Here is a 138,624-nt window from a genome sequence, read left to right as displayed (position 1 = left end):
GCCATCGCCATACACGGAGCGCTCTGCTTTGTTGGTTGTCACCGTGTCGGACTGAGCTGGCATGGCTGGCAGCTACATGGGCCACACAACTCTTCATCCCCATAAATTCCATGGGCTTTTCGTGCGGCCTAATGTCTCCGTGCAAACCAATGGAAGGATGGAGAAGTAAGTCCGTTTTGGCATCCCTCACTCTTGTTCCTGGTTAAATTTCCCTCAAAGGTACCAGTGTAAATCTGCTCCTTTGGCATTTTGGAAAGTGATTTTTATTAACGTGGCAGGTTGACATTGGTCGACTCATTGAGTGAGTGGGTGAGATCTACGTGTCAGACACACCATCTTTTTTTCTCTAGCCTCCACTATTCTCCTTATCTCCACTTCTATAAACCACCAGAGATGTGGAGAGAGATGGGTCGTGGGGAAGACAAGAGATGGGAGAGTGGAGGAACAGAGGTCACAAGTTGGGGAGAGTCGGAGAGATGAGTAGCAAATCAGGATTCCACTTCTTGACTCAGCGAATCAACCATAGTCAGCATGTCACGTCGGCGAAAACTGATTGTAAGATCATTAAAGGAGTAGATTTGTACTGGTTTTAGAAGATGGATGGGTCGTTGTACCGGTTAAATCAGGAGCAATAATTGAGGGAGACAAAATAAACTTTCTAAAGCGTGAAACTAGGCCCATGAGAACTAAACCTAACCACGCGGTCCAGAAAAGATTCCGCGACACGGGCAGTCCAGACCGTTGTTAGATCTGGCTGACTACCCAACCACTATCGGACGGCGACAACTCCACTCGTCGCTTATACAACCTTGACAACGATCCTCACATAAAATCAGTTCTACTCTCATTGTCTCACACAATTTCCCCCCAAAAGAGAAAATTCTCGCGTTCTGAAGTTAACGGCCCCAAATGCTACCAAAACCCCTACCCCCAATTATTACCTCCAGCAACCATGCCCTCCCGTTTCTCCGGTGAAATGCAGGGCACCAGACGGCCCCCGATATGCGGCACAAACCGCAATAAGATTCCCCAACCCGGAGACCCCCGAAAACGAAACGAGTGCAAGACGCCACGCACGACCCCCGCGCAGAGCCAAAAGCCAAGAAAAACACGGCAAAATCCGTGGTGGTAGTAGTAACATTCTCGGCTCCCCGCGCGCGCGTAGAGCCCAATCTCGTGGTCGTGGACCGCGGACGCGCGCGCGCGCGCGGCTAAAATACGTCGGTTTCCGCGTCCTACTACCCACACGTCCAAATCCCATTCCTTTTTCTTCATCTTTCTTTTTCTCCTCTTCTTCTTCTTCTCCTTCTCATCCTGTGACGACGGCGACGAAGCTACCTGCCGCTGGTGATGCTGTGTGATGCTGTGGCTGCTTCATTAATTGGGGAAAGTCTGGTGGCCACACAGGTTATCACACACGGGTGAAGGCTGAAGTGAACAAGCGTCGTGTGTCTCGGTACAGTTCTATTTCTATCCTTCTCTCTCTTTTCATTAATTAGTTGGGTTAGTATAGTGGATAAGGCTCTGTCATATTTATGCCGTGTTGGATTGTCTTGCATGCATGTGAGCATAATCAATTAAGTTTCGTTCGAGCCAATCACCTGTACGTACAGCGTCTGATAAACACCCTGGTTATTAGAGCTAGTGGGTGAGAAAAGGTTGCATCTTGCATGATTTGTGGATGGAATCTCCTTATGTTTTTGTACTAACAAAAACAGTCTCGAATGTTCTTATATCCTTATATAAGCACACAGGGTAAAAAAAAGAATCATGATCCATCCATATTAATTAGATGAACTGTTGACTCTGAAACGAATTGAAGAGTAATCATTGACTATAATGTAGTTACCCCCCCACCCTTCTTTTATTTTCTTTTTTTTTTTGCAGAAATACAAATTGAAGAGTGATCAATGACTATAATGTAGTTTGACACCCCCCCTCTTTTTTTATTTTCTTTTTTTTGCAGAAATACAAAGAGATAATGGAATTGGAAGTAGCTAGAAAAATTGTGGCATGACAAAAATCAAACAAGGGGTAGGTGCGAAATTAAAGAGATTATCGCCTTCCGAGTGCCAGAAATGTTGGAGAAGAAGTTAGATACGATCTACATAGCCTGTATATAAAGGCACAATGATAAAGACATTATGAATTAATTAACTGGGGGAAAAAGGATAGCTATGCATTAATATGCATATCTAATTGGCAGCATATAGCTCAATTGCCCAACGTGGGGCACTGATCTGCTGCAAATTACTATTATATATCCCTCTGACTCTAGGGATTGCATTGTCACACATGGGGGCAAGGATGCAACTGTTTGAACTATTCAATCAGAGAGCCATCACGGATCGTCTTATATATTCAGGAACACCCGCATGTGTTCTTGGCTCAGAGCACGCATGCATGCATACATGCATGAATGCTGCAAATAGATGTACATCGATTGTGATTCAGCAGGGCATGCTGTTCATGTGCCGGAGGCTTGTCGGTCTAGTACATAATAATGTGAAGATGTAAATGATACATGATCCGGGAAATATATGTATGTGTTGCAGAGCTGCAAGAAACAAGTAATGGTTGACATTTTCTGCTACGTTAATTTGGATTCTGTGAAATTTGTTTGGGGGTGCCAATTTGCCCTGGGGTGGGGGGTATGGAGCTTTTCTGGCCAAGAATTTCTCCCAAGTAAATTTGCATTATTTTATTTTATATAACAGATCTGCTCGAAATGATTGACAATTGAGCTTATCTAGTCAACCATTTTCCATGTCACGGGGTGAAGCATGGTCAGATTGTCATCGATTTGACTGAGCATATAGAACTAATATTAAGGTCACGTTCTTCTTGGCTTACGGATATAGATTATCGTGTCTCCCATGTTTCTAAATGGTATAATTTCTCCGAAAACCATTTTTATAAATATTTTTGAGAGACATTTTAAGATCAACATTTAACTTTCTAATTAATATATATTTAATTCATCCGTTTGCGCTCTTGAATACTTATCACACACTTAGTTTCAACTATCATCCATCATCTATAACAAATTGGACCTAATTAAGAGTATGAACAAGGACGACTTGTGTTGTGTTATTTGAAGAGTGCACATAACAACATGCTATGGACAATTTTCAAGTTTATAGAAGATGGTGTATAGTCTTCAGGTGATGGAAGTTTATTTTACACATCTTAATGTTTACACATGGGATAGTCATTTAGATCCAATTTCAAAGGGAGAAAAGGAAATGGAACAAACCCGTGCCTTTCCACCAAACACTAGAGGGTGAACCAAACGGAGAGAGTATTAATTATTGTAAACTTGAACAATTGATTTATTTGATTTTTTTAAAAAACAAATATATATGAAAAATTAGCATGCTCACGGAGAACGAGACAGTAGCTGAGCCTAAATGGAGATCTGAATGCATCATAAGTGTAGCACTAGTTGTAAATTATATATTCTCGGATTCTCCCTCCATCAAAAAAGAAACCAATCCTAATTACGAATCGTTGTTAAGGTTCATAGTGTTAGAATTGAAATTTTTAAGGATGAATGGTATATATGTAGAATAAATATGGATCCATTTGATATATTATTACCTGCATAGCCAAACAACATATAAGGATGTGCTCTGATCAAATTATCTGTGCGTAGTGTTTTATTTAACACCCTAGACATTATTAAACATGTAACTAGCGTTGCTAGGTTGAGTTTATAAATCTGATGAACTTCCTCCGTATTAGAAAAAAAATAAATTATGGGTCCTAATCTAGACATAGGTCCAAGAAATTTGTTTTTTCTGAAACACAGACCCCGGTGTATGCACTAATATGATAGCATGGTGCGTAGAGTGTGTAAGTTCATTTTATTGGTGAAAATAAGTTATATAACATTATTCTTTTTGGTTGTTAGATGCACTTTAAGATTCATGCATACGAGATTGGGAAATAAAAATCATGCGAGCATAGTGGTGTGAATTGAACATGCAACACACAGACATAGGTGGCAACATGTTTCCACCACTAGCTATGATGTTTTTCTTGAGTTATATACCAGTTATATCTAATTTATACTATAATTACATACTAGTTATAATGTAATTACACTTAATTACATTTGAAAGATTTTTAGAGAATTTTGAAAAAAAAAGAAAGAAAACCTCGGTTGTCAATGGTAACTTTGCAGGCCTAGCTCTCTCGTAGGTAGGCAGGCAAGCACACCCCAAGCCTAGCCGGCAAATCGCCGATTCGCCGTACGACCAAGCATGGCAGATTGTGATTTGTGAGTCACACCAACAGAGGTGGACACGTGAGTCTGCGCCACCGCCGGACCATCCGTCCATCCATCCATCAGCTCGCCGCACCTCGGCCGGTTCGATTTTCCCGCACCGAATCATGGCGCCCCGAGAACGATGAAACGATGAGTCACTCATGGTATCACGCGGCCGGCCGGGTTACGACGTTCGGCAGTACGTGCGCCAATATCGACCGATCCCTCTCCCTCCCGTCACAAGGGTGTGGTCGATCGATTTCACGGTCTTATTACCACCCCCAGGCGTTTTTACTGTAAAAACTTCACGGAATTGCTAATCCTCTTTCGGTACAAAACCAAAGTCTAAATCTTACAGATTTTGGATTGTATGTTCCGCTTCGTGAGCCATGCTTCAATGAGCTCTCCTCTGGCTCCAACGATCTTAATAAACTTCATCGACCGATGACAACCACCATGCATGACTAATTAGGGTATGAGATTAGGGTCAAGATGAGAATTGAGAAAGAGATCGGGCCGGAGAGGGGTACCCCCTGTTGGAAATAATGCATACTTAGCCATTAATTTTATTCCAAGCATTATTATTTGAAAGCATATACAGCAAGCATAACCTACTTGCGACATGATAGGACAAGAAAAACTCATAAATTCTATCATGCTAGATATCAAACAAGGCATAAATAACCAAGCCAAGTAGGTCATTAGGCTAATCACAATGGTAATCTAGCCGCAATATTTTAATCTAGATGAACAGTACCATGCATATACAAAACTCAGGTACGAACAAAACTAGATTAGAAATGCACTGGTTCCTTTCCTTTGTAAACGAAAGAATTCACTCACTGAATGGATCGACGAAGATCAGCGAGTTGAAGCAGTGTAGTCAATCGATGATGTCGAGCGGCCACGTAGAAATACGCTGCCCAGAAACCTTTACACCGCCCCCGTGCAGGTGCGAATGCGGCGAAGGCTCGGAGACACCACTCGCCGGAATGCTCGTTGCACGACGAGCACCACGGCCGGCTTGGATCGACGGCGACGCAACACGACGGCAGTTAAGGAATTTCAGAGTAGATGGCTATTGTGTTCTTTGTCCTTCAAAAACGTCTCCTTGACTCCTATATAGAGCTAACACTGAACGGCAGCCCACGCTCAATCCGTTGCTCCTCCGCGTCAAAGCCGAATCGGCTCCGTGAGAAACGCAGCCGCCAAACGGCCACAAGCGCACGTTCTCTCTTCACGTGAGAACCAAGTCTTCAGGTGATTGACTCGATCAGCAGAGGTTGTTGTATACAAGCATCTTGTCATCCAACACATGCTGATCGTGCGGCTAAGCATTAGGCATTTAAATTGATGAAATGATCAATGTTTCCAAGCATGTTATTTCCATCACCCCCAGTCTCAGAGAAATGGTTGTGAGTGATGAAGAACTGGTGGTCGTAGATGATGGACAGGGGTGGATGGAGAGACGGCGGCAAACACCGCCGGATCAACGAAGGTGGACAAGGATGGTAGGTGTGCATCAGAGGTGGAGGCGGCACCATGGCAGTCTCCGCCAAATATGAGAAAGACGATAGAGCATCATGGGGCACCTTGTCGGAGTGGGAGAGGAAGTAAGGTGACTGGAGGGGCCTCCGACGTCAAGACTCGATCGGGAGGGGGTGTGGGGGTGGGTTGGGGGGGGGACAGTGTTCTAGATGAGAAATGTGGTAGTGGCGTTATAAGACGAGATAAGGTGATATTGAGAGAAGACATGTCGGGGAGGAGAAGAAGAAAAATAAAGAGAAGTCACCATACATCACGAATCTTAAACAATCTGAACCATCAAAAAGCTAGTGGGATGAACAAAGATTTCATACAAACGTTACATAGACAGTCCTATAGTTACATTTAAAAATTCTTCGCTTAAAAAACTATCAAATGTTCTATAACTACTCACTTCCTACAATTTTTCGGCCGAGTTCTTTTCCAACTCATCTCTCTCGTTTTTCGCGCACGCTTTTCAAACTGCTAAATAATATGTTTTTTTGGCAAAAAATATCTATACGAAAGTTGTTTTAAAAATCATATTAATTCATTCTTTAAAAAACAATAACAATTAATCATAAAAAAATGTGTTGCTCCGCATGTTGTTATGTATTTTGTAATCCTGCCTCGTGCGTTCGAAAGAGGCCCCTACTGATCTCGTCACCAAATCCAGCGGGAGATACGCCAGTCGCCAGAGAGTGACGTACAGTGAGCAAACGAGAGAGAGAAACAGAGAAGTAGAGACGCATGGAGCGACGTCCGCCACGCAAAGGCCCCCGGCCGGCCGGGACTGGAGCGCATCATATGCATCGCCGCACAAGGAAGAAAACGACGTGTGGTGTGCTGCTAATTTGCATTGCGGTTGCTGCTGCTGCTACACTATATATGTGGACCGGGAAAAGACAAGCGCAAGGCTCCTCCTCGCTCTCGATTGGTCGCAGCTGACACGATCGATGCTGATTGTCTCAACAAGGTAGCTAGCCTGCTTTTTACCGTCGTCGTCGTCATCGGCAGCTACATACGTACAGTACAGGCAGGCGCGACTCCAGCTGATATGCACGCGGTCGCTGTTCCCACATCTCCCAAAAACCTCTCTCTCCTTGCACATATACTGGCTGGCTGTTCACACGAGTCCCTCTCACGCCCGCGCTGTAGAGCGTAGACTAGTTGTGTTCTTCTCGCACGGATGAGATACGCACCATGCATATAAATCATGCAAAAAGGGGGCGAAATGCAGTACAAATGGATTGTGTAGAATATATATGTACAGTTGTATACACATATAGTATATGTTCCTGTAAAAAAGACTAGGTAACACCCTAAAGTCCTAAGTTCAAATCACCATAATAACGAATTTTAGATTAAATTATTTAAGTGTTAAGTTTTTTTGTTTGATGGGCTAAGTTCCCAATTAAAATGTTTTATATATCCGGTTACCACTGCCGGTTAGGTATACAGACACCAGCCACGTAGTACAGTGTATGTTGCTGTAGGGATTGCACAGATATATGCAATGCAGGGATGGGCCCCGGGGTGTGCGCTAGCTGGAGTGTGCCCGGCCACAACGTGGTGTGCCGCGCGCATGCACGTACGTCTCGTCGTTGCACTCTTGCACGTACGCACGCAGACGCAGTGGCCAGCTGCTGACGCGCGCGTACCACGTATATGTACGTACACTACTGTCGGGCTGTACGAGCCAATGTCATGTGGGCCATTGCCTGCCCCCGGGCGTTTCGCAACAGCGAGTTCCAGTCTTCCAGAGCATTTTTTTTAAAGAGTACTCTGCGGCTTGATCGATATATAGGAGTATTATACTACCTCCATTCCAAAATGTTTGACGCCGCTGACTTTTTTAAAAATGTTTGACCGTTCGTCTTATTAAAAAAATTTAAGTAATTGTTAATTTTTTTTCTATCATTTGATTTATTGTTAAATATATTTTTATGTATACATATAGTTTTACACATATCACAAAAGTTTTTGAATAAGACGAACAATCAAACATGTTTAAAAAAGTCAACGGTGTCAAATATTTAGGGAAGGAGGGGGTATTATATATATGCAATATGCATATGTGTATGCTACTGTATATTAACTTGATCAGCAATGTACTCCATCCGTCCCATAATATAAAGAATTTTGGATGGATATGACATATCCTAGTACAGTGAATCTAGACAGATCATATGTCCAGATTTATTGTAGTAGAATATGTCGCATCCACCTAAAATCTCTTATATTATGAGACGGAGGGAATACTAATTAATGTCTAGTTTGGGAGTTTCGGCAACTGCAGCAGTTTCGATCAAAACGAATCTTCAGTTCCCCTAGTGTTTTAGGTTTTCACTCAGATTGTAATAACATATCAGCTACTCCCTCCGTCCCGAAAAAGATAATCTAGGTGGGGATTTGACCCTCCGTCCCGAAAAAGGTAACCTAGGTGGGTATTTGACCTTACCTAGAACAAACGAATCTGGACAATCCCATGTCCAGATTGAGGATTTGGGCTTATCTAGGACAACGAATCAAGACAACCTCGTGTCCAGATTCGTTGTCTTAGGTACACCATCTAGATTGTTTTTTTTAGAACGGAGGGAGTACATATTTTAAAAAATAAACTATATGTGATAAATTGGAAATTTTTAAATTTCCAATTACTCCAGTCATTAGCCAATTAATTCTTAGATCTCTGGTTCTACGAACAGAGCTAGATTCAGCCATCTATGGATCTTGTAGTGTATTACTCCGTCAAAAAGAAAGAACAATCCTAACAATGAATCTTCAGATTCATTGCTAGGATTGGTCCTTTTTTAGCCTGGAGGTGTTATATGTGTGCGCGCTCTCTGTCTCAGTACTTACTTTAATTTCAACCAATTAAAAAAGAAATGACACATGGACACATTGGCTCATATGTATATGTAGTGCTATTAGTGACTTGAAATCCAATGATGAAGAATAATCTACGATATGATAAAAAATTAAATTGATTTAAAATTAAATTTTAAAGTTAAGTGCAAACGATGGAGCATATATCACAAGCATGTTCTCCTTTCTGTATAAAGTAAAGGCTCTTTTTTTTGTTAGTTCTGCCACAGCTATTTTCTAGTATGTACTACTATATATAAAAAACGGTGTAGCTAGCCAGGTACACAATTAAACGGCTGTCAATATATGAGTCATGCACACCCCCATTGGCCCCCTCATTCTTTGGGCTTATTGGCCAGCTTATAGGCTAGATTCAAAGTCTCAATCCGACTAGACAAACAAACAGCCTTTTTGTTATGTTATTTTAGAGTTATGTTCTTCTATTCTTACACTAACAAGTCCAAAAGCTACTACTCCTATTAGTAGCTTTTTTTGGTTTTCGTCTATTGAGAGTAATTGGTCAAGATTTGAATCGTGTGGCCTAGCTTAAATTAAACCACCAGCTCATAAACTGTACTCCTAAATACGCCTAAACATAAGATGACGAAACCATTGGCGTATCCACCGTTGGGGCTTCTTGGGACTCGAGCCCCAGCTCCACGGTTGTGCATTTCACAATCAGGTTTAGAAATAAAAACGTTGCTGCCTACTGCCTCATTACATCTTTGTTGTCAGGGCCTCTACGACGTATTCCAGCTAAACTGGACATTAATCCATCTGTTGTAGTATGTAAACGTGAGCATCTTTATTGGTAAATTAGGTTTGGAAATCTTTCATGGCGCATCATTCCTATCAAATTAATTTTGTTTGCCAGATTTTAGTGGATATAACTGCACATTAAAGCAGAGAAGCAAGGTTAACAAGTACTTTTCTAAATAATAAACGATGAGCTAGAGTTATTTTATTTTATATGATATCACCCTCTTTCTATTTATTTGTTAATTTTACGATTTGATTAGCAAAATACGTCATGGATGTATATTTAGCTGTCTTAATTTTATCTAAGTTTTATACATAGCACCCCCTCTATTTTTATTCTAGATTCACCACTCGACGAAACAATAAAAGGGAAGAAACCATCTCAACACAGATTAATTGTTAATTAATAATAAACATAACATATATGCAGTAAGCCATATATCCATTTTTAAGAGTAAGTTGCATTTTAGACCACATATTCTTACCACTCTTGAAGTGTTTTTTTTTTCACTTTGAACTAGATATTTTTGCCAAATGTTATTATTTTGGACCGGGTGGCCCACATGTCAATGATACTAACCACCTCTATTATCAATGTGTTACTTACATGTGGGCCACCGGTCCAAAGTGTAACATTTGGCAATAATACCTAGTCAAAGTGAAAAAAAATTGTAAGGTGGCCACAATGAAACTTTGGTAAAAATATATATAATCTACTTATTTTCTATAGATAATGAATTGAAACCCGGCCTCTTCATCAAAGTAGATGTACACAACCAATTAAGCCATCCATATCATTCTAATTGTGCAGATCATATGGTGTGGTTATAGACTCAAGGATGACAGTGAATACAAATATATATCAACGGCTGGGGTCAACATAAAGCTTGTAGGTACGTACGTAGAATGCAAATATATATAGGGTATGGGACGGAGAACTATACACAGTTGTGTGAAGTTGTTTATTGTTGCTCTCGAAATTTAGAAACTTAGAAGGAAGAAGATGCATGCAGCATGAATGTTCTTACAACGAAAGGTCCAAACTTGTGCGCACAACACACAGACCCAGTTAGCAATTTAATTAACATATATCCTTTAAAATAAGAAATTTATAGCATTTGCACATTAGTGGTCCAAAAGTCAAAGTTTATTTAAAATTTTGACTATAAATTATCCAAAACAATCCATCACATCAAGTAGCTCTAAAGGAAGAACTAATTTATACTCCCCTATTTTAAAATATAACAACCTACCACTAGATTAGACATAATCTAGTACTATACAAATCTAAACAGTGACATGACCCAATACTACGAATCTAGACAGATCTCTGTCCAAATAGATTTATCCAGATTCGGAGTACTGGATTGTGCCTAATCTAGCTGGTACTAGATTGTTAAACTATGCTGTACATAATACTGATGACTAGTAATATAATAATAAGTTGTCGATCAACATACGCTTAAAATTTCCGTACCTATTGAAATGTGACTTAATTTTTTTCCTCGATTTGGTTAGAAAGCGGTTGGAAGATGCATGGGCTGGTGTAAGAATAACGAAAACAAGAGATATGAAACTCAACCGATAAATTTTGTCAAAATTTATAGTCAAGTACTCCATTCGTTAAAATACTTGACCTAACAAGTCTACGAGATAATGAAATTACTTTTGAATATAAATCTGCACATACCATTTTATTGTTCTACAATTAACTATTTTCAGAGTCGCTAAAAGTCAAAGTTTATGAACGTTGCCAAAAGCAGTCCAATAGGACAAGTGCCTATAACCGGAGGGAGTAATAATTTGCACTTCCCTCTAGGTTGAAAATAATTATTGGTTTAGATAAGGATAAGGTCTCCTAAAAATAACTTTGAGCACTAGTTTCTACTACAAATATGTAGAATTATGAAAAAAAAATATGTTATCATTGAAGTATTTTTTAACATTAATTAATCTATACATATTGTTGTCAGTATCCTAAATATGGGATACCCTATGTAATATGTAAAGGACCACCATATACCAAATTCTATATGAAATGACTTCAAATAAGAAAACAGAAACATAGATCCTTTAGACCCGACCGCCAGGACTACTTAGATAGTATCTATATTTGTCTTTCTAGTTCTACTAAAACAAAAGGACACCAAAGAGTATATAAATACAAAGCCCCAAGAGAAGAAACGAAGCCATAGAAGCCAAGCCTGAGACAACACAAGAGATATACAAATCAATACAACCAACCCTCGATCGTGCCGAGTCATTTGTCTCGAGGAAGCCAATAATAGTTAGTCGTTGATCACCATGCCTAAGTTTTACGCCAATATACTGGCAAACTAGACTAAGTTTTTCTCTCCTTTGTACTCGTGAGAGATTGATATATGATGACAACAATAACTCCGCCCAACGAAGTAGGGCTATTACCCATCATTAGGGGAACAGACCTTTATAAAAATCTCTATCTCCCTTACCCTCTTAACAGCTTCAATTCATATATATCAGGCAATCTCAGCTCCTCCAAACAAACCGTATAGGTACGAATACTAGAATTGTGGTATAACCCGTCGACAATCTTAATCATATATTTTCCTTTTTCTAGGGTACTTCCTATATTTCTTAAGTAGGAGTAAATATTAATTTTAGAAGTTATCTATTATATTATATACTAAAAGTCCATTAAACTTCCTACAAACGCTCTCAAGATGTTACGTGGCGCTCTAATAAATTAGAAAAAATCCTAGAAATTCTAAGAAAAAAGCAAAACATCTACCTCTTTATTTTCACTTAAATTGGTGGGTCCAATATTATACACCGTTAGATGAAATTGATTTTAAAACAAACCAAATACTATAGGCCCCACCTCTCATCTTTATGCGTGCATAGGTAGGTCACGTACATACATGCGTATGTAGTACGTACGCCTCCCTCCCTTTTTTTCCTTTTTTCTTATTTTTTCCATTTATACAATTGATATATATATATATATATATATATATATATATATATATATATATATATATATATATATATATATATATATATATATATATATATATATATATATATATATATATATATATATATATATATATATATATATATATATATATATATATATATATATATATATATATATATATATATATATATATATATATATATATATAATCATAATTTTACAAACAAAGAATATACCATCATATAACTCTTCATAAACACAGGTAAATAAATTAGCTCTATAATCTTTGAAAATAAAATTTACAACATATTATATGTTTACCCAGTAAATCAATAATGTAAGATAGTTTCGACTTAAATCGGTGTACTCATTACTTTGTACTATTATTTTCAAATAATTCACTATTTTCAAATAAAATTTACATAATTATATTGTGTACCTATTAAATAAACCATTTAAGATATATATTAACTAATATATACGTGCACTTAAACAGATAAACCCATTATTTAAATCATTTGATCTATTTTTTTAATTACTTTGGACTATTATTCTCAAATAATGAATTGTTTTAAAATAAAATCTACACCATTATATTGTGTACCCATTAAATTAACAATTTAAAATATATATTAACTAATTTACATTTACACTAGAACCAGTGGACTCATTATTTAAATCATCGGATCTATTATTAATAACTAAAGCGTCTAAAGTTCTCTTTTTGGCCGGCTGCATAATGCACGTCTACACCTTTGCCTTTCGGACGTGAGACAAAACGTCATGTCTGAGGCATCTCAGGTGATCACGACCGCTGCAGTGCTACTGATTTTGTTAATAACATGAAAAGAAACTTAAAGGTGTGATGCAGTGAGAGAAGAATTAAGAACCGTGGGAACACTTAGCTCTGTTTAAGTCAAATCGAGAGTTGATTACATAATAATTATAATGTATTGTGTTAGATGTATTCGGATTTTGTATTATTTGTTCGTACAATTGAAAGAAATCATTATGTTCTAAATGTGAGCACAGTATTAACGAATATCAATAGAACTCTTACTAGGATAAAAGTGTTATAAGGGAGTTTAAGGCCCTATATTTTCCTTGATTCCATCTTTTGGGTTTTCGCTTGCACGCTCCACGCTTTCCAAGTTCCTAAATAGTGCTTTTCTTAAATAACTTTTTAACTTTTTAGAAGTTAATTCATTTGTTTATAATCTCAAATAGCTATCACATAAATCAGATAATTCATCAATTTCAGTTGTCCTAAACCCTAAGTAGTACATAATTTTTTCATGCGAGTCATGGTGATCAGTAAATTGGTGATCAACGCATAATCAAAGTCGTAAGATGAATCTGTAAGAGCTACCATAAACAATTGTAAATAGGTGTCAAAATTAATTGCTATTAATTAGACATCTAATGGCTTGCTAGCAACATATTTAATTTCTCTCTACATGTATATAAACATGGACGAAGCTAAATGAATATTAACATATATCCCATACATATATATTACATGGTTAATATTCTAATTACATGTGGTAAGTCCATTAAAATTTCTTAAAATGCCCTCAAGCTGCCACGTGGTGCTCCAATAAATTAGAGAAAATATTAGAAATTCTAAGAAAAAAACAAAGTATCTATTACTTGATTTTCACTTAAATCGATCGGTCCAATATTATAAACCATTAGATTAAATTGATCTTAGAACAAACTAAATACTACGAGGTTCCACCTCTCCACCTTCGGTACACACCTACATACGTGGGTACCTACACTTCCCCTCCCTTTTTCCATTTTTCCCTTTCTTCTTTTTCTCCATAAATACGCTTCCCTCCCTTTCTTACTGTATCATGCACCTTTATGAGACGATTTAATCACAAGAATTTTACGTATCTTGCTCTCACATTTTTCATTTGTTATTTACTCAAGAACTACAAGCAATAGTTTATTATTTACTCGAGAAAAAAATATGATTCAAAAGTCGTAAGTACTTAATCCATCTCCTACTCAAAAGTTTGTGAATGGATTTTTAAGATACCTTAAGAAAAATAGAACCCTTAAATTATTACAAAATAACAATATCCGAACTTTAGTTTGCCCTTAATCTATGAGACAAAATTTTTGAACAAATAGTAAAAATCTTACTTTTCAATAATACAAGTGCCCGCGCATATATACGTGCGGGCCACCTTTCTAGTTTATAGTTAAAGTTTCAAAAGTTTGGCATTAGTATTGTATAGATTGATAGTTATTTTTAACCAGGAGGGAGCAACAAATCCGTGTAGAATATATCCTACGCCGTACATAATAATGATGAGTAGTAATATAATAATAGGTTGTAGATCAACATATGTCCAGTTGCGCACAAAATGCCCAACGAGACAGGCGTACACATGCTCACCAGAATTATTGTTTTGGCAAGTTGCATCCGTCAAATTCAGTCGGCAGGGTCACTGAGATATCGTCGTATATATGACAGATAAACGCTGCGGTGCCCTAGTGTGTGTCATATGCTATGCTACCGCGCGTTAGCTAGCCGTCGGTGTGTAGAGAGAGAGAGAGAGAGGGGTTAATTTAATTCGGCTCAAAGAAAGAACCCTAAAAAGCAGGTTGTAGAGAGAGAAATTAATCTCGAGGAGTTTTGTGGTCGACATGCGTCCTCCTCTCCCCTCTAATACTCCAAAATCACCACCAAACTAGTCTTGTTCTCTCCTCTCTCTCTCTCTCTTCTTCCTCCTTTCTCTCTCCCCATCTTCTTCTCCTTCCTATCCATTAGCTAGCTAGCTTGAGAGATCTCCATTAGAGAGAGCTTGCCCATATGCACTAGCACCATCCATGCATATGCATCTTGTAGTTATTGCTTGCTCTCTTCAATCCCAGCTTTGCCTCTAAATCCAGCAGACGCATCGGATATATATCTTCAATCTTCAACCATATAGTGGTTGAATTGAATCTACATGTATATATAGATGAGAATTAGAGGCTTAGAGCTGGAGATTTCGAAGTAAATATATTTCTTGGTCGCCTGCCGATCTTGCGAGGTGTAGAGGGGAGAGATTTTGGGATGCTTGAGGTGTCCACGCTGCGAAGCCCTAAGGCGGATCAGCGGGCGGGCGTCGGCGGCCACCATGTCGTCGGCTTCGTCCCGGCGCCGCCGTCGCCGGCCGACGTCGCCGACGAGGTCGACGCGTTCATCGTCGACGACAGCTGCCTGCTCGAGTACATCGACTTCAGCTGCTGCGACGTGCCGTTCTTCCACGCCGACGACGGCGACATCCTCCCGGACCTCGAGGTCGACCCCACGGAGCTCCTCGCCGAGTTCGCCAGCTCCCCGGACGACGAGCCGCCGCCGACGACGTCGGCTCCGGGCCCCGGCGAGCCAGCTGCTGCTGCAGGAGCCAAGGAAGACGTGAAGGAAGATGGAGCCGCCGCCGCCGCCGCCGCCGCCGCCGCTGACTACGACGGGTCGCCGCCGCCACCGCGGGGGAAGAAGAAGAAGGACGACGAGGAAAGGTCGTCGTCGTTGCCGGAGGAGAAAGACGCGAAGAACGGCGGCGGCGACGAGGTCCTGAGCGCGGTGACGACGGAGGATTCCTCGGCCGGTGCCGCCAAGTCGTGCTCGCCGTCGGCAGAGGGCCACAGCAAGAGGAAGCCGTCGTCGTCGTCGTCATCGGCGGCGGCCGGCAAGAACTCTCACGGCAAGCGCAAGGTGAAGGTATATCCCTACTACCAACCACACAACTAACACTTCAGCCCTAATTATAACTATTTTATCGAACACCATGCGCGCGCGCACACACACAGCTAGCTCTACCACACAGAGGGGAAAAGAAAAGACAAAAAAAAATCAAAACGGCATCAGAATTAACTCCTCGATCAGCTCAGATGAGAGATACAATTAACAGTCAATCACCCCAAGCTCAAACTAATCATACTGCACATATAATTTTTTTTCTCTCTCTGACGAGCAGATCTGACTGATATACAGACGAACGGGCATGCAGAAGGCAACAAACTAGCAGCGTCCTGCAGCAGATTCAAATTACTAGTATAGTTCTAGACAGAGCGAGGCAGATCCAAACCACACGCTGCGCGCTGCTGCTGCGGCTGCTGCTAGCGCCATGCACGACGGACGACGCGTCACGGGCAATCCGCACAGACGCGCACACACATGTTAGCCTGCCTGCGCGGCTGCGGGCGCGCGTGTGGGCGCGGAGGCGGAGCGTACGTACGTGGGGGCAATGAATAGGGCGCGGAAATGCCCGTGTAGGAGTAAGCCTTTTACGGATGGATCGAACGCTCGCTACTATACACCGTACCGACGAAGAGAGGCGATGGATTCGCAGGATAGATCTCGGGGAGGAGAGGGCCGTGCGCGCTCACGGGAAGGCTCATACAGTATTCATATAGCTAGTCATGGATAGAGTGGGTGTATACTGTATAGTAGCTAGCTAGACCACACCAGCACAGACACATGCACAGAGAGTACGTCTCTCGATTGCTCGTGCAGTCCTGTCGATCTCTCGATCGATCGTCTGCAGTGGCCAAATGGCCACTGTTGCTAGCTAGCTGCGCATGCAGTAGCAGAGATGACATGTAGGTGTAGGCAGGCACAGTGATATTACAAGAGATTAATTAGTGGATGTGGTTTTGAGAAGGATATGGATCGATGATGGATTGGTGGATATGTGTTGCAGGTGGACTGGACGCCGGAGTTGCACCGGCGGTTCGTGCAGGCGGTGGAGCAGCTCGGGATAGACAAGGCCGTGCCGTCCAGGATCCTGGAGCTCATGGGCATCGAGTGCCTCACTCGCCACAACATCGCCAGCCATCTCCAGGTCTATATATATTAATTTCACTATATCCAGTACTAGGTCATACATACTAGGTTATAATATAATTTTGATAGATTTTCTCTCTCTTAATACATACGAGGTTCTTCAGCACAGTTAATTAAAAGAGGCATGTCTTTCAGAGGCGAACGAAAAACACTCTTGTACTTGTATATATGGCCTTGCACACGAAAATGTTCGTTCTTAAATTTATATAGAGTATTAGGAGTATAATATGCTAGTAATAGTATACAGTACATCTATACATTTTGTGGGTTGTGACACTGTCAGGCTTAGATCTGGGAGGAACATAGTACAGGGAGCATTGTCCAAAAACTGGCGCCGCGACAAACGACGCCAGTAGCCCTGATGTACGTAACGTAGTAGCGAGTACGAGTTACTACACCGCAGCATGAATTATTAATATTTACTCGATCCCTTGAGTCAACCAAGAACTCATGGCACCCTACAATAACATACTACTTCGTCCTTAAAAAAAAATCGATCCTAATTACTATAAACCTGAGCATGGTCCAGGTTCTTCGTAGGTAGAATAATAGGATCATGTTTTTTATAGGATGTAGAGGTGGTACTAGTTAATGTAGTATACCAATCATTTTCAGTTTTGATCAAACAAACCATTCGCATCTTAATTTGAGAGTGCTATAGTAGCAACTAATTAAGCAAGCGTTTTGAGCCAAAACAATTGCATGTGCATCTTCGTTTTTTACCGCACCATCTCGCACGAAGCAGTAGCTAGGAATGTCAAGTTTTTTTTTACCAGGTGCTGCATGCTGAGCTAGTAACTGAAGGTTAAAAGGCCTTTAAAGACGAGCAAATGCATGCATGCAAGCAAACAAGTATAGCTAGGCAGGCAGCAGTAGTACTGCATGCGGGTGCAGAGGGCAAGCAGAAGCAGGGAGGCAAGGCTAGCCAGACTCGCATCGTATCCAAGCTAAAGCTAGGAATAGGATATTATTCCCCTGGCTCAAACCGTGCAACGGCGACGCGCCAAAGCCGAGTAGTCGCCACGCCACAAGCCGCCACTGCCACGGTCGTCCCCGCATGCTCCACCGCTGCCCGCTAGCTTTGTTTGCGTCGTTTTGTCACCTCCGATCCGGTAACCAGCTAATGGCTACTAGTACTTACCTCCGATGAAGTCGTGTTACCTCTGCGAATATAAACATTATAATTGTATGTTTATAGTGTGATATAAACTTTAAATCCTCAAAATACTTTATATTTTTAAACTGATACAGCAGTAACTAGCCAGAGGACATTTGCGGAAGACCGGGTAATATTTATTTAACGAAATTCTCGCTTTAAACTTGAAAAGTTAGTCTTTTTTACGATACTGGTGCTTTTGTCGGAACTTGGGGAATGTTTAGATTGTAGTCAAAATAAACCTTGTCAAATATTACCAAATTTATAGGATTTTTTATATATTTACTAAGTTTTTTTAAGAGAAGGAAAATAGAAGAACGTTCTTATGTATTTACTAGAGTATTGTAAAAAACTAAACGGATATATATATTTGACAACTTTATTTAAAAAAAATGAAATGATTTAAAATGGTGTCAATATGAACAACCCCTTGTACGTAATAAAATGTTGGTTTAACAATTATGCGGCAGCTACCTAAATAAAACAAGAGACTGTCTATATGGGATTCGCATGATTTTTTAGTCTTTCATCATGCAGTGTTTCACTAACTAGATCAAAAATGTTTCATCAAGTAGATCGAAAATGTTTCAATCTTTTAAAAAAATTGGAACACAATGAAATCACCCCATGAAACATTTTGCTACAACATATGAAACAACGGTTCTGAATGTTTCACCAAGTAGATCAAAAAAATGTTTCACCAAGTAGATCGAAAATGTTTCAATCTTTTAAAAAGCTGAAACGCCGTAAATGTTTTACCAAGTAGATCAAACATGTTTCAATCTTTTTAAAAGCTAAAACACAATTAAATCATCTCGTGAAACATTTTTCTACAATATATGAAACAACGGTTCTAAATATATTGAAATATGAATGATTTAGCTATAAAAAATCATGCGACAGCTATTTAGCATTCCCGATAAAACAATTATGCGGTAGCAGCTGAGCTGATACATACTGTGTATTTGTGAGTTAGTACTAGTAGTTAATATTGTGCATTTGTGCGTGTACTGCGTGCAGAAATATCGGTCGCACAGGAAACATCTGATGGCGAGGGAGGCGGAGGCGGCGAGCTGGACGCAGAAGCGGCAGATGTACACCGCCGCCGCCGCCGCCGCCGCGGTGGCAGCCGGCGGCGGGCCAAGGAAGGACGCCGCCGCCGCCACTGCGGCGGTGGCCCCGTGGGTCATGCCGACCATCGGTTTCCCTCCGCCGCACGCGGCGGCGATGGTGCCTCCCCCGCCGCACCCTCCACCGTTCTGCCGGCCGCCGCTGCACGTGTGGGGCCACCCGACCGCCGGCGTCGAGCCGACCACCGCGGCGGCGCCACCACCACCCTCGCCGCACGCGCAGCCGCCGTTGCTGCCCGTCTGGCCGCGCCACCTGGCGCCGCCGCCGCCGCCGCTGCCGGCGGCGTGGGCGCACGGCCACCAGCCGGCGCCGGTGGACCCGGCGGCGTACTGGCAGCAACAGTATAACGTGCGTACGAAAAAAAAGGAAAAAAAAACTGTTTCCTCTGTGACGTAGTATCGTGCATGTGACACTAGCTTATAGCTTGCTTTTCCAGTGATGCTTTGCTCGCTTTGGCTGCCTGCATATGTTGTGTGAACTTTAATCTGATGAGTTGACGCCTGGGGTTTTCATGCATGCATATGCAGGCGGCGAGGAAGTGGGGCCCGCAGGCAGTGACACCGGGGACGCCGTGTATGCCGCCACCGTTGCCTCCAGCCGCCATGGTAATTTCAAGCAAAGTAAAAATAAGTTAATCTAAGTATGTTATTAACATCCCAATACTATAAATCTACTTCCTATAATAATAAGATTTAAATCTTAGGGATAAATCTAGACACACATATATCTAGATGATTTAAGTTTTTTTCGACAGGGTAGTATGGAGCACTCCTCCCACTTAAAAAAAATCAACCTCTAATTATATATATGGATATAGTATGTTATCAGATATATATAGTTAGAAGTTCGATTTTATTGGACAGAGAAATTATATGCTATTAATTAGAAACAAACCATTGAACTTCTTATAAATTAAGAGTGCTCTCTTCGTACATAAATATAAGTATTCATGATGAGAATTGGAAAAATTTAAATGAGAAGTGAATAATAAGATAAGCAGTACTTAATGGATCCTTATATTTGTCAACAAATTTCAAGTGCTTCTAATACTTATATTCTTAGATAAATTTTAAATGCTTATATATTTTTGGCTGGTGTATGTGTTATGTACAGTTGCAGAGGTTTCCTGTACCGCCGGTGCCTGGAATGGTGCCGCACCCCATGTACAGACCGATACCGCCGCCGTCACCGCCGCAGGGGAATAAACTCGCTGCCTTGCAGCTTCAGCTTGATGCCCACCCGGTAAGTATATATGCACTTCACTTTTTTTTTTCTTTAACACACGCTTAAACTGTTAAACAGATAGATGCTAAAAATAAAATCCATTGATTAACGTCTTCATAATATTTAATAGCATTCAAATTGTGCTTATCTACATAGAAAGTACTCTCTCCTTCCAAAAGTCTAAGACTTATTTTATTTTTTTATTTTTTTTTTAAAAGTCTAGGTCCTATTTATAGTCATTATGTGTTAAATTAAATTGTTGATAGGAACCCAAGAAGCCATTTTAGTGTTTATGGGTTGCATATTCATTGGTTTGTCATATGGTGAATGAATTAATTGCTTCTTGGTCTTGGTGAAAAAGAAATAGGACTTAGACTTTCGGAATAAGAGAGTAATACAAAGAATGTGTTCTAATAAGACCTATTTAGCACAACTCCAGGTTCTAGATATATGTTGGGTTAGGAAATTATAGTAATTTAAAATTCTATATATTCTCTCTAAAGTAAAATTATTTATCATAGATTCAGATTCATTGAAGGAACACTTATCTCTAAGAAATCTCGGGTCCGAAGCTATGTCAAACAAACCTAAACCACGCTAGCTGATCGGATGAATTTTTATTAGTTTTGTTGCTCCGGCATGTGTATATGTATGTTTAATTTTGTCTCGGTTGCAGTCTAAGGAGAGCATAGACGCAGCCATCGGAGATGTTTTAGTGAAGCCATGGCTGCCGCTTCCCCTCGGCCTCAAGCCACCGTCGCTGGACAGCGTCATGTCTGAGCTGCACAAGCAGGGCATCCCCAAGGTGCCACCGGCGGCGAGCGGTGCCGCCGGCTGATACACATCGATCACACCGATCGTCTCCTCCGCCGCCGGCGAAAAAAAAAAAAACCTCTCCTCTCTGCTCCGGCCGGTCTCCACGATGAGAAGAGGCAATGCAACCCGTCGACTTGTCGTAGCTTCGTCAGTGTGAATTGATTCATCATGCATTCACCCAATGCGTGTAGACGAGCTCGATGTGTAAACTAGCTAGTGTGTCTTGTGTGTTTGCATTGACATATCTGGGTTTTTGCTCTCATGGAATGTGCATGCAGAGACGATGCAGGCGACATGCATGCCTACCTGAGAGTTGCGTGTAAAATATAAAATGTTTTGAGATGGAACGTACACGGACTGCTATATATATTTTGGACAGCTGGTAATTAAATTGAGAAATAACCAAGGAACTTACACTTATGTGAGAGTTGTTGTGTTGTTCTACCATGTCAGTGAGTTGTAAGATCTTCTCCTTACAATTTGGATACACCAACTGTAGGAGATGTGTACCCTCCCCTCCATTCCTACGTATAAGTTTTAGGTTGTTTAGTAAATATTAAGTTTGAGGGGGAGAGATTTTCCTTCAGTCACCTAATTGGCCAAAATTTGAATTTGTTTGGATTCCCCTCCTAAGCAACCGATTGGCAGAAAATGCTTGGATTTACATGTATTGTAGTGTCCCCAAAATACTTATATCATACTTCCCTCTATTATAATTTGATCAACACCTAAAACTTTTGAGGTTTTCCCAATTTGATCATCTAACAAAGTGTATTTTTTTTATTTGTGTAAAGAGTAATTGTGCATCGTGAAATGCCCCAGGATGCATGCTTGCAACCAATGATCAATTTTTATAAATGATTTTTTGTTGGATGCGAAACGACGGAACACCTTGATCAATGAGAATTAATTTCAGAATGATAGATGTCGTGTTTTTTGTTTGGAGTATATAAAATTGAAATCCTAAAAAATACTTATATTCAGAAACAAAGTGGAGTACATGTTATTGATGAGTGTTTTTATTTCTTTAAGGAAAAGAGTAGACTCGGTTAATCGGAATCAAGCATAAGATGTAATAAGTTGAGTTCGATCATATATGCGTAGATCCTAACATATAGATATATGAAATATATGCCAGACTCATCCTCTCGTTCGTCGTTTCAGTGTCACACTGCTGCCCCGACATGTACGACCTTGGACGAGTGGTGCCACTCGTACATCGTACGTGTCTTCGCAAATGTGACGACGACTGCAACTCGACGCCACAAGATTTTGCAAATCGCTGTACTAGATGCCAACGATTGATGACGACATCCTGCCCCTCGCCTTTTGACTTGTTGCGCTTCCTTCTGTCCTGATCTCCAGATTTGAACCGAACCTAAACTTCGTCTGCAATTATTAGTTGCCAAAGATCTGCTGTATAGTGACCTTTAACGTTAACAAAGTCCAAGCAGAACAATCAGCGTGCTGACAGAGCCACACATGTATTGTTCCATTCGACATAGCTATTACACAGGTTACTCATCAGAAAAGTAATACGAGATACATAACTAGAAGGTTCATAAATCGTTACAAGCAAAACGATACAACAAATTGAGCAGAAGCAAAAATTTCAGCCCTTTATAAACTGATGAACCATAGACCCTTCGATTTCTGCTGCTGCTGGGGCTGCTTTCTAAACACTGTTTGCAACAGACGTCACTCTCCGATGAATGGTTTGGTGGATGATTAGACATGTCCCCGTCTTGAGCTAGACCTGTAAAATCGCGGCGTTTGGTTTTGTGCCACACATATTCTTCCATTTTACTCTACTTCTTTGATTATTCTTCTCTTCCTGAAGGGCTGCACAGGCATGCTCCCGGGGGCACTGTGCGCACGCCTCCTTTCTTCTTTACGGTTTTCTGCTTCAATCATCGTTCGCCTTAAGTTGGCCGCCTTGTAGATTGGCTTAGGTAAGTGCCTATGCCTGCAGCGAAACGCCATCCATGCAACATCAACAAAATGATTGTTCCAAGTATGGGGATTGTAAACGAGATGATCTATACAAAGTACGTGGAACTTCCCCACGTCAAGAGGCGGTTATATTACCTCACAATCCGCTTGACTTCGGGAAGGTGCTTATACCGCTCCTTGACAGCATCTAGGTATTCTTGTTTTCTGCGTTCTCTTGGAAGAAGCTGCAAAAGGACAATAATGCATTAGAAAATATTATGAAATAAAGTACAAACATGAAACAATAATGCGCAATATATCAGTTGCTTTGTTCGATGACAATAAGACCTGTGCACATTGGAAAAAAAGGACAGCAAAACAATGGGTATGGTAACAATTGTTCATGAACTAACAGAAAGAACATGTAAACAAGGTACCGAGTGGTACAGCCTTTTCTAAGAATAAGGCACAGCTCATGTTAATAATCATCAAAGTTCAAGCATTCAAGGCAGACTTGCACAGTAAATTCTACTGAAACAGAAGAGCATTCACTGAGTTCCAAATTGCAGTGGATCGGGCATTCTCATGTTGCTTTGCACGAGCTCTATGTTCACCTAGTCTATGCTAATGTATGCTAGCATCTCACAAGACCACTCTGGCACCTAAGAACACCACTAGCACCTAGCAGCACTTAATCATTCATCGCAGATTGCTTGTCTCCTTTTTCTCTCACTGGCCATGTATATATGCCAACATTTTTCTGGTGGTTATCCATTATTTTTAATTCAGCACAACACTTGATCTAATGGCAGTGTATGATAATAGCACAGAAAAGCAATTAAAAGCAAGTGAAAAACAAATGGCTGTTGATATGTTTACTTTGTTAAGCATCTACATTCAACAGTGAGAAACAGAGTTTCTTGTCCAAATTAGCTTCCAATTTGTAGCAAGAGGGTGAGTGCAAATCACAAGATATATGAGCAAGTAAGCCAAAGTGGCAAACAGAAGATGGTGTTAGAAACTTACAACTCCCAACTGTTCTGAAGCTTTGGACTTCCACAGCCGAAGATTCGTATCATCACTGCCAGAAACCAAATAGGTTCCATCATAGGTGTATTTCACACAAAACACCCTGCAAAGATAAGAGGTAAAATGATTTAGACAGGACTGATGCAATGGAAACCCCATAAAGCCGTGTTCAATAAGATAACAGTCTGACAGGTAACAAGTGTCAGCTATATAAGCATTTGAAGGTGAAATATTATATTTGATCTTGTTGTCCATTAGGTTGAGAACACTCTGATGTTTGATCTTAGAAAGTAGCATCAGTTAAAGCTAGAATGCCAATAAAATAATGGAAAAGAACCTTTGCATCCTCTTAGTATGGTATATCTCCCTGCTATGATCACCATTATATTGGAAGATCCGCACCTGCCAGAAGCATTGACAACAAAGTTGTTAATGCAAAATCACCAATACATGTCTAGAATGTAAGGTCACTATAGTATCTTCGAGAGTCCACGTACTGTTCTATCGTAGGAACCCGTAACAAATTCACGCCCTGTTGGTGAATAATCAATGTCCATCCTGTGAAGAACGTTCATGTAAAATGACTTCCCAGAATCAAGAAGAGTAGCAAAAGATGCAGGATATAATGGGAAATTGCATGGGATATTAACTCTGCATGTGTTTGATACTTATAGAATCTTTTGCGGAGGACTGGATTTCACACACAAACCTTCCGCCAAGATCCTCGATAGCATATTGATGCCATGCCATATATGTATGCATTTCTCATATTTGTAGAAAATTGCGTTGGTTTATGAGTTTAGAACTTATAATATGCTTAGTTAACACCCAACAAAATAAATGGGTAAATTGACCTTTTTTTTCTTTACCAAGGAATCAGTCTTTGCAGATATATCTACTAACTTTTTTTCTTTACAAGGGATCAATATTTGCAAATATATCTATTTTAAAGAAAACAGGGTATAAAAAAAAAGGTTCCAAAATCCAAATGCTACTTACACTGCTGAAACATGGCCCTTGTGAACAACTTTGGCTTCATCAAGCTTTCTAGCATCAAAGGAATAGCAATTTGTATCTTCATTTACCTAGCAAGAAAAAGTATCAGGATAGATGTTACTAGATGATAAAAAGACCAAAACATAGTTTAGGCTTGCACTATTTGTAAGGAAAGCTTGACAGGTAAGCTCCAGAACTATAGCATACAGTTCAAATAATTCATTCGACAGTCAGCACCATATACAGGAAACAAATAAATCTTACGGCAGTGAAGTTCATAGGCTCCCTAGGGTTCCAGCATATTGAGTTGCACCTTGTCTGCATAAGCAAAAGTTGCATTAGCTTCTTGATGGTTCTGCAGCTACTCAAATAGCAAGCTAGCACCCGCAGAAAAAATTAAAGGGAAAACAGTACTCCCTCCGTCTCAAAATCTAGCAACTTCTCCACCTACATTCTCTTCTCAACCAATCACAACCTTCCCCCATTTAATTTCTCCACATACTTCCTCTTCTCAACCAATCATATATCTTCCCCCATTTAATTCCACCTACTTCCTTAATACCCATGCCCTTCCTTGATACCCATGCCCAACCATAAAAGTTCTTATATTTTGGATGGAGGTAGTAGCTATTTTTAGAGCCCGTCCATTTTCAAGTGGAAAAGGAATTTTCTCTTCATAAGATAATTGTTTTCACTTATATTTTTGACTTGGAAGTGAATAAATGATGCAGTAACTACAGCAGAAAACATTGGAGGGAGACAATATCAACTACTAGCTATCACAGACACCTTGTAGTTGTCTATGAGAACAGAGTAAACTTTTTCTGCATGACAGAATCAACAATGTCCATATGTTACATGTATCGGTTTTGAAATTTTAAGGTCTGCCAAGCATCCACAAATAAAATAGAATTCAACAAACCTTCATGATTAGCTTTCTAGCAGGGGATGACATGCGTAGATCATAAAGTGTTATACTCCGATCACTGCAAAATTGATATCATCCCACATTACCGTGTTAAGAAGTTTTTTGAGAGGCAAAACAATAAATGATAATATTCACAGCCAAGAAATAGGATTGACCAAAACTGGCATCAAGGTCATTGAGCAAGAAATTTAAAAAAGTGTCCACATAATTGGATGAGTCAAAAGGAGAACATGAATTTTAAAATAATTAGTCATCAGTTATTTATCCTAAATAACTAAACTTACCTAGCTGATGTAATTAGAACATCAGGTTCTCCAGGATTAAATCTCACGGACAGAACTGTATCTTTACCCCATTCAAAGCTATTTATTGGCTCTGACCTATACAAATGATGAAAGTGTCAGTGCTGGCGACGACTCAAACGAAAGGATAAACTGCTGCAAGTGAATCCTCAAATATTCTACCTGTTTTGATCCCATATATCAACCTGAGCACCTACAGTTGCAAAAAGATTGCCATCCCACTGGTGGTCAACACCCCTAAAAATAATGAAAAAAGAAACCTGGTGATCAACCTGGGAACCTACAGGCTATAGTTTCAAATAAATCTGGAACATAACAAAGCACACTCTTACCAAAACGCATGCTTCCAGGTGTAGACCGCTGATGGCTATAAACAGTAGCAAGTTAATCAAATAAGATATACCCAGGATAAGACAAAAGAATCTAGACGTGTGCATTCAGTGTATACCTGAGAAGCATCTCCAATAGCATCGTTAGTGTCTACCATCTTGAGCATAGGGACTTTCCATAGTCGAACACTGCAATGGATGGATAAGTGCACACAGTAAGAACAGACAGCCGGTATTCCGCAATTACATCTTTTTTACTTCATACATTGAGAAGGTTGATTTAAATGAAGTAAAATTAATATTAGAGCCACAGTTTCATTCAATACATGTGTAACCAGTGTAAATGTTATATGCAAGGCACCGTAAGCTTCTTACTTTATTAGTACAAATGGGTCCTAAACCATATAAGTAAACGTGTAAAAAAGAGTTGTTTAGTTGGGGTTAAGCTTGTGGCAGTTTTAGGTTCAGAGTTTCAGTACTCTAACTAAGACTGAGTTTGGAAATAAGATTATTTCATAAGACAACCACAAATTTAACTTACGTGCAGTCAACACCACATGATACTAGAAGATCACCATCAGTAGATGTCGCCAAACCCCTCACAGCACCCTGATGTCCAGGGAACTGGCAGACTGTCTTCCTGTTTTTGTTAGTCAACAAAAAGAAAATGGCATATGTAAGTGACATAATTAAGAACTGCTCTAGCTAGCAATATGGACAAGGATATGCATAGATGAACAAACTGGTGCCACGAGTTTGTACATAATAAAAAAGGATGATCCTCTGGCGAGAGTATCACCACTGTTATATTAGTACCTTGCAGCAATGTCCCACAGACGAATATCTGCCAGCAAAACAGAAGCTACAGTTAACCATTTCAGATCCAAATGTAACTATGATAAAGCAGTGCATGATTGTCACTTTGTTCTGAATAAATGAATTAAAATCATCTGCTTCGACATAGCAGGAAGTGAACCAAAAACAGTTCCAGTTTCTAAAGTTACATAAAATGGCCACAGCATGTACAGTACTGAAACATAATACAACCAAATTATACTTGTAAAAATGACAACACAAATGCACACTGCTGTTATGTCATAAACATCAGTTCCTGATAATATAACGATTATATAAACTGCCTGCATGCATCATCAGATACAATTAATGCACACGAATAGCAGTTCACTTGTAATACCGATATTGTCTTTATCAATCAACTAAGTACTCAGGAAATGCAAACAAATGTTCAGGTTCATAATATAGTTTCTAAGTGCATCATACTCAGGAAATGCAAACAAATGTTCAGGTTCATAATATAGTTTCTAAGTGCATCAGAAGACAAGAGTTAGTAACTATAACTAGCTATGCAAATGTACTCAGACAAAACATCTGATGTGAGTATCACCCCCAGGCTCAAAAGACAGAAAACTGAAGGTCTGCATGTTATGGCTGCATTGATTGAACTACTTTATCAAAGGCGCAAATAAGAATGCAGAAGAACATCAGGAGACAAAAGCAGCATCCTAGTACAGAAGTATGGTAATTACCCCCATCCATTGAGCCAGAAAATATTGCTTTCAAATAATTGGGGTTTTTCGCCATGCATGATACAGCATCAACATGGCCATCCATTGCTCCAATAAATGGCCTAGCAAATATCTGAAACCAGAGCAGCAAAGTTCACATCAAAATCTGTACTATGAAAGAAAAAAAACACAGAGAAGAAATGACACACAAACCTTCTCTAACTTCGCAGCATTAAGAGCCCTGGTGTATTCAACCGCTTTCTCCTGAGAACGAAGTGCTGGATCATAATTGCGGAATACTTTCTGTTGGGAGCAACAAATGAGATAGAAAATGTCAGTGGCTGGAACCAGAGTAATCATATTGGCCTAAGCAAGTGACCAGACAAACTTTCAATGACCTGAACCTAGTGTTGGCCATAGCATTCAAAAACTCAGTGTATATTTCAGGAAAAAATAAGGATTCAAAACCTAACTTCATAATTATGTAAATCGCTTGACTAAAAAATGGACGGTAGATATCTACTATATTAACCTAGAATGCAAAGCAACAATGAGACATCTCTCCAACCAATACTCTGTCCAGACATTTGAAACAAAGCTCTTCTGTTAACCTTAGCTAGAACCAAACTAGAAAAAGGGAACTCTGCAGTGGCTCTTATGCATCGATATATACCACATGTCAACCGATGAATTCAAGAAAATCAACACAATCCCAGCAAAAGGGGATAAAAATTAGCCCCTAGAAACTTCGCAGCTACACCAAATTGACTAGGCATATATTTGTACCACTCATTCGTCCTCGAGTGCAAACAAACTCGGTGCTTCAGAACCTACGAGCTGATTGCAACAACAAAGCTCCATATCATAGAACTAAAGCATGGAGACTACATCGCGCTCTCGCGAGGGAGCAAACCAACGAAGTCATCACTGCTACCAATCAAAACCTACAAACAGCAACATGAAGCAGCCAAGGGGAAGCGGAAGCGAGGACGCGACGCACCTGCAGGTCCTGGCTGCGCTCCCGCGTGAACTCGTCGGTGGAGCGCGATATCACCTTCACCCTCATCCCGGCCACAGACGCAGTCAGGAGACACGGCCGGCCGCCGCGAAACCAATCCGGAGGCGACGAAGGAGGATAAGGCTAGATCACTCCGCTCGCGTCCCCGGCGTTCTCCGCCGCGCAGCCTACTTAAAACCCTCGCCGCCGCACCACGCCGCCGCCGCCGCCGCCGTTGGGGAGTCGGAAGGGAGGGGGAAGCGAAAAAGAGGCCGAGGCTTCGAAGCGAACCCCAGAAAAAAAAAGGAAGAAACCAAAAACCCGGCCCAAATAACTCGGCCCAAATAGACGGCCCATATTGAATCACGCAAAATTACAGTATCTGCCACTGCAGGAGGAAAAACGAAAGGAAACCCCATCTCGGAATCCTCTACGATGGCCGCCGCCGCCGCGAGGTCGCTGCTCCGCTCGTCCGCCTCTCTCCTCCGCGCGGCGCCGGCGAGGTCCGCGTCCGCGTCCTCCTCCGCCGCGCGCCCGTCTCTCCGTCGCGCGCTGGCCGCGCCCCCTCGCATCCTCAGGTATGGCACGAGTGCACGACACCCGCCGCTGGCCCCGCGCACAGGTATGCGGGACTGATATGGCGTCGGCTTCGTTGTTTGCGCAGGTCGCCTGTTGAGCTGAGTGTATGCGTGGAGTCCCTGCTGCCTCTGCACAGCGCCACCGCCGCCGCGCGGATGACGTCCATGCTCGCCGTTCCCGGGCAAGGCCTCGGGTGGCTCACGGAAGGTAAAAACTGAAGTTACTCTTCTCATCTTCAGATGTATGATGGTTCATAAGTTTCGATAGTCATTCTGTTGATGTGAATCATTGGCCAATTCTGTGCTCATTGTCACTGATAACCCGGCTCAAAGCTAACATCATGCTACTGGTAGTAGTGACCTGTCATAGTTGATCCCAATGCGCAGAATAAACATTGGCCCAAATGTGCGTAACCATTTGGGTGTATCATTTGTTTCATTCCCTCCACTTCTGTACCCTAGCATTAGCACTTCAACTCTGCTAGCGTAGATGCAAGTCATGCTTTCATCGTTTAGTTTGACGCCAGTCATCTTTTGTTGACATAATTCTCCAGTTCTGTTTGTTGAAATAGAGTCGTTTTTTATTCTTCTTTTCATTTCTTGTTGTAGGACAAGATGAAACTAGATGAATACCAACTGGGAAAGGTGAACACTAAAATGTCCCCACCGTTATTGAGATATTTGTGGATGCTATGCTATTTAGTAATTTATAGTTGTAGATTATCACCAAACCTAGTTCCGATTTATGAATACCACTTGTATTTTTACGGAGAAGATGAAGAGTTATCAGGTTAAAAATTGTCCAATGGAAACATTGAAGAAAATGTACTGATGATTTTTTTTAACTTCTATGCAATCTAAAACTCTACTTAGTGAATAAGCAACACTGAATCTTTTGGTGAGATGTACTGACATTTCACCCAAAGATCAGTGTTATCTGCACACGATGTTAAATGAGGAAAAACATTAGTTGCATCTTGTCCTACAGGGGTACCAACATTTTTTTTTTGTTTTTAGCTTTTCTTTACTCTACTTGCTTCCATTCATGGCGGAACTTATGACTTGGCATTTGATTGTGAAGTAAGCTAAAAGTAACAGCAGTAGTTTTAGATTTCTTTTGCTTCAATTCGTTGAACAATTATGTTGACTTAATACTGTTGGACAACAGCTGAAACTGATGGATTATGCTGAATTACTATTCTTGGACAACAGCTGATACTGATGGAGTATGACGGCAGCCTGCTTCTGGAACCAGGAGATTAGTAGTCCGTCAAGTTCATTTGTGAGCCTGCAGAATTAGTTAGAAAAGGAAGCACTCTTTTCTTTTTATTTATGTGAACTATGAAGATGGCTTAATAAACTACTTTGGATATTGCTCAGAACCCTTTCTCCCTCTTCATTGACCAGATCCTTTTGTAATGGAAACCATTGGAGGACCAATGTATGCGTTGCTAGCTACTGTAAAATGTTGCAGAATTTTTTTTTCTTTTGATCAAGTGATTTAAAAATGCTTTCATGGTGCAAGACACTCTAGCATGTTTTAGCATTACTGACATGAACCATATGCTTCTGAGGTGTGTTTGGTTTGTTCTAATCCATATTGAAGCCTCATATGAAGCTCTGATAACTTTGGTGAGGTTTTGATATCAGTTGATTTTTTTATTATGTTAAAACCTTTTGTTGGCGTTTCATTTTCTTAGGACCCTCTATTTCCTTTTTGGCAAATTTTGCTATAGGACACTTTGACTTTGTGGTTTTAGTCTCAGGACACCGTCCGAACTCACTTATGGATGTTTTCCACGAAGTCGAAGTGTCCTGTAGCAAAATTTGCCTTCATTGTTTGGACCAACCATGGGTGCCAACTGAAAACCACTAAGATTTGGTAGTTGGTCCATACGATTTTGCTATATATTTGTCGACAATTTTTTTCCCAAAAATTTGACATATGTAATTACAGTACAATCGTAGTGTAATTACACTGTAAGTTGCATGTAATTACACTGTAACTATAGTGTAACTTGTATGTAACTTTCAAAAATCTCTCCGTAACATGTTATTTCGGTAAAATGGAGGTCGTGGGAACAAATTATTTCTCATATGTGTGTGCTATGATTTGTTTTATTCCTCACCAAAACAAATTTTGTAATAGATCTAACGATTCAAAATTATGTGAAACTTACATATAAGTTACACTGTAGTTACATGCGAGTTACAGTGTAATTACATATAAGTTACAGTATAATTACACTACAATTGTACTATAATTATATATGTCAAATTTTTAGGAGAAAATTTGTTGACAAATGTATAGGTAGTCCCTGGTCCATATTAGGTTTTCGTTTTCATGTGCTTGATTTGTTCAACACCAGCAGTTTTCACTTCTCACTTTTCAGCAGGCATAGTGCTCCTACTCACAATTCAAAACAATATGATCATTCCCGCCAATTTACAAGCTGATGATGAGTACTCCAGTATATTATATCATTGATGATGATGATGCGTCAGCGTCACCGCGGGCTGGATATCCGCGGCGCCGAGCACGAAGTGCTGCCGCACCTCCTGGATCTGGCTTCTGGAGAGGAACTTCATGCAGATGGGCGGCTGCACCTTGAGCATGGCGAGCACCGCCGACGGCAGCGTCCACAGCCCTTCTCCGCAGATGAGCCCGGACGCCACCACGACGGCCAGCGTCGCGGCGCCCTGCCTGTCCGCCCTCCGCCACGCCATCAGCAGCAGGCTGCCGACGCACATGTCGATGGCGAACGTCGGCCCGACGAAGAACGGGATCGCCATGGCCATCGGGTTCGGCACCCAGCCCCCCACCCTCCACCGCGCCGCCCTCGCCGCCGCCCCCGCCGTGTCCAGGAACACCGCCGCGGCGAAGCAGGCGGCGCACAGCGCGATGGCGTGCCTCGGCAGGGTGCCGACGCCCTCCACGCCGAGCACGGCGATGCCGCGGTAGGCGACGGCCATCGGCGCCGCGTACGCCGACCTGGGGTCGCCCGGCGGGTGTTCCGCGCCGGCGAGCCACCGGAACGCGAGGAAGACGGCCGGGTTGACGACGCAGCCGAGCGCCGTGCCGATCGCCTGGCTGGCGAACATGGACACCGGCGAGGTGAGCGTCAGGTACGCCGTCTTGAAGTCGTGCATCAGCTCCGCGGCGTCGCCGATGACCACCATCATGACGCCGCACGCGGCGAGCCCGGCGATCACGCCGCCCGACGCGGCGCCGACCGACGCGCCGACCACGAAGATGGCGAGCTTCCCGTACACCGTCGCCAGCGACCAGTCCATCAGCCCGGAGGTGTACGAGTTGCAGAACGCCAGGAGCGGCGCCACCGCGTAGCAGACGGCGACGTGGTGGTACCGGATCTGCGGGAAGATGCGCGGCACCAGCGCCGTCGAGAGCGCCGCCAGCGCGACGTACCCGGCGACGGCGAATTGGTCGGGGATCCCGTCGCTCAGGAACACCTGGTTCCTGCGCCGCTCGTCGTACGTGGCGTGCCACTTGTTCTCGTCGTCGTCGTCGGGGACACAGCCGCCGCCGCCGTCATCGGCCGCGCCATCGACGGCGAGCTTCTGCTCCTGCCGCCCCTTGCGGTAGTGCTGCACCGCCTTGACAGTGATGGCGCCTAGCTGGAACAGGCAATCCCCGAGCACCATGGATACCCCCATGGGCACCTGCATGTTCGATCCAAGCACAAAATGGTCAGTGAAATGTAAAGAGAGAATGTAAAGAGAGATCTCGCCGATAATAACTCTCTTCGTTCTTAGATAATAACTCGCACAAAAGTATTAAGATTTGTCACGTCGAAACAAACTACCATAGAAAATTTGGAAGAAGAGAAACCAAAAAAATGTTCCAGTGCAAGGAGCTGTCAGCGATAACTTTGAACACAAAGATTAAGAGGCAAAAACCTAACCTTGATGGGAGCAAAGCATCTTTCCGAGATTATGGGTTAATTTTCTGTGCAAAGTTTTATTTTATACCTGTATAAAAATTTTGATGTGCTTTATTCAATGAAATTTGTGCCTCTTGAGCCGATTCATTAAAAAAAAGAAAAGAAAATTACTCCCTCCACTTATGAATATTTAACATTTAAAACAAGATTTGATCAAAGTTGAAAATTTCATATCTTATTCTAAAAATCAAATATACTTATTATCACAGGAAGTACAATTTTGGTGAAAAATATTTCCATACCATGATGACCAAACATGTACAAAGGTGGCATACCGACGTTAAAAACGACAGGTAAAAAGGAACGGACAAGGTACTAACAAGCGATTGGCGATTGCCATTCAGAAATCACAACAATCAACATATGTCTGTTTCTAACCTTGTATCCATTGATTCCCTTGAAGCTGGTCGGGGAAGGATCGGTGTACCATTCCCCTTGCTTCGCCTGTAACGCGGGCCAGATGAACCCGGAAGAGGAGATGGACCCAAGGAGCATGGAGAAGTTGATCAGGTGGGGGCAGATCATGCCGACGCCGACGAGGCTCGCCGAGAAGTCGAAGTAGAACTTCTCCTTGTACGCCTCGAGCCCGAACAGCGGGAAAGCATGGAACCCGCACCCGTCTCCCCCCGTGTAGAACCACTGGAAGAACGCCCACGCGAAGCTCCCGGCCACGGATTTGAACATCGCATTGACCTGCAATCTGAATTGAACATGCCGGTTGATGATTTTAATCTTTGCGAAAGTTTTGCATGAACTGACATGAGAAATGTTAATTTACTTGGCTTTTGTTGCTCCCTTGGGTGTGTGGAAGCTGTTGACGATGCCGGCAACGGCTGAACCAGATGGGTATATCAGCTTGTAGTCCACGATCATTGTCTGCCAAGAAATGAACAGGGGAGTGGTTGGTTAATCAGAGATTAAATTTTGTTTAAATGTTACTCCCTCTGTGTGTGTGTGTGTGTGTGTGTGTGTGTTAAATAGATGTGAAATGGCTAGGGTGAATTTGCGATGATGAATCGATTATACGCACATTCCTCAGCGGCAGAGTGCAGAACAAGCTGGAGAAGGTGACGAGGAAGAGGAAGGCCACGATCTTCCCGGTGTGCAACGTGTACACATTCCGGCCGTCCGTTCCTCCGCCGGCCGCCTTGGCCACCGTCTCGTTCATCGCCAGCAGGTAGCTCGTGAAACCACCTGCACAGACGTACATCCCCCTCATCATCAAAAAAACAAACGTAGGAGACCAACGTCCAACGATCGATCGATCAACCGACCATCGGACGTGATAGAAAAAAACGTGGTTATTTGCTAGAGGACACACGGGGGAGGAGGACAGTGCGGGTACCTACCGTAGATTGACAATGTGGCGCAGGAGATCACGCATGTCTGCACCACGACGTTCTCCTGCCTTGTGAAGGGCTGGGAGGCGACGCCGCAGCGTGCCATCAGCCGCGTCCACGACTTGATGATGAAGAAGCTGAGGAGGCTCGCCGACATGTTGAACGACGGCACGAAGCCGGCGGTGAGGCCGGTCCGCATCGCCATGAAGCTGAACAGCGTGCCGAGCACCACGCTCACGGCCACCGCCCGCACCGTCACCTGCTGCCACCACGGCGGCGGCGGCTGCCCCGCGAACGCCGCCTCCACCGACGGCGCCTCCTGCTCGCCGCCGGCGCCGGCGGGGTCTGCCATCTTTGGTTTACCTTCAACGTCGTCGTTTGATCAATTCAATTTGTTTACCTTCACCTCGTTTGATCGGTTGTTTTGATGAAACTCTGTGTAATCCACGTAAGCATGGCTTTTTATAGGCGTGTCACTAACAACCAAGAGTTTCTTTTCCTTTTCTTGGCGGGAGATTGTTGCGGCAAACGTTGTTTATACCACTGGCAATTCGCTGTTAAACGTGTCAGGAATGGTTAAAACTTAAGCAAGCATTTGACATAGCTCAAGCTTGACATTCTGGAGACAACACACAAATATTACAGCGGTCACAAAAAGGCAATATGGCAATATTCACCAATGTAGGATTTGCAACAATTAACTCCATTGATAACTGGTACTCTAGCAACATGTCACCCTGCTGAGCTTGTTCCATCACAGCAGCAATACAGGCAGCAACAGGTAACAAGAGGAATCACCACTTAGTAGACGCATACCATGGATAAATTCAGTTCGATCTTTGATCTTATCTACTACCACCATACCAAATAAACATGCTTAGGCAAAGGGTTCATAATATTCTCAGTCATCATGCTTCCTTGTTATGGCAGGGGAAGGGGCGAATCAACGACAATTACTCGGTCACGTTAACCAACTCATACTCTACTAGTGACAAGTTGTTGTCCTCCTTAACAGTAAAGCTGGCAGGTTCTGTAGCCTCTATACGCCCCCACTTGTCCACCGCAAGCCTCATTGAGCCTTTGAACATGTCGATTTTGGCATTGCGCATGATCACTGTAGCACCAGGCTTCAACAAGTCAACTGCATAGTAGAAGAATATATCAGTACATGGCACAAAAACCATCAAACTCACAAGTCATGAGAATGTAATCAATGTATTAGACCATAAAGTGGCAACCCACGAATCATACATCCGACAAAGAGCATGACTAACAGATTCTTAGCATACATGAACCGTCAAACAGAATGATAGCATATTAGCATATATAGGAATACTTATTAGTCTGGATATTGTCATAGATTATACGAATCATGATACTGCCCAAGACTATACACAAACGAATTCTTAACTGACGAATAACATGACTAATATTGCAACCCCAAAAGATCATACAAGAATTTAGCCGACAAACAGTAGGAAAAATTTAGCCTAACACATGATCTGTTAGCTAAAAATGATAGTGGAGCATGCAACAAGTAATGATTTAACAACATAATAGGCTGAAGTTACAACACTTCTCATTTTGCTATGTTACTAAACCTTGAAATCTAGTCATGCTATTTGTGGATAATAACAGTACAAATATAGGATAGTAACAAAATGAACAGCCATGTGAATTATCTCCTTTTCAACAGTTTTACAAGCCTCCACATTTACAACACATCAAATCCAACTATATAAAAAACTTTCCAGTATAGAAAACAGAGAGGTAATGACATTCGATGACAGAATAATAGAATTGTTATTATGGCATGTTGGACTCTGTCCAAACAAAAGAAATAGATGTAAGATCATTGATCAATAAAAGACGCAGATTATTTCATGAAAGTAGAATGAAAATAGCATCTCATCGGGACAACTAAAAAAGAAAAAATAAAAAAACTGCATGGGGATTTTATTTCATTCGTCCAATATTAGGTTGCCAGGAATTCCAGGCTAAAAATAGAATAACCTCATGTGGGCATAAAAGAGTAATATGACAATACAGGATAAGACTCAACTATTGTCCTAATGCCAGAATAATAGAGCAAAAAGGACAAACAGAGAATTAGGATGAAATAGTGGTAGTGAATTGGTGCTGACTCTTCACTAGCGATCGGCCAACTACTTGGAACGACAATGTAGCTCATCCTGGACATACCTATAAGAGAACCATTTCCTTGTGGATTTTTGCCATATTGATAGCAGGCATTTGTCTGCCATAGAAGATTGTGTGATGCACCACTAACAAAATAAGGTGTCAAAATAATCCAAGCAGTGACATAGGTTCGCTACTTGGCCATCCATACTTGAAATAAACTAATCACTTTGAAATGATGCCAGATAGTGGGATCACTGGATCACCATCTAAATACAATTCCCTGTCACCCATCACCTAAATTTTGGTAGGATTAATAGAAACAAAATTTGCATCTAAATACAATTCCCAGTCACCCAACACCTAAATTTTAGTAGGACGAACAGAGAGAAAATTTGCATCTCGATATAAACAGGGGATTGGAAAAAAAATTATATCATGATAATAACAGACCACCTGTCAACAGCAAGTCAGCACTGCATTGGATAAAGACATTGACATCTAAAGCAGCCACGCAGAACAATTCAAGATTCCCCGTGGAAACCATTGCAAGACAGCAGGTAAAATAAAAGGGAAAAGAAGGTATTTCTTCCCACTAACTTTTCTTATCTCTCCGCAATATTTTCTTCCATTCAATCTGTAAGCAAACGTATATGAAGAATCCTATACGATTTACCCGATCATCTACCAATCCAAACAGATCGGCGCGACCAGATCGCGGCCTAACAAATCCGGCGCCCGACAAGCCCCGCACCGACAAACGGCGAAAGACCAAAGAGCACACAGTCAGACTCAGTGACCCTCCCTCACCCACCTTGCTCGTTGCGGGCGGTGAAGACGATGGCGCCGGTCTCGTCGCCGATGAGGCACTCCGCGATGCGCGGGGGGCGGGACGGGGCGGCGACGCCCGGCCGCGCGCGGCCCGGGACGGGGGTGGCGCTGACGACCTTGACGGTGAGGGTGTGGCCGCTGGTGACCGGCTTGAGCTGGTCGACCTTGGTGAACACCGGCTTCCTCAGCGCCGGCTTCTCGCCCGCGGCGGGGGTCGACATCGGCGGCGGTGGCGGAGGCGGGGATCGGGGTTTTAGCGGGGGCGGTGGTGGTGGTGGTTGGGGGAAACCCTAGCGCTGCGGCTTGGGAGTTGGGAGTGCGATGGTGGTGGTGGTGGTGATGGTGGCGTGGGGGTGGAGAAGACGAAGGGGTGGGTGGGTGGGTGGGTTCATGTAGGCTTGCAGGCGTAGCGGCCGTAGGGTTGATGGAATTGGGCTGGGCCTATTTTCCTGGAAGTTGAATGCTTTTTTGTTTTTAGAAAATAAGGAATAAGTTCACTTGTCATCCCTCAGCTTTACATGGCATCTCTAAACCGTAATGCTAGAGATCTTGGAACGCTTAACTTATAAAACCGGGTTAAATTAGGTACTCAAACAGTATATATAGCTGGGTTCGCTGATGTGGTAAGTTGACCCGGTTCACTCATGCTGACTAGGTGTTTACGTGGCAAGAAGAATAGGTCTCATCTGTCATCCTCACTCCGCTACCCTCTTCTCTTTCCCGCAAAAGCAGACGCCGAGACAGCACCGTTGACGGCAATGAGCTTGACCACTCTCGATCCTGATCGCCCACTTAGGCTAGAAAGTGCAACAACGACCTCCTCCTTCACCATTGCCGCCTCCTCTTCCTATCGCCACTACTATCCTTCTCCTCTGCCACCTCGAAGCTATGTAACTTTTAGAGACTACGCAGGAGGACGAGGATGGTGCAGGATATCAGTGCAACGACGGGAGGACGTTGAGAGGGCGCGGGATTGGCTCATGTTGTGCAAAGGTGACCCGAATAGAGACGATGGGACGTTGTTGATGGTGTAGGGGCGAAAAAGATCATGCGACATGGACCCATGGTGCAAATCCCCTTCGTCGGCGGAGAATGCAGGGAGGAGGTTGGGGAATAGCAGGGGATGGCAGCCAAGCAGGTTGAGTCCCCCCTGTACGTCGGTAGTGGAGATGGTAGCATGCGACGGGACCACTGAGCGCTAGATCCAAGCGCTAGGCAACGGTGACCAGGTGGGGAGAGGTCGGTGTGAGGAGCTTGGTGAAGCAAAAGGAAGGCGAGGTAGAGGAGGTCCCTGGACGACAGCCATGTGATCTGTCAAAAGGGAAGAAGCTGATGAAGGGCATTGACAACAGCGGTGGTCTCAGATCTATGCGGGTGCTAGAGACCCATGCGGAGTAGAAGGGATTGGGGGCGACAACAAGCTCGGCGTGCGGATGGCGAAACTCAGCCTCCCTCTAATGAAGGCCCATCGCAAGTTCGGATGGACTCGTCGGCCGCCTCCCCCTTACCCCTCTCCAGCTTCCGCCTCCCTTGCATGGAGCCTAGGCGAGCGAGCTCGGACAGCCGCCTCCCTTATCGTGAACCCACATCTAACATTTTTTTTCTAAAAAAAAAATCTTACTTGCATGTGGGTCCCCACATATTCCTTTTATTTTCTTCTTGCTAACTAACATGGCACGTCAGTGAAACCATCTATTCATATTGCTATGAGACCTAATTTAAACCGATTTTGTAAATTGGGGTTGTCAAGATTTCTAGTATTATGGTTCATGTATACCGATTAAACTCGATGTAAAGTTAAGGGATGACAAGTGGACTTATTTTAGAAAAAAAAAACCTTTCAGGTTCTATTGGGCCAGGCAGTGACTGGACCGGTGGGCTCGGCATAAAAGGCTCAAGCTAAGCCCAACAAGATTTTTTCCCTTTTTGGATACGCTCAAAAATCATATGCAAGACGTGACTTGTACAAAAGAGTCGGGTGATCATGTGATGTGTACATGGATGTCAATGCATGTCCTTTGTTTTTTTGCGCTAGGTGGAGATCCATATGAAATCCTCTCCCTAAACAGGAGAGATGCACAATATATTTATATTTGTTCATGAAAAGTCTAAATAGCCTTGCACTATTTCTCATCATCCCAACATTAGATTTCAAGTGTCTTCTCCAGATGATTCTTCTCTTCATATAGAACGCCGCTTGACTTCTCTGTCCCACTGTTTTTAACCGTTAAACGTGCATCCGGTGTTTATGATTGGTCGACTCAAATTTCTTAGGATTTCATTCGAACCATTAAGATATATAGAGCCAAGTCTAAAATCATCATGGTTACATTTGAAATCGAGAGAATCCATTATTCATTCACTTAATGATCAATCGATAAACACATACACTCATACAGTACTGATACACCGCAAAATACAAGGATTACGTTGACGACACGTACAGATAAAAAACCATACAAACCACACATGAACACAAGGAGAAACGAAACGAAACGACACGATACTGCATCATATCCATCTCAGCTCGCTCACGCGTACGTACACTACACATATATACTCGGCACGTTGCCCTTCTCCTCCTATCTCCGATGGACGTAGCTCCTCTCATATAAAGTCGAAGAGACGTGAATCCCTAACAGGTGAAGCTTACCGTCATGAATCCACACGTCGGTAGCACACCTCTTTCTGACGTACGCCCGAGGAGCCTCACCCAACTCCAATAATCCATCACTTGTACGGGACTGCGATCCTGTCCGGCCCCGATTTCATGTCCTCCCAGAGCAGATCCGACAGCGCCATCATCGTCTTCCCCACCTTCCCTGCATCAACATCACATCAATGGCATCAAAGAATAATCGATCGAATCAATGGTGGTCATCAGGTTGTCCATGGATGTGTGTAATGTGTCATATATACCGTCGCCGATGAGCTGGTCGTCCCACTCGACGATGGGCAGGACGGGGAGGCCGCTGCCGACGAACGCCATCTCGGCGGAGCAGCGCTTGGCCTCGTCGGCGGCGATGTGGCGGGTGGTGACGGCCTTGAGGAGGCCGGACTCCACCAGCCTCGGCGCCAGCGCGAGCAGCCGCTTGGCGGTGCACCCGGCGAGGATCTTGTCGAACGCCGGGAGCACCAGCTCGCCGGCGGCCGTGACGAACGCCACGTTCACCATGGGCCCCTCGGCGACGTTGCCCTCGCCGTCCACCCACACCGACGCGAACGCGCCGCGGTCCTCGGCGTCCATGATGGACAGCACGTTGGGGAGGTAGTTGACGTTCTTCATGGTGGCGAACAGCGGCGGCTTCATGGGCACCGACGTGGTCACCGCGCGCACGCCGTGGCGGCACTGGGAGTAGTCGGTCGGGATGACGACGGCGTAGAACGCCGGCCCGGCGCAGCCGGCGGAGGACAGGAGGAAGTCGCCGCCGCCGGCGCTGAGCCAGTAGCGGATGGACCCCCTCCGGCAGTTGGACGCCGCCGTCATCTGGACGAGGATGCTGCGGAGCGTGTCGCGCGGGAACGGGGTGCCGATGCGGGCCTTGGCGGCGGAGCGGAGGAAGCGGTCGAGGTGCGGGTCGAGCTCGTAGAGGTGGCCGTCGAGGATCATGGCGGTGTCGAACACGCCGTGGCCGCGGTGGACCATGTGGTCGTCGAGCGGGACGGACATCATCGCCGGGTCCAGGATGATGCCGCCGAGCACGCTCGAGTACATCGCCGGGAACGGCGCCGCCGTCGACTTCCATTTCTCCTGCAGCTTCTGGACGATCTGCACGAGTGAGGGAGAGACAATTGAATTGAAGGTTTTTGGATATCCTTTGGTACTGTAAAATCCATACAAAATTTTCTGTTTGAAAGATCAAACTCAAAAGTTCAAAGGTTTCAGCTGAGCAGATAAATTCATCAATAATTGATGGGCCGAGTTGAACCATTGGGTGTATGGGCCTCAATCGTTTTCTCCGATGCCGCTAAACGAAGGCCCTACTTATATTTTCTTTTTGAGAAATCATTATGTGGAAAAGTTATTTGTTCTTTCATTGAGTTTTTTAAAAATATTATCATTCGTCCATTTTCCAATAATTATATATTTGTACGGCATAACTTATACATCACACTAAAAAAAAATTAACTAAAAAACTATTAGGTGAGGCACCTGGTAACTTTAACTATAAAACTAGTGGTAGTACAGTACTAAGTAGTGTTCCTGCATGCATCAGGATTAATTTGTAGGATAGTGTTTGTCTACTCATCCCGCAATGATAGAGGAACAGAAAGCAACAAACCAAAAAAAAATGAATCCTCCAGACAAACTACACGTCAGTTCTCACTAAAAACCACTATAATTTGGTGCCCATTTCGTCCTTTTGTTCATCAGATTTTACTCCAATTGCGTATCAGACATCATCTCCGGCACACCAACCGGCCGGCGGTGTCCCGTTGTCAGTATGTGGGCTGTGACGAACAGGGGAGGATCGATGTGCCAAAGGCCAAAGCGTTGTAGTTGCCCAACGCTCAAATTCCCAAATTAATTAAAGATATATATCCAGGCACGAAATGCATGCATTGAAAAAAATCTTAAATCTCCCCTGAAAAATATGCGATTATATAATGTCCTCTCACTAATTCGATCTCCTAGATCTTTTTGGTCATCGGCTAGGAGGAATAAATTGAGGAGGAGATGATGAATGGAACTCACCTCTGCTCCAGATTCGTACACGGGAACCTCATCCTCGCCTGAAAAAGGAACAAGAACACAGGTGAACACGTACGAACACACAATCCATGCATGGCACATAGATGACCTGCAGCTAATCTAGCTAGCTCAACGGCAAGCAAAGCATCTCTCTTCTCTTTCTCACCTTGAACGTAGGAGCCCATGGCACGATCAGGGAAGAAGCTACACAGGCGATCGAGTACTTGGGGTGTGTCTTTGATTGCCGGGGGAGGAGAGGTGGGTGGGACTCATGCGGCTGCTTCGCCTTGGTGTTTATAGTGTAAGAGAGACCTTGCTACGCGTGCGTACTCCCTTCGTTCTAAAATAACTCAATCTAAATAAGAATATGACCCATTACAATGAACCTGGATAGAAAAGACGGGAGTACGCGCTCTCTCTCCCGTTGCAACGTGACGCGCGCGGTGGTACCATGGTAGACGGTGACAAGGAAAGGGGGAAAGCGAGGAGGAGGAGCGGGACAATTTTTAGCCGGCCCGGCCGGGCGGCGGACGGCCGGCACCCCGCGCGCGCTGCAGTGAGCCGTCCTGGGTCACACTGGGTTTGCCGTTTGCTGTGGACAGGATGAGGAGGATGGGAAACCGACTTGTCAGCGGCGCAGCCAGCAACGCGTGGCCAGCCCTATCTATCCCGGCCCCCATCTGACCATGAGATTTCCTTGTCTGCACTACAGGGTGGACTCAAATTAAAGGACTCTCTTTGCGTTTTGAAATATAAATATTTCTAGAATTTAAGTTTTAGACACAATTATAGATATTCTTTTAGACATGGTTATGATGCATGGGAACCCAAGCATTTTCAAGTCAACTTTACTCTCTCGTTTTCCATACGCACTGTTTGAAATGCTAAACGGTGTGTTCAAAAAAAAATTCTATGTAAAAGTTGCTAAACAAAAATCATATTAAGCTATTTTAAAGTTTTTTTAGATAATACTTAATTAATTAGATGCTAATGAAAAATTTCTTTTTTCGTGCACAGGGGATAGGTTCCCAACCTCTTCTCCCGAACACAGCGTAACATGCCATCAAAATTCAATCTAATTTTTTTTAATGAAAATATCTAATGGAATTTAAGAGATAAAAATATCCTCTCCTTAAGATATGGCCTAACTTAACCTTTTTAAAAACCAAACCACGTAAAAAAAAGGTTCAAACCTCTTTTCGTACTCCAACGTGCACCTCCTATCACACGCGAATCGGTGATTGGGAGCGAAGGCTACTCCTGACTTGACTTGTATAGAGCGAGATTCAAGGATAAGTGAATTGGCATTTTTGAATGAGTTTAAGGTGAAATACCATAAACTCTATGCAATCGCCAAGGCGTCAGAGGGAGAACTTGTGGTTGTCCCAGGGCAGTGTAGGTGATGACCAGAAGACCGCTGCTACTCCACTGCTGATTGTTGGTGAACCCTTTAGGATCAAGCCAACAACATCACCCATAACACTACTACAACTACTACACCAACACCGACAACGACAACTCAAGAGGTGCTTCGAGGGGCTTTTACAATCTCTACATCCACTCTGGCCATCAGTATCAAAAGAACAACTATTGCATTGATAGCTTCAAATAACAGTCAATTACTATAATATTTTGTATTGGGGTGATCATATTTAGGCTAAGCACTTAAGAAGATAGAAGATTAGAAATTCTACCATTAGCATATGTGTTTATATTGTGTTTTTTTTTAAAAATCAGACTGAAACTTGATAGGCAAAGAAAGATTAGAAAAGGACAAATGCAACCTGTGAATAGTGAAAGTATTGTTTTGATTTACCATTCTATAAATTTGGTGGCTAAAATGCAGGGGAGAGTTAACCCCACTCATGTAAAGCTTGCACAGATGCATGGTCCCGAGTGTGAACAACCGAACATCCCATGGCAAAGATTCCTCATGCGTTCGCCGTCAGCATGCATCACGCCATATCGAATTGGAGCACGACGAGGGCACATCAAAACACATGTATGTGTGGTGGTGGTGGCGCGCGGCATATACGTACGTTGTGCAGGGATGGAGCATTGGTAGGTGCTGCGGCGAAACGGATACGGTTTGTTGATACGAGTTGGATAGGGTTCAAACCTCATCCTCAGGTTTACACCAGTGTACATCTTATAGGCGTGGGGGTTGAGGGTGATATATATATATATATATATATATATATATATATATATATATATATATATATATATATATATATATATATATATATATATATATATATATATATATATATATATATATATATATATATATATATATATATATATATATATGCGCCAGTATATGCTCTGTCTTCTCTCCATTTTACATTGTTGATTGAAATCGTAAATTAAAATTGTATGAATTGTAATTTTAGTAGCAATCTCGGAAAAGCCCTACAATCATACCTCAACATATATATTAGGGCTAAAAAAGAATGATTTTTAACTTTTTTTTGCCATATTATTATTCTGAAATGTTAAATGAGAAAACAGAGGAACCATTTCTTTTACACGCATGTCAGACAAATACTTGTTGGTATGCTTCTCTGCTTAGAGGTTTCAAACGATATTGATGGGCATGGCACTGATTTGGCTTTTGACGTTTTATGTGATTATAAGAGCTTCCCTTTGTTGCCAACACTTGACACACACACACACAAAATAGAGACACCACTATTTATCCCACAAAGGGACAATTTTTTTGAATGGACATAAAAAGTATTTTTCTGTACGAAACTCGATTTAGTATAATTTAAAACTTGCTTTTAAAGTTCAAACTTTTTTCTACACCGATTCCTATTGATAATATGTTACAATAAAATTGTCGCACATGATAAAAATCGTGATGTGGTAAGATACCGTAAAATGAACGGATTTTTGACAATGCATTACATTACTAAAATATCTTATATTTATAGGATGGATGTGTATTATATATTTATATTTAAAGAGACGGAGGCGAGTAGTAAATCCTCCTATCTCACTATTAAAAGCGCATTCACGTGTGCAACAAAGATCTAAACCATAATAGATAAAGTAATGTACCATGAATCCATCACCATAAGTTTTTTGTGCCTTTTTCCACTCAATGAATAATATTACTGTAGTAACTTACAATGTCACCTTCAAAAGTTCATTTATAAAAATTGGAATCTTGTTAGAAAATTTAACTATTACTTTAAATTACAATTCTCACAAATAAATAAAAATCTTCATGATCGGCAATGGACAACCCAACATTTGTCTGGTTCAGAAATTTGTAATCCCTGAACTACATATCCACGTGACATTTTGGAGCGGATGGGCATGAAATGAATCATGAAGAATGCTGCGAGCCATCCAGTTGTAAACTTGTAGTGGCGCGTTTCAAAATTGGCACGTGGGAAGGGATAACAAAGTTCCTTCTGACTCACTGGGCCGAAATCCAGGGCGGAGCCACACCCGGTTTGCACGGGCAGCCGTCCGGCTCGCCGTCAAACACATCATTAAAATTTTATTTTTTTCTAAAGGATTAAAATTAGAAACATTACAGCAAATATTAGATATATTTGAGTTTGCCTGGGCTCAGAAAGTTTTATAACTCCGCCGGCGAAATCTCTCATCGCAGCAACCGGTAATGGCCTCGGTAGGAGAACTGATTTTTTTTTTTTTGGAAAAAATACGAATTACCCTATCGAATTATTGAGGTCGACCGAATTACACTCCTGAACTCAAAAACTAGACATTCTACACCCTCAATTATTGAAACCGGACAAATAATCTCCCGACTCAATCCGGAGTGGTTTTGGGTCCACGTGACAGTCCAGTCAGCATTTTTTTAAAAAAAATCAGTGGACCCCACCTGTCAGTTCTCCATCCCTCTCTATTTCTCTCTGCTCTATCCCAATCTCTCCCTCTCTCTCTTCTTACCAACACGGCGGCGGCCGTGCGAGGGCGGGAGCAGGCAGAGCTGCGGAGGGCGGCGGGCGGCTTAGACGGCCACACACGCTTGCTCCTGCGTCGCCGCCGCCGCCGCCCTCCTCGACGGCGTCCTCGGTCGCTGTCACCGCCACCGAGTGCGGGTGCCTGGACGACGTGAACGGGTACGCGGTACAGTTCAACGCCGCCGCCAAGAACCTCCTCGAGTGGCTCAACGCGAAGCTCCCCGGCGCGAGCATTTCCCTCGCCGACTGCTACTCCATCGTCATGGAGCTCATCGAGCACCCGCAGAAGTACGGGCTCAAGTTAGTTACCGTGCAAGTAAACTAATCACATGCTTAACTAACAGCCACGGCAAGCGAGTCTTACGCCACTTCTCGCAGCATGCACAACGTTTAGATGCCATGCAAGACTCCACTCCTATTCTCTCGCGGCAGGAAATCACATCCTTGCTTTTGATCAGGACTGAAGAACTTCTTGCACTTTGCCATGTACTGACTTGACCTCACCACCGTGACTCACATGCAAGCTAGCTAATAGAAAATAAAATGCTGAGCACAAAGACTTAATCCAACATCGCACACGTCGTGTTGTGACGTGGACACGACGGTGGGCGGGCTGTGCCTGCCGATGGCGCAGCTCTGCGACGACCGCACGACGTTCGTGTTCTGGGACGCCTACCACACCTCCGACGCCACCAACCAGGTCATCGCCGACCGCCTCTACGCCGACATGGTGAGCGCTGGCGCGGTGCAGGGGAACGGGAACGTCACCACCGCCTCCAAAGCCTTGAAGTACAGACAACAGATCAATCGGCCGCTGTGCGCCGGCACAACGCCGTCGCCTATTCGGTACGACGGCGACGAGTAGGAGCGTGGCTGCGTGGTCTGGGCATGGACGTCCGAGGAGAGGAATTGGCGTCGCCGCCCCACCCGCAGCAGCCGCGTCGTCGGTTGATGAGGAGGAGGTCGGAGAGCACCTTCCGTCTCCGCCTCCACCACCGGCTGCCCGGGCGAACTCCGCCTCCCGCTACTGGCCGCCCGCCGCCCTCCGCCGCTCCCGTCCTCGCGAGGCGGCGCCATGCCGGTGAGGAGAGAGAGAGAGGGAGAGATTGGGATAGAGTAGAGAGAGATAGAGAGGGGTGGAGAACCGACATGTGGGGCCCATTGATTTTGTTTTAAAAAAAATTGCTGACTGGACTGCCACGTAGACTCAAAACCACTCTGGATTGAGTCGGGGGATTATTTGTCCGGTTTCAATAGTTGAGGGTGTAGAATGTCTGGTTTTCGAGTTTGGGGGTGTAATTCGGTCGACCTCGATAGTTCGGCGGGAGGGGGGCAATTCGTACTTTTTCCTTTTTTTTAATAAAAAGCTCACTTTGTAGCTGGATCAAGTTTTAATCACATCCCTTAACCGGTTGTTGAGTTTCAATCACGTCCCTCAATTGCAAAACTGGGTATAACACATCCTCATGTTACAAACCAGTGTAAACGAGATCCAAAGCTAGTATTGATCCCGTTTTCGGCTGACGTGGTTCGTTGATGCTGGTTGCTACCACCGACTGGTGAGAGATAGAGAGAACAGAAAAGAGAGAGGGTGAGGAAAATGAAAAATATGAGATTGCTATGATTGACATGTGGGGCTATTTTTTTTTCTTACTTACATGTGCGGAAAAGCTAGCTCTCGCGTGCGCGCTGCCAATGTGCGATTCGAGGAGTTAACGTACGAAGACGTAACTAACTAATTCGTTAAGGATAATTATAGAATTAAGAAAAGATTATATTTTTTTAGATTTGTTTTACTAACAGAACTTTCGACTTAAGATTTATAAACTTTGAAGTTAAAATTTGAAAACTTTCAACTCAAACTTTGAAAATTTTTAACTCGGAATTTAAATTTGTAAGATAAATTTTCAAAACTTTCAACTCAGATTTGAAAACTTTCAACCCGAGATTTGAAGACTTTCAACTCGAGATTGAAAACTTTAAAGATCATATTTTAAAATTTTAACTCGAGATTTGAAAACTTTCAACTCGAGATATGAAAACTTTCAACTCATATTTGAAAATTTTCAACTCGAGATTGAAAACTTTCAAGTCCATATTTGATAATTTTTAAGTTAAAATTTAAAAACTTTCAAGTCGAGATTTAAAAACTTTCAACCTAAACATTTGAAAACACGCGTGCTAATTATTAAAAAAAATAAAAAAAAAATCAAAAAGGAAAGCACGAAAAAAAGGAAAGTGAAAAAAAATAGTGAAAAAAGGTTGTTGCGCCAGCAACATTGTTGGCGCGCGCGCCAATTAGCAACGCCCTTACATGTGGGTCCCATAAATGCCACATAGGATGAAACCGCTATTCAAATAGTTAAGGGACTCGATGGTGTTTGCAAGAGCTGGTTCCCAACCCAAATAGTATGCACGGAAAACGGAGCAGCCCATTGGCACGTGATTAATTAAGTATTTGCTAATTTTTTTTAAAAAATGGATCAATATGATTTTTTAAGCAACTTTTGTATAGAAACTTTTTGTAAAAAACGTACCGTTTAGCAGTTTGAAAAACGTGCGCGCGAAAAATGAGACTAGGGAGTTGGGAACCACCTCTTGCAAACACAGCCTCAATTTGCTCCGGTGTTTGAAGATATGGGAGGTGTTATATCTAATACTGCGATGGAGGGAAGCAATATAATCGTGAGCAAGAGTTGAGGGACGAAAAGTAGACTTATCCCTTTCCGTGCATACCGAGATGTTTAAAAAAAAAGGAAAAAGTACAATGAAGGTCCCTCAACTTGTCATCAAGTTACAAAATCGTCCCCTAACCACAAAATCAAATATTCAGTGTCCCTTAACTAATCAAAACCGATCACAACAGGTCCCTCGGTGGTTTTGACACCGGTTTTGTCCTATGTGGTGATTGAGTCAGCGTGGGACCCACGTGGGCCCACATGTCAGGACGCCACGTTACTCTCCCTTCCTCCTCCTTCTCTCTCTCTTCTCTTCTCTGTTGGGAATCAAAGCAACTCACGCGAATACAGGCTACACTTTCTGAACGAGGCAGCGAGGAAGAAACACAAACACAGAAGCAAACACACAGGAACTTTGCGGCACCAAAACAACTTGTGCCCTTTTCACTGGTTTTTTTCTCTTTACTAAATGATTACAATGAGCAGTTATTTATAACACAGTACATACACACACGAAGCTGGTTGTTCCGCTTCTCAAGCCACACACGACGCCCACGTCCTGTTTACTTGGCCGCAACTTCACAAGTACTGAGTCTTCGCCGACGTTCGTTGCTTGAACCAACCAACTAACTTGCATGCATGCAAACTGACCACTTCCTACTCCTAATCTTGTGCAAGACTCGGCTAATCACTAGCCCACAATTATGCATGGCTAACTAACTAAGCTACATACATGTACTCTCATCTCCTGGCTCTTTATTGGCTCACTACTCACTGCCAACCACTACTCACTAAGCCATGCAGCACCCACGTACATATAGCTAGCTGTCCAGGCCATGCAACACACATATGCATATAGATAAACATGCTGAAATTAAGAAACAACAAGATTAATTTCTAACATTCTCTTCCGTTCTCTTTCTCTGGGAAGCCGGCCGGCGGCTGGGGAGAAGGCCGCCGGGGCGAGGGGGAAGAGGAGGGCGGCGCCGCGACGGCGGCCGGCGGCGGCGTCGACGCCGGCGATCACCACCACGGCTAAGGTTGTGTTCCAGGACAGCTCCATGGCGCAGTTCGTGGCGCCGGCTAGCACGGTGAGGGACGCGCGTCCTCGGCGTCGGTGTCTACCTGCTTCGTCTGCTGCTCCGACGAGCTCCGCCGCCGGCGCGCGCGATGGCGGTGCACGACGCGCTCCAGCTGGGCCAACTCTACTTCGTGCTGCCCGTCTCAGCGCTCCACCGGCCGCTCTCCGACCAGGACATGGCCGCGCTCGCCGTCAAGGCCATCGCGGCGCTCGGGGCTTCCGCCACCGCCGCCGGCGGCGGCGGCAACAGCAGCAGTATCAGCGTGTCGTCGCGGGGCAAGAACGCGAGCCCCGCCAGCAAGCAGTGGCAGCAGACGACGGCTCGAGTGGCGCCGATACGACGAGGATCAACGGAGGTAGCATTGCTCGCCAACGCGCAGGATTGCAGAGGTCGAGCGCCATCTCGGAAGGCGATGAGTGATCCAACTTATTAAATTGCTATATACAAGTTTGATCAAATATTAGTTGCTAAATGCTAATTAGCTCATCAATTTGTTAATTAGATGCTCCCACATTTGTAGATTGAGGAGTCCATACTGGCGGCGGTGGCGGAAGCACCGAGCGCCGCGATGGCCTTGACGGCGAGCGCGGCCATGTCCTGGTCGGAGAGCGGCCGGTGGAGCGCTGAGACGGGCAGCACGAAGTAGAGTTGGCCCAGCTGGAGCGCGTCGTGCACCGCCATCGCGCGCGCCGGCGCGTCGAAGCGGAGCTCGTCGGAGCAGCAGACGAAGCAGGTGGACGCCGACGCCGACGACGCGCGTCCCTCACCATGCTAGTCGGCGCCACGAACTGCGCCATGGAGCTGTCCTGGAACACAACCTTAGCCGTGGTGGTGATCGCTGGCGTCGACGCCGCCGCCGGCCGCCGTCGCGGCGCCGCCCTCCTCTTCCCCCTCGCCCCGGCGGCCTTCTCCCCAGCCGCCGGCCGGCTTGCCCAGAGAAAGAGAACGGAAGAGAAGAGAAGAGAAGAGAGAGAGAGAGAGAGGAGGAAGGGAGAGTAACGTGGCGTCCTGACATGTGGGTCCACATGGGTTTCACGCTGACTCAACCGTCACATAGGACAAAATCGGTGTCAAAACCACCGAGGAATCTGTTGTGACCGGTTTTGATTAGGTAAGGGACGCTGAATATCTGATTTTGTGGTTAGGGGATGATTTTGTAACTCGATGACAAGTTGAGGGACCTTCAGTGTACTTTTTCCAAAAAAAAATAAAAAATAAAAACTTTCCTATGAAAAATTAATGGGGGCCCAGGCGGAAATCTCCTTAGATGGGCCTTTTAATCGAGAGCAAAAAGATAGGTGTTGAAAATTTGGCACATCCTTTGTTTTTTCCCCTTTTCCTTGCCACTGCCTGTTAAAAAGTTTATACTGTAGAGTAGCACAAACTTATGAAATCTATGATTAGTCAGCTAGCCGTTGGGATCTCTAATTGTACTAGCCGTTGGGATCTGTTTTTGAATTTGAACTTCACATTTGAGCTTTCAGAAGGCCAAGCTCAAAATTAAACCCCATTTTACCGTCGCTGTTGGGGAATGGGGAGTAGTAGTAGTAACTGTAGCATTTCCTTTTGTTGCTGTGCCACGCCACCCAACCCAACCCAACCCAACCCACCACCGCGAGCACCAAATCCAATCCATAGCCAGATTGAATTCCCCGACGAGAAATCCGCCACAGCCGCCGCGTTGCGCCGGCGGCGATGGATCGCGGCGGCCGCCCGGGGTGGCTGCCGTCGCTGGGGTTCGCGTTCCTGAGCTTCAACTGCGGCATGGCGATCTACCGCTCCAGCAGCGACCCCTCCGCGGTGGCCTTCGTCGTCGTCGCCTACCTCGCGCTCATCGCGCTCTTCCGCTGCCTCCACCTGCTGGAGCGCGCCCCCGCGGGGGGGCAGGCCCGGGCGTCGATGAAGGCGGCGGTGTGGGGGCTCTCCACGCTCCTCACGCTCATGTTCTCCTACAAGGTCGCCGCCATCATGCCGCTCTGGGGCGCCGCGGGCGTCTGGGTGATGGGGCTCGGCACCATCGTCGCCGGCTTCTACGCCTTCTTCGTGCACCGCGAGGCCCCCTAGATGATGATGGCGATGGCGAACTTCTGTGAGATCGATGGTGCGTTCTTGAACCCTCACTCCTAGCTGGATCTCTGCTTTGCTTATACTTGACTAGTAGTAGATTATTTATTAGATCTGTTTGGAACGAAGACTCTTGACTTGACCCAACTAGATCTAGATTGAAATTGGACGATCAGTTGACTCGATGGAAGAATTTGATCTGGGAATTAGATGGGGGATTTGGAATTGGAACTATGGGAGATCGCTGTAGCTTTCAAGATACAGAACAAGGGGTTTCTGATTGGGAATGTAGTAATCGAGACCAGGAGCAGTAGCAATTAGTGAAAATCTCTCGTGCGAAAGTTGCGGCGTGGGGAATGGGGAAAGCTGTTCAGCATTAGAGAAGGGACTAATAAGAGCATGAGTTTTCAAAGCCATATGTGTGACAATAAGCTGAGAGCTGAGGCACCATGAATTTTCTAAGCCATACAAGTGTGAATATATATAGCTGAGACCTGAGAGCTGATGCTTTGGTGGGTCAGTACATGAGAGGGTGAGGAGAAAGAGATGTTTTGTCATATATGGAGTCAGGAACTGGTGCTAATTTGTTGCAGAGGGAGAGGAAGAGAAAAAGGTTTTGTGCATAGTAAAGCCGTGGAAGAATAGGGTGGCCCATCTGTTATGGTCAATAGTCTAGGATTTAATTATTGGGGTAAATAGGGAGTTGGAGAATGGAGAACTAGGAAATATCCAAATAGGAGCTTCAAACTCTTGAAGATATTTCCATTTGTTTGAACAGAGAAATATGCAGAATTGGTCTTTCCGAAATTTCCTAGTCCTTTTTCAAAAGATGTAACGCCAAAGAATCTTTGACTAGTATGGTCAAGGAGAAAGTTGAACATGTTTTCTTTTTCCTTGATGCATGTTTCTAGATCAAATATCCAAGGTTAAAGGTTGAAACTGTGCAGCCCACTCCTAACGTTCCTATCACTGAGCTTTTCTGAGACCATAATGTTTCACCCACATTTTGCTATCTTTTAATTGGTTGTTTATTTTGCCTAAGAAAGTATTATCCATCTCCTTCTCTAGCTTAATAGGCGAAATGCTATTTTCAAGTGATTTCATCATGATACTGAACTCAAACCTGTTGGGGAGCGTTTCTTTCTTTTGTTGAAATTCAAAACATTGAATTACATGGAAGGTATAACTGATTTCTCAAAGATGGTGTGAAAAACTCAAGTTCAGCTAGCTACATGTTTAGTATTATGCAGTTTCCACTTCTAAAAGATATCAAGAATACTAGCTGCACATCATTTTAGTACAAGGCTATGTATTAGGGCAAACTCTTGTACAACTATAGAAATAATCAATGAGACTAACGATTAGTATCGTACCGTTGTTTCCTGAGAAATATTGCTGGTGGACTTCTTTTTTTATGACAAATTTCGTATATCTTCTCCCTGTCATGTTGCAGGACCCTTGGTGCTGTTCAATTTTGCGTCAGCTATCAAACTGTAGCTCATATTCCCACTTGTAAATTCTAAAACCATTAGGTCTGCACTACCTACAATTTGTCCCATAAAGTTAAATAGTTAAAGTTTCATGTGCTAGACTTTTTTTGTAACACAAAAATCTTGGGCACCATGGGCAGAATGTATTGGAATGGTCAACTTTTATCAGAAAAAATAGAGGAAAATGATACACACCATGGATACTGTTGGAGTAAATGGCTTCAAAACAATATTTTTTTTAAACGTGGAGTAGCATCATAACACCAACACTGGCCTCTCGCCATGCACTGCCTTGCCATGTAAAACATTAGCAGTAGCCATTAATGAATTCCTGCATATTTCAGGGCCTGGAATGCGATGCACCCGTAGATGATGAAGCAAACTGTTCCTCTTGTTAAAATCCTTAGTAAACCTTATTGTGGTTTTTAAAGTTTGCCTTTCCATCCATGTAAATTTGGGCTTGAAAGTTTGATGATAACCACAACGATGTACTGCACCGGAGCACATTTGGTATGATGCATGATGGAGCTATGTATGCATGATTTTATCTTCTGTTGCGTGCAAGCTGCACACGCGAGTTTGTATTAAGTAGAAACTAGCTGGGTGACCTGCGCAATTGCGCGGCTAGCACCCATATAAAATTATCTATTTTCTATATTTGACATTACTAAAAATTTGTTAAATAGCCATTATGTTGTCTTATAACCTTGAAAGATCATCCTTAAATTTTTATAGTTTTTTATTTAAAAGTCACAGCAGTAGTTACCCCTTACTCTTTTATCACCCCATTATTTGTTTATTCGATCTATCACGACTTTTATTTATCTTCCTTTAAACCTTTAAAAATTACACCTTCTAGTTTTTAAGAGTCCATTGTCTCGTCGGGTTTCGTTATTAGAATTTTTAGGAGTGTTTCAAACGTCAATATTGTATTTCTCTATGATTCGCCTGTTATCTCCCATATTTATTGTTGTTGGGATTCTAAAAATTGAACATAACTATCGTTGGGGGTTCATCTTTTACTTTCTAGAAATCCGCCCAACCGTCACCGGCTTCACCATACTATACTTGTCATGGAGATTTTAAAAATCGAACATAATTGTTATTGTGATTTACTTTCTATTTTCTAGAAGTCCCACCAACCGTTGTGACCGTGCTGCTTAACAGCTTGTCTATCGTCCCTTCTCTTAATCATCATTGGGATTCTATTTGTGGTTTTGTTTATAGTTTTTAGATGTCGCATCAACTGCCACCAACTTACTCCTTTACGGGCCTAATATTTCTCTCCACTTTATTGTCATCTATCATAGTTGAGTTCTAGATGGACTTTTTTTTTTGAAATTCCATATTTTTCATTCCGATATTTTCTTATTCCTACTTGAACTCTTATAATTATTTTTTCTATTTTATGAAACTTATTTTATTTTTTATTTCAAATTTTCAGGATTCCCTTTTTTAATTTCTAGCAGTCCCGCCAACCGCTGCTGGCTCCATACCACTGCACTCCTGTATGGTCTACCCGTTGTCTCCCCTGTTTATTTTCATTGAGATTTTAAAAATAAAACATGATTGTTATTGCGATTTATTTTTACTTTATAAAAGTCATGCCAATCTATGCTGCTTAACGTCCTGTCTGTCGTCCTTGGGGTTTTATTTGTGGTTTTGTTTATAATTTTTAAATGTCCCATCAACCGTTTACCATCTTAATGTTTTATGGGTCTATTTTTAATGTTATTTGTCATCGTTGAGTTCTAGGTTGATTAATTATTTGAAAATTCCATATTTTTTATTCTGATTTTTTATTTATAAAGTGTATTCCTACTTGAACTCTTATAATTATTTTTCTATTTTCAGAATTTATTTTATTTTTATTCCGAATTTTAATTATTCTCGTATTCAGTTCTATATAAAGTGTATTCCTACTTAAACTCTTATAATTATTTTTCTATTTTAGGAATTTATTTTATTTTTATTTGGAATTTTAATTATTCTGTATTCAGTTCTATAAGGACTCTTATTCATATATTAATTATTTTTAATTCTGAATTTCAGTTATTTCTAAATTGTATTCCTACTTGAACTCTCGTTTTTCTTTTCTAATTTCAGAATTTATTTTATATTTAATTTTGAATTTTAGTTAATCTCGTATTCGGTTCTATATGGACTCTTTTTCCAATATTACTTATTTTTAATTTCGAATTTCAGATATTCCTAAATTGTATTCTACTTGAACTCTTTTTTTTCTTTTTTTCCGATTAATGTGGGAATTTCTAGCCTCCACTGGTGCTTTCTTTCAAAACTGTTTTAATAATATAATAGATAGATACTGTGACTTGTGAGACAATATTGCTAGTTTGTTAAGGAAGCTCATCCGTGACCGTGAGTTTGTAGGTATGGCAGAGAGAGAGAGAGGGGGGAGAGGGAGTGAGGGAGGGGGGGAGGGGGGGGAGAGGGAGTGAGGGAGAGAGAGAGAGAGGGAGAGAGAGATGTGCCGGTGTCGGACTTGGAGCTTGATGCGGCCATGGCGACTCATGCGGATGTCTCTAGCCGCTCGTCACCAGCGGTTGGGACCTCGCAGTGTCACCCGCCTCCTTCTCTGGCTCCGCATCACCAAGCCGCTCCTCGACCGCCACTTGTTGTCGCCGGAAACGCGCCGGAGCTCTGTTCCCCTCGTGCATCTGTGAGCCTCGCCATTTCCTCCTCCTTCGGCCAACGTTTCCTGTCACGCCACGTCTCCTCCCTCTCTTCCTAACTCCACCCGCACTTTCCAATGGACCCGCCAGTCCTCGGTCGCGCCTCGGCCTTCGTCGAGAGCTGCTGGAGCTCCGCCGCCTCCCTCGACGCCGTGCCCTTGGTGAGCTCCGCCGCCTCCCCGTCTGCCTCCTCTGCTTCCTCTCGCCGCCTCCCACGCTGTCTTCGCTCACCGTCGGCGTCGTCGCCGGTGATCTCTTGGGCCAGGTGGTTGCCGCCGGCCGCCTTGCGTGCGTGCCCGCGTGGTCGCGCCGCTCCGTCGCCCTTGTGGCCACCCGATTGGCTTGGGCCGATCTAGGCCGTCGGTTCCCGTGGACCGGCGGTGGATCGCCTTCGTGGTCCCGGTGCACGGTGAACCGATCACCTTGTGTCACTGACGTGTGGGCCCGCCTGTCGGCGCTGGGTCCTTTGATGACGTCAACAGCAACCTTTCCTTAGAGAAAATAACTAATAATTGCGCAATATATTGATTTTAATTCTAGAAATTTATTTAAATGACTCAAAACTTCTAAAATTCATAAATAATTCATACGAACTCCAAATTGGGCCATTCAACTTGCAAAATTCATCTAAAATTGAGCTCTACATGTTTGTTTACTCTTCATGTACAGTTTACTTGATTTTTATTAGAGTTTTCCTCGTTTTGCGTGCCAGCGCGTAGTTTCCGCTGTCTCGGAAGATCACGGTCGCGAGGAAAAGAGTTCGGAAGACCGTTTGAAGAAGCAAGGCAAGTCACACATTCCCTTTGAGCATGTTGAACCTAATTTACAAATGTTCTTCCTTTTGCAAATAAAATTGCATGTTTTGCTAATTACATGGGAATAGGGTTTACCTATCTTGTGCCATGTTTACTTGATATCCATCCTTTGTCAAACTTGGGTGATAATTTGACTAGCTCGTGTCACTAATGTTGATCTTGCTATAATCATGATATGTTTAGCCATGCTTAAACACCACTAGCTCACTTAATGGGAATAACTACATTAGCTACATTAGCATCTTGATGAGCTGTGTGCTCAAGACATATGGCCATGTTTTATTGGTCGTAATTGTCCAACTAAAATATGGCTTAATGGTGGGCTGCGGGTGCATGGTTTTGCTAGACGCACACATGGCAATTAAGGATCGGTTCGTGGCAAACCTTGGAAGACTTACCGCGTTTACCACAAGCAGGAATGGCTAACTGCTAGTTCAGGTGGTTTGGTTGGGCTTGTTTATAGAAATCATTTAATAAACCATTTCTAGTTATGGGAAGGGTCTTGTCACAATAACTCGCATGGTTCCGTGTCAGGCATGGCACGGTGACATACGGTGGATTGTGTCTTGTGGGTACAATTGTGCACCTCTCGCCAGAGTAAAACTATTCAAATAGCCGTGCCTGCAATTGTGGATGATCGACCAGATTCGCCGTGATTAGTACCACTTTATTAATAATCTGACATAATGAACTGGTGTAGTTCAGGTGGTTTAGTTGGGCCTGTTTCTAGAAATCATTTAATAAACCATTTCTAGAAATTATATTAAAGTTAAAACAATTTAATCAAGTGAATTAATAAGGGAATTAAAAATTCCCTTAAAAAATCATGGCTGGAAGTATTTTTGTAATATTCTATGTGCCCTAATATATTATCTGAAACTTCCCGTGAATTTTTGGAGCTCAAGAAGTAATTTTAATATAACAAACATCATTTCATCAATTAAGTAAAACGAAAAACAAATTAAAATTTTCCCCTTCACTTTAGGCCGCTTCTGGCCGAAAGTCCATCCGTCCTCCCTGGCTTGCTTCTCCCTTCCTCTCTTTCTCTCGGGCCGCCTCTCTCCACCTCCGTCCTCCCTCCTCCCTAGGCTGTCAGCCCATTTGCCTCCTCTTCCTTCCAAGTACACAATGCGTCCCTCCCCTTCCAAGAGTCGCCAACAAGTAGGGCCCACCTGTCAGGCTCTCCTTCAACCTCCAGCCGGTTGACCTGCCATGCCGCCCACTCCGCTACCGATTCCGCACCGCTCGTCCACCTCCTCTGCCCCGTGCTCTCGCCCCCGCCCATGGGACCGCGTCGCCCCACGTCCTCACTCTCCTCCCACACTCCCTCCGCGGAAATCGGCGCCGCAACTCCCCTATCCTCACGATGCCGCCTCCACTCCACCGGCCGTTGCCGCCTCGACCCGAGCTCCTCACCGCTTCCCGAGCCTATAAAATCCATCCCCGCACCTCCCTCTCTCATTTTCCTAAGTTGCTTGAGCTCCCCGTGTCCTCTCTCGTGCTGCTCACGCCGCTCCCCATCTCTTCTTCAAGCCAGTGAGCTCCGGTCACGTGCCACCGCCGACTCCGCCGTTGCGCGCCGCTCCTCAGCCACCACTTCTTCAGCACTGAAACCCAAAGAAACCCTGTCGCCACCACGAACCGCATTTGCCGTCTCCAGCAGCTCGTCGCTGGTGATTGGGACCACGATGGGTCACCCAGGCGCCCGTCCTCCTCCTCCACCCCATGCTCTCGCACCCGCTCGTGGGACCACGTCGCCCACGTCCCCTACTCCATCCGCGGAAAACAGCGCTGCAACTCCCCTCTCCCCACGACGCCACCCCACTCCACCGGCCGTTGCCGCCCTGACCCGAGCTCCAGCCGATTGGGACCACAACGATGGTTCACTGGCCCCGCCCTGCCTCGTCCACCTATTTTGGCCCGTGCTCTTGCACCCGCCCGTGGGATCGCGTAGCCCCATGTCCCCGCTCTCGTCCCCTACTCCATCCGCGGAAATTGCCGCCCCGACCCGAGCTCGTCGCCACCTCCCGAGCCTATAAAATCCATCACCAAACCTCCCTCTCTCATTTTCCCAAGTTGCCTGAGCCCCCTGCATCCTCTCCCGTGCTCCCCGTGCCGCTCCCCATTTCTGCCTCTCGCCGGTGAGCTCCGGCTGCGTGCCACCGCCACCCTAGCCGCCGTCGTCGCGCCGCCCCCACTGCCGGCTTCGCCGTTGCGCCCCGCTCCTTCGGCGCCAAAACTCACTGAAACCCTGTCGCCACCACGAACCTAAGGCCGCCACTGCATTTGCCGCCTCTAGCTGCTCGTAGCCGGCAATTGGGACCACGACGACGGGTCACCTGCCCGTGGGATCGCGTCGCCCCACTTCCCCGCTCTCTTCTCCCACTCTCTCCGCGGAAATCAGCGTTGCAACTCCTGTCATCCCACGCCATCGCCCCCTCTCCACCGGCCTTTGCCACCCCGACCCGAGCTCCTCGTCGTCTCCTGAGCCTATAAAATCCATCCCCACACCTCCCTCTCTCATTTTCCCAAGTTGCCTGAGCTCCCCACGTCTATCGTGCTCCCCACGCCGCTCCCCATCTCTGCCTCTCGCCGGTGAGCTCAGGTCGCGTGCCGTCGCCGTGCGGCACTCACCGCCGGCTTCGCCGTTGCGTGCCGCTCCTCGACCACCACTTCTTCGGCGCCGAAACCCACCGAAACCTTGTCACCACCACGAACCTGAGGCCGACACTGCATTTGCCGACTCTAGCCGCTTGTAGCCGGCGATTGGGACCACGACGACGGTTCACCAGCCCTGCCCTGTCCACCTATTCCGGCCCATGCTCTCGCACCCGTCCGTGGGACGGCATAGCCCCACGTCCCCTCTCTCCTCCCCACTCCATCCGCGGAAATTGCTACCCGACCTGAGCTCCTCGCCGCCTTCCGAGCCTATAAAATCTATCCCCGCACCTCTATCTCTCATTTTCCCAAGTTGCCTTAGCTCCCCACGTCCTCTCTAGTGCTTCCCGCGCCGGTCCCCATCTCTGCCTCTCGCCGGTGAGCTCTGGTCGCGTGCCGTCGCCGCCGCGCCGTCCTCACCGCCGGCTTCGTCGTTGCACGCCGTAGCTCGGCCTCCACTTCTTCGGCACCGAATCCCACCGAAACCCTGTCGCCACCACGAACCCAAGGCCTCCACCGTATTTGCCGTCTCCAGCTACTCGTTGCCGGTGGTTTGGACCACGATGGGTCACCCGCCTCGCCCCGTCCACCTCCTCCGCCCCACGCTCTCGCACCCGCCTGTGGGACCACATCGCCCCACGTCCCCGCTCACCTCCTCCACTCCCTTCGTGGTAATTGGAGCTGCACCTCCCCTCACACCACAATGCCGCCCCCACTCCACCGGCCTTTGTCGCCTCGACCCGAGCTCCTCGCCGTCTCCCGAGCCGTCTCTCGACCCGAGCCTTTGTCGCGTGCCGTCGCCGCCCTAGCCGCCGGTGAGCCGCCCCCATCTCCGCCTCTCGCTGGTTAGCTCCCATCATGTGCCGCCGCCGTGTCGCCCCCATTGCCGGCTTCGCCGTTGCGCGCCGCTTGTCGTCAGCGGTTGGGACCACGACGGGTCACCCGTCCCGCCCCGTCCACCTCCAACGCACTGCGCTCTCGCACCCGCCTGTGGGACTGCGTCGACCCACATCCTCACTCCTCTCCCCCACTCCCTCCGCGGAAATCGGCGCCACAACTCCTCTCTCCCTACGACACCACCCCCACTCCACTGGCCGTTGCCACCCCGACCTTAGCTCCTCGCTGCCTCCCGAGCCTGTAAAATCCATCCCCGCACCTCCCTTTCTCATTTTCCCAAGTTGCCTAAGCTCGCCACATCCTATACTGTGTTTCCCACACCGCTCCCCATCTCTGCCTCTCGCCGGTGAGATCTGGTCGCGTGCCGCCACCGTCCTATACACCACCACGCCGCCCCCACTGCTAGCTTCACCGTGGCGCGCCGCTCCTCGGCCACCACTTCGTCGGCACCGAAACCCGCCGAAACCTTGTTCCCACCACGAACCTGAGTCCGCCACCGCATTTGCCGTCTAAAGCCGCTCGTCGCCGGCGGTTGGGACCACGACGGGTCATCCGCCCCGCCCGGTCCACCTCATCCGCTCTGCACTCTCGCACCCGCCCATGGGACCGTGTCACCCCACGTCCCCGCTCTCCTCCCCCACTCCCTCTACGGAAATCTGCGCCGTAACTCCTCTCTCCCCATGACGTTGTCCCGACTCCACCGGCTGTTGCCACCCAACCCAAGCTCCTCGCTGCCTCCCGAGCCTATAAGATCCATCCCCGCACCTCCCTCTCTCATTTTCCTAAATTGCCTGAGCTCCCCACGTCCTCTCCCGTGCTCCCCATGCTGCTCCCTATCTCTGCCTCTCGCCGGTGAGCTTCGGTCGCGTGCCGACGCCGCCCTATCCGCCGCCGCGCCGCCTCCACTGCCGGCTTCGCCGTTGCGCGCCGCTCCTCGGCCACCACTTCTTCGGCATCGAAACCTGCCGAAACCCTATTGCCACCATGAACCTACGGCCGTCACCACATTTGCCGTCTCCAGCCGCTCGTCGCCGGCGGTTAGGACCACAACAGGTCACCCGCCCCTGCCCCGTCCACCTCCAACGCACCGCACTCTCGCACCCACCCATGGGACCGCGTCGACCCAGATTCTCGCTCTCCTCCCCCACTACCTCCGCGAAAATCGGCGCCGCAACTCCTCTCTCCCTACGACGATGCTCCCACTGTACCGGCCGTTGCCGACCCTACCCGAGCTCCTCACCGCCACCCGAGCCTGTAAAATCCATCCCCGCACCTCCCTCTCTCATTTTCCCAAATTGCCCGAGCTCCCCGCGTCCTTTCCCGTACTCCCCATGTCGCTCCCCATCTCTGCCTCTCGCCGGTGAGCGCCGGTTGCGAGCAGCCGCCGCCCCTAGCCACCGTCCTAGCTGCCGCCGCGCCGCCCCCATTGCCTGCTTCGCCGTTGCGCACCGCTCCTCGGCCGCCACTGCATTTGCCGTCTCCAGCCACTCATCGTCGGCGGTTTGGACCACGACGGGTCTCGGTCCACCTCCTCCGCCCCGCACTCTCGCACCCGCCCGTGGGACCGCTTCGCCCTACATCCCCCCTCTCCTCCCCCACTCCCTTCGCGGAAATCGGCGCGGTAACTGCACTCTCCCTACGACGCCGTCCCGACTCCACCTGTCATTGCCGTCCCGACCCGAGCTCCTCGTCGCCTCCCGAGCCTATAAAATCCATCCCCGCACCTCCCTCTCTCATTTGCCCAAATACCCTGAGCTCCCTGCGTCCTCTCCTGGGCTCCCCACGCCGCTCCTCATCTCTCCCTCTCGCCGGTGAGCTCCGGTCGCGTGCCTCGACCATGCCGCCCCAACTGTCGGCTTCGCCGTTGCACGCCGCTCCTCGTCCATCACTTCTTCAGCATCGAAACCTGCCGAAACCCTGTTGCCACCACGAACCTGACACCACCACCGCATTTGCGTCGCCGGCGGTTGGGACCATGACAGGTCACCCGCCCCCACCCCGTCCACCTCCAACGCACCGCGCTCTCGTCCTGTCCGTGGGACCGTGTCGACCCACATCCCCGCTCTTCCCTACTCTACCCGCGGGAATCGACGCCGCAACTCCTCTCTCCCCATGACACCGCCCCCACTCCTCTAGCCGTTGCCACCTCGACCCGAGCTCCTCGCCGCCTCCCGAGCCTGTAAATACCATCCCCGCACCTCCCTTTCTCATTTTGCCAAGTTGCCTGAGCTCCCCGCGTCCTCTACTGTGTTTCCCACGCCGCTCACCATCTCTGCTTCTCGCCGGTGGGCTCCAGTCGCGTGCCGCTGCCGCCCTAGACTCTGCTGCGCAGCCCCCCACCGCCGGCTTCGCTGTAGCGCGCCGCTCCTTAGCCATCACTACTTCGGCATCGAAACCCACCGAAACCCTGTTGCCACCACGAACCTGAGGCTGCCATCGCATTTGCTGTCTCCAGCCGCTCGTCGCCGTGCTCTCCATGACGGGTCACCCACCCCGCCCGGTCCACCTCCTCCGCTCTGCACACTCGCACCCACTGGTGGGTCCGCTTCGCCCCACGTCCCCGCGCTCCTCCCCTACTCCCTCCGTAGAAATCGGCGCGGTAATTGCCCTCTCCCCACGTCGCCGTCCTGACTCCACCGGCCGTTGTTGCCTTGACTCGGGCTCCTCCCCCCGCCACATGGCAGTTGGGCGAGGGCCTCGGGGCAAGGCAGCGCGAGGGACCGAGGGCCCGAGGGGCATGACGTGGCACCCCGAGGCCCACCGGCCGCTTCTGCGATTCGCGAGGTGCGGGGGTAGGGCCAGGCTGTAGGGCCATGTGGTTGGATGGGAAGGTAAGTTCCCCTCACTTTGCATACTCCTGGGCCTATATTTCCGACAGTAGCCCCCGGCACCACGTTGGACATTGGCCCCTTAAGGACAGTCTGACGTGGCTCCTCACAACTTCCCATGCCATGGTGGGGTTGATCCCGCCATTCTCCAGTTTCTTCCATGAGGTTTTGGATTTCTACGAGATCCATGCCTTGCATCTCGCACCCAACGCTGTAATGACGCTGGCCATCTTCTCGCACTTGTGCGAGATATTCGTCGGGGTGCGGCCGACGATGCGGCTGTTCTAGTTTTCGTCCCACAGCTGCAGTAGGGCGCGGCGGTGGGAGGATGCTACCTCCAGCCCCGGCCAGGGACGGCGGGGCAATACATTGAGAGCCATCTCAATGCGCACCCATGTGGGTGAGCGCTGGGATTGGGGCGAGGAGGACGTGAAGACAGTGATCCGGCGGGTGCTGGGCCTGGACACCGCCGAGCAAACGCTGATTCCAGACGGGATCCTCCCCCTTTACAGCGACCGCGACCAGTATCCTGGCTGTGATGTCGGCCGTCGATGCTGGCACGGGTCGTTCCCGCTGGAGCGGTGCCGGTGGTGGCGGCGACGGCGCGGGTAGCAGCTGGTCGACCGCAGGCGGCAGTCGGATCGGCGGCTCCGGTGGGGGCGGCGGCTCCAGGGCGCCCGGTCCGAGCTGTGGGCCCGGGGGGGACTCGGCCAGCGACCCGAAAGGGAAGCGAAAGGTGTCCGAATGTCGGCCACCTTCTCCCCCGAGCGAACGGCGGACCGACCACCGGCGGGCCACAAACGCCCTGCCGCGTCCGAGGTTGGACGGAAGAAGAAGCGGCTCCGAAAGATAGGGCAAACGGAGCCGTGCCGGGGGAGTTTCATCGAGCCCCCAAAGTGGACCTTCAAACGCCCCCCTCGTAGGTACGATCGCTAGCACTCGACTCGGTGCGCTCTATCCATAGTGGCCTCTTGTTCCTCCCCCCGTTTTCTTTTCTTTTTTTTTTAACGTGATTGGGGTTCTCCTTTAGCGGGATTCCTTCCCAGGGGGTATCGGCGTCCGATCCCTCGCAGGGGTCGAAATCCGAGCGATTGGATCGACTGGGACCCGGCCGACCAGGTGCCCTCGCTGTACCCTGGCAGGGCCCACGGGCCACACGCCGGGTCTGGCTCCGAATCTGCCAGAGCCGAGGTGCAACCGGCCGCGGGTAATGTCAGCGGCGGCGTCCCCCCTAGGGGGCGATCCTGAGGGCGCGACCCACGAGGAGCGCCACTCGGGAGTGGAGGCGGAAGCAGGTCGCGGTCCGGAGGCCGAGGCGGAAAGCGCACCGGGGGCCGAGGCAGGGCGCGGCCCGGAGGCCGAGGCTGGGGGCGGGCCTGAACCCGAGGCTGAGGCCAAGCCTGCCCGAGGGCCCGAGGCAGGGGCTGACGGGGGCAACCGTTCCCCTCTACATCTGGGGTGCCCTCGGGGCTGGCCACGCGGAAGGGGGCCGATAGCAGCCCCCAGTCCCGCGGGGGGTCCAGCAGCACTCTGGCATCCCGGGGGCGGTCCGCCACCTTTTCTTCTTCGACTCCCACGAGCATGGAGCCACTCCTGCAGGTGCTCGCCGCCTCCGACTCCACCGTCTGGGAGGGGCTCAACGCCCAAGTTCAAGCTCTGGCGGATGAGCGGGCGACCCTGGAGGCGGAGTGGGCGCAGCTCGTGGCGGACTGCGCGCGGGTTGACGAGGGGCGCCGCGCCGTGGACGACATGGTGGAGGTGGGGCGCAAAATGCGCCAAGCCCAACTGGCGGAGATCCAGGCGCGCGAAAAGACGCTGGACTCGGTCATGCGGGAGATGGAGGAGGAGCTGCAGGCGGCGCTCATCGCTTCGAGCGTCCTGGATGAGGCGCTGGGCGACATCCACTTGTAGTACGAGGCCCACGCCGAGGACCTGGTGAAGAGGGTCGAAGATGCCCGTGGAGTCCTCGACGCGGCTGCCGCCCAAAAGCGGCGGGCGTCTGAGGTCGACGCCTCGCTGCGTGCTCGGTCGGCAGCGCTCGAGGCCGAGCGCAAGACCTTAGACGAGCGCGCCCGCTCCGCGCAGGAGTTCGAGGCCATGATCCATCGACGGATCGAGGTCCTCGACCGCAACCAGCGCGAACAGGACGGGTGTAGTCGGGAATAGGCGCAGCGAGCCCGGGAGCTGGAGGAGCATGCTCGGGCGCTAGAGGAGCGTACCCGGGGACTAGTGCGAGACCACTTTGGCCGCCCACGAGAGAACGGCGGTCGAGGCGAAGTCCTCCCTTCCGAGCACAACCGGACCACCCTTGTCGCAGATGCTTTGGTGGCTCGTCGCGCGGAGGAGCTACGGCTTCTAGAGGAGGCGTGCCGGGGACGGGACGCCGCGAGGCCGAGGTGAATCGCTGCAAGGCGACGGCACGCCGACTGGGCGAGCAACTCACGAAGCGCGAGGAGGCCGTTGCCGGGCGCGAGGTGTCGTGCCCGGCATCTGGAAAGCGCCCGCGCAGAGCGCGCGGTGATGGCGGCGAGGGCTTCCGAGCTGGAGGCCCGGGAGAAGGAGCTGGCGGCAGGCGGGCAGCCCGCCGGCGCGGAGTTGGTGAGCTAGCTCACTGCGGCTCAAAGCACTCTCGCTGACCTGGGGCGCCTGGTGCAAGACCAAGCCGGGGAGATTGCAGCTCTCTGCCTTACTAACAAGATTGGACCTGGCCAACTCTCCGACGCCGTCGAACGGTTGGAGCGCGCGGGCCGCCGGGTAGGCATTTCCGTGCGCCGGGATAGGAAGCTCCCGCCCACACAGCCGGCACTCGCGCTCCGGCTAGATGGTCTGGCGGCAGATCTGGAGAGGCTGGAGGAGGAGGTCGGCGAGGCCGTGAAGTCGTTGTCGGCTTCTTTGGCGCGGGCTGCGGTGGAGCTGGTCCTCGCGAGTCATCAAGCTCGCGACCCCGACTTCCTCCTGTGGCGTGCGCTTGAGGACTTCCCCCCGGGAACCGAACAGAGGGCTCGGGAGCAAGTTCGGGAGGCGGCTGACGCGATCGTCTCCAGTTTCGAGGGGTCAGCCCCTCAGTTCAATCTCACGCTTGCCTCAGACGAGGAGAGCGGGAGCAAAGACGGTGGTGGTGATGATGGCGGCGAGGACTGGGACGATGTGGTCAGTGGCGCCGGACTCGGGGGCCCGGGCACTCCGTGACTATCCCCGCTTTTCTTCTTTTATTTTGTTATGTGCTCGCGGTGAACGCTTCTAACTTTAGGCCATCGCGCCATCTTGTTTGTAAATAAAGCTTCACCTTCGCACTTTTTACACTCTTGCTTTCTCCTTTGAATGCCTGCGGCAAGGAAAGAAGAAAAAACAAAAGCGAACGTATTCAGTTAACTTTCCTGTGATTGAGTCGCCATTCTTACCCCCTTTACACCCTCCTCGGGCTCGTTTCGGTGAAAAGAGAAAGCGCAAATCGTCCTTTGAACCAGGACGAGCCATAGGAAAGAGTAAGAAAAGGCGCACAACGGCCTCCGCTTAAGCGGAAAAGTTCATTGCTGGGTAAGAGAAAAGATACAAAATATTTAACATTGGTAGCCCCCGGCCAAGCCCGTACAAGCCGAGGGATGTGCGGGGGTTGGCCCGAGCTCCAGGAAAGCAAAAAATGCGCGACCCTATGGATAGAAACGACAGAGGTGTTCGATATTCCAGGGGTTAGGCAACTCCGTGCCGTCCTCCGTGGTTAGCCGAACGGAGCCCGGCCGGGGAACGCCGATCACTTTGTATGGCCCTTCCCACATTGGTGAGAGCTTGCTCAGCCCAAGCGCGACTGCACGCGGCGTAGGACGAGGTCGCCGACTTGTAGTGACCGGGCCCGGACGTGGCGCTGATGGTAGCGCCTCAGTCTTTGCTGGTAGCGCGCCGCTCGTAGGGCCGGGCGCCTTCTCCGCTCTTCCAAATAGTCGAGATCGTCACGGCGGAGATCATCCTGGTTGGCCTCATCGTACAGCGCGACGCGAGGCGAACCCAGGGAAAGCTCCAAAGGTAGGTCCGCCTCGGCGCCATACACCAGGAAAAAGGGAGTCTCCCCTGTGGTGTGACTTGGAGTGGTCTGATTTGCCCACAGCACGGCGGGCAGTTGCTCGAGCCACGAATCTCCGTGCTTCTTCAGGACGTTGTACGTCTTGGTCTTGAGGTCTTTGAGGATTTCGGCGTTGGCTCGCTTGACTTGGCCGTTGCTCTTGGGGTGGGCGGGTGAGGCGAAGCACAGCTTGATGCTCATGTCATCGCAATAGTCACCGAACAGCTCACTGGTGAACTGGGTGCCATTATCCGTAATGATACGGTTGGGCACCCCGAACCGGGACGTGATGCCCCTGATGAACTTGAGGGCAGAATGCTTGTCGATCTTGATGACCGGGTAAGCCTCGGGCCACTTGGTGAACTTGTCAATGGCGACGTACAGGTGCTGATACCCGCCTCAGGTCCGAGGATGTCTAGCCCCCAGACCGCGAAAGGCCAAGAGAGCGGAATGACATGTAAGGCTTGGGCCGGCTGGTGTGTTTGCTTGGCGTGGAACTGGCACGCCTTGCATCGCCGGACCCATTTTTGGGCGTCTTGCAACGCGGTCGGCCAGTAAAAACCTTGTCGGAAGGCTTTACCGACCAATGTGCGTGACGCCGAATGGGCCCCACACTCACCCTGATGAGCGTCGGCAATGAGCTCGACGCCTTGTTCCCGAGAAATACACTTCAAGAGTATCCCGTTGGCGGCACGCCGATAGAGGGTCCCTTCTACAAGCACGTACCGCTTAGAGACACGCGCAAGCTTCTCAGCTTCTGCGCGATCCTCAGGAAGAGTATTATTGTCGAGATACGCTCGGATGTCAGTCATCCAAACGACCTGACGAGGGGGGTCGGGGTTGACCCCATCGGGCCTCGAGGCCCGCGGGTCGTCAGGGGTCGGGGCGGAGGCTGTGGCGCCGGGGTCCCTCGGGGGGTCAAACCGCGCCGACGACTGCACAAGCCTTTCCTCGAAGGTCCTCGGAGGGAGTGGGGCTCGTGCTGATGCGATGCGCGACAACTCGTCAGCGACCGCGTTGTCGCGTCGGGGCACGTGCCGGAGCTCAAGTCCGTCGAAGTGGCGTTCCATGCGTCGCACCTCGCGGACGTATGCGTCCATTTGCGGATCGGTGCTTTGGTACTCCTTGGAGACCTGATTTACGAATAGCTGGTAATCGCCTAGGACTAGGAGGTGGCGGATGCCCATTTCGGCCGCCGCCCTTAATCCCGCTAGGAGTCCTTCGTATTCCGCCATGTTGTTTGTGGCTCGGAAATCGAGCCGAACGACGTACTTGAGGACATCCCCACTTGGCGAAGTCAGCGTGACTCCGGTCCTTGCACTTTGAATGTTGAGGGAGCCATCGAAATGCATAACCCAGTGCCCGGCGCGAATGTCAACGTTTGGGTCTCCTCCATCCCTAGGGAGGGAGGGAGCATTGGACGAAACAGGGTCGTCCACCGGGGTCCACTCCGCGATGAAGACAGCCAAGACTTTGCTTTTGATCGCGTGCCATGGTTCGAAGTGCAGGTCGAACTCAGCGAGCTCGATGGCCCACTTTACGACCCGACCGGTATCCTCTTGGTTGTGCAAGATTTGGCCGAGAGGGTAAGACGTCACGACGGAAACCCGATGCGCTTGGAAGTAGTGGTGCAATTTCCTTGAGGCCATTAAGACTGCGTAAAGCATCTTCTACGCCTGTGGGTATCGGGTTTTCGCGTCTCGGAGTGCCTCGCTGACAAAGTAGACGGGCTGCTGCACCTTTCGGTGGGGCCGGTCCTTGTTGTCAGGGGCAGCTGGGCCCAGGTCACCCGTGCTTAGGGGCCTCGGGGGGATCTTAGGCCATGTCGGGATTATAGTCCTCGGGGCCACCCGCTAGAGCCTCTCTTCCTCCCACGGGGGCCTCGGGGCCCTCCCGGGGGTTGGGGGCTTCGGGCACCGGGCCGTCGGGGGACGAGGGGCCATCGCCAGTCAAGGGAGCCCATGGTCCCTTCTCATAGCTGGGCTCGCAACGCGGGTCGTCCTCGTCGCGCTCAACTACAAGGGCGGCACTTACCGCGTGGGGGGTCGCGGCCAAGTAGAGCAGCAACGGTTCCTCTGGCCCCGGGGCTACTAGGATGGGGGAGGGGAGGTGAGGTAAGCTTTCAGCTGATTGAGAGCCTGCTCCGCTTCCTCCGTCCACACAAAAGGCTCGGGGCGTTTGAGGAGTTTGAATAGGGACAACGCCCTCTCTCCCAGCCTCGATATGAATCGACTCAGGGCGGCCATGCATCCCGTGATGCACTGCACATCCCTAAGTTTGCTGGGGGGCGCATCCTTTCTATTGCGCGTATTTTCTCGGGATTAGCTTCTATGCCTCGAGAGGAGACTAGAAAACCGAGGAGTTTGCCCGCCGGCACACCGAACACACACTTTTCGGGGTTCAATTTCATGCGCGTGGAACTAAGACTGTCGAAAGTCTCGGCCAAGTCCTGCAACAACGTGTCCTGGTGGCGCGTCTTTACCACCAGGTCATTGACATACGCCTCTACATTGCGCCCTATTTGATTACTCAAATTAATGCGAGTCATGCGCTGAAAAGTAGGAGCTGCGTTCTTGAGACCAAAAGGCATAGTTGTATAACAAAAGGTGCCTACAGGAGTAATGAAAGCAGTTTTTTCCTCATCTTCTCTAGCCATGCGGATCTGGTGATACCCAGAGTAGGCATCTAAAAAAGAAAAGAGATCGCACCCCGCAGTGGAGTCGACTATCTGATCTATGCGTGGTAAAGGGAAGGGATCCTTAGGGCATGCCTTGTTGAGGTCCGTGTAGTCGATGCACATCCGGAGCTTGCCGTTGGCCTTCGGGACGACCACTCTGGGTGGATGACTTCTCGGATGAAGCCGGCCTCTAGGAGCCGCGTCACCTCCTCTCGGATGAAGGCTTGCCGCTCCGGGGCTTGGCGCTGTACTTTTTGCCGGATGGGTCGCGCATCCGGCCGCACGGCGACGCGGTGCTCGATCACCTCCCTGGGACCCCGGGCATATCCGACAGCTTCCACGTGAAGACGTCGGAGTTCGCCCGCAGGAAGGAGATGAGCGCTCTTTCCTATTTGGCGTCCAAGGTACCGCCAAACTTGGCGGTCTTGGCGGTCTTGGACGGATCATCGCCAAGGGGAATCTCCTTGACGGGCACCTCGTCGGCCAAGGCGAGGCGCTTCTTGGAGACGCGGGACACGGAGGCCTCCGGGGCATGCGGCTCCGTGGCTACCGCCAGGTTGTCGGCACGCTGCTCCGCACAGGCGAGGGCGACCATGACATTGCCAAAGACGGTGATGGGGCCGCTAGGGCCCGGCATCTTCATCTGAAGGTTGGCGTAGTGGGTGGTGGCCATGAACTTCACCAACGCGGGCCTGTCCAGGACCGCGTTGTAGGGCAGATTGAGGTCCACCACATCGAAGTCGATCCGCTCGGTGCGTAAGTTGGTGGAGTCGCCAAAGGTCACCGGGAGCTCAACGTGACCCAGAGGCCACGTGTGTCCCGGGGTCACGCCGATGATCGGCAGTGACGGCTGGAGCTTCATCCCCAGGGCTTTGAGCGCGTCAAAAGCGACCGGGGATATGATGCTCAGGCTGGCCCCCCCCCCCCCCCGTCGACCAGGACACGCTTCATCTTGACGTTGTGGATGGTCGGGGAGACCATGAGGGCCAACTTCCCTTCCCGAGCGAGCACTGTCGGATGGTCGCTCTGGTCGAAGGTGAGCTTCACCTCTGACTAGCGCGCCTTCCGTGTCGCCTCGTGAGTTGGGATGGCAGCCAGAAGCTCACGCCTCATGGCCTTGAAGCCTCGGCGGGAGGTGTGAGGGCAAGCCCCCCCTGGTCGAGAGTGGCGACGGTTCCCTGAGGTATCTGGAATTCCAGATCCTCGCTGTCATCGCCGTCATCGGCGGGGGCCTTCTTCTTAGCCTCCCCTCGCCGGTCATTGGCGGGGGTCGCGGGGGCTTTGCCCTCCCGTCGACTCTGCCGCTTCTCCCCATCGGCTTTCCGAAACCGCTCGGCCAAGTTCTTGACCAAGCGGCAGTCGGCGAGGCTGTGCCGATAAGTGTTGTTCACCGAGCACCACTTGTCTGCTGACCGACCCTCACCGGAGGGAGCAGTGGAGCTCGGCTTATCGCCGGTGGCTTTTTCCTTGCACGGGGCCCTCACACGGGAGGGCCCATCGGCCACAAGGACGTGGCCCTCGTCATCGGAGCGGGCCGGCTTCCTTTTGCCCCTCCTATCTCGCCGCTTAGAGCGGGGAACGGACTCGGGGGCAGCCGCAGCCACCGCGCCAGTGCTGAGGGAGTTCCAGGCCCACGCCTCCTCCTTCCGAGCCACCTTGTCCGCCAGCTCGAAGAGCTCGGCGGTGGTCTTGGGCTCCTTGGAGGTGATCTTCTCTAGCATGCGGTTGTGCCGCACGCCATTCCGGAACGCATAAACGACCGCGTGGGTCGGAATGCACGGAATAGTGTTGCGGACCTGGCAGAAGCGCTGTATATACAAGCGGAAGGACTCATCGTCCTTCCACTGCACAGCATGCAGGTCCGCCTCTTCTCCTGGTCGGGAGTACGTGCCCTGTAAGTTCGTAATGAACTGCTACCACAGGTCCTCCCAGGAGTGGATGGAGTCGGGGGGCTGGGTCATGAGCCAGCCGCGCGTCTGACCCGTAAGAGCCATGCGGAAATAATTCGCCATGACCCAGTTGTCCCCCCCCTTCCGCCACGATGATCGTGGTATAGATCTGGAGGAACTCGGAGGGATTGATGCTGCCATCATACTTCTTCGTGAGGTTGGGGCGAAACTTCGGGGGCCACCGGACATTCCGGAGACTCGCAACGAAGGCCCTACAACCAGTCCTTTCAGGGGTGAACGTGGGGGACGGGCTGCCTCGCGAGGAGGAACGCGACACTCCAGATGAGGAGGCGCCTTCTCCCATGCGAGCAACACAGCGCTCGTCCCGGCGTCGCTCGATGTTGATTCGAGCGTCCTGCTCCCCGTAGAGGCCATCGTGATGCCTCTGACTTCCCGAGGCCCCCGACGATGTTGGGGCCGTGGATCACCTCGAGGCCGTGGCCGACCGACAGGCCCTTCTCCTTGCTGATGAGGAGAGGATGGTGGGGGTACGCGACGTACCAGTGGCGGTGGGCCGACCGCCCGCTGCCAGCTGCCGCTGGGCAGTGGTGACCAAGTTGGCCACGTCGTCCAACCATCGCTGGACGGGGGTCTCCGGCTCCGAGTTCACAGGGGGATGCCGTAGAAGGGCACCCGCCGCCTGGAGCGCGCCTCGGGGCGAGCTGCCGTCGCCGTAAGTGAGGCGGCGTCACGCCCCGACGCGACGCGGCTTTTCCCCGCCCGGGGGCGGGGAGAGGGCCGAACCACCCGACCGGGTGGGATCCTCCCTCTGCGAGGGGTCGCGGTGGGGTGGAGTCAGAGAATTGCGGCGACGGTGACGGGGGCCGCGACTCCCGCTCGCATCCTCACTCCCAGACGGAGTGGGCGTGTGCACCACCGCCTCTTCCTCCAATACCTCGACCATGATCGTCGAGGGCGGAGGGAAACTTGGGGCGGAAGGAAACGACTTCTCCTTGAAACGTGCCAATTCCCCCTACATGGCGCGCCAGCTGTCGAGGAGTAATCTTCTCTAGCGGGAGATCGTGAGATCCCCCTTTTTGTGAGTTCGGCCGGGGGAAAAGGCTCGCTTGGGGAGATCGCGTATCCGCCCTGAACGCTCCTAAATCGCGTGTGGGCACCAAGATTATACAGGTTTGGGTCGCTATGGAGCGTAATACCCTACTCCTGTGTGTGAGATTATGGCTGAGTGTTACAAGGGTTCCTAAACTCCGGAGAGCATTCCCGCTTCTCTTCTCCTAGAGTTCAGGCTTACTGAGAGTCGTCCCTTTTCTCAGTGGGCAAGGTCCTCCTTTTATAATTCAAGGGGATACCACATGCACTGCCTCTACCTACTCTTCTACGGGATGGGGACCTCTGTGCCTTCGCCCGGAAGCTAAGCCGCGGTCCTTCCTTCTGTGGGACCCAGCGCCGCCCCCCACCTAACACGGGGGACGGCCCTGTCATTCGCCCTTAAATGGGCGGAGACCTTTGGCCGTCCTCCTCACATCGGGAGAACTCCGGATGACGCTCCGATGTGACAGGACATACCTACCTCCACTCCGCCGGAGACAGAGGCGACGTGGGGGCACGGCCGCCCGTCTAGTCAGACGTGACGTGACCGGCGACAGGCCGGTCACAGACTAGTCAGTCCTGACTGACGTAGACTAGTCAGTCCTGACTGACGTGCGTCAGTCGGGCGGCACCGCACGTCTGCCCTTACCGCATTAAATGCGGTGAGGGGCAGTTGGGGCGCCGCGCGCATTGATAGCGGTTCAGCCTGGGCCCCCTCCCCGCTCGCTCCCCCCGCCACATGGCAGTTGGGCGAGGCCCTCGGGGCAAGGCAGCGCGAGGGCCCGACGGGCATGACGTGGCACCCCGAGGCCCCCCAGGCACTTCTGCGATTCGCGAGGTGCGGGGGTAGGGCCAGGTTGTAGGGCCACGTGGCTGGATGGGAAGGTAAATTCTCCTCACTTTAATTTGCATACCCCCGGGCCCATATCTCCGACAGATGCCCTCCTGGTGCTTCGAGAAGCCACCCCTGACTGCCGAGTTCCTTACGACAATCCATCATGACCATCCAACCGGGGCTAAATTCGGAGGAGTACCATCCCTAGGAAATTAACTTAGGGCTATATAAACGTGCGGAGGAATACCCGTACTGAGCTGTCACCATCAGCGGCCCACCTCGCTTCCGCAACATATAACCCCAAATAATGATATCCAGCAATCTAAATATCATGCTTAAATTAGCAAATACTACTCTAATATCATCGTCATGACATAGTCATCGTAAATACGATCATTATACCCACACCATTGCATCTCCCAGATAAGCTAGCATCATAATGAATATAACTTGGATATATAATAAAGTTGGTATTCATATACTTGGAAAGTAGTACAATACCAAAGTAGTATAAAGAAGAATATTCTAAATAAACTACAAGTCTTACAGAAGAAGGAAAAGCTACTAGAGCCATACCCGAATTCTTCCGAAGACTCCGAGGACTGAAGATTCTATTCTATTTATATTCCACTATACTCTAAAGACTATACTAAACTTGAGAGATGAATGAAAGATGAATGAAACTTCTTGCTTAAGGTGTGTGGAAGAAGTGAGGAGGTGAAGGCCTTTTATAGCTCTCCAATGACGGTTATGACGGTTGGAATGGTCAGAATTGCTCTCCCACCGTCATTGGGGAGTAATCTAAGTCGTCCAGAAGAAGCCCTGCATCCAACAGCGCCACAGCAGGTTCGGCCGAACCATGGGCTGGGCCGGCCTGGCCCAAATTCGGCAGGTGTCCTCTTTTGCTCCTCTCTGCAGACTTGTGAATTTTGGCCCAATTGGTCGTGTCATTTCTGAGTTCTTGGCCCCTAGATAAATCTGATTCTCGACATCATCTGATTGATTGATCGTCTATTTTGATGTCGATTCTCCTCCATTTTATGTTCATTCTCTACAAGAGGTTAGTAATCCTAGTGCTAGTGGAATATTTATTAATTAAACATAAATATGCATTGCAAGCATAACTAATCCTCTTTTATTTGCATAGTATTAACGGGCGAAACTGATCGCTAACGACCGTCAACAACGGGCGAGCGCCGAGATCGGGGAATCAAAACCTCTCCCCGGCCGCTGCTCGAGGGTGAGTGCACCACCGTCGAGTGGCCGTGGACTTCCCACACGGAGTCGACAACGACCGGTGGTGGTGTGCACGCACCGACGAGGGGGTGTGGACTTCCCACACAGTGTCGGCGACGACCGGCGGTGGCAGAGGTAAGCTATTTCGTTTTTTTTTCAATCTTGTGCTTTTCTTCGGGGATCCGAGACCCTCTTGCTTTCTTCTTCCTAGTCCACCTAGATCTACTCCTAGGTCTAGCTCTGGGACCAATGTTAGAATCCTAGGAACCAGCGTCGGACTTGGAGCTTGATGCGGCATGGCGACGGTGCAGTGGAGTGGTGTGGCGGCCTGTAGATGCTCCCGATGGTGTAGGTGTAGATGACGGCGGCGGCGGCGGTGAGACCGTGAGGAATCCCCTGACTTCAACGCCTTCCCGGATCGGAGGGACTCTGGGGTTTGTGGGGAGCGTGTGTGCATGGGAAACCTAGGTATTATCTTTTTTTTTCAAAAATGGATTTAATTTATTTTTTAAAGCAACTTTCGTATATAAACTTTTTAAAAAACACACCATTTAGCGGTTTGAAAAGCGTATGCGCGGAAAACGAGGGAGGGGTTAGGAAAAGGGGACATCCGAACACACCCTAGTTCGCAGCCAGACCTGTGGTGGATTCAATTCAATAAAATCTGTTACCGATATACTAGGTTTTAAGTATTAGTCCAAGGATGATAATGTACTTATTTTCTTATTTAAAAAGTCTATTTTACTCCCCAAACAATTTCATCGGAGCACTTAACCCCTTAATTTTTTTTGCTCATTTTACACACCTTTAACTATTGAAAACGATTCACTTTACTCTAATGCTATTTCTCTTTTTTTCTCTCCATATAAATCATATTTTGCACTGAAATTTTGGAAGAATGATAGATGCATTATAGTTGGCGTCTCAACATTTTTTTTCAGATGTTTCCTCACTGTTTACATGGGTTGGAAATACTTAAAAACTTATTTAAACATCAAGATTTTAAAGTTCAAGCAAATATTTATGAAAAAAATTAAAAATATTTTTAAACACATGTAATGGTGCCATCTAGGAGTATGACTAAAAAGTTTCAGCCTAGAATATAACTTGTATAAAGCGTAACATAAAAAAAATATTATTAAGGAATAAAGTGAATCATTTTCAATAGTTTGAGGTAAAATTAGAAAAAAGTTTAAGGGATTAAGTGATCTAATCTAATCAATTAGTTTGAGTAAAATAGACTTCTTTCTTTTCTTAGCTACTCCTTAGTTTTAGAATTAAAACAACAATAAAATTGAAGGAACTCTATGCACCTAAAGATAAAAACAATGCGCGTACATTGTATGATTGCTTAAATTATTCTGTGTATTTAGAAGTACCACCATGGATTTATCCATGATGTAGATACTTACGATAGAGCAAGGGCCGTTGACAACAGAGAGGACGACAAAAAATATATGTTCTGGATGATAGGGATTAATAGTTTTTATCTAAGACTAAGAAGATGACTTTAGTGTTAACTATAGTCAGCAAGAGCGGTAGTTGGCGATGTAAACCACCAAATAATTAATGAAATATCTCTGCACGAAGAAATAATGCTCAACCACTCCACATTCTGTCTCTCATATATATAATCTTCTGGTTTATGTGTTGACTTATGTAGAATAAGGAAATCCATCAATGTCTTAAGTACACTTATAGATTGTCTATAGATACGCAACGCATCAGAATTAGGGTGCATGGGGTGTCAACTATCATTCCATCTTATGTACACATCTTATGTACACGTCTAAAATGGAAGTATGTGAGCGATGTTTCAAAGTTTCCTTGTTTTAATTGGAGGTGACAACGTATCTATCGCATAAGCATGAGATGTACGTTGTTGAGTTATAGACTTATGCCAACTACTACTATTCAATAAATTGATTAACCTTCTACACGTTAGCTTGTACAACATTTATTTCATATTAGTCGTAATAATTTTTTTTAATCATACTTCTTTAAGTTTGATTAAATTTACAACATTTACAACATCAAATTAGTATCATTAAAACTAATATATTTATTTTGTATTTAAAATATTACTATGTTTTTCTATTAATTAAACTTAGATTTTTTTTAAAAAAATGAAAGTGACTTATAATATGAAACGGAAAGAGTAATTAATTAGAGCTAGCATGTGAAAGTAAAAATCCGGTTGTTTTTTTGAGAGAAAAAAAACCATTTGTTATCGCGGGAAATTTTATGGTCTTCAGGAGCTGAGGTACCAATTTTTTTAAAAAAACTTTGTGGTACTTATTACCGAAGCTAATGTACAGTAACAAATTTTATACTCCCTCTGTTTCGAAATATTTGACATCATTGACTTTTTAGTACGTGTTTGACCATTCGTCTTATTAAAAAATTTAAGTAATTATTTATTCTTTTCATATCATTTGATTTATTGTTAAATATACTTTCATGTACACATATAGTTTTACATATTTCACAATTTTTTCAATAAGACGAACGGTCAAACATGTGCTAAAAAGTCAACGGCATCAAACATTTTGAAACGGAGAGAGTAGTACTTAAAAAGTCGGTAGCTCAATCAAAGACAGTATTTTTTTTTATTTTTTATTATAAAAAGATGGCAAAAGCTTTTGCCTCGTATCTACTAGTAGAGCAGGAAGCATAGTGAAAAAAAACTTTATAGGGTCAAGCCAGAAAAGCAAGCACCCGCAAAAGGAAAAGGACTACAGAGTATATCCCAAAACATCAAGTTCCTTTATTTTTATCGCCCGCTTTTACCCAAGACACTGACTCTTTCTTACTCTTAGCGATAATGGTGATAGGTGTGGTGGCGACGTGCCGAAAAGTCCTTGCATTTCGTTTGCACCACAACTCTCAAACAATCAAGATGACACGCGATTACTTTTAGGGGCTTTCTTGGATTTCCGGGTACTTGAGGTAGTCGTTGTTACCATTAATTCCTCCACTTATGTGCATGCGTCCTACTCTAATATCGTAAGTCGAGATTCACCCAACCTAGTATCTCTATCTAGATTCTTCTCGAGAGTCTATATTTCGCTAGGATGTGTAACACTATTTCTAGAATAGTACTATGCATAGTTGATATTTTTGTTGATTCAGCCACCCTTTTCTTTGTAATCTGTCTGTTGTCGAGACACGATGTTAGATAAATAGAGCCATGTGAAGAACTTGTATTTAGGCTGAGCGGCTCAACATCTCCAGATCACGCCAAGGAATTGTAGGCAGTATACTGACTTTGTCGTGTAGCTTAGTGCTCTGGCCTGCTAGATCATGGACCACAGCTTGAGAAATTGTTGAAGGTGGTCTGTTGCCGTGATTAGCATTGGAAGATAAGGCTTCATGTACGAATCTATCTTTTTTTTTTCTTGAGACCACAAAAATTATCGATGAGATCATTTTTGGCATCTTATATTTTCTAGCCAACGTGGGGTTGGTCTACTGGGCACGTGTTCGCCGCCCACGAACACATCCCAACAGCCCATGGACCAGTTATCCTTCCCTCCACATCTTATCCGTGTGTTTCTCTCTATCTTATCTTGTCGTTCCTATCCAACCATTCGTGCGTGCGAGTGAGAGGAGTGAGACGGCTACGCCGGCCGCCTCTCTCCAGCTACGACAACGGCAACGCTGCCTCCCTCCAGCAACGGCCTTCCAACAAGGTCGCTCCAGTTTCCTCCGGCAAGCCTCTCCTCCTCCCTCCGGCGAGCCCCCTCCAGCTTCAGCCGTCATCGCCCGACCTCGCCGGCCTCGTTGGTGCCGGAAGGCGTCAACATGCTAGCGTGGCCCAGCTCGGCCGGCCACCTCCTGCCCCCTTTCGTCTCACTATGCCCCCGCTACCAACACCGGCCCATCACCAGCTACCAACCCCGCGGCGCCACCACCGCCTCGCCGCCTGCCCTTGTCCGCCGCCCACCGCTGGTCCGCCGTCTTTCAGGGCATCCCTCTAAACCTGATCCCCTCTTCCTCCTCCCCAGCGCCACCCTCGTCCCTCGCCCCACCCAACCCCTGAAACTCTAACCCTAACCCCTAATGTTAGGGACCCGTTCGCAAGATGCCTATCTCGCGCACGTTCGCGCGTTAGCCTTTCAGGCCAACGTGAATGCCAGAAACTAGCAGCTGTCCCATCTCCTAGCATCATGGTTGTAACCGTTGCAAAAATCACTCTTTTTTTTTTTGAGAAAATAAAAATGTTTGACATCGCGCTCTCATCGTTGCCTAGCCGTTAGGCGTGAAAACTCTCAGATAGTAAAAGGTTTGAAAATGTTTACGGTCCAATGCATTTTCTTCAAACAAAACATCTGTGATCGACTTTTTGTGGAATTATCACTACACATGGCCTTGAAACTCTTGACAGATGCAGCTACGACTCCTAATCCAACCATGCATATCCCAAAGATCGAGTCATAACCCAGAACAGTTGTATAATATATATTCTCTATGTGCTGTGTGTCGTTTTCGCCGATCATATCTGGTATACTACAAAATTGGAACCAAAATACTCCGTTTCAAAATATTTGACACCGTTGACTTTTTAGCACATATTTGACCATTCGTCTTATTCAAAATTTTTTGTGAAATATGTAAAATTATATATGTGCATAAAAATATATTTAACAATGAATCAAATGATATGAAAAGAATAAATAATTACTTAAACTTTTTAAATAAGACAAATGGTCAAACATGTATTAAACAGTCAACGGTTTCAAATATTTTGAAACGGGGGGAGTATATAGTTAATCGCAACATGGACGAGTTCTGTACGTACGTATACTAATTAAATTGGGCGGTCAAGCTGGGTGGCGTATGCGCAGCCGACGAAATTAACGCGACAAGTGGGGAGAAGTTACATGCACATGCACACGCAGCACGCCGGTCGTTTCCGGCCGGTGACCATCAAACCATGCGAATGGTGTGGACGCATATTCGTTGGTGCATCTGCATACGTACGCATGCATGCCTATTCTTCTGGAGATTATATATCCAAGCTAGACGACGACCTGCAGCCGGCCGGCCGGTGCAAACGTACTCCTGCGTACGAGAGATGGTTGGTTAATTAGTAATTTGCTAGATTTTCTTGGCGACGACTCTCTGCGTGAGATCAGAGGAGCAATATGCGCGGACTCGATCGGCAACCATATGACGGCCTCCTCTCGTCCCGCACGACGACGCACGCGCGCGACCCCTTGCTTATGGTAAACTCGATCTATGGCCTATTTAGAAAGTTAGATTTGAGAAGTAGCCGATGGGAATTCAGCCGGTGAGAATCTGAAAAAAATCTAGTTCTAACTTTTTTAATCATTTTTCTAGATTATGCACCTAGAGCTTCTAGGAACCTAAATGAAAAGGCTAGATGTACTGTCTAGAGCATTATACTACCAGTAGAAATAATCCCAACCCTTTGTTATTAAATACTAGAAAAATGTCCGTGCGTTGTAACGAGTGAATAATATTTTAATCTATAAAATTTACTGTGGTAATTCGCTTGGATTTTTTTTTTACAAAATCATGAGCTACAATTAAGAGTCCGACTTTCATCTCAAGTTAGCATGCGGAGTTTTTTTAAAAATGATTTCTTTTACAACTCTTTTTGTATTTCCAAAAGCAAACGAGCTTAAAATCCAACTCAAACATGAATATGTATTTTCAAAAGCGAACGATCTCAAAAACCAACTCAAACACGGATGACATACCAAAATTCTGGTAAAAACACCTTCAATTTTTATAATAGTAGAGATTAAGAGCAAATTAGTGATGTAGTACTAATATTAGGGGTAACTTTGTTGTTTATTTTTTTTACCATCTCGGTCGGAATGTAGGTTTGTAGTCTCTGTCATCGAGCCCATGGTCCCTTGCATCGCTCATCCATCGGAAAAGCAAAAAGGAAAATGCGTCGGTCGCTTGAGCATCGCGCTCGTCCTCCCGCCGGCGTCGCGTGTGGATCGGGAGTCCTCCCAACGACGGTGAACACTCCAGCCCCTCTCTGTGCGTTCATCTATTTGTGTTGTGTAGTATCAGGAACCAATAATTTGAATCTGTCAGTTATCGGGCTCAGTGTTGTCTTAGTTTATCTGCTCTTGAGCCAGGAGATAAACCATTAATCTTTCAGGTGATTTTTTTCTCTCTGGGTCAGTGTTGTCTCAAGTTTTTTTTTTTTAATGATCATTCTCTAGCAAAGTCTGACCGGTAAGTCCTCAAAATTCACTTCCAAACCGTGTACAGTGGAGTACTGTCAATTTCAGACACCAAACAGTAGCTCAAACACTTTGGTACACAACTACTGGTTCAGGGTATTTGGTTTTGAGGGGAGGTTTAGCGTCGGTGGTGTTGGGTGCGAACGGGGGAGCGGCGCGTTCGTGTTTGGGCAATGATGTCGAACGACTAAGAGAAGAGCTGCTAGGTTTAGTCATTGATAAGTGACTCTTATATCCCTCACGGGATAAAAATGTTTCTCCACGTTTCTACTTCCGCAAGCTGTGGTGGTAGTAGAAATAAATCTGAACCTTTCGATTAAATGATATCAACGATTCAGATTGCTTTCTACTATATAAGTAAAGAGTACTACGATCTCTTTGATTTTAGAAGAAGGTATAACCGCCATAAACTCACTAGATTAACTTGCCGTTAATGGGAACTGTTATTTAGCAAATGGGTGACCCTTAATATAAAAATAGTAATGCCAGAGATATTTGAGAGATAATTAAGACTCATTTAATACAATCTTCATTTGTAAAAAGAGTAAGTAAAGGAGTTAAAAATAATTTTTTTAAAGGGAAAATAAACTCTTCACGTGACGGAAGGAGGACGTAAAAAATGGGACTACCACCCTCTCGAGAGGAGGCGTAAAGTCGTTCATTTTTCGACTACATTTTGGACGCTCGGTCAGCTCAGCTCAGCTCAGCTCAGCTCAGCTTGTGCGATTGGCTTGATGCATGCGCTAATTTGGCATTTAATTCGGCAACTGGCAATATAATACAATATATATAGTTGTGTACGGACCATTTTGCATATGAATAATGCTACATGCATATGTGAACGTCGCTGTGCTAGCTCATTATACACCATATGTATGTTGATGAGATATTGTTGTATAAGACATAATCGCTACTGGTCAATACTAACCCAATGGCGCCGTTGTAATTAAATGGGGAAGAAAGTCTGTTGCACGTTTTTATTCCCCATGTGCATGTTACATACGCCATCATCTCACGTTGATTAGTTGTTAATTGATGATGTGTAAATATAAAACCGAAGACTAGATAAGGGTCTTGCAAGTTGCTACTGCTTCCTATATTCGATAGTACTATGTACGCACATATTTTTCATGTTGGAGCGAGCAGGTTCGAGCTATTCTAGAATCAACACGTACGCAAAAGCTATTCACACGTCTAGAAGAACTTTACTTATATATGGATTTTTTTTCTCCATTGCTAAATAAGGTAACCGTACCTCTAGGAAGCGCCGTTAGAACTGATGGCATAATTTTCGTACCTTCTTTTTAAAACCTTTCTAATTATGAAACTAAACCATGTCGAAACTTTTCGAAACCTTCTGGCTACGCCACCATGTCCGGCGTAGCAAAATAACGCCGACAGACCATGCACACGGCATGTTGCCAACGCTATTTTATCACGCCAATCTCATTGCCATGGTGAAGTCACACCGGTATGCTCACAGAGGGATTCGAGTGACAGTGTGTTGTTTCGTGATTCCAATCTGATTTGATCACACAACCAAAAGCTTTTTTTTTAAACTAGTGACCAAAAGGTTGAGTATGTGTTAGCTACTTCCTCCATATCACAATATAGTAACCAAGAATCAAATATGATATATTATAGTATTACGAATATGAACTGAGAGATCTATTCAGATTTTTAATATTATGATATGCTTCATTCGATTTTAAGTTTCTATATTTTATAAGGTATCTAGAGAAACCTGCTCGGAACATGACAATCGTATCCAAGGAAAGTCATCCTTGCTAGGAGCTAGTCTGTACAGGCTTACTACTAAGGAAGTTTCTAGCATGCTTCTACTTGACCCTCGCCGTGTTTAGTTCCAAAGTTATTCTTTAAACTTCCAACTTTTCATTACATTAAAACTTTTCTACACACAACTTCTAACTTTTCTATTACATCGTTTCAATTTCAACCAAGCTTTTAATTTTGACATGAACTAAACACAACCCCTAAACACAACCCCTGTTATATATCCTATAATAGAATGAAGTAATTAATTCGCCTATAGTGTGCTAGCAACTCCAGCTAGGTCGCCTATATATACAAGGCACGAAGGAGGCATATACACTGGCACCACTCCCCCCCTTAATTTCAGACAACACACACAGACGTATAGTAGTTATCCGTTCGACACCTGCAACGATGACGAAGACGAAGAAGTCCAACAACGACAGTACGATCCTGGTGATCGGCGGCACGGGGATCATCGGGCGGCACATCGTCGCGGCGAGCCTCGACGCCGGCCACCCGACGCTCGTGCTCGTCCGCCCGACGGCCGCATCCGCCGCCGTCGACGTCGACTCCGACAAGGCGAAGCTCCTGGCCTCCCTCGTCGCCAGCGGAGCCACCATCGTCTACGTAACTAGAAATTTAGCTGAAGTTTCTCTACATGAACAACCTGCAGCTAGCTAGCTTAGGTAGCTAGCTGCGTTCCAGAGTTAATTAGTCGATTTATGGATAAAATGTATGCGCATGCAGGGCGACATGAACGACCGCGAGAGCTTGGTGGCGGCGATCAGGCAGGCGGACGTGGTGATCTCCGCCGTCGGCCACCGTGGGACGGTGGAGCTGGACGGCCAGCTTAAGGTCGTCGAGGCGATCAAGGAGGCCGGAAATGTCAAGGTATAAATAAAGTGGAGTAATTAATGGGTAATTCTGATGACTCACACGAAGAGAATAGTCCATGCATGGACTCAATCGAGCACAAAATTAGTACTCCCTCCTATATGGCCATATGGCCTGAGGCCCATGGCCCGGCCCAAGCACGGCGCTGCCCGACTCGGAACTCGGGTTCGTGCCCGACTCAGAACTCGAGGTCGTGCCCGTGCCGGCCCGTGCCTCGGCAGCACCCTCGGCACGGTGGGCGGCTCGACACAGCACAACCGAATAAAAAAGTCGAGGGATACAAAATAGACTTAGTGAACCATATCAGGCAGGGCCCAAATAGATGAGGAGTACAAAATAGACTTATTTTCCAGCCATATTGACCAAGCCCACAGAATTGAGGGATGTAAAGTAGACTTATTTTGTAGAAAAGCACGGTGGGCCGTCGTGCCTTCGGGGCAGCCCGGCACAGCCCGAGTCATGTTGGGCCATGCCTGGCTGTGTGTGCGGCCTGTAGGCTAGCACGGCACGGCTCGGAGTGTAGGTCGGGCCGTGGCGGCCCAACTAACCTCGGCCTAGGCACGGCGGGCCTGGGCCATGCGGCCCGTTTAGCCATCTATACTCCCTGCATCCCAAAATATAGGGCATACTGTTTTAGACATGGAGACCAAGGATGCGTACCTGTCTTGCCCGTCCCAACACGTGACGCTTCATTTCACGCGCGCCCTTGGCCTTCATAGCGCATAGCACATCCCACGTCCTATTTTCGCACGCGTAAAACGTACTCTGTCTAAAAAATGTCAAACCCTAGGTTTAAATCTGGACATATTTTTTATAGGACAGGGTAATACACACTATGATCTATTAAAAGAAACATAAAAAAGAATAAATTGAGAGCTACAGGGCATGGTCGTCCATAAGCTATAAAAGCAATTGCACTATATTCATCAACATATTAACTAATAACATTGTGAATGGAAACGGCTGACACAGCATGTAGCTTGTAGCACCTAAGATGCCTCCAACGACGGGTTGCCTACTAATATATGACTCTAAGACAATGGGTTTTCAAGAGATTGACATTTCCATTGGTTGAACCATTTGCCGCAACAACGAGAGAATGCTCCACGTGAATTATTTTTCAACGGTCACATGGCTGAATTACTCCTCCGTCGTCGGACGTGTATTTGGAAATTAAACATCTCTCCAACTTCCCGTATAAAATCCTTAAATATCTCAATTAATTTGGAAGTGGATTTTAATCTCTCAAGTGATATCCCTCGTTATTTGCATGTCACTCAAATGGTTATAAAAAAATTAAAAAGATGTAATAATATGTGATATATCACTCCACAAACATACAAGTAAAAATTCAACTTCTACTCCCTCCGTCCCAAAAAAAAGACAACCTAAGAGGGGATGTCCAAATTCATTATACTAGGAAAGGGTCACATCTCCTCATAGGTTATCTTTTTTTGGACGGAGTACATCTAGCAACGAAAAAAAATTGACTCTAAATATACGTTAACTAGCTGCGGTTTAATTTGTTTTTTTCGCTACGAGATGTAGAAGTTGAATTTGGACTTGCATGTTTGTGGAGTGTTATATCGCATGTTAATATACTTGCTCAATTTTTTTTCATAACCATTTGAGTGAAATGCAAATAACGAGGGATATCCCCTCGAAGGATTAAAATAGTTACCCCAATTAATTTGGCAATTACATATGTACACTAGTTCCACATTAAAAACACAAACTAAAAACAGTCAGGTATTTCTTCATATCACATCTGGTAGCATGCAGGTCCATCGGAAGGAGCATATATATATCATCGCAACCGCGCATTTGAAACAAATTTAATCGAGATTATGTCTATATATATGCAGCGATTCGTGCCGTCGGAGTACGGATGCGACGTGGAGCAGGCGGAGGAGGGGACGCTGGAGCCGGCGAGGAGCATCATCGCCGCCAAGGTCCGCGTCCGCGAGGCCGTCAGAGCCGCCGGGATCCCCTACACCTTCGTCTGCAGCTACTGGGCCCACGGCTTCATGCTCCCCCGCCTCGGCGACCCCCTCGTCGACCGCCCTCCGGCCACCGTCGCCACCGTCTACGGCGACGACACCCAGCGAGGTTAATTAATCGATCGCGAGATCATCTGCAGTATAGCTGCCATATATATATATATATATATATATATATATATATATATATATATATATAGGACACTCATATGGGGCACCATGGTGCCCGGGCACCATGGTATCAAATACACAAAATCACTCAAATTTTTCAAAATTTTCAAATTGTGAGTATATACCTAGTTATAATAACTCGATTCATACCTATACCTATCAACAAAACAACTCAAATTTAACTTTATTTCACAATCCATGATTACATACCTAACTAATTATATGTATGGATGCTATATACCTAGAATCAAAATCTAACAAAAACAAGTTCAAATTCAGTTCAAACTTGCTTTGAACTAGTTAGTAAAGTAGCTAATGTTAATATCTAAGTAATTGAAAAAGGTTCATACTCATTTGAATTAGGTATATACTCAATTTCAACAATGGTGCCCGGGCACCATGGAGCACCAAACAAATTTACTATATATATATATATATATATATATATATATATATATATATATATATATATATATATATATATATATATATATATATATATATATATATATATATATATATATATATATATATTTCTCACATTGAACTGATCGTAACACTGGTGGAGAAGGGGTTTTTACTCCCGGTTCGTAACCCCCATGTAGTCCCGGTTTTCCAACCGGGACTATAAATCCGGGACTAAAGATCGCTATTTTTAGACCCGGGTGAAAAAACCGGGAGAAAAAATCCATTTTTAGTCCCGGTTGGTGTACAACCGGGACTAAAAAGACTAGATCCGGTTGCTCTTTATTATTTTCTTTTCTTCATTGTTTTTAATATATATTGATTTCACCCCATCCCGTCCCCAAAATTCCAAATCAATCATCCTCAAATTGCCTCCAAATCCACAATCGATCATCTCAAATACTCAAATACATCACAAAATCTCAAAAAAAAATTACATCAAGCACAACAAAATACATCCACAATACATCCACATCCACAATCCACAAATCAATCACAATCCACAAATTAATCACAAAATCATCCCTAAATCAACCAACAAAATGCTCCACCAAATTATACAAATCATTCAAAAAAATTCGCAGTCGCTGCCACCCGGCCGTGGGCCGCCGGCCGCCTTGCACCCGATCGCCGCGCGGGTCACCGCTGCCCGACCGCCACCCACCGCCTTGCGCCCGGCCACCACCGCCTGCCGCCTTGCTGCCAGCCCTCCGCTCTGGCCTCCGCCGCCGCCGCCGGGGATGGCCCTCTATGCGCGACGGCCGCCGCCCTCCGCCACCGCCGCCCGGCCGCCTCCCCTCCCGGATCCGACGGAGGGGAGGCCGCCGCCGCCGCCCGGCCGCCTCCCGCCGCCGGAGGGGAGCCGGAGGGGAGGGGAGGGGAGGGGGGAGAGAATGAGGGGGAGGAGAGGGTTGAGAGGAGAGGAGGAGAAGGAGAAGTGAGAAAGAGGAGGAGGAGAAGTGGGAAGGAGAAGGGATAAGATAGGGCGGGGAGGACGAGGTGCTGCTGGCCGGTGGCGCATGGTGATCTTTACTCCCGGTTAGTGTTATCAACCGGGACTAAAAATACATCTTTAGTCCCGGTTGGTAACTCCAACCGGGAGTAAAGCTTATGTTGATCTTTTTTCCCGGTTGGTAACACCAACCGGGACTACAAATAGATCTTTAGTCCCGGTTGGTAACATCAACCGGTACTAAAGATGAAAAAGTACCCTTGATCTTTTAAATCGGGACTAAAGATGTTTTTAGTCCCGGTTTTTAATACAACCGGGACTATTGTGAAATCTGGTCGACCGACCAAAGATGGTTTCTCCACCAGTGTAATTAATATATATTGATTTTGTTTGTTGCATATATACTGCAGCCATCTTCGTGGACGAGAAGGACATGAGCGCGGTGGCGATAAAGGCGATGGAGGACGAGAGGGCGGCGAACAAGATCCTGTACGTGCGGCCGCCGGCGAACAAGCTGTCGCTGGGCCAGCTCGTCCGTCTCTGGGAGAAGAAGTCCGGCAACACCCTCCAGAAACGCTACGTCTCCGACCTGCAGCTTGCCAACCAAGTCCAAGGTAAATTATAGTTAGCTATAGCTAGCTGAAGTGTACTAGTATTTTCGTCAGCTGCTCGATCAATATGCAACTAAGCATATACTCCCTCCATTTCAAAATATTTGACACCGTTGACTTTTTAGCACGTGTTTAACCATTTGTCTTATTCAAAAAATTTAAGTAATTATTTATTCCTTTTATATCATCTGATTCATTGTTAAATATACTTTCATGTACATATATAGTTTTATATATTTCACAAATTTTTTTAATAAGACGAATGGTCAAACACGTGCTAAAAAGTCAACGGTGTCAAACATTTTAAAACGGAGGGAGTATTATATTGAAAACTGAATTGTGTTGTGTCGTTTGGCATATGCAGAGGCACCGTTCCCGGTGAACTTTCAGCTGGCGATGGTGCACTCGACGCTGGTGGCCGGGGTGTGCGAGCAGACGATCAACCCGGACGTCGGAGCGGAGGCGACGGAGCTGTACCCGGAGATGGACTTCCTCACCGTCGACAGCTACCTCGACGCCCTCCTCTTGCATGCATGAAGAACTACGTAGTACAGTACGTACCATGCATGTGCAGGGTGTTGGTGTTTTTAGTTGCGCTATATGTGCCATCGCCATCATCACCAGCTAATATATGTATAATACACGTACCAGCATGCAGGGTTTACTCGTACGTACCATAGCAATGTTGTATGTACTACGTACGCATAATGCGCATGGGTGGCACGTCGCATCAGCCTTAATTAAATGGATTTGGTAAATCACAATCGAAAAAATTGCGACCGAAGTCTTATAATAAATTAATTTCTGGCCTTAATCACATTCGATGGCGGGGGGCGATGGTGACGTCTCCAAGGAGCCGTTGGAGACGAGGAAGACGACGGGATCGGTGGGGAGTGAATATCAGCAAAAACTATGTTTAGATTCTAATATTTTTCTTCAAACTTTTAATTTTTTCGTCATATTGAACTTTCCTACACACACAAACTTTAACTTTTTCGTCACATCGTTCTAATTTCTTTAAACTTCTAATTTTGACGTGTAACTAAACACAGTCAAAGCCTGAATGTATAGACACGAGCATGACGATAACAGTGTGGGGACAAGCTATTCCATCCCTCGAGTGTATCAATTGAAATGAGAAGAGACGGAGAAGAGAGGATAATGTACAAGCATTTTAATTAGTACATGAATTTCAGAGTGAATCCAAATCGTGACTGAGATAAGAGGGTTTTTTTTGTTAAGTGTGATATAGCAGTCCCTTACTTAAAATGGTTTGCCATGCTTGGTAAAAAAATTGGCTTCAATCAACGCGCGCTGGACTAGTATGTACATTTACCTATCACCCTAGCTGCAGGAAGTAAGTAGTTACTCATGGTTAAAAAAAAGTGATCCAAGTTTCATGCCCGTGAAAAGAACTCCTGATTAGTTAATTGAAACATGTAGGAGTACTGCATTCTGCAATTACGACCGTACGTAGTCCTTTCCTTAATTAAGACCGAACGCTTAAATTGAATATATTAACACAGGAAACATGTGTGTTGAACATGGTTTAATTTCAAGGTCACTCATGTGGTGGTTAATTAATTACTGGCTACTTGGCCTTTCTTGCCCAGCCAAACCGGCCGGAATCAGTCGATCTGTTGCCGGTTTGCAGCAGTGCAGCGGCATGCATGGCGTAGGTCGGTTGGTGTTAGTACCGGCCTGTATATATAAGAACGACGAGAACATTACAATAGTTCAGTGGCGTGCAGCTTGCATTGGATCTCTGGGCCTCATGATCAGCCAAATTCAATTCAGCCAAAGAAAAACTATTGTTTAGCTTATTTTTGCTTATATGGCTAGTGAAGGATTTTCTATGGCTAGTGGTATTGGGATTTTTATTTTCTGTGTATGGTCACTAGAGAGTTCACATAATTAGCCACGACTGATAATCCAACTCCCTTGCGGGTCCCACTTGTTTGGCTGAAAAGCCTCAGCCCAAGCCTCAGCCAAACAAGCCATCCGATGAGACCCTCTGATTTCGACTGAATAGAAGACGATGGCCGGCCAGTGATTCGCCATGTGCGAGCAACAGGACGAAATTGGCATTCTGTCATCGGGGGAAAGGAGTTTCGCTAAAATACCATTTTGGATTTAGAGAGTGGATAAAATGTTACTCTTGAATCGAGCCAACACGCTCTAATAGTATTTCTTTCATTTCTTCTCATGTAAATGATTTTTTCCCCTATTTTCTTTGGTGAAGCTGCCCAAAATACCCCTCTCTTCCTCTTTAGTTCCCCATTTCCCTCTTGTTGATGAGACACTGGAGAAGTATAGCGACCCCATGACTTAGGAATGGTTCGTCGACGACATCTGCAAATGATTCTACCACTCGGCATGCAAGCCTCATGTGAGGCTTTTTATTTGGGACAGAGAGTTTAATTAAGTGGGTAACAAACTGCATTAATTAATATAAACAAATTAGTAGGGTTAATTTGATGGTACAAATAAACATATTTATTAGCACTAAAAGTTTTCAAGATTTGTTAAAAAAGAGAGCCTCTAATATCCTCGTCCTCGGAAAAGAAAAACCGGATTTAATAGGAAAAAAAATAGAAAATAACCAAAAAAAAACACCCAAAATGCAGAGATTAATAGAGAGGCCCATCAGAGTATGAACCCTTCGCTTGCCGGCGGCCCATCTAAAAGGCTAGCCTAAAAGCCGCACCAACCACTTCTCTCAGCCCATGTGGACCTCGTACGGCCCACCTCAACCCACAAGGCAACCTGTGCGAGCACGTTGTGCTCCCCTCGCCGTCGCGGCGGCGGCGGCGGCAGTGGGGAAGCGAAGCGAGACGGGCGGCGCTAGAGGCGGTAGGGTGGAGGAGTCGCCCACGAGTAGATGGGGCGGCGCGTCATGAACGCCGCGCTGCGCGCGACGGTGAACGCGGGAAGGCGGCGGCGCGCGCTCCCCTACGGCCCATCTCCGCCGTCACGGTCTCCTTCCTCAACATCATCAAGCACCGAGGTGCGTGCTACTCCCCGTTTCCGGCATTCCCCACAAAAAGAAAAAAAACAGAGAGAGAGAGAGTAGGATTTCATTCATGTGGTGGGGAGGAATCTCAAGTTTGTTGGTGGTGCGATTTACGAGTCCTAATCCCACCAATTATAGCGTATGATTCGATTAATTGTGGTGGATATGCTTGGGTTTTAGTGAGAGAGACGAAGCAATCTCCTCATGTTAAGACCGATTTGTTTGGATTAGGGGCCACCTCATGCAAGCATTTCGGTCCAGAGTATGTGAGATCTTTCGGTATCTAAGCTAGGCTTTGATAAATTGGCTTACTATGCCTTACATTTGCCCCTATATGGACGAAATGTTTGTTGGTTAGTGTCGTGTGAAATTGTGAGTTGGAAAATGAAGGCAAGTATACATATTCATAAGATGTTAGATTTTTTTATCGGTTGCTTTGCCAAGCTGATTCTTAGCCTTTGCTATATCCTCCAATCTTTTTTAGTGTGCTTGAGGCTCTTTGAGCATGTACTCATTTCATCTGACGACAAGTTAAGAGTGTTTGACACCAGACTTAAGATTCAAATGTCGATGTTATGCACCATAATTATAAACGGATAACAAACCCATGGAAAAAAAAGTGATACTTGGAATATTGCCTTGTCTGTTTCTCCTTTTATTTTGGCTTCTCCATGCAAAAAAGTACAGAAAATGCTATGATATTGCTCAGCGTCCTTTGTTTAGCCAACATCTGTTATCTGCCTAGTTATTCCTGACATTTAGAGTTTCAATGTTTTGCAGGGTTCATAAAGTAATTTGAGGTCGTTGATCCCCATAGAGTTGGAAAAAATCAATGTAGAGCTTCATGGAAGGATTAAAGATTGTAAGGCTCTTACATTTAGGCAGGATATTAGAGTTAAGGAAATAGAACAATACATAATTTATAATTTGGATGCTTCCAACATGGTAGGTATTCCATCTCAATTTTTACCGCTAACATATTCAGTCAGTTGTTGATGAAGATCCAATAAGTTCTTGATTTGAATGCTACTCTGTACATATTGTATGCACTCTCTTGTTGAAAGTAATGGAAAATATTCAATATCAACTGTGTAAATTATGTTTAGGAGGAACTAAATGTTTGACTAGATAAGGCAGTAGCCTAAAAATGTCTTAGTCCGTTAGAGAACTTTAATAGTAGTAGTTGATATTTCTAATTACCATAATTTTATTGCACCTTCTTTGTTGCAATTGTTTTTCTGAGGCAGCAGACTCTTTTAACATGTTAGCACAAAATATTTTGAGAAGTTGAATCAGTAAAATATGAATGATAACAAAAATGATAAGTAACATTATTGGTCCAGTGTCCCTGATGCAAATGGCCTTTAGGAAAGAATAACGAATGATGGGATACATAGACCATGGGTTATGCTTTTGGGTGATAAGCCACTTTGTATAAATTGATTTCTCGTAAAAATGTGGATTTCCCACTTACATTTATGACATGAACTGATGAGTGGGCAATACATACATTTTCAGGGAAAATATATTATGCAGCTAATAGGTGTTACCTAGTGTGTATGTGATAATGTGATTGACTTGTCGTTACTCAATTCAGATCTACTTTTGCAATATGCTAGCTCCAAGTTTAGATATCAATTTAATGCTCTACTCTCTCAGTTTACATAGTGTGGTATTGCTTAGTTGCTTACACGATTCCCTATTTCTTATGCAGTGGGGTTATGTCGTGATCACAACTCCAAATGGTGTTCTAGACCATGAGGAAGGACCACTCCTTGGTTATTTTCATTGAGAAGGACCACTGTTTCCCTATCTTGTTATGGCTGGCCTTGTCATCATGTGTGTTGTCATTGAACTCATTTTGTTTGCACTTTGAGTGATGTTGCTTCTGTTCATGGCTGACAGGAAATGCAATAACGCATAAAAGATACATCTCAAAAGCACTAAGGCATCGTTCGTTTAGGGGTGATAGGGGAGATTGGCTCTCGTTTTCCGCGCGCACGCTTTTCAAACTACTAAACGGTGCGTTTTTTGCAAAAAATTTCTATATGAAAGTTGCTTTAAAAAATCATATTAATCCATTTTTAAAATTTAAAATAGTTAATACTCAATTAATCATGAGCTAATGGCTCACCTCGTTTTGCGTATCTTTCCAATCTCCTCAATCCCCTTCTCCTCAAACACTCCCTAAGAAATGCCAATGTTAAGGAAAAAGATTGTGTAATCCTTTGTTGTGACTGTTCTTTCTGTAGGCTTAATATGACAATTGAATCTAGGTATTTGGAGATATATGAGTTGCTATTCTCCTTATCGGAGCAGCTATGGTCTTCTAGAGTACGACGGTTTGTACCTGAAATTTTGCCTGTACTAAATGTTAAAATCTTCTTTTTCTGAAATCGTTGTGTTGTTTTTTATTTAGCATATGTGAAAGATTGGGCTGACATATCCTGAGATTGACGAAGTCACCACGGGCGTCTCGCTATCAACGGGTATGTCGCCTATCACTGAAAGAAGTTAGCCATAAATGCGAGCACCGGTGTTAAGTCTAGGACATGAATTCTAGTGGGCTAGTTCCGCCACAAAAGAACTAGCCAGTTGAGGCACACTCATTTTACGCTAGACTGTGCGAGTAAAACTCATGGTGACTGTGTGAAAATTCTTCGTGTAGGCTGTATTTAGATTCCAACTCTTTTCTTCAAACTTCCAACTTTTCCGTCACATCAAATGTTTGGACACGTGTATGGAGCATCAAATGTGGACAAAAAGAAAAAACTAATTGCACAGTCTGACTGTAAATCGCGAGACGAATCTTTTGAGTCTAATTACGTCATGATTAGCCATAAGTGCTACAGTAACCCACATGTGCTAATGATGGATTAATTAGGCTCAAAAGATTCGTCTCGCTGTTTACAGTCGGAATCTGTAATTTGTTCTGTTATTAGTCTACGTTTAATACTTTAAATGTGTGTCCGTATATGTCAAAAAAAATTTGGCCGGAACTAAACACGGCCTCAAAAAAAAAGGTTTTTTTTCTGACAGAATATTCTAATGTTCGGAGAAGTCTTCCTAGGTGGCATAACATCTTCAAATAAATTATCTGTGGCAGGAATGGACAAACTGTTCAAAAAGGAAAAGGCTATACGTACTAACTTTTCCTTACTAAATTCTTAGTAACACTGATGTGTCATGCTACGAGTGCATCTAGATTTTTTTGTAACTTCCATCTACTTAAATCAAACGGTTGAGATGATTGTTAGTAAAAGTTTAGTAAGAAAAATTTAGTACGTGTAGCATTGCTTGTTCAGAAAAGTCATTGTCAAAGGCCTCAACCTGAAAGTCGTTGTGAAGGGCTCAACCTCAAGTGAGCAATTGAGGCGTTACATGCTTCAATTGGATGAAACGAGGGATTCATGTGGTCGCCAAAAGAGAGGGATTCGCTGAAGTTTCAGACTAGTCATGTACGCAAAATTTACTGGGTATTAGACTATTAGTTATGTATAGTTGATGAAAATAAAGTAATTTCCTTAAAAACCATATACCGTTTTGCCGGAAGGATACTGAACAAGAAAATATGACACTATACTAATACCAAAATGATTAGAACGGTTGAGATTATAACTTTTGATACGCTTATATGAAATCCAAATGAAATCCTAGGCCCACAGCCCCACACCCAATTGTAAAAAGGGAGTACCTATACATCTTTCGAAAGATTTTTATAATCGTATCACACAGATTTTTAATCTTTGTATTAAAATCCGATAGATATAATAAAAAGCAAAAAGCAATTAAGAAACACCATAATGAACATTAAATTACCATATCCTCAAGAAAAAGACCAAATCCAATACAAAATTTAAAATTTACATGTGAAGATTCAAAAATTACAGTGTAACTTACAAAAGTTACAGTGTAAGTTTTATAAATTACACTGTAACTTACAAGAAAATGCACTGTAAATTTAAGTGAGAAAATCGAGTGAGAGATAAGAAAAAATCTTTCGAGTGAGATATAGCAAAATCGTTGTAAAAATGAAGCACGAGTAACTCGCCGTATTATTGCCTGGGACCCGATGGAATACTTCGACATCAAATCCTCACTCTTGTCTTCCCCTCATAGACGACAACAAAACTGTCCGTGCCTTGCTTAGTTGGCACCTTTAATTATTAACTCTTGTCTTCCCCTCCGTCACGACGACAAGACTGTCTCTGTTTGTATCTTGTTACTCCATCCGTACTAAAATTAAAAAAATCTAAACACCCAAAAATTACTATATTTTAGGACGGAGGTAGTAAATTGACACATTTATAATTATTACTGCTTCGTTTGTGGAATCTATCAGTCCCCAGCCTGCATGACAACAACTGATGACAACGAGTACTCCCTCTGTCACATCACATTATAAGTGCAGCCATAAATTTCCGTGCCCAACGTTTGACAGTCTGTTTTATTTAAAAAATTTATAAAAAAATTTAAAAGTTAAGTCATGTATAAAGTACTATTCATATTTTATCATCTAATAACAACAAAAATACTAATCATAAAAATATTTCAAATAATACGGATGGTTAAAGTTGAGCGTTGAAGCCCACAATTGCGCTTATTATGGGACGAAGGGAGTAATTAATACTCTCTTCGTCCCATAATAACTCAGCATGAGTTTTAGTGTCCAACTTTAATCGATCGTTTTAATTACTTTTTTAAAAAAAACTTAAGTCACGCATAAAGTATTATTCATATTTTATAATCTAATAACAATAAAAATATTAACCAAAAAAATTCAAATAAGATAGACAATCAAAGTTGGACACAGAAACTTATGGCTGCGCTTATTTTGGGACAGAGGGAGTAGTCACCAAGTACTACCTTCATCCCATATAAATTGTAATTCTAGGTTGTTTAGTACTCCCTCTGTCCATAAATATAAGAGATTTATGTTGGATGTGACACATCCTATGTCCAGATACGTTGTACTAGGATGTGTCATATCCAACAAAAATCCCTTATATTTAGGGACCGAGGGAGTATATATATTAAGGTTTGAGAAGAAAGATTATGATGCCCCTTATTAAATGGTGTATAGGTAAGAGTGCAAGGGTAGTTGAGGGTAAGATATGTAGAAATTTGAATGAGAAGTGATTAATAGGACCATTAGTTTTCTACTGTGACAATTATTTTGAAATAAATTCAAATCCTAGAAATACAATTATTTTGAGACAAAAGTAGTATTTTTTTATTTGAGAATTATACAGTACAAGACAGATGTAGTAATTAATAGTCCAAGAACCATATATATACATGTGGTGCCGTGCCAGACAGTAAGATAACAAATAACGCTCGTATACATTCAAACACATTTACTCTTGTGAATGCACACATCTATTTCTTATCTTTGTGAGCATCTCCAAGAATCTCCGAAAGATTGGGATGGCATAGTTTACAAAGTCACCATAAGTACTGCATTATCGACAGGTACATTATCTATTACTTAAGGAGAAACCGTAAATGTTAACAATATAACTAAAACCTAAGTAGTGTATTTCACCATAAAAAACCTAACCAACTGATATATACTCACTTCACACTATCATCTTCATTCAGCCAAGGTTTGTGCAAACCTTAGCTCCCCTCATGTTGCTGCCCTCAACGAGACGCGTGAGCGGCGTTGTGGCAACGACACGCAGTCGGTTCTCCTCGGTAATTAAGCAACTCACGGAGAACATAATTCGCATGGGAATGGCCCACTTGTTTTGTCCTCCTCCGATGTCACGTCTGCTGACTCACTAACGAGCGCCCCACCCCCCCCCCCCCCCGCCCCCCGGGGCGCCCACACACACCCCATCACCACCATATCGTACGGCATATTTTGATCCCACCCTAAAATTTTACACCCTATTACATCGAGCGTTTAAACAGCTACATAAAATATTAAATACTCTCTCCATCTACTTTTGATAGTCATATTTTATCTTGACACACAAACCAAGAATAAGTAATTCTACTTATCATCCATTTAAGCATGCTCCTAGTCATTCCTCGTAACCAAATGATTCATTAATATTTACATTTCTCGATGCCCATTCAGCCAATCTTGTGTGGAAGAATGGAGAGTCATGCATTAAATCCAAGAAAGTCATTAAGATGATAAGTTGTTGAATTGAAATATGCCTATGAAAAATAGATGGAGGGAGTATAGAGTAAGAAATAACTAGTTATACAGATTGCGACTACTTTGCGAGACGAATCTTTTAAGTCTAATTGCTCGATGATTTGACAATGCGGTGCTACAGTAAACATGTGCTAATGACGGTCTAATTAGGCTTAATATATTCGTCTTACAGTTTACTGACGGATACTGTAATTAGTTTTTTTATTAGTGCTCGAACACCCCATATGATATCTTATATAATACTATATGTGGCACGCCAAAACTTTATACCCCGGATCTAAACACCCTCTCAGTGGCCTTGATGTCTCCATGCCGAATCACCATGGCCGCTACTCAAATAGAGCTTACTAGCACTGTCCTCGAATTGGGGCATGCCAAAGCTGGTCAGCACTTCTGTAGGGGGAATAACACGGGGAGAGAAAGAGGATGTGCCATTTGTTAAAGCACACGGGGAGAGAAAGAGGATGTGCCATTTGTTAAAGCAAGTTTAATAGGATAGCCAACTATTAGCTCCAATTCATCTATAGCTAATCTAATAGTTCATTCATACAATAGTTGCATACTACACTGTTAATACATGGTCCCACCTATCATACACACACTACGTTTTGAAGTCTCCGTGCTACAGCTGGCTGTAGCCCGCTGCCTTTCTCTCTCCTTATTTATCTCCTTAAAATATGTTTGCAGCTGGCTTATAGCCTGCTATTGTACCTGCTCTTAGACTGTTCCTGCTTGTTGGGAGGGGTCGGAAACAGAGCAACGAACACAGCCTAGAGTGAGTTCTTTCCCCAACGTTTTCAATTCACATCCTCGTTTTCCACGCGCATGTTTTTCAAACTGCTAAATGGTGTGATTTTTGCAAAAAAAAAATTCATAGGAAAGTTGCTTTAAAAAAACATATGAATCCATTTTTCAAAAAACACAGCTAATACTTAATTAATTACGTGCTAATGGACCGCCCATTTTATGTGCACAGGAGATTTGTTCTCAAGAACGAACACGGCCTAAGAGAGATAGTCCAATTTGAAACAAAAGTAAGAAATCATAGATCAAAGTGAAAACAATAGCTAACTAGAGTCCAATGGGAAAGTGTGGGAATAATACCTAGCCCAATGTATAATTCACTTTAGGTTTTTTATACTAGTTACCACATCAGTCAATTATAATTTATTTTTTTCCATCTTATCAATCATATTGAACTAGAACTGCCCTCCTACACCCCACCAACCCTCATTTAATAAGGACATTCTACCCCTTCGTCCCGTAAGAAAACTAACTTTATATGACGAAGAAAGTAGTTTTCATCCTTAATCTCTTAAAAGCAAAGGGCAAAGTCATTTAGATATTATTCATGGCAAATGAGATGGTAATAGTCAACAATTACTATTTTTTTCTAAAATAAGTGCAATTATATATTTAAATTTTGTCCTAAAATAAGCACAATCCTATCATACTACTTACCCATTCAAATTTTTATCCATCTTACCCTCAACTACCATCCAACTAACATCCTTCATTTAATATGGGGATATTTGGGTAATTTTTTTTCTCCTTTTATTTTTTTGCTCTCACTTCTAAAAATGAAATTATAGTGAAGTGGAGGGAGTACTTGAGGGGAGGGAGAATCAGACACGTCATTATACTAGCAAACCTCATATACAGATAATCACATCCACACACATTCAAATGTGTAAACAACATGTGTTTTTTAGGTGATTATTGATTCCGTTTCGTCTTTGTAAACAACATGTGTTTTTTGTTTTATTTTCTAAATAATCTTATAAGTTAGAAATGCTGGCCGGCTAACGAAAGTGTGTCACAGTAAAAGCTGGGAGTCGTAGCTTAGGCTCTCATCCTGGATCAAGCTTTTGTTGTTACTTTCTTCGTGCTTCCGGTTAAGGTCCTTAAATACTTTGGTTCACTCCTTTTCGATCATGATGCACATTATGGTATTTTGTTCTCCCTTAATACTCGATGTGATACATTCTAGAACTATAAATCTGGACATGCATTCGTTTAGAGTTTTTTTACTAAAATTTGTTACATTCAGCCCTGATTCTTTTTTTTTTCAAACGAAAGGGAGTATATTTGAGTGAATCGGGGTTGAGTGTCCGGTCAAGATTGCTTCCCGGTACAACGTGTTTGTGTCAGGGTCCAATTTTAATTCTTTTATTTCCAAAATCAGATCGTGACACACAGGGCCCAATTTGCATACCGTGTTAGGGTCTAATCCCTAAGTCCCTGTTTGAGGGAGGTTAAAATTTTGAGAAGCAGTTTGGTTGGTAGCCAGCTTCTTAATCATGTTAGTTTATTTTCTAGATTGTATAACTATGTTTCTTCTAAAATTTAGACCAAAAGTTAGGTCGTTTGATGAGTTTTTAATTCTAGAAGAAGCTTATATTAGATAGAAACTCTTCCAAACAGACCCAAGTCTGATTTTATTTCCCCTCCAATCGTAGTCGTCTCATCTCCTCTCCTTTTGCTCTCTCTCTCTCGTTAGACTTATCATGTCTTGATTTAATTTCCTTCCATGCCACCAACACACGTGGCCATCCGCCGACCATCCTCTCTTTTCTGAGCTTTCTTGCATTTTCTTAACTTGTAGGTTACATTTTTTTTTAAGAACATTGTAGGTTACATTCGGTGCAGCGAGGGCTATGGTAAACGAATCGGATTAGCAGCGAGTACAAACATATATATTGGCAATAGATGTGTTATGCCCCTAGGCCCATTTGAAGAGGATGTGAGTTTTCTTTTTTCAAGAATTATCATAAATATGATGATGTTGGAATTGGTAATTTGGTGAATAAGAAATAGACTGTTTTATGCAGTGATTTCAGTAAAAAAAAAAGAAATAGAATATTTTGGACACAAATTTCCCCCTTAAAACTAAGGCTCAAATCATATGAATTTAAATTCTAAAATCATTTAATATTTATCATAGTTTTAGTTTCTCCGTTGTAACGCATGTGTCTTTTTCTAGTTTACTCAAAATGTTTAAGAAATTATTTAGTCAATTTATGTTTGTTTCAATATAGCATGTACCACCAATATATAAGTGGTGGAGCGAAAATTTGAACACGAGGGGATCAATATTCAGGGCCCCTTTGATTTGGAGGAAAAACATAGGAATTTTGGGGATTTCAATCCTATAGAAAATTTTCCTATGAAGCCCTTTGAAACAAAGGATCAAATCATATCCAATCCTTTGAAATTCCTATGGAATGGACAATCCTATAGAGATTTCGGAGGAAATTTAGCAAGAGCTTCCACCTCTTGGTAATTAACTTTCCTTTGAGTCTATCCCTATCATTTAATTCCTGCGTTTTTCCTGCGATTCAATCAAACGGTCATTCCTGTGTTTTGCAATCCTCTGTTTTTCCTGCTACTATGTTTTCTCGATCTTTCGATTCAAGGGAGGCCTCAATATAATGCCACACAACAGGTATCATAAAAAATGAGCATCTACCGGGCTGGATGAAACTTAATGTTGATGGCTCTTTTGATGAATTAGAAGGCACGGGAGGAATTGGGGCAATTCTCAGAAATAGTTCAGGCGAGGTTATTTTCTCAGCCTGCGGTAAGCTGAACCGTTGTGCAGGGCCACTCGAATCTGAACTGGTAGCTTGCAGAGAAGGGCTGGTGATGGCCCTTCAATGGACCTTGCTCCCTATCGTCCTGGAAACAGATTGCCTGGAAGCTATGCAAATGATTCTTGCCAAGGAAGAAGGGAGATCTGAATTTGAGTTTATAATAAGAGAGATTAAGTGTCTCTTGATCAGGAACAGAGAGATTGTACTGACGAAAATCAATCGTAATCAGAACAGCGTCAGTCATGCTCTAGCTAGCAGAGGTCGTCGAGAATCCTTAACGGCCTTTTGGCCAGATGATTCTTGTAATTTTATTTCGCACTTGGTTTGTAATGACTCTATAGCTGAGTAATGCATCTCTTTTCCCCGAAAAAAAAAAACTAGCAGCTAGTGCGCGCGTACGCTCGTCCTGCTCTCCCTCTCCCCTATATATATATGCTTGTAAACACATTGCCGTGAAACGATTATATTAGAGCGCGAGAAGCTAGCTAGTTACAAAGTAGCTAGTCTCAAACACACACATCGCCAGCTAGCTAGCTAGCTAGCCAGGCCAATCAAGTGAGGAGAGGAAGAACATGGCGAGTAGTAGGATTCTGGTGATAGGCGGCACGGGGAGACTCGGGCGTCACCTCGTGACGGCAAGCCTCGACGCCGGCCACCCGACGGCGGTGCTCGTCCGCCGCCCGGCCACCGCCGGCGCCCGAGCCGACAGCCCCGTCAAGGCCAAGCTCACAGAGGAACTCTGTGACAATGGAGCCAGACTTGTCTATGTATGTAGTCATTAACTAGTTCAAGATGAGAAATTTTAAGGTTTATGAGAAAGTACGTTGAGGTATATAAATTTTACACTAAAATATTTCGTATCTCGAGACGCTTTGTACCGGAAATACCAAATTTTACATAAAAAATTTAAAACTCTTAATACCTATCAAGGATAGTAAAATCACCCTTTAAGATATATAACAGTTTATCAGATTAACTAGCTTCGTTGATCTACTAATATAATACTTTCTTTATTCTGAAATATTTGACGCGGTACTAAAATATACGTCATGAAAAAGAAACAGAGAGAGTATATATATTTATCACGTATTATATTAATCTGCAGGGGGACGTCAACGACCACGATATTCTAGTGGCGGCGATCAAGAACGCCGATGTGGTGATCTGCGCTGTTGGTCACACTACGCCGCACAAACTGGTGGAGAACCAGATTAAGATCATGGAAGCAATCCGGGATGCTGGCAATGTCAAGGTAGTACGTGCTATATATAACTTCAACTCCGCGCACTGCATTTGAAGTAGCAACTCCCTCCGTTCCATATTAATATGACATCCACTAACATTCATATAAAGTTGAACACATATATAAATATGGATTCGTGCATGAATATTTAAAACCCAAAATATCTTATAAGGTGTAACAGAGTAATTAAGCACCTTGGTTTTTTTATTATTATTGCAATCGACTACACACATATGAACAGAAAAATGTAACGCATGCAGCGGTTCGTGCCATCTGAATGTGGAGCTAGCGGAGCAGATGCTGGAGCCAGCAAGAAGCATCCTGGGAGCCAAGCTTCGAGTCCGCGAAGCTCTGAGAGCTTCAGGGATTCCTCACACCATCGTATGCGGCTATCTGGTTCATGGCTTCCTGCTGCCCAAGGCCGGAAACCCTGAAGCTGATGGCCCCCCGGTCACCACGGCAACCATCTTTGGTGATGGCAAACAAAAAGGTTTATATATGCATGAAACATGATGTATTATTTTAAGGGATTTTAATTTTCCTAGTGTTTTATCGTAAAATTAATAATCCCTTTGTCTTGAAAATAAAGTGAACAAAGAGCTCGTGCCTTTGTTTTCTTTTTTTTTAAAAAAAATGAAACTAAAGAAATCATCATCCCACCCATACCCCTGTTGTTCATAAATAATTATCGGTTCTGACCAGAAGTAGAGAAAAAAAAATTTAAGCAATGTGAAAGTCAATAAATTTAAATGTAAGATATTATTTTAGTACTACCTCCGTTTTTTAATATATAAACGTTTGATCATTCGTCTTATTTAATTTTTTTATAAATATAAAAAGTTTTAAGTCATGCTTAAATAATATTTGACGATAAATTAAATCATAATAAAATAAAATGATAATTACATAAATTTTTGAATAAGGCGAATGATCAGACGTATCTCAAAATATCAACAGCGTTATTTATTAAAAAACGGAGAGAGTACTCAAAACCGATAATTATTCGTGATCGAAGGGAGTATCATTCGTCCATACGCGTGGATATAATATTATCGCATAGCTAGCTAGTCAATCAATTACTTTTTCCACAAAAAAAAAGGAATACTCTTCATTCAATCAAATTATAAGTGCATGATTGATGGTTCAAAAAGTACGTTTTACCCCCCTCCTCAACTATTGAGGTAGTACGATTTACCCCCCTAAACTACAATACCGGATATTTGACACCCCCAAACTCTTAAAACCGGATAAATTACCACCCTAACTCGATCCGAAGCGGTTTTCAGCCTACGTGGCACACACGTGGCGATACAGTCAGCAAAAAAAAACAAATAAAAACAGGTGGGGCCCACCTGTCAGCCCATTTTTCTTTTTCTCTCCTCCCCCTCTCTCTCTCGGTGGGCAGAGAGAGGCCGCGGAGGCGACGCCGACGGCGAGTGGCGAGCGGCGGGCCGGGGTGGAGGCGGCTAGTAGCGGCGCCCGGGGTCGGAGGCAGCTGGGGGCGGCGGGCGCCGAGGCCGCGGCTGGGTGGCGTGCAGGCAAGGCCGAAGGTGGGTGGGGGCGGAGGCAGCTGCGGGCGGCGAGCGAGGCGCGGAGGCTGGCGGCGGGGGGCGTGCGGCGGGCGGGGGGGGAGGCGGCTAGGGGCGGCGCGCGGGGTCGGAGGCGGCTGGGGGCGGTGGGCGCGGAGGCGAGGCCGGCGGCGGGAGTCGAGGCCGTGGCTAGGGGGCGCGGAGGCGAGACCGGAGGCGGGCGGGGGCGGAGGCGGCTGCGGGCGGCGGGCGAGGAGCGGAGGCCGGCGGTGGGCGGGGGCGGAGGCGCCGACGACCTCCGCCATCCCGGCGGCCTCGCCGTCGCTTCTCGTCCGCCTCGACTGGAACATGACAGGAGCAACTGCCTCGGCTCCGGCCACGGTTGGGTCACCGTTGGGGAGGTGGGGATGGTGCGGTGGAGATTGGGGGAGGGGACGGCGACACGTAGAGGAGGGGGTCGATGACGGCGGCGGGCAAGGTCGGAGGCCGCGCGGTCGACGCGCTCCGCCTCCGCCTCCACCGTCAGTCGCTCGAGCTCGCCGCCTCCACCGCGACCACCTGAGCTCGCTCCACCGCTTGCTCTGCCGCCGCCGGTGGCTTCCCAAGCTCGCTCCGCCTCCACCGCCGCTCGAGCTCGCTCCGTCTTGCCGCCCACACGAACAAGGTCCACCTCCGTCGCCGGGCGGGCCAGCTGAGAGAGAACCTCCGTCGCCGGCCAGAGTGCGCGCGCGTGCAAGGGGAGTTGGAGGGATACGTATGACATGTGGGCCCAGAGAATATTTTTTATTTTCTTTGCTAACTATATTGCCATGTTTGGCGCCACTGTACAAATTCAACACTAAACCGCTAAGAACAGTGCTCAAGGGATTATTTATCCGGTATGAATACTTGAGAGTGTAAAATATTTGATTTTGTTGTTTAGCGGGGTAATTCGATCGACCGCGATAGGTCAGGGGTAAAACGTACTTTTTCCTAATTTATATTAAACATATCAGCAATGTTCGTGGACGATAAGGATATGAGCGCGGTGACAATAAAAGCCGAGGAGGACCCACGAACAGTCGACAAGATACTGTATGTGCAGCCACCTGCGAATTTGTGCTCTCTCAATCAGCTCGTCTCCGTGTTGGAGAAGAAGATCGGCAGGGACCTCGAGAAATGCTACGTGCCCGAGGAAGAGCTTGCAATAAAAATCGAAGGTAAATTAATTTGAATCAATTAATCAATCTAAGAGCTCAACGAGAGAGCTAGCGAGCTCGTTAATTAATCAATAAATAAATTAACTAATTAATCTGCCCTATACATACTACATAAATAATTCCGGGTGGTGGATGTATATGTATATGTGTGTAGCAGCATCCCCGTTCCCGCTCAACTTTCAGTTGGCCATAGTGCACTCGGCGTTGCTGCCCGGGGTGGCGTCGTGCGGGCAGACCGCCGTCCGCGTCGAGGCGACGGAGCTGTACCCGGACATGGAGTACGTCACCGTCGAGGAGTACTTCGACAGCCTGATATGATCTGACGATACTATTCATCAGCTGGTCGAGCCGATCAGATTCGTATGCTGCATGTTAATTACTCCCATTTCAAAATGTTTGACACCGTTGACTTTTTAAGTATATTTTTTACCGTTCGTCTTATTAAAAAAAATTATAAAATATATAAAACTATATATGTACATAAAAGTATATTTAACAATGAATCAGATGATATGAATAAGACGAATGGTGAAACACGTACTTAAAAAATCAATAAATCAATAGTACCAAACATTTTGAAATGGAGGGAGTAATTAGCTGCTTTGTTCTAGCCTGTACCACTATTTTCGTAAGGGAATATATGTGCATGTACTGTATCATTATTATTTATTATACGGGATACCTTCTTGGTAAAACTCCGCGTGTAGATGATGAAAAGTTGTACTCCGTTCTATACAGTTTACTTGTTGTTCTAGCATTTGAAATTTGTATAATAATATTTGTCGTTTTCAGATTTTAAAATATTTTTAGAGTCCTTCCTACCATTCACCAACAAAGTACTAATAATAAGAATTAATACTCATTGCAAATATGTACTACTTACTCCTTCCTAAATTGATAATCATATAATAGAATTTAAAATTTCTCAAATGGATCATCACATAACCGCATGTACACGAATTTCATTGAAATACAATTAATGTATCATGAGAGAATATGTGCATTCTAGGGTGTAATTGGTATGGTATTTTAATCGATGCATGTTTTTTTAATAATGGAATATAATAAAAAAATATGTATTGTGGGATAACATGTGCATGGTGTCTTGATTGATGCGATTTAAATTATCCTTGGTCTTGGTGCATAAACATATATATAATGATCGATTTAGTATAGATGGAGTAATACTCATTGCAATGTTTAATGCTTTGCTTTCGAAAAGATGGTTAATTAGGATGCAGTTCACCTCATAATTTAGGATGAAATTTATTTAGGATGAGATTTATTAGAACGATAAATGAATTGGAACATAGGGAATATTGTTTGTTATAGGTTATACTTCTTTAGGTAAACTAGTTGCCACCCCACGTCTTTACCGCAGGTCTTGTTCTTTTATCGTCAAACAAAATCATAGTTGATGAAAAGTTGTACTCCGTTCTATACAGTTTACTTGTTGTTCTAGCATTTGAAATTTGTATAATAATATTTGTCGTTTTCAGATTTTAAAATATTTTTAGAGTCCTTCCTACCATTCACCAACAAAGTACTAATAATAAGAATTAATACTCATTGCAAATATGTACTACTTACTCCTTCCCAAACTGATAATCATATAATAGAATTTAAAATTTCTCAAATTAATCATCACATAACCGCATGTACACGAATTTCATTGAAACACAATTAATGCATCATGGGAGAATATGTGCATTCTAGGGTGTAATTGGTATGGTGTTTTAATCGATGCATGTTTTTTTAATAATGGAATATAATAAAAAAATATGTATTGTGGGATAACATGTGCATGGTGTCTTGATTGATGCAATTTAAATTATCCTTAGTCTTGGTGCATAAACATATATAATGATCAATTTGGTATAGATGGAGTAATACTCATTGCAATGTTCAATGCTTTGCTTTCGAAAAGATGGTTAATTAGGATGCAGTTCACCTCATAATTTAGGATGAGATTTATTAGAACGATAAATGAATTGGAACATAGGGAATATTGTTTGTTATAGGTTATACTTCTTTAGGTAACTAGTTGCCACCCCGCGTCTTTGCCGCAGGTCTTGTTCTTTTATCGTCAAACAAAATCATAGTTTTAAATGGTTAGGTGCAACTCTATGTATATACGAAATACATGATAATGTGAATTTATATATGCCTTGTGTTATTACAATACAATTCATGCTTTATTTTTCCAAGTGTCATTGTATATTGTTATAATATATGAATATTATTTTCATGCGCAATATGGGCTTAGTTGTATTTAGATATGGGCTTAGTTGTATTTAGATAGTTTGCATCTCTCTACTTCCCTCAAGTTTTTTTCTGAAAATGGATTCAGTTAATGATACCTAATAATCGTATGCTATCTTATCATGCATAATAAAATAAAACAACACACATATTAAATAATAATCACATATTAAACAATAATTTGTTTGTATTCGGAAAACATGGTATTATGCATAAAATATGTATCAGTGCTATGTGTGACTATAAGGTGGAGCAAAGGGAGTTGAATGAATAACTAATAAATGATCGAATTGGATGTATAAGTAGCTTCTTAATCCAACGGTTGTTATTTTTATACTAATATGATCTGATGACTTAAAATTGTTGATGATGTGGCTTCTTGCATGTCTTGCTTTATAGGAGTAAATGCCCCTTAGTGGGTACCGACTATATAGGAAGATAGGATACCTCGCATGTAAACGATGAAATTGTAATGTTTAATACTCCGTCCATCCACAAATATAAAGACCTTAGTGTTTAAAATTGATTCATAAATAAATAGAAGAACATCCAATAATCTTATTCTACCAATCACTTATTTTTAATCCAATCTTTGCCCTAACCACCCCTTATTTAATGCTAAATGTACTATTTCTCTCAACCTTAGCCTCTTTAAGAAAAGACAAAAGTTCTTGCATTTGTGGATAGGAGTAGAAAATATTAGGTGCAGGGATGGATCCATCGGTAATTAAATTAAAATTTTGAAAATATTAAATCCAGACATATATATTTGGAAATCAACCAACTGCAATCCAATTAACAAGGTATTCAATTATGTTTTGAATTAATAAATGCAAAGATATTATTTTCCATAGTGAGTAGCATGCATATGGCCTGTTTAGAAAGCTTATGAGAATCAAAAGCTCCCTTAAATAGTTTAATTTTTATCCAGATTATAAGAACTGTAGTTATAGAATCTAGAAAATGAACTAAAGTCAGAAATTGTTTGTGACATCCCGGCCCAGGGCTTAATAGGATTAATAGAATACTCATATCAACAAGTTGTAACTTTTTTCCGGAAGCCAATCTTGAAAGAACTCTGAGGTTAAACGTGATTGGCTTGGAGCAATTTCGGGATGGGTGACCGACCGGGAGATTCTTCCCAGGTGTACACGAGTGGGGCAATTTCGGGATGGGTGGCCGACCGGGAGATTCTTCCCTAGTGCATACGAGTGATTTCGGGATGGGTGACCGACCAGGAGATTCTTCCCAGGTGCACACGAGTGAGGACAATGTGTTGGTCGGTATCAGAGCCTGCACATGAGTGATTTCGAGATGGGTGACCGACCGGGAGATTCTTCTTGGGTGCACACGAGCGGAGCAATTTCGGGATGGGTGACTAACTGGGAGATTCTTCCCAGGTGCACACAACGGGTGCACATGAGGAGCAATTTTGGGATGGGTGACCGATCGGGAGATTCTTCTCCGGGTGCACACAAGTGATTTTGAGGACAATGTGTTGGTCTGCACATGAGTGATTTCGAGATGGGTGACCGACCGGGAGATTCTTCTTGGGTGCACACGAGCGGAGCAATTTCGGGATGGGTAACCGACTGGAAGATTCTTCCCAGGTGCACACAACGGGTGCACATGAGTGGAGCAATTTCGGGATGGGTGACCGATCGGGAGATTCTTCCCGGGTGCACACAAGTGATTTTGAGGACAATGTGTTGGTCGGTATCAGAGCCTGCACATGAGTGATTTCAAGATGGGTGACTGACCGGGAGATTCTTCCCGGATGCACACAAGTGGAGCAATTTCAGGATGGGTGACCGACCGGGAGATTCTTCCCGGGTGCACACGAGTGAGGATAATGTGTTGATCGGTATCAGAGACGACTCTCGCGGGACGTTACAAAATCGTCGGTGTCTTAAGGGGCGAGAGGCGGGGCGTTACAAAATGGTGCCAGAGCCGACTCTGACTCTCGGTGTCTCGGTGTCTTAAGGGGGTGAGGATGTGACATCCCGACCCAGGGCTTAATAGGATTAATAGATCGTTGGTGTCTAATTTTGGGATGGGTGACCGACAGGGAGATTCTTCCCAGGTGCACACGAGTGGAGCAATTTCGGGATGGGTGACCGACCGAGAGATTCTTTTCCGGGTGCACACGAGTGATTTCGGGATGGGTGACCGACCGAGAGATTCTTCTTGGTGCACACGAGTGAGGACAATATGTTGGTCGGTATGAGAGCCGACTCTCGCGGGACGTTACAAAATCGTCGGTGTCTTAAGGAGGGGAGGCGGGACGTTACAAAATGGTATCAGAGCTGACTCTGACTCTCGATGTCTTAAGGGGGTGAGGATGTGACATCCGGCCCAGGGCTTAATAGGATTAATAGAATATTCATATCAACAAGTTACAACTTCTTTTCCGGAAGCCGATCTCGAAAAAACTCTGAGGCGGCCCAGGGCTTAATAGGGTCAATAGAATACTCATATCAACAAGTTGCAACTTCATTTCCGAAAGCCGATCTCGAAAGAACTCTGAGGTTAAACGTGCTTGGCTTGGAGCAATTTCTCTGTGAGAAAAGTATATGACCTATGAAAACTGCCAGATGTAAGTGGGCCCGGTCTGGGAGAGGCGGGACGTTACATTGTTTCTTCATATTCTCACAAACAAACTACCAATTAGCTAGTACTTTTTAAAATATTAAGCTCGCCAAATAGAACCAACAGTGTTACATCCATTCAACAGAATCTCCGGTTAATGCACATGTTTCATATAGAAGTTTATTAAAATATAACTATACGAAAGAGTTTTATAACAAATCTTGTGATATATTTCCCATTTAAAATTTTTATTTATTTAATAATAGTTTGAGATTTGACTGACACATTTCATCATCACCATTTAGATGAAAAATATGTAGTGCAAATCACATATGTAGTGGAAATTTGAAAACTACCGTTGGATCGAGAAGTGGATGTTCAGGATTCGTCCACGTCACTATGAGTTAAAATAACTCTAAGTAAAATTTTAACTTCTGAGTGAATCTGCGAGTTAAAATTTTAACTCATGGAGTCATGGTGACGTGGACGAATCTCGAAGATTTATTTCTTGATCCAAAGATAGTTTCCAAGTTTTCACCACTACACATATATGTAGTGCAACCATATTTTCCTGTTAAGTGGAATCACTCATTACGGTTGATAGAAGAAGGCATCACGTCGATCGGTCCACTATGAGACGAAAACTAATGACAACCAAGCTTTATTTGACACACAGCCCATATCCAATGAACCCGACAACAAGACAAAAGTAACTAATAATTGATTAATTTCCCCTTAAAAATAATTTATTAATTGGGTAAAGTTTGGTGGCTAGAGATTTGTCACGTATTTCATCAAGTAAGTTATTTTTAGTGGGGAAAAAAATTAAAAATCGCATAGCACAAACTCACCATAGGGCTTCTGCTTACCTCTATTACTCCCTCCATTTTATATTATAAGTCTCTTTGCCTTTTCTAATATTACATTAATAAAATTTTAACCATATTTATAGAAAAAAGCAATATTTATATCACCAAATTACTTTTATTAAATCTAACATTAAACAAATTTTGATAGTTTTTTTTAGTGTTGAAAATATTGCTATCTTTTTTTACATTCTTGGTTAAAGTTAAAAATTTTAACTTAGAAAAAAAAGTCAAAAACAGAGTGGCCCTCCTTCCATTCTCTCCTTTCATTTCCATACGCGAAAAGTAAGCATCGTCTCCTCCCTAATTATATGGATATGATCCGTTAATTTACAAGCCCCCAATCTATCTCAAATTATATGGGATTGATCCGTTACAACTTACATGCATATAGGAGTGCACTTATGTAACTAGTGAAAAAAAAGGAATAAGTTCACTTTTACTCCCTAAAAAGTGATCCGGATCTAATCCATGACCTTAAACCGCAAAACCGGATATCTCGACCCCCTAACTATTGAAACCTGTGCAATTTGACTCCTGGTTTTGGAGGGTGGTTTCGCTGACATGGCGCTAACGTGGCGGTGTTGACCTAATATGTGGTGCTGGATATGGCGCTTAGGTGGCATTTCAATTAAAAACATATATATGGGACCCGTTTGTCATTCACACACACAAAATTGTGGGGCCCACTAACATGTGGGCCCCACATGTCATCCTCTCCCTTTCTTCTTCCTCTCCCCTCCCTTCTCTCTTTCTTTCTCCCTCTCCCCTTCGGCCATCCGTGAGGAGCGAGCGGCGGCGGGCAGGAGCTGAAGTAACGGCGACGGTGGCGGGACCTGATGCAGGAGCTAGCTGGAGCGGTGGCGGCGATGGGTGTGGGCCGGAGTGGTGGCGGCCGGCGGGAGCTGAAGCGGCGGACGGCGGTGGCGGCAGGCTGGAGCTGACGCGAGTGGAGGGGAGGAGGAGAAGGAGGAGGCACTGGACTACGAGGTCGCACCTCCTCGCGGCGGCGATGCGAATGGATGCGGGGAGGTGGTGGACGGCGACGAGGAGCTCAGATCCCGGCATAGGGAGTGGCGGCGGCGGCGGAGGAGAAGGAGGTAGTCCCATGTTGTCCGCTCAAGTCTCCCCCGGCACCCTCGGGCCACGCCGGCGCCTAGCTCTTGGCCCGCCGAAGCTTTCGACCGCCATCCCCCCTCTCCCACCCCTGTGTCAGCTCCAACCCGCCGCCGCCACCGCTTCAGTTCCCACTGGCCGCTATCGCTTCATCCCCCACCCGCCGCCGCTCGCTCCCCGCGGACAGCCGAAGTGGAGAGGAAGAAAGAAAGAGAGAAGGGCGGAGGAGGGGAGGAAGAAGAAAGGGAGAGTATGACATGTGGGGTCCATATGTCAGTAGCCCCCACAATTGTTTGTGTGTGTGAATGACAAACGGATCCCACATATATGTTTTTAATTGAAATGCCACCTAAGCGCCACGTCAGCACCATAGACTAGGTCAACACCGCCACGTCAGCAAAACCGCCCTCCAAAACCGCCAAGGGAGTCAAATTACAATGGTTTCAATAGTCAAATTACAATAGTTTGCGGTTTAGGGTTATGGATTAGATTCGGGTCACTTTTAGGGAGTCAAAGTGAACTTATTACAAAAAAGGTATTATTAGAGGCCCATTAGGCATGAGCCCATCCCCTCTCTTGCCAGCGGCCCATCAAAACGGTGGCTCATTGGGCCCAGCCCAAGCCTCCGCCACGGGCCGCAGCCGCTTCTCTCAGCCCATGGACTCTCGAACGGCCCACCTCAACCCGCGACTAGTGTTTTGTGCGAGCGGCGGCGGCGCCGCCGCCGGCGAGAGGAGTTACTCCGAGCAGATGGGGCGGCGGGTCCTGAACAACGCGCGGCGCACGACGGCGAAGGCAGCCCATCTCCGGCGTCACGGCCTCCTTCCTTAGCACCGAGGTGAGTACTAAGTACTAATTACTAAACCCTATCCATCTACCAGCCTCTTCCTACTGCTCCCGTGGTCCACTGAAGAAATCAATCCCATCAAAGCAGAGGATAATGTTTGGAGTAGTTGTGACGGATGCTCTACTGGAGTGGTCAGCTGCTGTGCATTTTGGGGTTTTAAGAAAACTACCAAAAGGAAAAGGAGGTGAGGTGATCTGGTCATTTCAGTTCAGAGTAGTATGTAGGATCGTTCGGTACCTAGGCTTGATAATCGGCTTATAATTTGCCCCATCTGGATGGACAAAATGTGGTGACTTAGTGTGAAACTGTGAATTGCTATTGGAACATATTCATAAGATTGCTACTAGTAGATTTTCTATTTGGTAGCTTTGCCAAGCAGTTTTGTAGTATCTGCTAATCCTCCTCCATTTTTAGCTGTTCAGGTCAGGCATGTGTTCGCTATTCCCCAGACTATGCTGCGCTTGAGGCCTTTGTGCTTCTTGGCGTGTTGACAAGTTAAGAGTGTTTGCCTTACTAAACCCGTCTTCAGTTTTGAATGCATGCTGTTATGCACCATAGCAGTAAAGGGATAACAGGCCAAAGGAAAACAAAGTGATAGTTGGCATACTGCCTTGCCTGTTTGCTTCTTTTATTTTGGCTTCTGCGTGCGAAAAAAGTACAGGAAATATTCTGATTTTGCTCAGTGCCCTTAATTTGTTTATCCAACATCTGTTCTCTGTTCAGTATTCTGATATTTAAAGTTTCAATATTTTTCAGGGTACATAAAAAAATTTGAGGTCATCGATCCCCATAGAGTTGGAAAAAATCAATGTAGACCTTGATGGAAGGATTAAAGATTGTAAGAATCTTACCTATAGGCAGGACCACAGGATATTAGCGAAGGAAATAGAACAATACAGAATTCAAATGCTTCAAACGCGGCAGGTATTCCATCTCAATTTTTACCGCTGACATATTCAGTCAGTTGTTGATGAAGATCTGATAAGTTCTTGATTTGAATATTAGATACTGTATATGCTTTTGAAAGAATGGAAAATATGCAATATCAATTGTGTAAATTATGTTTAGGAGCAACTAAATGTTCGACTAGATTAGACAGTAGCCTAAATGTCTTAGTATCATGAACGCCTATTCCCTGAGAAAACTTTAATAATTGATGCTTCCAATTAGCGTAATTGTATTGTACCTTCTTAGTTGCAATTGTTTTGTTTCTGAGGCAGCACACTCTTTTGACATGTCAGTGCAAAATGTTTTAAAAGAGGTTGCAGTAAAATATGGACTGTGAGAAAAATGATAAGTAGCACCATGGATGAAGTGCCCCAGGTGCAAATGGCCTTTCGAGAAGCAAACAAATGATGGCTGCTGAGATCCATGGACCATGGGCTATCATTTTGGTGTAATAAGTCATTTTTGTCTAATACGATATCTTGCAATTTCCACTCCCATTTATGACATTTTCAGGGAGATTATGTTGCGGAACTAATTGGTGTTGTCTAGAGTGTATGTAATTAACTAGTCGTTACTCGATTCATATCTATTTTTGCAATGGGCTAGTTCCAAATTTACATATCAATTTAATGCTCTACTCCCTCATGGCCTCATTTTACAGTGTGGTATTTCAGCAGGGTTAATGGACTATTTCGTGATCACAACTCCAAATTTTGTTCTGGACCATGAGGAAACAATTAGCCAAAATGTGGGCGGGCAAGTCCATGGTTATTTTCATTGAGAAGGAACACTGTTTTTCCTATCTTGTTATGTCTGCCCTTGTTATCCTGTGTGCTATCGCTGAACCCATTTTGTTTCTACTTTGAGTAATGTTGCTTCTGTTTATAGCAACAAAAAAATTGTAACTCAAAGAACTATTAAATGCCAATTGTTAAACAAAAAGATTGTAATCCTTTGTTTGGAGTATTCATAAAAAGATTATAATCCTTTATTTGGAGTATTCTTTCTGTAGGCTTAATATGACAACTGCATCTAGATATTTGGAGATACATGAGTAACTATTTGGAGATACAAGCTTTTCAGAAATCTTGCCTGTACTGAAGGTTAAAATTTTCTCCTCTTTTTTGTCTGTAATCGTGGTGTTCATGTGTGTGAAATTGATGTTTTGACTGGAACTTCTCTAGCGTTGTCGTCAAATCATGAAACTCCTGTAATTCTGGGGGAGAACTGTAAGGGAAAACAAAAAAAAAACAAGGTAAATTCCTTGGATATCATACACTTGTGACTTGTGTTCGAGTCCCTGAAGATTTTTTTGGGTTTTGTAATCTGATAGAATATGCTACCTTTAAATTCTTAGGCGGAAGAAATATCTTTAATTTGTGGCAGCAGTGGAAGAAGTGCAAGAACCTGTTCACAAATCCCAAGTCATTGTCAAGGCCTCAGGGGACCAAATGAGGCGTTACATCCTTCACAAGAAAAATGTCGTACAAAATGTAGGGATTCAAATTTATGATTTCAAGGTTAATGCTGCAGTTTCAAACAAGTTATGTAACGTACGAATACCCGAAATGTTTCATCACATCACTGAGGAGGACCGTGCGATGTTTTAATCTAGATATAGGATTTTCAAACGATTTTGGAGGAAATTTGCTGGTTCTTGCGATATTCCCCTAATTCATTTTTTTTCCTCCCTCTGCAAAAAAGTAGGTAGATTCAAACTTTATCCGAAATAACTGGTGGATATTTGTACGCTGCCCCTGAGGAACTAGCTGGTCGTCTCCAGAAGTCCAGAGGAAGCCAAGAGATGGGCTCCGCTTCGCTGGCGACGCAGCCTTCGCCGGCGGCGTGCCTCCCGTCCCTGCCCGCCGGCGGCCGTCTCCGCCTCCGCCTGGCTCCACCACCCCGCGCTCCGCCGCGCCTCTGCAAGCGCGCCGGTATCTCATTACCCCTTCCAGTTTCCCTCTTTTTTTTCGTGTTTGTTCTTTGATTTTTTTAAAAAAAATTATTGTTTCAAATTTGAAGTTGCTTGCAATTCGGTCACTTGTTACCCTCATATGCGTACGATAAGTTGTTGTAGTGCAATTTTTTTTTCGTTTTCTTTCCATATGGTAGCAACCTTGGAAGTGAAATCATGGTTGATAAGGGCTTTGAATTTACATGGTACAACATTTTGTATCATGACTTCATGTTCATGATCATCTCCTTGAAATCTCTGAATGGCAGCAGAGCATTCCTAGGAATTTCTCATCAGCAGTAGTGGTTTGTACATGGACTATAGTCATTTTTAATTTTATTTATACGGTAGGCTGAAATTACTATACTTGTACTACTTGAACACATTCTGAATTTGTACCGTCTGTTTGGTGCTGATAGGTGTTGTTCTTATTGCTGTAGGCAAACTCCGGGTTGTTACCATCAGATCAGCTCATAGTGGTGTGAGCAATGTATCTGTAGAAACCCCTCCTGACAATGAGGCATCCGTGACCGGTGCTGCTTACGGCTTCAGAGGAGCAACAACATCGCTTACGAATGAGATGTTAACTTTGTCGAAGAAGATTACTCTTGTCAGGCATGGTTTGAGCACTTGGAATGCGGAAAGCCGCGTACAGGTTGGTATTTACCTTTCAATCAGAGGTTCACTGCAACTTCTGCTCCCATTTCTTTCCCATGATTAATATTTTGGTGAGGTGTACACTGTTTGTAGATGTGGTTTCTTTGTTTAAGTTTTGGTGCTCATTAGACTGCATGAACAAACAACCATTTTAACAATTTGTTTACGATACCTGTTGCAACTTTATATTTAGTTCATGGAATCTCCTCAATAATCGAGATGCATTTTATTGAATGCGTTAATGAACCAGTTTCTTTTGTCTAGGGAAGCTCAAATCTGTCCGTGTTAACAGAAACTGGTGCCAAGCAGGCAGAGAAATGTCGCGATGCCCTTGCGAACATGAAATTCGACGTTTGTTTCTCTAGTCCTATCTCACGGGCAAAGGTTCTAATTCAATAATCCTAATATGAATCTATCACTTGTTACCTAAATAACACAAATGCTTGACTACGTTGTTCTTTATACGCAGTCAACTGCCGAAATTATATGGAAGGGAAAGGAGGAGCCTCTTATATTTCTTGATTCTTTAAAAGAGGCTCATCTATTCTTCTTAGAGGGCATGACCAATGGTATGTTGTTGCTTGTACAAGCCTTCAATCTCTTCACTCTTACTGTCCATTTACGCAAAATGACCTTAGTAAATACTTGGAGGCAGCGGATGCTAAGAAGGAATATCCAGAGTTGTACACCAGATGGCGGGAGGATCCTTCAAATTTCAAGGTCAATGGCATATACCCAGTTCGGAAGTTATGGGGAACAGCAAGAGAAGCTTGGAAGGAAATCTTGCTTACTCCAGTATGAACCTTTCAACCTTTCAAATTCTCTTCTTTTGGGTATCTTGAACATTCATTCTGTTCTCCACATTTTTTGTGCCAGGGAGAAAATATGTTGGTCGTTACTCACAAATCTATTTTGCGCGCACTCATCTGCACCGCGCTAGGTCTTCCTCCTGAGAGGCAAGTTGGACCTTTCCTATGGCTACAGTTTGGAGTCTTATGTACACTTGGATTGGAAAAATTCGTTGAAAATATTACGAGTTGCTTCACAATATTACCCAACTTACAAGATTGCAAACATTTCCTTTTTCTTCTTTTTTTTTGAAATAGCAATTTAATCATGCAGGTTTCGTTCCATTGATGTGAACAATGGTGGCATGTGCGTCTTCACTGTAAACAAGCGAGGAGAGGCTATGCTTCAAGCCCTTAACATGACAGCACACATGTATAGTGACCATACATACCAGTATTAGTTATCTGTTCTTCTCTTTTTTGGGGGGGTGTCTGCATTTCTGTCAAGTATATTAGCAGTTTAGCACACCCTGATTAGACAAACTTCATTCTCGATGAAATAGCATGGATAGGTCACACAAATCGACCCTCTCTGATATAGTTGTTGATGTGAATATAAACTGTTTACAAGGATCAACTACTCAACTAGTGATGCGCTGAAAAGTGAAAACTGAACATTTTTTAACCAGTCTAAGCAAGCTTTGATCATCAACTACTACTTATGTACTCCCTCCGTCCTCAAAAAAAAAGGCATCCTGTATTTTCGTGTCCAACGTTTGACCGTCTGTCTTATATGAAATTTTTTATAATTAGTATTTTCATTGTTGTTAGATGATAAAACATGATTAATACTTTATACGTGACTTGTCTTTTTAATTTTTTTCATATTTTTTTCAAATAAAATGGACGATCAAACGTTGGACACGAAAATCCAGGGTTTGTCTTTTTTTTTGGGATGGAGGGAGTAGGTCACTTGTACATTTTTTCTGGATTTTACCCCATGATATATGGTTTTCTGAGTGAGAATGAATATCACAACCAACTGCACTATTAAGAAAAAAGGAAGAAAAATGCTGAATGACCATGAGTTATGACAACCAATTGCACCCTTAATAAAGAAAAAGGAAGAAAATTGCTAATGACCAGCCATCTGGGAGAAACAGGGCTTCTAATTGGCTGTCATTTGATAACGAGTCATGATATGAGCAGTAAACCCTGTTATTAAAACAAGAGAGGACAAGAGGGATTTTGTCTGTATCCTTTCCGTTGACTCCAGAAGGGATTTCTTTACTCACAAAATAACTTCATTTTTAACCGTCTGAGATTGCGACCTCTGACCCTGTCATGTAATAACTGGTTGAAGGAAATTTTGGACTTTAACCAAATCGTGGATAACATAAATAACCGATGTGTCAAACATCCTAAACAATTTTGAAACTCTCATGTGACATATCCTTCTGAAATTTACAATTTTACATGCCATACTGGATTAAGAAGCCACAACACAAAACTTACAATTTTTCTGTTTACATAATAGTAGCAGTTGCGATCTATATCACTAGCTAGCTGTATACAGAAACTATGTGCTTTCATACTATAACGTTTGATCATCACTACTATAGAAAAGCCTTTACAAGAAAACATATAAAAAAAATAAGAGATTTTCTCCCATTCTTGAAGAGGCACAGACGTCCGTGGCATTTTTATCCAACGGCTATATAACTCTCCAAGAATAATAAGAAACCTCTTAAAAAAACAGGCTGTTAATCTCACTTACAAGCACCTACTCTATCTCAAAATAAATAAAATTCTGTACATAATTCTGTACATAAATAAAAATTAATTTATTTTAGAACGGAGAGAGTACTACTGACTCTAAATTTAGAACGACACCTCTACTACTCTAAAAAGCTAAAAAGCTAGTAGTAGAGATGCTCATGGGAACATGGGGAGTGTGTAAATGGAGTACATGAGCATGAGGTAGTAGAGGACGATGGTGGCGGAGCCGGCGACGAGAGCCGACCTGACGCGGTCGCAGAAGAGCGGCACCTGGACACAGATCGCGATCCAGCCGGCGTGGCTGTTGCCGTTCTTCCCCAGCTCCGCCATGGCGCCCGCCGCCGCGAACGCGCCGGCGAGCACCATGCCGAGCACCACGTCGGCCATCAGCAGCAGCCTCGCGGCGAGCTTGCTCGTCGACGACGGCACGAGCAGGACGACCAAGCTGCACGCGCTCACGGCGGCGTTGGCGGCGACGAAGAACCTGCATCCAGGAGATCGGTCGGTCGGTGGAATTCTTCAGGAACATAACTGCAAATGCAAACGAAATGTGCCAGTGCTTGTGGTGTTCTCTCCCAGAATAAACGAGTTAGTATGGGACATATTCAGATTCGTAGTATTAGAAAATGTTAAATCCCGTATTAGATTCCTTTATTTAAGGATGATGAAGAGAGTAGGTGCGTAGCGTGGCTTGTTTTTTTTCCTTTTTTTGACGATAACCTTCCAAACCTGTTGTCTTGTATCTTTTTTCATGTTTTATCAATATGAAACCTCTGCACAAATACGGTGCTACTGTGCTATTGCAACTTACACTAGCGATGGAGTGTAGCGGAACTTGGCCTGCACCTCCATGCCGTAGACGATGACCTCATCATGGCTCATGGCCATGAGCACCGCCGCGACCGCCGCGGCGCCGGCGGCGGCCACCCTGAGCACGACGGCGACGATCCACCGAGCCTTGGCGGAGAACATCTTTGTGTGTGTGTTTGTGTGTGGATGTGTGTTACAAGGTGATTGACACACTGAGAGCCTGAGAGGGAGAGAGGGCGGCAATATGTGTATTTGAAACTATGAAATGCTCAAGATAATGATAAGGGTACAAGCAGATAATGTTAAGAGTACATGAAGTGGTTTCGTGATGTGATGGATTAAGTAGGAGAAGAGTTGCATGGCATCTTTAATATAGGACTTGCCAACTAGTATAATTGCACAAAAAATATTAGTTTGTAGTGTCGGCTTTGTTTTTTTAAAAAAATGATGGTTATGGGAGCGGTTTATAAATTATAGATGTCCCCATAAACCGATGGTTACCTGTTGGAAAGATGTGAATTTGAATAAAATTTGCATTAAATTAAAAATTTAGAATTGTTCCCATCCGATTATTGTCATGTAGCACAAGTATTTGGCGCCCTTGTTCCTTGAATCTTTCTTACCCTTATGTTTGCATGCACATGCTTAACGTAACAGAACTTCTTTTTAGTATTTTACCACGGTTGATGTTATTAGAACAACTCAATTTTGCTCCTTCTGAACCCTCAAGGGATATCTCTTGTATATATCACAAACAAATTAAAGAAATACAACAGGGAGAGGCCCCTTTAGCTTAAGCTTCTTAGGATGAACAATGATCAAGCCAATTAGCTAGTGTAGTTTAAAATATGAGACTGTCAAATCAGCCGGGCAGCTTCCTCAAGAAGTTAGGACGATGATGCTGTCTTATTAACTGCTCCGTGTCACAGGGGCCCCCGATGTTTTCTTGCCCTAAGTAGTCATCGCGGCTAATCCACATCCAGAAAAGAAAATTTCAATGATTTATTAATCTGAAGCTGGTAGCCCTGGTACACAGGTTTTTTCTGCGAGGCCGCAAGTTTTTTACCCTTTGTATTGACTGCAAAATGGAAACTATTTCTGTATATATATCTCCAACTAGTTAAACTCCCTCCATTTGCGCTTTTGTCTTTTTCTCTTTCTCCTTAGCACGTGATATACTATTCCATTTTTTTAAAAAAAGTTCCACTCGTTCATGTGTACAACCTCAACCAGACCGTTGTTTTTTTAAAAAAATGGCCATGTATAGCAGTCTTATTTTTTTCACTTATGCTTATACTTATTAGCCAAAATTTGAATTTTCAACTTTAAATTTAGAGTTGATTTTGAGGTTTTTTCGTCAAAGTTTATTTTTCAGCCTTTGTTTTTAAATCGCTAAGAACACACACATATATATAACTATTCACAAATTATTTTCCATTTGCAAATATGTTATTTTGTTTATTCCCTGACTAAGCGAAACGATGAAGTCGTAGATTGGTAATAGAAGCAACCTGGCATTCACATCAAACCGAAGTGAAAATTTCCAGTTTTGATTGTTTGGAAGGTGTTTCCTTTCAAAAAAGAAATGAAAAGGAGAAATGGGGTTGCACTCTTCATGATTGCAGGAACCAAGTTTATCTCTACTTAATTTGATGTATACTAGTATGAAAACTTGAAGGAACCGTTTTCTTGTCGTTTAACTGGGACAACAATGGTATTCGTTTAAAAATAGGAGAGAAAACCAAGTCCATTTTTTTAATTTAATAGAGAGGAAAACGTGTGATTGATCGGATAAGACGAACGAAACATATATTAATTTAGCCTCATAAACCAACACGACACACGGAGAGCGATGTGACTGTGTTATGCTGTGAAACATTAAAAACAGTGGTCGTTACAAAAAAATTGGTGTCGTGTTGTACGCAGCATATGCAACGCCACTACCGGTAAACATCAAAGTGAGAACAAAGGTTTGTAATGTCGGCACGTACGTATACATGCATGCCGATTACCCGCACGTATAATGTAAATTTAAGATGTAAAAAATTTGAATTTGAAATGTCAACTCTACTCTCTTACGTACAAGGGTCATCTGTCTTTACACTCAAAACAAATAAAAAAGAAATGTAAACTAATTCGCTTTAATCCATTCACGCCGCCCATGTTTCCTCATCCCCTCACTCGATCTATGGGGAATTACATTGTGAGTGTTGATATGTTTGCCACATATTTGTGATTTACTAATGTACGATGTCTATACACTTTAGTCGGAAACATTGGTAACTGATATATTATTTTAGACTAGGGGATATCCTGTGCAATTTTGTGCGGAACTAAGGTAATTGAAGTAAAATTAGTTTTGATATGCAACTCTATATTTTATTTCTATAGATTCAATTGTATTTTCTCACAATAAAACTTAAAGTTATAACTGGATTTCATATACAACGACTCTTATGTTAAAAGTAAAATTAGATATAACTGTGTATTTGCATAAAACTGCATTAATCCACCTACACTATTATAATTTGAACCCATCACAATCTAACCGTTTAAATATTTATCTGTTTTATTAATGCGAGAATCTCTAGCCTTCAAAGCGAAATGTGGTGAGTTCTTTTTAGTTATTTTTGTAATATAATAAATTTTAGATTCCAACATTTGGCCAGTAAGCAAGAGGTGAAAAGAGAAATCGCTACTGATTTGGTTACATATTATGGAACAAATTAAATGACCGGAAAACAATTCTCCCTTTTAACCAAGGGCATCACTGCCATTAGTTTTACGAATTGCATAGGCGAAAAGTCCCTTTTTCACGAGGCATACATCTAATTTATTTAATAACAAGAAAGAGAAGAAAAACACGTTTGATGATATGGTAAAAAAACAGAGCATATATTGAGCTTCACACCCAAGAAATGATGTGATTTTACGAAGCTTAGAAGCAACCAAAATACAGTGGTCGCTGTTAAAAAAATGGCACTGGCGGTGAAATTGAAAACGGCGGACAAAACAAAAGCTCCACGGCCCAACGGCCAACGCGCTTCGCCCCTGTGTTGTGTATTGTGTACTTGTGTGCCGTGACGATCGCTACCCCATATGTGTTAAATCCGATGGCACGGTCATTTTTGGCTTCAGAAATAAGCTACTCATCGTCTTCCAGGGTTCACCTTTCTGATTGAACATTAGACGTTGGGATCTTTAACCCTCGACGGTATGTTGGTTTTCGTCAGATTTTCGATCATTTTAATTGCATTTATGTTGTTTCAGATCTGAATTCTAGATAATCATTCGAAATTTTAGTCGAAATCCACTTTCACCCCGCATCAAAAAATTCAAAATGTTTTCATGGTTTTCATCGAAAATGTGAGCCATATAGTTTAAAATATGAGACTATCAAATCAGCTAGGAATATTTATATTTTTGAATGGAAAATATGTCATTCCGTGTGAAATAACGATGAAATGGGTTTGTAATGCTGTACAGGGTTTATCCTTCCGATGAACGGTACCTGGATCCGCAACATTAAGGTAAAACGGTATTTGCCAAATTTCATTCAAATTTACTATTTTAAGTGTGGATCTTAAAAAAGAAAAAGTGTGAATTATCTCTCTAAATTACTGTAACAGTACTAATTACACCCATAAACTATAAAGCCAGATATTTTAAACATCAGACCCTTCAACCCAAACGAATTATCCCCTAACTCGGTACAGAGTGGTTTTATCATACATTTAAATTCGTTCCGCATCAGAACCTCGAAATCTCATGGTTTTCAGCTGGTTTTGGTCGGAAAACGTGCAGCCCCATCGTTTGGTTGTTTGGTGGAATAAGCCAAACGGCATATTCTCGAATGGAAATTAATTTATGAATAAAACTTTATATACATACTCCTATGGTGGGAGATTGGTTCTTCTTACTCGATTCTTTCGAGCCTTCCCATGTTCATGTTATCCTTTTTTTGAAATACCTCGAGGTGTACTTCAAAGACTGGATTACTACCGATCGAGCTTTTTATGGAGAAGTGATAGCCAGAAAAAGAAATATAGGTTAACAAAATGGGATTATATATGCCGGCCAAAAGATCAAGGTGGACTGGGTATCCTAAATCTTGATATCATGAATAGATGTATGTTGAGCAAATGGCTATTCAAGCTTCTTAATGGTGATGGCATATGGCAAAACCTTTTACGCAACAAGTACTTAAAAGGTAAACCCCTCTCCCACATGTCACACAAACCAGGAACATTCCAAATTTGGGCTGGCTTAATGAAAGGAAAAGATCAATTTTTTCAGTATGGATCTTTTAAACCTGGTAATGGGATGGAAATAAGATTTTGGGAAGACACATGGTTAGGCTTGCAACCACTCAAATATCAATATCCTTCTCTGTACAATGTGGTTCGAAAGAGACATTCTACTTTGGCAGAGGTTATGAGCACAACACCGTTAAATGTTTCATTCCGATGATCAATTGTAGGACCAAAGTTAGTTGAGTGGAATGATTTGATTTCTCGACTAGCTAATATAACCCTGTCAAATGAAAAAGATTGCTTTATTTGGTCGCTACATAAAAATGGCTATTTTTCGGTCAAATCCATGTATAATGCGATCATCAATTCCAATGTAAGAATCCACAAGAGGATCTTATGGGAGGTAAAGGTACTACTAAAAATAAAAGTATTTATGTGGTTTCTTCAAAAAAAGTAATCTTGATGAAAGATGACCTCATAAAGAGAAAATAGAGGGGAAACAAGCAATATTGTTTTTGTAATACACAAGAGATCATCCAACATCTTTTCTTTGACTGTCATGTTGCACGTTTTGCTTGGCGATGTGTCTTCTTTGCCTTCAATATTCCCCCTCCCCACAATGCAAAAGATATTTTTGGTAACTGGCTAAGGGGAGTGCCTAGACCCACAAAAAAAATGATTTTATTTGGAGCTAGTGCTCTATGTTGGTCAATTTGGCGTTGCCGTAATGATATGGTTTTTAACCATAAAAAAATGCCTAACATCATGCAGGTTATCTTCATGTGTTCCAATTGGCTCCACTCTTGGTGTATGATGCTTTCACCGGAATAACAGGATACTACGCGCAATGGTGCTACACACTTGGAATTGGTAGCCAAGGAATTTTTACTCCAGTTTGGATGGTGTAGTAACTACAGAATTTCGTGATAGAATCTATATGATTTTAAAAAAACATGATTTTAGTAGATCATATTATTGGCAGAAGTTGGGGGTTTGTCCCATCTCGCCTTTTTTTAAGCTCTTTTCTATTCACGTGCCTACGGGCAGAGGCCGGAGATGTAACACATTTCTATTATCTAAAAAAAATATACATGTTTTTATTACTCTAAAAGTAAAAGCTGGAAAATAAACTTTGATTAAAAAAACCTAAAATCAGCTCTAAATTAAAAATTAAAAATTAAAATTTTGGCTGATATGTATAAGAATTAGCGTAAAGATGGGGCCGGTGAATCCCTGCTGCTGCGCGTACATCCAACTGAGTTTTCTGCGATGGACGGTGACACTGCTACGCGAGTTCAGAGAAGCTTGTGACCGTCCATTTTTCTCAATTCAGAGAAAGTAGTAATTCAGCAGCAGAGCTGAGAGAACAGCGGAGGAGAAGCAAAGCTCACCACCACCAATGGCGGCGATCGCCGCGCCTCCGCCGCAGCCTCACCCACCCGCGTCCGCCCACCACCACCACCACCATCGCCGCCGCGCCCGTCTCCCCCGCCTCGCCGCCGCCTCCTCCTCCTCCTCCTCTTCCCGCTTCCGCCGCCGCTTCTCCTCTTCCTCCTCATCCTCATCCCCTTCGTCCGCGCCCTCACCCTCCCCCTCCTCCTCCTCCTCCTCCTCCTCCTCCTCCTCCTATGGGGGAAGCGGAGGGGGAGGCGGGGGAGAGATCCACTACGCGTCGCCGCCGCCGCCGCCCCCGGCGGCGCCGACGGGGGCGCCCGTGTACGTGACGCTCCCGGCGGACGCCGTGGGGCCGGGGGGCGGGGTGGCGCGGCGGCGCGCCATGGCGGCGTCGCTCGCGGCGCTGGCGGGGGCAGGGGTGGCCGGGGTGGCGGTCGAGCTGTGGTGGGGGGTCGTGGAGCGGCAGGGGCCCGGGGTGTACGACTGGGCGGGGTACCTCGAGCTCGCCGCCATGGCGCGCCGCTACGGCCTCCGCGTGCGCGCCATCCTCGCCTTCCACCAGTGCGGCGCCGGCCCGCACGACCCTCCATGGTGCGTCTCGCCTTTGCCCTGTGTCTCACTTCCGCTTTATATTTGTTGCTCTGATGTTAGGTTTTAAGGTTTGTGGAATGAGCATTGCGCTGCAAAATGTGAAACTCCTGGATACCACAACCCTCTTAAATTAGGAATAGATGTTTGTATGTGCATAATGTGCTTTAATGGTTGTTCAATTTCTCTCGGCACAATTGTACAAAAAAGTGCCACAGTTTTGCGCCATAGGTTAGCTTTCTGGACGGCGATGAATGTAGATAGGGGTTATCGAGTATGAAGTACAGCACAATGCATGATCATAAGATTGGCATCATATGCAAGTTTCCAGCACTGCCACCAGATTAGAAACTTCTTTTATGGACTGTGAACCGTTTGTGTGGTGGATGTAGGAGTGGAGCTTTCCAGATTGAAACGTGGCATTTTGACTCTATTAGGAAAAAAGGAGGAAAAATATATGTTCACAGGACCAAAATTTGTGTCATGGAGGTTGTGATCCATAACATGTTTAGATGTAAATGTTGGGTAGGGGTGTTTATTAAGATTGAGTGATATCTAGTATTCACAAATTACCATGTTTGCTTTGATTTATGGATACTTATATCTTAAGGAGGTATTCTACCATGTTTGTTCCATTTGAGATCATGCTCCTGCTGTTTCAAACCATGTTTGTGGGAGTACTTAGCAATGTTCTAGAGCTGAAAGTTGACTAGGAAACGCGACATCCAATTACAAGTTCACAACATGTTGCGAAGGATAAAACATTTTGTCTGTACACCTTGGTGTTCAGCTCTTACTATATGACCCCTGCATCAAAATATTGTAGCTGTGTCCCTGACCATGATCCCTTGAGCTAGTGAGCATGGTTGTGTTATATATATACTGTAGATCCACAGAACAAGTGTGGGATTTGCATACTACTTTGTGGTTTTGTGGTGATATGTGTGCAAAGTACCTTCAGATTATACGTAGTTTTCTCCTATTGGAGTCACTAAAACTGTATGTATGTTAATAGAAGTGTAATTTGTTTCTACAGTAGGTAGTTTGCCTCTATCAGAGCTGCTCAGATGTGCACGTATCTGAATAGCAGTGGCATATACGTTTGTCACTAGATCGAAAAAAAGGAATGGTTGAAGAGAAAAGAGATCTTAAACAGTGCCCGTAGACTTAATAAGCAAATATCTGGATTTATGTTATTAAAATATATCTACCAGTATGTGAGAACCCTAAGATCGGATAGATAAGAAAGGGCAAAGCAGGAGCTGTCGATGGCACACGAGAATCCAGTAGGAATAGGAATAGGAGCTGTCGATTGGTAAAAGAAATTAGCACAAAGTAAGCAACTTAGATGATATAGGCATGCAACAGGATAAGATTAGGAGATAGCCATGAAGAATAGGAAAGAGTGGAGATGCGTGTTCTTGGATGTTTCCTAGTTTGAGTATGTCGGCCACATAACTTTTCAGGATCAAGCAATAAATAACAATTTCTTTCCCAATTGCATTTTTTCAAACTCCTCTAGTTTCTCTTTTTCCTGTTCTGTTTGTCTATTCCTACCACTGCTAGTCATCCTGCCACATGGCACCAACTTGCCAGTGACGATCTCACTACTTAGTAAATAACTAACATGAAGGCCTGGCTACAAGATAACTGAACTAGTAATCTAGCTGAGTTGGTTAGATCTTTTTTTTTTTTTGTAATCAAGTTCAAATTCAAATTCCATGAGCATAGTCAAGGCAGATACTGTTACAGTGGTGCATGGGTCCAGACACATCAGTTCAGGTTGTGCTTCACATGACATTCATGTTGGGTTATTGATGTCACTGCTTTGGTATCTTTGATCTTTTGTCAGTCAAACGAAGTACTTTTACTGTCTGGTCCAAGCCATTGTGAGTCAATCACCATGCGTGATACCTATGAATACATGACTGCAGTAAATCAATTGTTGCCAGTTGCCTGATTGATGTAATTTGTAAAAGCGAAACTTAGCTGAAATATGTGGTTTTCTTAACCTCTGGGCCACATTTTGCCAAGAATTTTGATCAACAGTTGATTTGGATGCTTAGTTCGCACACTTGGTGGTAATATTGAACTCAGAACTAGTATATATTGTCTACTAAGACAAAAGCTATTACATATAGACTGTGAAGCCACCGTGATCATGTCAGAATTTTGTTACATGTTCGCTTCATAATTGTTTTCAAATCTTTCCATGTTAGCCTTTTGCATTTGCTATGTAGTATATACAGCCAAGCTACTCATCGTTCCTTGTTCCCAGATAGTTATATACAAGTGTGGGCTTGATGGCTATTGTATTCATGCAAAAGATCTTCCCATTGCTCATTGTTGAAATTTCACTTCACCTGCTTTCAGGATCCCTCTACCTCAATGGGTACTTGAGGAGATGGATAAGTTGCCAGACTTGTCATATATGGATAGATACCAACGAAGAAATAAAGAATACATCTCACTCGGGTGTGATATTCTTCCGATTCTGAAGGGAAGATCACCAATGCAGGCTTATTCAGACTTCATGAGGAGCTTTCGAGATGCTTTTAAAGAGTACCTTGGGGCTATAGTGACAGTTTGTGCTCTTTCTTGGTATTTAAGCATGTCATGTTAAATTTACAGCACCAGTAGGTTGTAAGCCTTATATAATAATTGTCGTTCAGGAAGTTCAAATTGGAATGGGCCCAGGAGGTGAACTTAGGTATCCATCATGCCCAACTGAGACACTAAGTCAAGCAGGCATCTCATCTGAACTCGGGGAGTTTCAATGTTATGACAAGGTACACAACATCACAGATCTTAGCCAAATGTCACTTATATATAGAATGCTAGCATGCTAAAATGTACTCTTTTGGGGCGTCTAATGATTGATCCCAAGATTTACTAACCATGGTGTATGCCGTAGGTTTCACATTCACCTGTTTAAACCAACTAGATTATGTGGTTACAACTTGTATGTAACTTTGAACTTAAAATCAAGTTACTTGTCTCCTGTTCCAGCTTATATCAAACTGCTATGTGTAAAGATATACTTTACCTTTTATTGAACAAGGAAATGAATAAGCAGGCATTTTGGCTTCAGCTTCTAAGTCCTTAATCTGAAGCTAAAGTGGTTTCAACTGTTAAGCCTGCCATATACCCCTTCTTTTTGAGGAAGCAATATTGAATTATGTCTTTTTCTCTTAAGTCAAACCTCAATAAATAAAGTGCTTTCTGTTGTGAAATACCAATACTCTTTTGCCATCTAGCATCAAAAGATAGACTGATCACCATATTCTGTTTTATGTGGACAGTTCATGCAAGCATCCCTGAGTGCTCGTGCACAACTTATTGGCATGCAAGATTGGGGAAACGGTGGTCCAGCCGGCACAGATGGCTCACGACAGAACCCTGAAGAAACTAGTTTTTTCCGTGCTGATGGTGGATGCTGGAATACTCCTTATGGTCGGTTTTTCCTTGAGTGGTATTCAGGAATGCTGCTTCTTCATGGAGAGAGATTATGTATGGTTGCTGATGCTGTCTTCTCTGGTTCCGGTGTGACCATCGCCGGAAAGGTTTCTGGAATACATTGGCACTACTATACATGTTCGCACCCATCGGAACTGACTGCTGGTTACTACAACACATTGTTGAGGAACGGTTATCTTCCTATCACCCAAATGTTTGCTAGATACAAGGCTGCCTTGTGCTGCAGTTGCTTTGACCTGAGGGATGAGGAGAGAAATAACTCCAAGAGCAGCCCAGAAGGTACTCTCCGGCAACTTATGGTCGCCGCCAAGATGTGCAATCTACCTCTGAACGGCGAAAACTCCGTGACAAGGCTCGACGATACGTCGCTGAATCAAGTCATCAGAAGCTCAAGGCTCTACTCAGGTGGCACCTCAGGGACATCTTTCTCCTTCAACTATGTCAGAATGAACAAGAGCCTGTTTGAGTTTCACAACTGGAACAGGTTCACCAAGTTCGTCAGGCAGATGTCGGATGCCAGGACATTTCTAGCCAGGCTCGAGTTCAGGAGAGGGCAGCATTACCTCTCCTCGATGTCGGTTGTCTGGGTCGTCAGCCGGGCCTGTGCATAGACATGAATCAGAATTGGCAAAGTGACTGCTAGAAATGTAGTGTTGTTCGTGTATCTGTAACTTGGATCATGAATGTGATTCGACAGAATTGGAAGAGAACTTTGTGCTCAGCCATACCGTGATGATCTGGTTTCTACATGTGTGCTTGTGATCTGTTGTTAGCTTAACAGCTGTTCAAGGTCGAGCAGCTGGGCTGGGCTGGGCTGGATGTAAAATCCACCCACAAGGCCACAAGGCCACAGGTCGGATGGCCCAGCCATAACCCGAGATGCGAAGCCCAACAGGAAAAGGATAAGGGTGTGGCATGTGGCCCATCCAAATTGGGTTGGGAGAGGGTTCCGGCCTACGTGCGGCCCGTATAGGTTGGGCTGGAACTGTAGAGCGGGCCCTGGAAGTGATGAGACTAACAGCTGCCATTTGTTCCAATGTGAAATTCCCTGATGCAATCATGCAACAATGGAACTGCCGCTCCTAAATCTAAATGAACTGAGATGTTTGCATTTGATTGCTTGTCTAGCTGTACCGAAAATTCTGTATTTGCAGTATTGCACAGCATATGTGAACTCCCTGGGCTGATACATCATACATGTAGTTGATTGGTTACACAATTACGGTTGAGTGCTAGTAGTACACAATAAGTATGGCCGTATGCATGAATCTACGACTTAACATTTCCACCAGATCACAAACCTTTTTTAAAGAAATTGGTCCAAGGTTCCAAAGCGTTTACGGGGTAGATCATTAGAATTGAGATGCGGCATTAGCATTGGGCCACAGATGATGCCACTGCTACCGATATCTTAGTTCCTCATGGTGGTACAAAACATTGTCTGGCCCAAGCAATTTTTGGTAGATGAATATGGTGAATACTGAAGCTCTTTTTTTTTCCACGAATACTGAAGCTCATTGATCGTACATATACCGGTAATCTACTCTTCAATATTCCTATCTTTTTTCTTACCAGACATGTGGGCGACTTGCATTTATGCAAAAGATGTCAAAACCATGATGGTTATTTGAGATGGTTAACGATGACAGGCTTATCATCGAGGGAAAGATACCAATGAAGAAACTAGAGATTCATCTCACTAGAGTTTTATCAGTAATATGGCTGAACATCCAAAAAAAAAAAACTATTCTACTGGAGAAGTCATTCATCTCTACTCTGTATCCCTGAATGTGACTAAATATTTTACCGGATAATGTACAACTGTAATTGAATTTTGGACGGCAACTACTCTCTGACAATAGTTTAAAAATTGGGGGAAAAAGTTCATATAATGCTCTTAGTTTTTTCCTAGAGAAAATGCAGCTGCAAATAAAATGAATAACCCAACTGAGCCTCCAAAATCTTAAAAACTTGGGAAATTAAAACTGAAAAAGAAATAATGTGCCTCCAAACTAATCGACTTCTGGACAGCGAAGATATTAGTATTACACCAATTAACCTTTGTAACTTGAACATCAGAATTTTCCAGCACCAAGGGCTTAATATGTACAGTATTGACTACAAGTGCCGTTTTGCACAAGTACATGTATTCGAACCAAAAATTGATACAATAATCAAACACAATGAAGTAGCTACTGCTATCTAGCAAGAGAACTAGATTAACAACAGGTGAGACTGACCTCGCAGAACATGTATGCACCCATGGAACGAAAATGCTGACCTGAATTATCAACCTGAGCTTCCACAGGAACTACCAAGGTGTGCCGCAACATCGCTAACCAACAGCCTGATGACATGGCTACCAGAGATCTCCATGCATTCTTCCAAGTCCGCGTTGCATGCTAACTTCACCCACTCATGATCATCGTCGAGATACTTGATATCAAACATGCCAACATCCATCCTTAGCCTTTTGGCTACTTCATCTTTCAATGCAGTAACGCTACCGGAACATGGGAAGCGGAACCTGACAATGTCTTCCTTAAAGCTAGCCTTTATGGTCACCGTCCCTGAATTTTGCATCAGCGCCAAATTGCTTGAACGTGCTAAAAATGGTTGATCAACTGCTGAAGTGAAGAGATTCTTCAAATCTTTGGAACTTCCAGAATCCTCAATGAGCATCCTGGAAAGCGGTAGTGCTGGTTCTTGAAAGGGCTCTTTAGTAAACGCCTCTGGAATTAATTGTGGTTCAGCGAACGTCGATGCAATTGGCTTGCAAACAAATGTCTGGTTTGCAGGACTTCCATGGCATGAGGCCTCTGAGGTACGTGAGTTTATACTGCCTTCTCCAGATGAGCTTCTCGAGTGAGAAGCTTTGTCTGCTTCAAGTTGCAAGTTATTGTTTGCATCTATAAACCCTTGCTGTGACATCAATATAGCTAAGTTGTCATTTTCTATTGGCTTTTGCAAGGATGAATCTCTGTCCCCCTCAACAGCCAGATTTGAAAGTTCTGCAACTTTATTTGGACTTGCTTTCTCTAGATTCTGAGAATCTGATGAAGGTCCAACAGGAATAGGGAGAGGACCTGTGATAGACGTGAGATTAAATGCCGCATCTGAGCCTTGAACAGACTCAATTACCTGCTTTAGTTTTGAGAGAGACCGGTTGACCTTGTTAATTTTTCGAGATGGCCAACGAGAAATCCCATGTTGCCTGCAGATGCGTTTCATGGTTGTGGGACATACTGTCAAATAGAAAAATAGAATTAGTTAATGCTAACTGTATCCAATAGTCGAACTACCAAAAATGTTGTTATCATTGGAAGATTCAATATTCTACGCATCTATTCACTCTCTTAGATTAAAAAAAGGGACAAGGAATATACAACCATACAAGGAAAAGAAAGTTTGCAGAGCTCAGTGAATATACAACCATAAAAGCACCTAGTGATGGCATCAAGGTTATTAACAAAATAAAAACAAAAATAAGATCCCGAATGTCAACTATATCAAAAACATAGTTCCATAATAAATAAAACAAAAAAGCAGATGCATTATGCATACAAAATAGAAGCGCATATCTGCAAGCTACATTTCAGTCTAAAATGAATAAATACAGGTAGATAGCAAAATAACATTCTCCTTTCAAGGGTACACAGGGAATTTTCTCTTTTCATTTCCATGTGCATACTTCACTGGTTCACTAGATACAAGTATACAACCCCACGCATACCACATAAACAGATTCATTGACCCATGCACATATGCGTGAGCCAGTACTATTTGCAGCATGTCATGCATCGCTCCTACAAAATTGAGAAAACAGTGGTGTGCCACAAACCCATTCCTTGACCTAATCAAACCGTGTTCTTAGTAACTATGTTCCTGCACTAGCCAGGACTAAATTGTCATGTATTGGAAGCAAACATTAATTCATGCGTTTAATGTGGCAATAGTAGAGTGGGAAATATGTCAGAAAGAGTGGGACATAAAAGGAAGAGAAATATGAGCTCAAATACTAGTCATACCACCAAGGCTTTTTGCTGCATTTTTTAGGCTTCCTGAGAAATATTGCTGAAGAACATCTAAGCTGATTGTTTTTTCAGCTTTTCCTCGTCTCCTTTCAGGGGGTTTATTACTTTTGTGAAGCGAATCAGAAGCACCACTACCATTTGGCCTGCCAACAGATGCCCCATTGTTTTGAGAGTTGTCATCAGCTAGCAAATGTCTCTCTGACATGATTGAAACTTTGTTGCCATCATTATCAACCTCGTGGACTCTTTGGCTTCCATTACTTTCAGGCGATTCACGAAAGCAACCTTCAGAATTCTCAAAGTGCACATTTGTCTTCAAATCTTCAGTCTCAATTATTAGCACATTACTTATTTGCAGACAAACTTCATTGGTGTCTCCGTTGCCAACTACCTTTAGGGTACGAAGGCACTTCTTCATTCGAGCTAATATGGACTCCAACAAGGCATTTTGATCATCTTCGTTCCTGCAATTTGGTGGCAGGAAGAACTCTAATATATAATCATCATCTCCAGTATACATACTTTGCAAACATATTGCAAAGCAGCCAGCTAGACCAAACATTCGAGCATAGTGTACAAGGGGATACTCCAACTTGCAGAATTGACTGATATCTTTAGAAAAGCAAGGTCGACGATAGATAAAAGCCTTCCCAGAAACTCCTTGTCCCTTCTGTAGGTGATGTTCTACACATGCATCTCTAAATCCCCACATATGAGCATCGATAACATGAAATGCCACATCACTGGTTGACATGCAAACCTCCCCCATGCAACTTCCATCAAAGCTCAAACAACTCTTCTTAACACCACCGCCATGTGCCAGTACACTTCGATACTTGCAAGGAACCCAGGTTTGAGCCAAAGGAAGCTTGTGCTCTTCACATACGACCGTCAAGATCTCCAGTATCTCCACCAAAGCAGATTGGCGGCCTTCATTGCATATCTGAGCAAGAAAGAAGATTAAAAAATGAGCATAACCCATCCCCACAGTGGAAACAGGAAAACTTATTTGTCTAGATTGATTGAATGCACACCTGGACATTCGGATGGTCCAATATCTCAGTGCTTTTGAGATTTACTGCCTGCAGGTAGCACAAGAAAATGTAAGATATAACTAGATTAGAAAAAACTTATGCTACAGATGGTTAATACAGCTGCTAGTTAACGATATAATGTCCACATATCCAACCAGACAACCAGTATCCAAGCAAAAATGTATACAGCAGGCAGACAAAAGACTAACCTCAAGAGCTTTGCAGACTTTATCAACCTCACCAGCATAGTTGATCTTCTTTGATGTCATTATAAGTTCAACAACCGCAATACAATTTTGAACAGAAGGATCAAAAACAGGCAAGGCTACAGTACCATGAACATTGTAACTGATTGCATGGTTAAGGCGTGGGTACTCAGTACTGCTATAATACTGCACATTCGGTGTCCACTCAGGAACCTTTTGTTTGTACACACGCCCAGGTAGCCCCAGCTCTCCAGCATTTTCTCCATCCACCGAGAACATGTACATCATGGATACAGCCCTGTACTGAAGAAGCCCAATACTCTGCTGGTCAAGTACAAAGGGCTGTCCTGAAGTAGTAAGCACATACCGGTCTCCACTCTTAACCGGTGCCCAAACTTGAACCAGCAGATGCTGATCTGTGGACTCCTTGAAGTATCTAAGAGCCTGTGTAAGCCTCTCCTTAAACAAGCATGAGCTGTCCGTGTTATCATCAATAGATAGGTGAAACTGCCATTTGCTATTAATCTGATCAACCCTCTTACTAGTCGTGTCAGAATTCCCTAAATAACAGAAAAGCATGCAATACTATCAGGAAAAGAAGGCAAAAAGTATATAAAAGAAGAAGGGATAATAACATTGCTAATTGAATGGATAATAAGCTTCACTACGCCTGACCATTCGTTCCAAACCTAGAGCTATTGCGACAAACAAATCCATGTTTCAGTAATGATACACTATGTTTCTTATCAAGTTTGATAACTGTAATTGCTTCATGTTATTTTTCAATGAAGTGAAGCGAATCAACAATGCTGCAAATCCCATCACCGATCCAAAACCATTTCTTGAGTCACCAATTAATGAAATGGAGTAGTCCTAAATTGTCCTGGTATTAAATACTAGTATAATATAATGAGACAAGCAAAGCGTTATCCAACTGCTTCAACTATACAATCTAGCTAGTACTGTCCATGGCGTCATAATCCACCACTTAATCCACGCTTTAGAGGCACCACACCATTAGAGACACACAGGAAAGCAGTGCTATGCATTGCTATAAAGTAAAATGAGTCAGGCAACAATAGCACTTCAAAAGGGTCATCTTTTTTTTGTATGCACAGTTAATTTAGTACAGCAAATACTCCCCCTACCTCCTATAGTGGAATCCAATTAACCATCAACCGATCTTGGCAATCATTTGCATTAAAAAAACGCGCACTACCACCACGAAGTCAGACAGAAAGAAACATAAAAATTAACACATAAAAACTAGTAGATAGAAAGAAAGCACACAAATTAAACAAAACGAGCATATCATTGAAACAAAACACATACCAACTAACTTTACAACATTTTATCCATTCTGTTGCAAGAGCGAGTGCAAAGATTCTGTCTTGTTCCATAAATCAACAGGGCAAATCTTTATACAGCCAAGAAATATGCCAAAAAGAAGGCAAGGAAGTCAAACATAAAGCTCGGAAACTTCATGGATCATGCACTGGAGGTAAAAGGTTAGCGTCCCAACGACAGGAATAACAGCAAGATTCCAGCTGCCCCTCTGCTTCAACTTTGGAGCAGCCAGAAAGATTCCCAAGGAACGAACAAATCTACAAACCCGAGCCAAAGATGAGAACAAAATCCCAGTGAAGGTCAATTTCGATCTTTCTTTTTTCTCCCTTATTCGTTCCAAATTGTATGATCCAGCAACAAGAAAAGAAACGCACGACCAATACGAAGCAAGGAGGCTCACCGGAGCGGGTCCGATGGACTTCCTCGACCACGGCGGCGGCCTCGGCGGGCGGAGCGGTGGCGGGGGCAGCGGGGGCGCCCATGTCGAGCGGGAGCAGCTGGCGCTCGTCGAACAGCCACAGCGGCGAGGGCGGCGTGAGCCACGACGACGACGAGGCCGGCAGCGGCTGCGGTGAGGCCGACACCGACGAGAACAGCAGCGACGTGGTGAGCGAGTCGAACGGCCACAAATCCCCACCCCCGCCGCCGATTCCTCCTCCTCCTCCTTCCCCCGCGCCCGGCAAAGACGACGATGGGTCAACCTCCATCCTTAATCCTCTCTCTCTCTCTCTCTCTCTCTCTATCTATCTATCTTCTCCTTCGCTTCCACCCAAGAACCTCACTTCACTCAGACCGCGCTGCGGCGGCGGCGGCGGCGGTGGAGGAGGAGGCGACGCGGCGGCTGAGGAGGAGGAGGAGGAGGAGAGGCGGGAGCAGGAGTGGGGAGCGGGAGGGGAGCTTGGCCATTATGGTGGGAGAGGAGGAGGAGAGAATGGAGTGGAGGGGGATCAAATGTGGCTGGTGGTGGTGTGGCGGGTAGTGGACCGGAATAACAATAAGATAATGGCGACGATTGCGTGGACATGTGGGGGCAGATCCGATCCGCTCATGTCGCTGCCATGTGGGGCCCACCACCCTCACCTGGTGTGTTTGGGTCTGATTGGAGGAGGTTAAAGATCGTGAGAAGCAATTGATTTGCAGCCATCTTTCGGAAATCTTCTCATTTCACGTAATCTAGACGAGAAGTTGGATTGTATGAAGTAGTTTCGAATTATGAGAGAAAATGTGTAGCTGCCAGAAACTCCCGCCCTTTTTTGCCTCTTTCCCTTTTTCCTGCCAAATAATTGGAGGAGCCTTGGAGTTGGAGCTGGTGTTGCATTATTGTTTGCTTGGCGGTTTTCTGAATCTACACGAATTATGAGGGTACCCGTGGTTATCGTCTTACCGAAATGAAATCTCTCGGCAAATCGGTAACTGAATTTTAAAAAATAAGTTTATTTGAATTTCACTAGTTTTCGTCGTAATTGAATAATAACCACGGTTTATCAATAAAAATGCTCATCTAGGTATTAAGTGATATATAAAGTCTTATCAAGCGTGTATGAATAAAGAACGGATAAGTCATTTCACAATTCGCACAAGTTCAAAAAGAAAGTCAAACTAAACCTCAAATTTTAAGAAAATTTGTCTAAGTTTCACTCATTTTCATCAATAAATGAATGGCACTCACGGTTATTGATAAAATCGCTTAGTAGTGGCGTTCAATGACTAAGCATTTTTATAAACCTGAGAGGTGGACACTATA

At 44.6% G+C, this 138,624-nt stretch overlaps 15 protein-coding genes, 4 long non-coding RNA genes and 1 pseudogene across 28 annotated transcripts; 13 read left to right on the top strand and 7 right to left on the bottom strand.

Annotated features, from left to right (window-relative positions):
• Positions 1-1,177: 1,177 nt before the first annotated feature.
• LOC107281439 (uncharacterized) lies at positions 1,178-2,608 on the top strand. The gene is made up of 2 exons (XR_001546950.3): positions 1,178-1,456; positions 1,967-2,608. It is a non-coding gene; the product is annotated as an uncharacterized lncRNA (long non-coding RNA).
• Positions 2,609-14,888: 12,280 nt separating this feature from the next.
• Positions 14,889-21,973, top strand: LOC4326363 (probable transcription factor GLK2). 2 transcript variants are annotated; one of them, NM_001397945.1, is made up of 6 exons: positions 14,889-16,101; positions 17,084-17,224; positions 19,403-19,861; positions 20,041-20,118; positions 20,627-20,755; positions 21,414-21,971. In NM_001397945.1, exons 1-6 carry the CDS (start codon positions 15,451-15,453, stop codon positions 21,573-21,575), a joined length of 1,620 nt encoding a protein of 539 aa, NP_001384874.1. In that variant the 5' UTR covers positions 14,889-15,450; the 3' UTR covers positions 21,576-21,971. The 2 variants fall into 2 exon arrangements, with proteins under 2 accessions (NP_001384874.1, XP_015615913.1); XM_015760427.3 differs by having other exon boundaries at positions 14,894-16,095; positions 21,414-21,973.
• A 1,029-nt stretch (positions 21,974-23,002) lies between these two features.
• On the bottom strand, positions 23,003-29,866 carry LOC4326362 (uncharacterized). The gene is made up of 17 exons (XM_015760437.3): positions 29,596-29,866; positions 28,809-28,898; positions 28,617-28,728; positions 27,886-27,913; positions 27,611-27,709; positions 27,189-27,258; positions 27,073-27,107; positions 26,903-26,977; positions 26,723-26,818; positions 26,433-26,496; positions 25,775-25,828; positions 25,514-25,599; positions 25,012-25,072; positions 24,852-24,916; positions 24,512-24,617; positions 23,642-23,730; positions 23,003-23,519 (listed from the first exon to the last, which is right to left on the bottom strand). The coding sequence occupies exons 1-17, from the start codon at positions 29,659-29,661 to the stop codon at positions 23,357-23,359; spliced, it is 1,359 nt and encodes a 452-aa protein (XP_015615923.1). The 5' UTR covers positions 29,662-29,866; the 3' UTR covers positions 23,003-23,356.
• A 130-nt stretch (positions 29,867-29,996) lies between these two features.
• Positions 29,997-31,694, top strand: LOC4326361 (protein NUCLEAR FUSION DEFECTIVE 6, mitochondrial). Of its 4 annotated transcripts, none has more exons than XM_015760462.3 (4): positions 29,997-30,170; positions 30,257-30,378; positions 30,780-30,815; positions 31,383-31,694. In XM_015760462.3, exons 1-3 carry the CDS (start codon positions 30,028-30,030, stop codon positions 30,797-30,799), a joined length of 285 nt encoding a protein of 94 aa, XP_015615948.1. In that variant the 5' UTR covers positions 29,997-30,027; the 3' UTR covers positions 30,800-30,815; positions 31,383-31,694. The 4 variants fall into 4 exon arrangements, with proteins under 4 accessions (XP_015615948.1, XP_015615941.1, XP_015615957.1 ...); XM_015760455.3 differs by having other exon boundaries at positions 31,339-31,694; XM_015760471.3 differs by lacking the exon at positions 30,780-30,815.
• Positions 31,695-32,470: 776 nt separating this feature from the next.
• LOC4326360 (probable metal-nicotianamine transporter YSL1) lies at positions 32,471-35,956 on the bottom strand. The gene is made up of 5 exons (NM_001397944.1): positions 35,482-35,956; positions 35,163-35,326; positions 34,911-35,008; positions 34,511-34,832; positions 32,471-33,851 (listed from the first exon to the last, which is right to left on the bottom strand). The coding sequence occupies exons 1-5, from the start codon at positions 35,822-35,824 to the stop codon at positions 32,652-32,654; spliced, it is 2,127 nt and encodes a 708-aa protein (NP_001384873.1). The 5' UTR covers positions 35,825-35,956; the 3' UTR covers positions 32,471-32,651.
• A 198-nt stretch (positions 35,957-36,154) lies between these two features.
• On the bottom strand, positions 36,155-38,806 carry LOC4326359 (uncharacterized protein At4g28440). The gene is made up of 2 exons (XM_015776670.3): positions 38,426-38,806; positions 36,155-36,613 (listed from the first exon to the last, which is right to left on the bottom strand). The coding sequence occupies exons 1-2, from the start codon at positions 38,661-38,663 to the stop codon at positions 36,426-36,428; spliced, it is 426 nt and encodes a 141-aa protein (XP_015632156.1). The 5' UTR covers positions 38,664-38,806; the 3' UTR covers positions 36,155-36,425.
• A 1,962-nt stretch (positions 38,807-40,768) lies between these two features.
• Positions 40,769-43,757, bottom strand: LOC4326358 (D-amino-acid transaminase, chloroplastic). The gene is made up of 4 exons (XM_015766465.2): positions 43,302-43,757; positions 43,139-43,176; positions 41,362-42,211; positions 40,769-41,264 (listed from the first exon to the last, which is right to left on the bottom strand). The coding sequence occupies exons 1-4, from the start codon at positions 43,318-43,320 to the stop codon at positions 41,173-41,175; spliced, it is 999 nt and encodes a 332-aa protein (XP_015621951.1). The 5' UTR covers positions 43,321-43,757; the 3' UTR covers positions 40,769-41,172.
• A 3,947-nt stretch (positions 43,758-47,704) lies between these two features.
• On the top strand, positions 47,705-51,389 carry LOC107280819 (uncharacterized; annotated as a pseudogene).
• A 1,043-nt stretch (positions 51,390-52,432) lies between these two features.
• Positions 52,433-58,002, top strand: LOC4326356 (uncharacterized). Of its 4 annotated transcripts, none has more exons than XM_015789322.3 (2): positions 52,433-52,940; positions 57,799-58,002. In XM_015789322.3, exon 1 carries the CDS (start codon positions 52,535-52,537, stop codon positions 52,901-52,903), a length of 369 nt encoding a protein of 122 aa, XP_015644808.1. In that variant the 5' UTR covers positions 52,433-52,534; the 3' UTR covers positions 52,904-52,940; positions 57,799-58,002. The 4 variants fall into 4 exon arrangements, with proteins under 4 accessions (XP_015644808.1, XP_015644662.1, XP_015644589.1 ...); XM_015789176.3 differs by lacking the exon at positions 57,799-58,002 and adding an exon at positions 55,838-56,018; XM_015789103.2 differs by lacking the exon at positions 57,799-58,002 and adding an exon at positions 54,738-54,945.
• Positions 58,003-68,074: 10,072 nt separating this feature from the next.
• Positions 68,075-69,990, bottom strand: LOC136354932 (uncharacterized). Its single transcript, XM_066306805.1, has 2 exons — positions 68,961-69,990; positions 68,075-68,739 (listed from the first exon to the last, which is right to left on the bottom strand). The coding sequence occupies exons 1-2, from the start codon at positions 69,988-69,990 to the stop codon at positions 68,075-68,077; spliced, it is 1,695 nt and encodes a 564-aa protein (XP_066162902.1).
• A 3,635-nt stretch (positions 69,991-73,625) lies between these two features.
• LOC107280519 (uncharacterized) lies at positions 73,626-82,397 on the top strand. The gene is made up of 3 exons (XR_001544988.3): positions 73,626-75,912; positions 76,000-76,223; positions 81,941-82,397. It is a non-coding gene; the product is annotated as an uncharacterized lncRNA (long non-coding RNA).
• Positions 82,398-84,404: 2,007 nt separating this feature from the next.
• On the top strand, positions 84,405-89,957 carry LOC4326355 (isoflavone reductase homolog IRL). The gene is made up of 5 exons (XM_015779370.3): positions 84,405-84,718; positions 84,839-84,982; positions 86,851-87,094; positions 88,984-89,187; positions 89,549-89,957. The coding sequence occupies exons 1-5, from the start codon at positions 84,503-84,505 to the stop codon at positions 89,719-89,721; spliced, it is 981 nt and encodes a 326-aa protein (XP_015634856.1). The 5' UTR covers positions 84,405-84,502; the 3' UTR covers positions 89,722-89,957.
• A 1,964-nt stretch (positions 89,958-91,921) lies between these two features.
• On the top strand, positions 91,922-94,123 carry LOC136354981 (uncharacterized). The gene is made up of 3 exons (XR_010738934.1): positions 91,922-92,191; positions 92,978-93,059; positions 93,912-94,123. It is a non-coding gene; the product is annotated as an uncharacterized lncRNA (long non-coding RNA).
• An 8,294-nt stretch (positions 94,124-102,417) lies between these two features.
• LOC112938296 (isoflavone reductase) lies at positions 102,418-103,843 on the top strand. The gene is made up of 3 exons (XM_026024239.2): positions 102,418-102,726; positions 103,065-103,211; positions 103,463-103,843. Exons 1-3 carry the CDS (start codon positions 102,532-102,534, stop codon positions 103,634-103,636), a joined length of 516 nt encoding a protein of 171 aa, XP_025880024.1. The 5' UTR covers positions 102,418-102,531; the 3' UTR covers positions 103,637-103,843.
• Positions 103,844-105,709: 1,866 nt separating this feature from the next.
• Positions 105,710-106,341, top strand: LOC107276778 (isoflavone reductase-like protein). The gene is made up of 2 exons (XM_015771497.3): positions 105,710-105,930; positions 106,088-106,341. The coding sequence occupies exons 1-2, from the start codon at positions 105,729-105,731 to the stop codon at positions 106,246-106,248; spliced, it is 363 nt and encodes a 120-aa protein (XP_015626983.1). The 5' UTR covers positions 105,710-105,728; the 3' UTR covers positions 106,249-106,341.
• Positions 106,342-113,492: 7,151 nt separating this feature from the next.
• Positions 113,493-115,553, top strand: LOC136356325 (uncharacterized). Of its 3 annotated transcripts, none has more exons than XR_010741045.1 (5): positions 113,493-113,601; positions 113,698-113,794; positions 114,033-114,104; positions 114,367-114,534; positions 115,233-115,553. It is a non-coding gene; the product is annotated as an uncharacterized lncRNA (long non-coding RNA). The 3 variants fall into 3 exon arrangements; XR_010741044.1 differs by having other exon boundaries at positions 114,025-114,104; XR_010741048.1 differs by lacking the exon at positions 114,033-114,104.
• Positions 115,554-116,333: 780 nt separating this feature from the next.
• On the top strand, positions 116,334-118,651 carry LOC4327790 (probable 2-carboxy-D-arabinitol-1-phosphatase). The gene is made up of 7 exons (XM_015771475.3): positions 116,334-116,492; positions 116,953-117,167; positions 117,434-117,553; positions 117,639-117,738; positions 117,825-117,964; positions 118,046-118,125; positions 118,292-118,651. The coding sequence occupies exons 1-7, from the start codon at positions 116,363-116,365 to the stop codon at positions 118,416-118,418; spliced, it is 912 nt and encodes a 303-aa protein (XP_015626961.1). The 5' UTR covers positions 116,334-116,362; the 3' UTR covers positions 118,419-118,651.
• A 735-nt stretch (positions 118,652-119,386) lies between these two features.
• Positions 119,387-120,886, bottom strand: LOC4327789 (CASP-like protein 1C1). The gene is made up of 2 exons (NM_001401724.1): positions 120,548-120,886; positions 119,387-120,220 (listed from the first exon to the last, which is right to left on the bottom strand). The coding sequence occupies exons 1-2, from the start codon at positions 120,706-120,708 to the stop codon at positions 119,893-119,895; spliced, it is 489 nt and encodes a 162-aa protein (NP_001388653.1). The 5' UTR covers positions 120,709-120,886; the 3' UTR covers positions 119,387-119,892.
• A 5,239-nt stretch (positions 120,887-126,125) lies between these two features.
• Positions 126,126-130,984, top strand: LOC9268236 (beta-amylase 1, chloroplastic-like). The gene is made up of 4 exons (XM_015757546.3): positions 126,126-126,785; positions 129,156-129,366; positions 129,455-129,571; positions 130,085-130,984. The coding sequence occupies exons 1-4, from the start codon at positions 126,199-126,201 to the stop codon at positions 130,868-130,870; spliced, it is 1,701 nt and encodes a 566-aa protein (XP_015613032.1). The 5' UTR covers positions 126,126-126,198; the 3' UTR covers positions 130,871-130,984.
• Positions 130,985-132,261: 1,277 nt separating this feature from the next.
• Positions 132,262-137,841, bottom strand: LOC4327787 (protein NLP3-like). The gene is made up of 5 exons (NM_001401723.1): positions 137,281-137,841; positions 135,537-136,093; positions 135,328-135,375; positions 134,288-135,236; positions 132,262-133,504 (listed from the first exon to the last, which is right to left on the bottom strand). The coding sequence occupies exons 1-5, from the start codon at positions 137,585-137,587 to the stop codon at positions 132,549-132,551; spliced, it is 2,817 nt and encodes a 938-aa protein (NP_001388652.1). The 5' UTR covers positions 137,588-137,841; the 3' UTR covers positions 132,262-132,548.
• Between the last annotated feature and the right edge of the window lie 783 nt (positions 137,842-138,624).

This window comes from Oryza sativa, chromosome 1 (assembly GCF_034140825.1).
Source record: "Oryza sativa Japonica Group chromosome 1, ASM3414082v1".
Classification (NCBI taxonomy): domain Eukaryota; kingdom Viridiplantae; phylum Streptophyta; class Magnoliopsida; order Poales; family Poaceae; genus Oryza; species Oryza sativa.
Note: the sequence above shows the minus strand (reverse complement) of the source record. Positions and strands in the feature narration are given on the sequence as shown.

Excerpts from the sequence above, each read along its gene's own strand:
- LOC4326363 (NM_001397945.1), top strand. The coding sequence starts at position 15,451 with ATGCTTGAGGTGTCCACGCTGCGAAGCCCTAAGGCGGATCAGCGGGCG. Across the intron at positions 19,862-20,040 it reads ACTGGCAGCAACAGTATAAC|GCGGCGAGGAAGTGGGGCCC; the intron begins GTGCGTACGAAA and ends ATGCATATGCAG. Across the intron at positions 20,119-20,626 it reads CGTTGCCTCCAGCCGCCATG|TTGCAGAGGTTTCCTGTACC; the intron begins GTAATTTCAAGC and ends TGTTATGTACAG.
- LOC4326362 (XM_015760437.3), bottom strand. The coding sequence starts at position 29,661 with ATGAGGGTGAAGGTGATATCGCGCTCCACCGACGAGTTCACGCGGGAG. Across the intron at positions 28,729-28,808 it reads ATGCTGCGAAGTTAGAGAAG|ATATTTGCTAGGCCATTTAT; the intron begins GTTTGTGTGTCA and ends CTCTGGTTTCAG. Across the intron at positions 27,108-27,188 it reads CTATTGGAGATGCTTCTCAG|CCATCAGCGGTCTACACCTG; the intron begins GTATACACTGAA and ends TACTGTTTATAG.
- LOC4326361 (XM_015760450.3), top strand. The coding sequence starts at position 30,028 with ATGGCCGCCGCCGCCGCGAGGTCGCTGCTCCGCTCGTCCGCCTCTCTC. Across the intron at positions 30,171-30,256 it reads GCGCCCCCTCGCATCCTCAG|GTCGCCTGTTGAGCTGAGTG; the intron begins GTATGGCACGAG and ends TTGTTTGCGCAG. Across the intron at positions 30,379-31,338 it reads CCTCGGGTGGCTCACGGAAG|CTGAAACTGATGGATTATGC; the intron begins GTAAAAACTGAA and ends GTTGGACAACAG.
- LOC4326360 (NM_001397944.1), bottom strand. The coding sequence starts at position 35,824 with ATGGCAGACCCCGCCGGCGCCGGCGGCGAGCAGGAGGCGCCGTCGGTG. Across the intron at positions 35,327-35,481 it reads CGCCACATTGTCAATCTACG|GTGGTTTCACGAGCTACCTG; the intron begins GTAGGTACCCGC and ends ACGTCTGTGCAG. Across the intron at positions 35,009-35,162 it reads GCACTCTGCCGCTGAGGAAT|ACAATGATCGTGGACTACAA; the intron begins GTGCGTATAATC and ends ATTTCTTGGCAG.
- LOC4326359 (XM_015776670.3), bottom strand. The coding sequence starts at position 38,663 with ATGTCGACCCCCGCCGCGGGCGAGAAGCCGGCGCTGAGGAAGCCGGTG. Across the intron at positions 36,614-38,425 it reads CACCGCCCGCAACGAGCAAG|TTGACTTGTTGAAGCCTGGT; the intron begins GTGGGTGAGGGA and ends TCTACTATGCAG.
- LOC4326358 (XM_015766465.2), bottom strand. Across the intron at positions 42,212-43,138 it reads TGTACGAATCTGGAGCAGAG|ATCGTCCAGAAGCTGCAGGA; the intron begins GTGAGTTCCATT and ends TCACTCGTGCAG. Across the intron at positions 41,265-41,361 it reads CGACCAGCTCATCGGCGACG|GGAAGGTGGGGAAGACGATG; the intron begins GTATATATGACA and ends ATGTTGATGCAG.
- LOC4326356 (XM_015789322.3), top strand. The coding sequence starts at position 52,535 with ATGGATCGCGGCGGCCGCCCGGGGTGGCTGCCGTCGCTGGGGTTCGCG.
- LOC136354932 (XM_066306805.1), bottom strand. The coding sequence starts at position 69,990 with ATGGCCTCAAGGAAATTGCACCACTACTTCCAAGCGCATCGGGTTTCC. Across the intron at positions 68,740-68,960 it reads CATTGCCGACGCTCATCAGG|GCGGGTATCAGCACCTGTAC; the intron begins GTGAGTGTGGGG and ends CTCGGACCTGAG.
- LOC4326355 (XM_015779370.3), top strand. The coding sequence starts at position 84,503 with ATGACGAAGACGAAGAAGTCCAACAACGACAGTACGATCCTGGTGATC. Across the intron at positions 87,095-88,983 it reads CGGCGACGACACCCAGCGAG|CCATCTTCGTGGACGAGAAG; the intron begins GTTAATTAATCG and ends TATATACTGCAG. Across the intron at positions 89,188-89,548 it reads GCTTGCCAACCAAGTCCAAG|AGGCACCGTTCCCGGTGAAC; the intron begins GTAAATTATAGT and ends TGGCATATGCAG.
- LOC112938296 (XM_026024239.2), top strand. The coding sequence starts at position 102,532 with ATGGCGAGTAGTAGGATTCTGGTGATAGGCGGCACGGGGAGACTCGGG. Across the intron at positions 102,727-103,064 it reads ATGGAGCCAGACTTGTCTAT|GGGGACGTCAACGACCACGA; the intron begins GTATGTAGTCAT and ends ATTAATCTGCAG. Across the intron at positions 103,212-103,462 it reads GGGATGCTGGCAATGTCAAG|CGGTTCGTGCCATCTGAATG; the intron begins GTAGTACGTGCT and ends TAACGCATGCAG.
- LOC107276778 (XM_015771497.3), top strand. The coding sequence starts at position 105,729 with ATGTTCGTGGACGATAAGGATATGAGCGCGGTGACAATAAAAGCCGAG. Across the intron at positions 105,931-106,087 it reads GCTTGCAATAAAAATCGAAG|CATCCCCGTTCCCGCTCAAC; the intron begins GTAAATTAATTT and ends TGTGTGTAGCAG.
- LOC4327790 (XM_015771475.3), top strand. The coding sequence starts at position 116,363 with ATGGGCTCCGCTTCGCTGGCGACGCAGCCTTCGCCGGCGGCGTGCCTC. Across the intron at positions 117,965-118,045 it reads AGGAAATCTTGCTTACTCCA|GGAGAAAATATGTTGGTCGT; the intron begins GTATGAACCTTT and ends TTTTTGTGCCAG. Across the intron at positions 118,126-118,291 it reads CTAGGTCTTCCTCCTGAGAG|GTTTCGTTCCATTGATGTGA; the intron begins GCAAGTTGGACC and ends TTAATCATGCAG.
- LOC4327789 (NM_001401724.1), bottom strand. The coding sequence starts at position 120,708 with ATGTTCTCCGCCAAGGCTCGGTGGATCGTCGCCGTCGTGCTCAGGGTG. Across the intron at positions 120,221-120,547 it reads CGCTACACTCCATCGCTAGT|GTTCTTCGTCGCCGCCAACG; the intron begins GTAAGTTGCAAT and ends TCCTGGATGCAG.
- LOC9268236 (XM_015757546.3), top strand. The coding sequence starts at position 126,199 with ATGGCGGCGATCGCCGCGCCTCCGCCGCAGCCTCACCCACCCGCGTCC. Across the intron at positions 129,367-129,454 it reads ACCTTGGGGCTATAGTGACA|GAAGTTCAAATTGGAATGGG; the intron begins GTTTGTGCTCTT and ends ATTGTCGTTCAG. Across the intron at positions 129,572-130,084 it reads AGTTTCAATGTTATGACAAG|TTCATGCAAGCATCCCTGAG; the intron begins GTACACAACATC and ends TTATGTGGACAG.
- LOC4327787 (NM_001401723.1), bottom strand. The coding sequence starts at position 137,587 with ATGGAGGTTGACCCATCGTCGTCTTTGCCGGGCGCGGGGGAAGGAGGA. Across the intron at positions 135,237-135,327 it reads TGGACCATCCGAATGTCCAG|ATATGCAATGAAGGCCGCCA; the intron begins GTGTGCATTCAA and ends TTTCTTGCTCAG. Across the intron at positions 133,505-134,287 it reads TGCAGCAAAAAGCCTTGGTG|TATGTCCCACAACCATGAAA; the intron begins GTATGACTAGTA and ends TCTATTTGACAG.